General features: G+C 47.6%; 1 protein-coding gene across 3 annotated transcripts; it reads left to right on the top strand.

Annotated features, from left to right (window-relative positions):
• The first annotated feature begins 7790 nt into the window (after window positions 1-7790).
• Window positions 7791-116362, top strand: Tnrc6c (trinucleotide repeat containing adaptor 6C). Of its 3 annotated transcripts, XM_040750112.1 has the most exons (22): window positions 7791-7867; window positions 46827-46926; window positions 48413-48434; window positions 59152-59478; window positions 67963-70563; window positions 79380-79592; window positions 83556-83722; window positions 85320-85400; window positions 86988-87045; window positions 91036-91178; window positions 92732-92905; window positions 94045-94182; window positions 97402-97521; window positions 98483-98566; window positions 98822-99062; window positions 101984-102151; window positions 104570-104761; window positions 105201-105344; window positions 110998-111192; window positions 112172-112242; window positions 112816-112955; window positions 113537-116362. In XM_040750112.1, exons 2-22 carry the CDS (start codon window positions 46864-46866, stop codon window positions 113895-113897), a joined length of 5703 nt encoding a protein of 1900 aa, XP_040606046.1. In that variant the 5' UTR covers window positions 7791-7867; window positions 46827-46863; the 3' UTR covers window positions 113898-116362. The 3 variants fall into 3 exon arrangements, with proteins under 3 accessions (XP_040606046.1, XP_012968732.1, XP_040606047.1); XM_013113278.3 differs by lacking the exon at window positions 7791-7867 and having other exon boundaries at window positions 92756-92905; XM_040750113.1 differs by lacking the exons at window positions 7791-7867; window positions 46827-46926; window positions 48413-48434; window positions 59152-59478 and adding an exon at window positions 67607-67754.
• Window positions 116363-118371: the final 2009 nt, after the last annotated feature.

Genomic DNA, 118371 nt, shown 5'->3' on the forward strand with positions numbered 1-118371 from the left:
GCACACAGTGTGGCTACCTCCTGGTAAACCTGCTCCATTTTCCCAGCCCATCAACTGCTTGGAGGCGAGGCCTGGGCAGCTAAACAAGCCAGTGTTCCTCTCGTTAGTCAAGCTGTTGGTTCTAACAGCAACTGTTTGAGGTCAAACTGGTCTCATTCTCCAAACTGATACTGAAATCGGCTTTCTACTGTCCAAATCGCCATCTTCACCTTTCCACCTAAGGGCCTTGAGATCAGTATGCCCTGCTCCCTACAAGTCCCTTCATTTCCAGTGGTTTTGTTTAGCATTGGACTCATCATCATTATTATTATTATTATTATTATCTATCATCATTATTATTATCATCATTTCTTCCACTTCTTTCTTATTATATAATTTATTATACTCTATTTTTATTTAAATTAGAAACAAGCTTGCTGCACATGTTAATCCCAGCTCCTTCCTCCAACCCCCCACCCCAACTTTTATTTTTTTGAGACAAGGTTTCCCTTGCCTTGGCTGTCCTGGAACTCGCTTGGTAGACCAGGCTGGCTTCAAACAGAGATCCCCGTGCCTCTGCCTCCCGAGTGCTACAATTAAAGGTGTGGGCCGCCACACTATGCTTGTTTATTTTTTTTTATTACATTATGTGTATGGAGCTTTGCCTGCACGCTTGTCTGTGCAGTACATGTGTGCCTGGTGCCTCTGGAGGCCGGAAGGAGGTATAGGCTCTCCTGAAACTGAAGCTACAGACAGGTGTGAGCCACCCTGTGGGATGCTGGGATCACTTCTGGGTCCTCTGGAAGAGCAGCCAGTGCTCCTCACTGCTGAGCCAACTCCCCAACCCCTTGTTTAGCTTATTGAGACAGTGTCTCACATAGCCCGCAGGCTGGCCTAGAACTCACTGTGTAGCTGAGGATGACTCTGAACTCCCGATTCTCCTGCCTCCACCTCCCAACTGCTGGGACCACAGGCGTGCGCCGGTATGCCCAACTTCTGGTGTGACTTTGATGGATTTCCAGCTCAGTGTCACATGCAGTGTGAACCAGCGATACTTGGTAAATGAGTCACTGGGTCATCCAGCAAGTGTTTATTGAGTGCATGCAATGCGGGCCACACCGGAGGCTCCACAGCACACGGTTTAGACACAGGTTGAGCCGCCTGGACACTTCATAAAACAGCAGAGGATCTGCCCCCCCCGTAGCGGCACAGTGGCCGTTTGAGCTTGGCTTCACACCACCTGGCACCTCAAATGGAACTCTCTGTTTCCCTTTGCATTTATTTAGCAGATATTTATGGGAAAGGAGACATCAGCTTCTTTCTAGGCATTTATAACAGCTTTAATGTTTAATTGTATCTATTTATTTTCCACATATTTGTGTTTGGGGGTGGGGTACGCACCCGCCATGGCTTTCTGGAGTTGGTTCCCTCTTTGCACATTCAAATAACACAGTACTCATGTGGAGGTCAGGGAAGAACTTGAGAGAGTCAGTTCTCTCTCCACCGTGGGATTGAATTTAGGTGGGGAAGCCTAGTAGTAGGTGCCTCTGCCCACTAAGCCATCTTATTGGAAACATTTGAAATGCTTTAGGAGGAGGTTGGAGAGATGGATCCGTGGCGAGGGCACTGGCTGCTCTTCAGAGGACCTGGGATCAGTTTCCAGCACCCACACAGCAGAAGACAACCCTCTGTGACTCCAATCCTGACACCACCTTCCCCTGGCTTCTGAGGGCACCAAGCAAGCACGCCGTGCACATACACACCTGCGGACAAACACGCACACACACGAGATAAAAAAAAAAAATCGGTAAGCCTTTGGCTTGCTTTAGGAAACAAAACAGACCAGCGAGGAGTGTGACAATAGGTAGGGAGCGTAGTGAGGAAATGTGTAATCACTACAGAAGCCTTTATACGTGTGTGTGTGTGTGTGTGTGTGCTCACACACATTGCACTGAAGCAGGAGCTGCAGAAGACAAAGGGATGCATCTTGGGGGGGGTTGAGCCTCCCTGGGGTGGGTGTTAGCAACCGAGGAAAAGTGATATGCACTATCTGAGGAACGTGAGCTGGTCCCCACCAAGCCCCCCCCCCCCCCCCGCACTGTCCCCAGAACCATCATTCACTGAGCCCATCACCTGGAGTGCCGATGGCCCTGATGTTCTGCCCTCCCAAGAGTGGCCGGGTCTACACACATCTCTCTGCTAAGCGTCTCCGCTTCTTTCCTCGAGGCTGTCACTCCACCCGAGCTTCCCTTTGTTCTTCCTTCAACAGGTAGTGATTAAATGCCTACTGCGTGCCAGGCACCGTGCCAGTGCTGGGATAGAATTGCAGGAGAAGAGGGGCTCTGGAGCCTCAGGAGAGGGAGAGGCGAGCAGTCACCAGGGGCTCAGGTGGAAACGGAAGGGAGAGAGCTGATAGAACAAATGAGTGACGGATGAATGAATGGATGGATGGCTTGAAAGGTCCCATGATCCTCACTCCGGCCCATCCTACCATGGTGCAGCCTAGAAAAGCCATGGCTTAGCACAGCTCTCACCATGCCACCTCCCTGCCCCAAACTTGAGCGGCTGTGTCCCAACTCCTAGCCTGATGGCTGTCTCCCTTTTTGTTTCTGTGGCCCTGGTGACGACGGACCCACGCATGCGACGCAAGTGCTCTTCCCTGAGCTGTCCCTGCAGCCCAGCCTGCTGGCTCGCGAGCCCTGTTTCCAACCGAGTGCTCTACTCTTTATTTCCCCCTAACCTCGGGGATGAGCCCATACGTTTCGTGTGTTTGTTCTACCCGTTTAGAATTTCACCCTAAATTCCGACGCTAAAATCCCATTTACCTGAGGGACGAGAGCACTGGAGGCTGATGGGAGGTGGCGTGGGAGAGCCAGAGCTGACGCCAGAGGCTTAAGCCAGGCAAGCCCTTTCCTCCTCGGCCTGCCGTCCCCTGAAGTGACCAGCTGTGACGCTGGCACAGGAGTCAGGAAGGAAGACTGTGACATCAGTGTGATAGGAGAGATGGACGTGGAGGCATTGACCTATAAACACCCCCCTCGCCCCCGCCCTCAGAGGCTGAGGCAGGAGGACCTGGCCAAGAGTTCAAAGCCAACTTGAGCTGCATAGCTACATGACAAGACTTTACCGTCCCATAACAACCACAAAACAAACAAACAAACAAACAAACACAACAACAAAAACCCCATGCAGGCATGGTAGCTCCAGTCCATAACCCCAGCACTGGAAAGGGTGAGACAAAAAGGTTGTGGTGAGCTTGAGATACACAGTGAGCTCCAGGGCAGCCTGGGTACAACATAAAGCTTGGGAAAAGTAAAGGGGACAGGGGCAATGGGAAAGGTTCAAGAGAGAACTAAAAACAAGGAGGCAAAACTGTTTCTGCATTCGCCACGCCCTGTCTGCTGCAGATGTCTTATTTGGTTGTGGTCTGTGTGAGTTCCTGCAAATACCGGCTCCGTGAGTGTTAAGGACAGAGGGGCTGGCCCAGCGTGAATTCAGACGGTGATTGGGAGTTATGGCTGTGACATAAAGCCCCATTCCCGGTTTACCACAGTCTCTAGATGCTGCAAGGAAGCCCCTGGACACCTGCCAGCCCGCCAGCCTGCCAGCCGATCTCTCTCCTCCCTCTAAAAGAAAGCCTGCAACCTGAGTCTCCTTAGCTCCCGCCTGGGTACACCAGATCCACCAGATCCCCAGTTTGGCGGAACGAGTCAGAGAAAAGGCAGTACCCCTAAGCCACCTGCCCATCATCTCAGGGCCCAGGTAACTGGGACTTTTGGAAGTGCTCAGGACCGTGTATGGGTGACCTCCTCATTGCCGGTCACCTTAGGTTCTATGTCTCACTCCTGGGTCTTTGAAGACAGTCCTGAACGTACCCAAGGCTTCAGAGTCTAACTATTCCTCCTGCGGCCTCTGCTTCAGCCTTCACCCACCACCCGCTAAGATGGGAAGGCAGGCCATGTCTAACTTCATCTCCTAAGTTAAGACTCATCTGTCCAGAGCGTCCTATGGGTCCTCAGTGCTTGTGTTCGGTTAGGGCCGGCACACAAAAACAACTTAACGGGCTCCTATCCAGCCCTGCCGGCATCCACCTGGTCCTTCTCCGGGTTACCTGCCATTCCCCCCACCCCAGGAAGGTTCATAGCCATCTAGAGCTCCACTTTGCTGTCTGTGACCCCCCCCCCCACCTAGCGCCTGTCCCTCGGCTTCTGCGGGTCCTGAAAACACTGTATCCCGGGCTCCCTTGTCCCCTGCTGCTTGCTGTTGGCTTCTCTCCCCCGAGTTCTTCCATGAGCTTCTGTTACTGTTCACCTGGCCTCCCTCAAGAATCATGCCACAGGTCCTCTGGGAAGGTATCTAGGCGACAGGCTACTTTCCTCAGCAACTTCATGGGAAGCAATCCTGTTTCTTTGTGTATTGTGTGTGCATATACAGGTGTGTGTGCATGTATGTGGAGGCCAGGGAACAACCTCAGACATCATCTGCCTTGATTTTTAAGTTTTTTAATTTTCTTTTTTATAGTTTTCCTTCCCACATCTCTTCCTCCCACCCCCACCCCCGCCTCCTCTCATCCTCCCTTACCTCCCCTGTCCCAACCCACCCCCAGTCCCCTCCTCCTCATGGCTAAGGGCTCCCATGCAGAGTCAACAAAGTCAGGCACTGTAGGTTGGGGCAGGGCCAGGCCCCTCTCCCATGCATTAAGGCTGAGCATGGCGTCACACCATGGGCTCTAACAAGCTAGCTCATGCACCAGATTTGTATTTGATTTTTGTTTTTGTCTCACTGTGTAGCCCCTGGCTGGCCTGGAACTCTCTATGTAAAACCAGACTGGCCTTGAATTCAGATGTCTTTTTGTCTCGAGTGCTGAGACTACTGAGACTAGAGGTGTATACCACAACGACCATGCTTATTGAGACAGTCTCTCCCTGGACTGAAACTTGCCAAGCAAAAGAGGCAGACTAGATAGCCAGACCCTAAAATCATGTCTGTTTCTGCTTTCTCAGCATTGAAATTACTGATGTGCTTTGTGTGTGTGTGTGTATGTGTGAGTGTATGTGTGAGAGTTCCTGTGTGTGTGTATGAGTGTGTATGTGTTTGTGAGTGTATGTGTGTTTGTGAGTGTGTGACTTTGTATTTGAGTGTGTGTATGAGTATATGTGTGTATGAGAGTTCGTGTGAGTGTGTTTGTGTATGTGAATTTGTGTGAGTGTATGTGTATGTTTGTGAGTGTGTGAATTCATATTTGAGTGTGTGTGAGTGTGAGTATGAGTGTGTGTGTTTGTGTGAGTGTATGAGTGTGTGTGTATTAGTGTATGAGTGTGTGTGTATTAGTGTGTATGAGTGTGTATGTATGAGTGTGTGTGTATGAGTGTGTGTGTGTACACCAGCACTGAGGAATGAACCCAGTCCTCAGCAAGCGCTCAAATCATCTTTCTACTACCACAGGTCCCTATGACAAACCATGAATCTAATTTAGAATTAAAAACTACAGTCCACCTCTTCCATGGGTGTTTGGAAATCTAAGGTAGGAAGAGGTCTTTTTTGTGTCTGGCTAAATTCTAGGGGAGGGAATGGTAACAAAGGAACCTGGAAGAGAGAAAAGGTCATGATCACAAAGTCAACGTCAAGGACAAATGCTAAATGATGCCATTTTGGCTCAATATTCCAATAACCGGGGTTTACAGTGTTGGTCACCCAGATCCTGGGCTCCTCGTGGATTTGGCAATCTACCTAGGGCATGCTGTGTATCTGCAGGATGCTATTTGTGCGCCTTCCTGGGTCATGTGATAGTATCTGCACTTTTGAGGAACACAAAAGATGCAGGTTCTCAGCAGTCAGGATTTAAACTGAAGTCAATAAAACGTTGAATAGAAAGGCACAAGTCACTGTGTGAACCACGTTTGCCGTCAGATCTTTCTAAGGGATGTGGGTTTTCAGGTTGGGAAATACACAACACAACAGGCGTTTGAAGCCGACTTCGGAGAGTAAGTGAATCTGACGACCCGAGGGCTTAAAGAAAGTGTGGGGAGCTCATGGGACCTTGAAGGGAAACGAGAGCAGGGAGTCTTGTTGTGTCCCTTTCATCCACAAACATTCCAAAGCATGACACTGGCGGCAGTGAAACTGCATCGCGAAGGTACCAGAGCGTTGTCTCTCCTGGCAGGCGGGGACACATAGACAGGGAATGGCCTCTTACAGCACCAACAACTTTCAGAAGCATCGCCGATTTTCCAGAGCAGCAAGGGGTGGGGGGCGGTGAAGAGGAATAAGCCTCCTTCCACGACCTTCCATAAAAATAGAGAAAAATCGGAGCTTTCAAAATCTTCTCGTGGCTTGAACTGAAACTTGAAAGGTGACTCTTCGGAGCGCACACTGCGCCGGACCTTGACCACCACGGATTATTATGTATACCGAGGAGGAGCCAGAGAATGGAGGACCGCGGCGGGCTACCGAGAGCCAGGAAGGAAATGCGGGGTGTGTAGTAGCGGGAGCCTAGGGCCTCCGGGTGTGTAGGCTGCTTGCGCGGCGGGGTGGGGTGCGGGAGCTGCTCGGAAAGCAGGCCTCCCCGGGGGGCTGTTTCGCAGCCGGGATTGTTTGGCTGGCAGCGGGGCGCTCCCCGGGGAGCCGCTGAGCGAAGGAGGGGGGCAGGAGGCAGCTGCCAGGAGCGCGCAGTGAGCTTCTAGGCCGCGGCCCGCGCACGTACGTGTATGCACCGTGGGGAGGTGCAGGGCGTGTGCACGGCACGGGCAGGACACGCGCCGCTGCGCAGAGGGCCAGCGCCGCCGGGCGAAAACGTCGCGCAGAGTCGGGTCGCCGTGGGGGCGTAAACCCAGAGAGCCCTGCGACCGCGCGGAACCGACTCTGCGCCCCTTCGGTGCACGCTAACGCGGAGCCACAGTGCCCAGAAACGTGGAGGCCAGAGAAGTCACGGGAAAGCACTGCGCGAGGCTCTCCGCACTGACCGGGAAGGACAGCCAGCTCCGGGGAAAGGCGCGCGACCGGAGGCGCGCGACCCCCACCCCCGCGCGCGCTCCCCCGCGCGGTCTGGGCGACCACAGCGCGGGCGGGTATTAAGGGAGAAGGAGGAGGCGTGGTCTTTCCGGGACGAACCAATGGGCTCGGGAGTGGTGCCCGGAGGCGGAGCTCAGGATCAGGGAGCTGATTGGCCAGATCGCCCTCCGGTATGCAGATGCGGTGGGAGTCACGTGCCAGGGGGGCCGGTACTACTTCCTGTTGGAGGCCCACGCGGGGCGGGGCCGGGGGCGCGAGCGCCGCGTCTGGCTGGAGCGGGGGAAGGGGGGGTTCTTGTCAGTTAGAGCAACAAGATGGCCGCGGTGGCAGCTCCGCACCTCAGCGCGACGGCCCCGGGAGCCTCAGCCGCCGTCGCCGACCGCGTCGCCGCGCAGCCCTGAGAGCCGCCGGGCCGCCCCGGCCGTCCCCGTGACAGGCCGTCCTCGCGCCGTCGCGCTCCCGCCGCCGCCACCGCGGGCCCGCCCGAGCCGGAGCCGGAGCCCGAGCCGGAGCCGGAGCCCGAGCCCGAGCCGGAGCCCGAGCCCGAGCCCGAGGCGGAGGGAGCGGAGCGGAGCGGCCCCGCGCCCAGCCGCCCGCCGCCGTTGCCGCCTCCTACCCGGGCTGCGTCCGAGACGCGGCCCGCAGAGACTGAGGAGCGGGGCGCGTCGCGGCGTCGCGGGCACTGGACCTGGACCTGCCGGGACGTGCCGCCGCCCACCCGCCGCCCGCGCCGGGTCTCGATCCCGCGGCGTCGGCGCTGAGCGGGCCCCCACCGCCGGAGCGCCTCCGAGGGCCCGGGGCGGCCGAGAGCGACCTCGCCACCGCCAGGCCCGCGCCGCCGGAGCCCCGCGGAGCCGCCGCCGGGGACGGAGCCCAGGTGAGCGCGCCGCCGCCGCCGCTGCGCCCGGAGGTCTTCGGGCCCTTTGTTCGGCCGAGCCGGAGCGCGGCGGTCCCCCGAGCGACCCGCGTGCGACGCCGGCCGGGGTTGACGGGCGGGAGGAGTGGCGCGGGCTGTGAGCGCCGGGCCGGGCTTGCGGCACCGGGATGGGGACCCAGGGGTCGGACGCTTAGCCGTTTCCCCTCTCCCATCCCCCGCCCCCGCTCGCTCCCTCTCCCTCCCTCTCTCTCTCTCTCTCTAAACTAACGCAGTGGATGAGACTCGGTCTCCTTGCACGGTCCCCCGCAGACCGTGCGTTTCGGAAGGGTGGCACACACCGATCCGCAGTGTGGCGTTGTTTAGCAAGCCGTTCGCGACCCCGAGGGCCCCCTGCGGTTGTGAAAGGCGGTGGATTTATATGTAACGGTGTTGCAAGCGGACTGCGGACCGAGTGCTGCGTGCGAGGAAGACGCGCCGCCGCCGCCACCCGGGCCCCGTTAACCGATAACGAAACGCGAGCGCCCCGACGCCGCCTCTGCTTTTAGGGATGCTTGGTCCGCGCCTTCAAGTAGGTGCGATGTAGCGAAATGCATCCGCAGCAGTTAAAACCTGCAGATGTGGACGTCAAGCTGTCCCCCACCCCACCCCCCTGTGCGTTGGCCGGGCAAGGGGACGGTTGGCGCGCGCGCTGCGCGTAGCTGGAGGAATCCTGATGAAGGATGCTGCTGGGGTGCTGTGCCGGAGCCCTGGGAGGAGGAGCCGGCGGGGCTCGGCTGCACCTACGGCGTTCCGAGACATCTGACAGCGCTGATGCCTCCGTATGTAATTAGTTGAGTTGTCTCCAACCTTTGCCATCTCCAGATGAAACCTCCCTTTTGAGTGGTCTGCTCGTTGGCTTTCTGGGTATGAAGCGCAGATTCAAAACTCAAAATGGTGCTCCTTTGATGACCAACTTGGGCATCTTGAAGGAGTTGCACGTCGGAGTGCCCTGGTTGGTTTTCGCCATTGTGTGGCCCAGCTTCTGGGTGGTAGAGGTTGTTTTCTGGGTATCTGGTGTGCACATTGACCGGCTTGAAACAACATAGCTAGCCGGTTCATGACCACATCTCTGAATGGCATCTGGTGGTATACGGTGCTATTTTATGCAACTTCCTGTCTTTGTGCTGGAATAGCTATATGAAGGGTTGAGAACGTCGAAAACGTGACTCTAGTGAGTTCAGAGGACAGTTTGAACTGTGTGGGGTGCTGACAGTTGTATTCCTGGATTGCAGACTTCCCTCCCAACGAAATTAGTTAGATAGGACAGCCCGAGCCAGTTGAACTTGGCTGCAAGACACCTTAAAGAAAATTACATTTTTCCGCAAGAGGTGAGCCTTGCTTTTGACACTCAGTGTGGCACCCACTAAGATGCTTTTATTGAGGAAAATTATACATAGTGAGGCTTTAAAAATGCAGGGTTCTGTTATATTGACTTAATTGATTTTATTTTTCGTGGGAGGTCTGAGTAGTTGGAACTTTACCGGTACTGAAATGATTTTTTTCTTCTACCGAAATATTTTAATATTTTCATTCTCGTAAGATTCTTAGGAGTCAGCTTTTAATACCAGCAATAGGGAGGCAGAGGCAAGTCGATCTCAATGAATTTGAGGCCAGCCAGGTCTACAGAGTTCTAGGACAGTGGGGGCTGCACAGAGAGCACTATGACAACCCCTCCCCAGAGATTCTTAAGAGTCTGTTTTTCTTTCATATTTTGAATAATGAGAAGTTAATAGTTCAGAAAGCAATAGTTAAATGTATTTATCCTATACATATGATTTTAAAACTATGAATTGTCCAAAGCCATCTCAGTGACCTCTCATATGCTAGTAAGGTGTCAAATTAAAGCTCAGACCCTGAGATTAGCAAGCAACACATCTTAATTCCACTGGGGATTCTAGCTTTTAAATATGTTGGTGGGACTCTTGTAAATGCTGGTCTTCCTCTTTGTTTAGTGTTGTGTTGTCACAAGTGGCAGATATACTTTAATAAAAGGAATATTTTGTAATGGGCTTTATATTTATGCTTAATTGACCTGGCATTTTGGAGTACTAGTTATGCTGGAGTAAGGTGCATTGTTTCATTTGACATCATTGGCTAAAAAGTAACCAAGCCATTTGGAGACTATTTGAAACTTTAAAGGAAACCACTCCTCATTACTGCCTTCTTTTTAGTTAAGTAGTGGGTTTTTACTGAGGTAATAGTGTGCTTTTCCAAATACTGTTTACCTAGAAGTAAGCCCAGGAGGAAGACGGTGTGGGATGAAGGGCAGCTTTTTCTTCATTGAAGGGAGCTTCTTTCTGCAAGAATTGAATGTATAACTCTCCCCTATTCACATCCACCCGCTGGGGAGAAGGAGGTCCTGTCTGTGAACTTACTCTTACTGGACCCGAGTTGACATGGGGTGGTGAGATTAGTAAAATTACTTTTTTGTGATTTGATTTGAGTGTGTTAAGTATCTTTGGCATCATAAATAGCTCCATTACAACCTAATGTGTTGAGGGTGAAGAGTTGTTTTGTAGACTACCACCTTCTCCAGTATGAATTTGATCCAGGGAGGGAGGGAGGGTGTGTGTGTGTGTGTGTGTGTGTGTGTGTGTGTGATGACTATTTACGACTCAGTGAAGGCTTACTGTGCAAAGGTGATATTTGAGAAGATCTTACAAGAAAGGAAATCGGTTGCAAGTCGAAGGCGAACCTGAAGTATACAAATGGCACCTGAGACAATGGTGATTTCAGGTTGAAGCTAGCAAAGAAAACTTAGTTTGAGGAGAGCATGAAGAGGAGATGAGGAGGCAGATTTACAGCAGTCCTTGAAGCCCCAAAGGTGTGGGTGGAGGGAGCGAAAGGCAGAGTCCCCATCAGGCAGGGCTTGGAAGGTTCCAGACGAGCTAAGAAAAGCCAGTTTGTTTGGTTTCCTTTGGCTGTCAGATAGGCTTTTACCTCCATTCAAGCTTTCTTTCAGAGGGCCTTGCTGTGAGTGTAGGTGAGCTTGAGAGATGAGCAGGTGATAAAGTCCTCTGTCAGGATAAGTGGCTTCAGTAAAGGGGACTTAACAGTACTTAACATCTTAATCACTTGTTTGAACACCATAGCTTTGAGTAGGGAGAGTGGAACATCATTTGTGAGCTAGTCAGTCTTTGGGAGTAGATATTTTACAGGTTTACTTTTTTAAAGCCAGTTTGATTATGCAAATTAAATTTTTACAAATCAGCTTTTAAATACTTGTGTTGTTGTGAGGAGAGTGCTTCTTACAACATAATATACCTTTTAAAGATAGACTTTTAACCCATAAATGCATTCCTATTGATAATTTTTCAGGTTATACACAATTTTTCAAAAAATATAATTACTTAAAAATATATGAAGATCACTTGCCAGAAATGATTAACTTTGCAGAGAATGCATGTGCGTGATGTGACACACAGACATGACCTCTGTCCAGCGTGTGTGGCTTATTTTCCACCCTCCACTTTGATATGACATGGGTTTACACGTTGAAGGTGCTGTGCAGCTCCATACACTTAGTGCCATTTTTGACATTGCATTAAAGTGACTCCTTGACCTCAGATGCTTCCAGAGAATGAAGAAACTGTGCAGAGATGGAGAACTGTTTGTTAATTTAAGAATGCATTCCTCCCGTGTAGCCCTCAAAACACTACAGAGCTGTGTGCAGAGCTAGACAATCTGGGCACCCAGCCATGAAACATCCCTGAGGCAGCTCAGACAGTGTGCACACTCTCCTGAGCCCGCCTTCCACAGCTGCACACCGCAACAGGATCAGCCTTGTGAAAGCAGCCTTCTTGCTCATGTAAATCTTGTGGCTCTCGAGTCCCAGCCGTGACACAGTTGTGATTAAGAATGGGTAAGTATGTGGCTTCTGAAATACATGCCATGCAGGCCAGTGAATTGAAATAATTTCTCTAAGAATTAGAACATGGAGTTGTCGCCAGGCCCTCCCCCTTTTCCTTTTTGTTGTAACGCATCTTTCCTGTGACAAACACATGAGCTCACCTGGCCATGCATTGTCTCAGGCTGGGGAGTCCTCTGGGAGATGGGATCCCCAGAGGACAGGCTGTGTTGGTTACTTTCCATTCTGCCTCTTCAGAACCCTTTCTGCCACAGCAAATTTTTAATAGTTGTCAGTTCACTGTCATTGAAGCTGATAGCATTCCTTGTAGCCATCACCTTTTTGTATAATAAATGATCCCCCAGGAGCCTTCAAACGCCCAAACAGATGCCTCATTTCTCAGTCTAAATACGTTCTCTGTCTTCCTTCTTTACACCTGCTGGTAGAGAATATTCTTCATATAGTCATGCTTCCTCTTTAGAAGGCTGGGGCTGTGGGCCCACAGTATGCAAGCATCCAGTCAGATTATTCTCAGAAGCCAGAAAACTTCCATAGCAAAACTCACTTGCTTGTGTACTTTTTATTCCCAAAGATCATTTCTTTTTAATTAGTCTCTGAACTAAGGAGGAGAATCCAAGTTAAAACAGCAGGGGGGAGTTAAGCTAGATCTGCAGGTGGGAGCTGAGATGAGGTCAGTGCAGAGTTGCTCAGAAGCTGTGGGAGGGGTGCAGGAGTAACCCTCAGATCACAGGCTGCTTTCCCACAGTCCATATGAAACGTGAAACACTAAGAAAAAGGGAGAGTGCAAGGAACAGGCTTAGTAAGCTTTGTTCTTAATGAAGGAGGCTGGAGGCTGATACTTGGAGCAAAGTTTCTCTTGTCAGAGGGTGGTTCTAAGAGCCAGAGTCACTGAGGATAGTTATGAGGCAGGGGAGGTGGTCAGGGTTCTGTCAGTCAGATCTCCATTTAAGCAAAGTCTTCAAAAATGTAAAGCAAGTGTTCATGGTGGTTCCATGTCAAGACCGCATTACTTAACAATACTCTTTAAAGTGGTTGCCTTTACTGCTCCCATTTCAAAGGCGAGCAGATGGAAAGCAGAGGAGGACAGAGTTTCCACAGTAACCTACAGTTTGTAGGAGAAGGCAGAATTCAAACCCAGTGCACCGCAAAGCCCTCACGTGTAGAAATGAAATAGCAGTAGTGTGTGTGGCTTTTAAAATGGTCTCTCAATCTCAACTCCTTTGCACCGTGTTTCACCCATCCTGCTACTGGTATTGACAGAATGCTTTCTGAGAATTTTCTTCGTGTTAGCTAATAAAGTATGGGTGTTCTGGTCACATACACATGTGAAAACCTTACCTGGTATAGATTAATCGAGTTACTGGCTGTCAGTCAGCCTTGGTATGTGCCTCAGGTCCTCTAATGCCAGAGCTTCTTCTTATTCCCCTCTCCTGCCTTCTGGGTGCCCAGCTGCCGTGAACCAAGGAACTTCTCCTGGACTTTTAGAGTTGACCTGCTGGTGATGGTATATAAAGAGAGAACACTCAAAAAGGGTTTAGAAGAAGCCACACACACACACACACAGGAATTTGCCAAAAATCTATGGTTGCTACTTAGGCCATATCCTCTTTCTAAGGGTGAGTTTCAAATAGATGCTTAGAGAAATCCAGGCCAGTATTTGCTAGTCTTCCATGACCACCAAGTACAATTTCCCTCCAGACTAACTTGTAGTTCAAGGGAACTGCCCTTGGGAAATGCTAAGGGTGTGCCCATCAGTCAGAATAGACAGTGGCCTGATGGGGTGATGATGGTGTGGACACACCAACTTGGCTTGAAAAGTCTTGGTCCTAAAAGATGGAACTTCCTTGGCTGAAAGTGATAGCTCTATAAGGAGACACTGGGCAAACCAAGTTTGGGGAACACCAGGGCTGAGTCATAAGGGGACTCAGTGTACTTAATAGCTTAAATGAGCACTGGGACCTAACTTTTGTGTTGTTAGTGAGTTTTGTGTTAGTTTTTTGTTGGTTTGTGTTGGTAGTGAGGCTTAACAGGGGCAGTATTGGGTGGAGCCCTCATTGTTTGCCTGCTTGGAAACTATGGGTGGTTGTTGGTGAACTTGGCATGAACAGTAGTTAATGGGGAGCTTCCCTGGAACAGATGCAGTGTTCACATCATGGGCAGTGTGACTGGCTGTGAGAGAGAGGTGGCCTGGGTTTCAGAGTGATGGAGTGGGGCTAAAAGATGCTAAGCATTCTCAGGACGCAGCACACAGGGCTGGTGCGGGTTGTCAGAAGGAGGGAAGTCTAAGAGGTGAGGCCTGTGGCTGCTGCTCTTTGTAGGGTGTGCCTGGAAGGCTTTAAGTCCCCAAGAAGCCATGTTGAAATGTCCCGTTAAATACAGTGCATCCTTGGTAGATGTGGTTGGGGCAAGAGAGCTTATTGTGTGATATTCTGTCCTGGGGTAGACATTTGGATGACAGCAAAACCCAGACGTGCATTGGGCCACGTGAGTGTGGATTTTGCTATTACTCACAGTGAATACTATCAATGAAGCAAGTTTTCTGGGCATCATATCATAAGAAACTAGCCGTCAGCTTACATAGCATCCCAAGATACACTTTAAACTTTATGGACATGGACTATTGACCAAAAGGAAGAAAACGCAAATATTTTCAAAGTTGCAAAGGAACAAGTCTGGGATATCACAAAAATATTACAGTATAGCTACATTAGTAGTTTTTGTTGGGTGTTTTTATAGATTACAACATTTTATTAGACAAATGTAGCTTCCATAAATTAAGGAACAATAGGTTCTTGTTTAACAAAGACAAAAGATTTAAAAACAAAATAAACTTTTCCCTTTTTTACTCCTTTAGAATAGAATGAGGGAGCTTTTTATTTGTTGTGATTTTTCTTAAGACAAGGTCACTATTGTTCTGCCTCAACCTCCTGAGTGCTGGGATTATAGGTGTACCTGCCACATTACTTGAGAAAACTTTAAAATAGGTGAAATTGTTTTTCTTTTACACAGTCAGGTGAGGAGAAGCTTAGCCATCATTGCACTTAACATCTATTAAGTCTTTAACTGGTTGTACATTGGAGCAGAAACCCTTGTTATGCTAATCATTTCTTTATTAGGCTTGAGTTACTTGAATAACCTATTCATCTTTGTAATCCCTACCATCTCTATGGTATTTTGTAAATATTAAGGTGAAATTTCCAGGGCCTGAAGAGACAAAGCAACAGTTAAGAGCACTTTGCTCTGTTTCCAGCACTCATATAGGGCTGCTCACAGCCTCCAGGAACTCCAACTTCAAGGCATCTGATGCCCTCTTCTGACCTCCACAGCCACTTGGACACACGTGGCACATGCTCACACAGACACATTAATAAAAACAAATCTTTAAAACTATATTTTCAGGGATCAGCGTTATAGTTAGTTAATAGAGTAGTTTCTCTGTGTAGAATGCTAATAAATAAACAAATATTTTCAATTATGAGTCATGTGTTTCTTTAGAGATGCTGCTTCTGCCTAGGTTTTAGCCTTTAAGGCAGTGACTGAGTTTCACTGTCAGCCTGGTTGGAGGGAGCAATAGAAGGGTGGTGAGTCTGTCTCAGTGGACGTCATGGAGATCCTTTATCATCACTTTTTGTATGGGTACCTGGGAGAATGGGTAGTTCTTTTTCCATGGGTCCCTCACACTGCCAGTAAATGCCCTGAAATAAAATCGAGAAAGAACAACACGTGATATTTCTCACAGACATTAACATTTGAGGTTTAATAAATAGTAACAATAGTATCTGTTATGTCAACACATTGGATGACTATCTTTAGAAACAAGCCCACTGAAAACATGAGCACATTCCAAGGGAGGACTCACTCTGGGCAACCTGAGCTATCTGGCTAGCATATATATTAAGCTTATTATTGTTCATTTAGTAAGAGGATTTTTAAGGGATGTTGCCATAATTCATTGAAATAATTTTATTGGCTCTTTAGTACATGTCAAAAATTTCACATGTACTTGTTCATTCACTCATGTTTGTGGTTCTGAGAACCCAACAGAGAGTCTTGTGCATGCCAAGCAGGGTCCTTCCCACTAAGCTGTATTCCATGTCCCTAGATAGAGTTGTTAAATAGCCCCCATGTGCCTGCCTATTTGGCCTTGGATGGCAGAACTTTGATTTGGTAAATCCTAAGGCCGAATAATTTTTATTTTCTAAATTGTGATTTTTCTGAATGAATCTTACATTAGTGTAAGACACATTGATTTCTGAATTCAGCCTTTAGATATGTTCAGAATTCTCATTGGTTTCTCTTGCAAAGCTTATTGTCCCCAGTCCCTTTCCTGTTCTCTTGAAGTGCTGTGCATCAGAGATGGAGGAAAGCCTGCATGGGAGAGCTGTGTACAGTCTGTCGAGCCAAAGACTGCAGCCCATGAAAGATGTCACAGTTGCACAGCTAAGGAATGCTGGTCAGTGCCAAGTTCAAATCTCTAAGTGAGTCACCTTGTTTACCCTCTGCATAGGTGAGAGGTGAGGCCAGGCCTACCTGTCTTTAGCTCTCCCCACCCCCACACCTCTGTTCCACTGCCTTATTCAGACCCGCTGAGTGATTTTTATCAACTCTAACATCCAGGGGATCTTTGATACCCCATATTTGATCTGAAGTGTCTGCCCTATTCATGAAAGATTTCCTAACCGTCGGTACATGTGTTCCCTAATGATACTGGAAGTTGACAGCCCCAGTCAGTGTCATTTGGGACTCTAAGTGAAACGATTTTGATGTGTGTAGAAGAAACATTACTCATGTGAAAACCCTGGTGTAAATTTTCCTTTCTCCAGATTCCTGACTGTGGCATCAAGCTGGCTCAGGCACGAGTGTGCCAGTCCTAGTACATAGAGCTTGTGGGTTATTTTTATTCTGCCACAACAGCAGGTGTTTCTTACAGCAGTATTTAAAAATTAGTATTACTGAAAATTAAAGCCCAAGGATTGTAGTTTTAATACAATTTATGAAAATGGGGGACACATTTCTGTGAAGGAGGAGGAGGAGGAAGAATCTGTCACCTTGAAACTGTACTGCTTTAGTTAATGGGCTAAGTGCAAAGGACACTGAGCCTTGGCTACACAAGAGTCATGTGTGAATGGGTGACTGCTGCCTCCTCCTATCTAATTCAGTCTCTTACTATTCCATCTCAGATCTCAGTGGGAAAGCAGTTTCCCTCACCTGGCCCGATTTCACAGCATGTATCTTTGGTGTGGTTCTTTAACACAGAAGTTCACAGGGATGGAGTACTGTAAGCCTCACAGTTTCACTGGGTGAGGAGAATCATACATCTGACTTGGGGACGAGCATCTTACCCTTTGTTTATTTGGCTGGGCTTTACGTTTTTAGTTTGCTACCATGGTTTTCAGGAGAGACACGTGTTAGGTAATTGAAATTTGTAGAGAAATAGGAGGAGCACTGGAGCCCAGGAGCTTGAGACCAACCTGGTCAGAGTAAGGATCTTGGAGACAGTGTCTCATGCATCCCTGGCCTGGCTTTGAACTCACAGAGATCTGCTTATCTCTGCCTCCCAAGTGCTGGGATTAAAGACATAGCCCACTCCTGGAAAAGAAAAGAAAACAAATCATAATATCCCACTTTAAATAGAAGAGATTTCAGTGGACATTTCATCAGAGAAGATCCCTGTGGCTGGCATGCACTAAGACACTCAGTCTCACTGGACATTAGGGAAGTAAGGCATCATCAAAAGACAGAAATGGGACGGGCGGAGAAGGTCCAGATGACTATCCACTGGTAAGTGTGTAAAGAAGTGTGAGTGTGCTTAGGAATGCTACTTGATACTTAGAAACAATGACACTGAGTGTGGTGGCCCACATCTTTAATCCTAGCACCCAGAAGGCAGCGGCAGGCGGGTCTCTGTGAGTGCTAGGCCAGCCAAGGCTACATAGCAAGACTGTCTCACACACTCACACATTAATTAATTGAGCAGCAGCAGCAGCAGTAATGGAATCCTAGAACAGGGATGAGTCCTAAAAATATATTGGCTGGGGTGTAGTGTCTCTCAGTGGTAAAGTACTTACCCTGAGATTGATTGATTCTATCACTGCAAAACAAAGCACACACACACATTCCCCCCTCTCTGTCTCTCTCCCTCTCTCTCTCCCTCTATATATATGCATATACATATTATATATTAAAGAAGCCAAAATTTGCATCTATGGTGGCTTCAGAAAGAGCAACCCCAAATGATTGTCTGGGGTAAACATGAGAAGGGGCTGGCTGAAAATGGGCATAAGGGATCTTTGGGAGATAATGTTTTAAATCCTAAATGGATTATAATCACTGTGCTTACAACTCTGAAAATTCACTATAGGTCTTCAGAGAGGGGGGAGAGGGCAGGGGAGAGGAGGGAAGGGAGGGAGGGAGGAGAGAGAGACTGTTGTACCTCATAGCTTTGATACATACTAAAATTGGTGGTGCTTTTATTTTATTTCTGACTTTGTTGTTTTTAGGTTTGCATTAGCATTGCTGTTTGATGTTCCGTGTGATAAAGTCATACTGATTCTCAGTGGCAGTGTTACTAAGAGCAACAAATGTCAGCTCTTGCTTACCTGCTGGGCTTTCAACCATCCGTCTTAACTAGTGTAAACTGTTTAAAACTATAGGCAGCACTGTAGTGCTTTCCGAGCCTGCAGAAGGCTTTCTTTTCCATCCCAGCACTGATGAAAAGAAAAGAAATACAGTTCTGTAGAGAAACAGAGAAGCAGTGGTCTTACTGACTAGGGCAGGCAGTCTGGGGGAACTAGTTCTGTGCCTTTTGGCATAGACAAATGTCAAAAGAAAAAAAATTGACAAACATACTAGTTGGCAAACATTCTTCAAATGATGGTCTTCTTGCCAGTAATCAAAGAAAAGCAAATTAATCAGGATTTTAAAATTACTAACTTGGCAAAATGTAAATACAAGCCTAAGGAAGATGAGCGAATCAATTGTTCCAGTGGCTGGTGCTGGTGCAGTGGGAATAAGTGCAGGCACCGAGGCGGGGAAGCCATCGAGCCTGTTTTAAAGGTGGAAGCCTCCTTTCCCCTCAGGGGTTCTCTTTTTGTTTAGCATATAGTCTAAGGGTTTTCTCCTTCATAAATTAGTCTGTGCATGTTTAAAATATGCCAGTCAGTAAGTTTTGAGATGTATGCACTTGTAAAATCATCTTCATGATCAGGGTAATAACTGTGTTGAGATGAGGTTTTGAATTGTACGGGTGGAAGGAAGAAGCAGCACCGTAAAAGGCGGGGCCTCCCTGAAGTGAGTGTTGAAGAGGGACTGGAGAAGCCACCTGTTCAGTCAGGGTGCCCTGCAGACACAGACCCGACAGAGTGTGTGATTGACGCACAGTGTTAAAGAGTTGCTAGAATGCCTGCAACTGACAGGGGCTGGGAAATTTCAGCTGTGCTGTCTGTCCGCTGCAGAGGCTGGGAACCTGGAGCTCTGGTTGCCAAGATGGGTGCCTCACAGTTGTCTGAGTTGGTGCTGAAGATGTGAAAGGTCCCTGAGGCTCTGCCCGTCTTCACTCCACTCAGAGAAGCTGGACTGTGACATCAGTGAAAGATAGTTGCAGTCACAGAGCAGGTGCACACAGTCCAGCCAGTAGTGAAGATGGGCAAGCAGACAGCTCTGATTCCCCTGGGCCCTTTGGGCCAGGTGTCTTCTCTCCCCTCAGCTAATTCTTGTAGAAATGCCCTCACAGACCCAACCCCAAGATGGCCTGGCTCTTAGTTGATTCCAGGTCCAGTCAGGCTGACATGACTAGTCATCACAGCAGCCTTGTGACTCTGCCTTATAAAGGCAGCCGTACATAGCTGAAATATGTAGCTGCCATTAAAATCATTCATTCTTCTAGGAAAGTCATAATCTCAAGTATTTCATCTTTCTCGAGTAAAACCTGTTTTTCTGTGTTTCTGAGATAGGATCTTGTATCGTTCAGGCTGGCCTGTAACTCGCTATGTAGTCCAGGCCGACCATAAACTCATACACCCTCAGCCTACCAAGTGCTAAATTACCGGCATGCACCACCATGCCAGCTGTAATGTTCTTTTGAAAATAATAAAGCCTTATGTGGTGGCTCACCCCTGTAACCTTAAAACTTGGAAGCCCTAGGCCAAAGGATCACCATAGGTTTGAGACCAGCCTGGGCTATAGAGGGAAGAGGGGAGAGGACAAATGTAAGAATATAGAAAAGCATTGCGGTGCGGTTGTGAGACTTTGGGGCTTTGTACACAAGTAAAATTTGACAAAAGTGGGAACTAATATGGAGACCATCTTTTTTCTTTTTTTCAAGACAGGTTCTCACTATGTTGCTCTTTCTGTCATGACTGTGTAGACCAGGTTGCCCTTGAACTCATAGAGATCCACCAAAAGCATGGGTTGAGGCTGTCTTTTATTTGACCTATAAGGCATGTTAATAGAAATCACATCCGTTCTCACTATTCCTTTGTAAAATAGAGTATACTGTCATGCAAAGAGAGAAAGGGAGGGGACAGTAGACCAGTTTTTCCCTTCCCGTGGCTGTGACAAATGTCTGACAAAAGCATCTGAAGGAAAGAAGGGTTGTTTGGGCTCAGGCATGACTGGGAACATGAGGCTGCTGGTCACAGTGCATCCTCAGTTGGGCAGAGTGCTGGTACTCAACTGGCTTCCTCCTTTCTTGAGTCCAGGACCCCAGCCCATGGGATGTCCCCCTCCTCCCTATACACACACACACACACACACACACACACACACACACACACACACACACACTTTCTTCTTCAGTTAAACTTCCCTGAAAACACCCTGCAGTCATCCTAGGAGTTTGTAGATCTTGTCAGGACGACAGTCAAGGGTAAGAATTTTAGATACCATCTTCCAGAATAATCCTTGAATTAGGAAGAATAGCTATGAAAACTTCACCTTATCCTTATTTCTCTTTCTCAGCAACTGATAACCAGTTTCTGACAACCACTGTCAAGTACAGTCTTGAGAGTGTTATTTCTGGGTTGTATTCCTAGATATGTCACTTGTGAGGTAACGCTTAATTTCTGGGTGCCTTTGCTATCTCAGCTGGAGGAGATGCCTAGTACCACACCCTGTGTGGTGTGCACGTGCTTGCCACACAGACACAGACACATCAGTCCTGTTCCTCACAGTCACACCTCTGCTCTGGAGTTACCTGCTCGCTCATGTGTGTTATGCAATTTCAAAGAAGCACCTCAAGTCTACAGAGTGGTATTATTTTTAACCCTATCAGGAATGAACACGGGCATCGTAATTGATTATTATAATTTGTAAGGTCAGGAAGGAAGTTTCTTTACCCTGAAAACATCCACAGATACTGGAATACAAAATTATTCTTCAGGGAACAGTTGTGGGATGGAAATTGTAGTCCTTGTTAAGACTGTAACGTTAGTTTCACTTCTGCATCTCACAAAGAAAACCCAGTCAGGGTTCAACAAATGCTTATAAATCTGCCTCCTATGCACTTAATTTCTGTGATGTGGTGGTGTCGGGTACTTCAGGAGTAATAAGATGCCTGAAAATGCATAGTTGCTCTGTGTGTGTGTGTGTGTGTGTGTGTGTGTGTACATACCTGTGTGTAGCTTGCTCTCCTTCATTTTAAGGTGAGTGGGAGAAGAGAAAAGGCAGGACACTTTAACTTGTGTTGACACTCAGCACACACTTGGCACGAATTGTTCAGTAGCAAGTGTTTCAATATTTTCTTGGGGAACCTTAACTTCCTATTCTGTATAGCAGTCATAGACTTATATCTTTTTGCCTTACTTAGATTATTAATCTTGTAGGCAGGATTTTTGTTTAATTAAAACTTAGCTTATTGACTTAGAGTAGGCACTTGGCAAATACCACCTGGCTGATTAAATACGGAGTGTTGATGCTTTGGAGCTCTGTGATGACTTACACAGAGAACTCTGTGGTTCCACGAGATGCGGATGATAGCGGAAGTGTATTGAGCAATAACATCTCATTTTCAGTTCCACTGGTCTCTTTCTAGATCCCTAATTTCCAGAATTACAACGTTTGGGATCATGAAAAAGCAACTCCCAATCTCAGAATCAGAAAATAATTTTCTATGGCTGATTAAAAAGAAGAAGAAGAATCAAGAAAACTTTTTTTTTTTTAATGGTGGTGCTGGAGATGAAACCCAGGGACTTGTGAATGCTAGGCAGATGCTCTGTTGCTGAGCTCAGTGGGATGGGCTTAGGGTGCTGTGTTTGTTTTATTGTGTTAGGGTCTCAATCTGTAGCACAGGCTTACCTCAAACCCTCAGTCTTCCTGACTACTTCCTGAGTATTGGGATGATAGGTGTTATGCGCTCTCTCTCTCTCTCTCTCTCTCTCTCTCTCTCTCTCTCTCTCTCTCTCTCTCTCTCTCTCTCTCTCTCTCTTGCGCATGTGCACACACAGACACACACACACAGCATTGACTGTACTTGGAGAGAACCTGATTTCAGTTCCCAGAACCCACATATTGGCTCAAATCCATTTGTAACTCCAGTTCCAAAGAATCCAACATCCTCTTTTAGCCTTCATGTGTAGACATACATACACGGCAGGCAAACACATATGCATAAGCTAAAAACAAGCCTTTTTAAAAGATAGATTTGTTCATTTTATATGTATGAGTGTTTAGGCTTTGTGTATGTATGTGCCTGATGCCCTGGGAGTTTAGAAGATGGGGTCTGGTCTCCTGGAACCGTAGTTAGGAATGGTTGTGACCCACCATGTAGGTGTTAGGAACTGAACCTGGGTCCTCGGCAAGAGCATCAAGTGCTCTTGACCACCGCACCGTTATCCCAGCCCCAAAGACTTACTTATTGCCTGCATTAATGTCTGTGTCCCACATGCATGCCTGACCCCTGTGGAGACCAGAAGAGGGCATTGGGTTCCCTGGAACTGGAGTTACAGGTTGTAAGCTGTCATGTGGGTACTGGGAATTGAACCCAGGTCCTCTGGAAGAGTAGCCAGTGCCTTTAACTGCTGAGGTGTCTCTGCAAAACCCCTCTCCCCATTAATTTTTTTAGCAGGAAGGAAATAAGTGTTTATTGACCCTAACTTTGTGTTAGGTAATATCTTCACTTTTAAAATAGTCATCCCCCTTTAGCCTCCAAAAGCTTAACCAGAAGAAGGAAGGGTGTTGCTAAATAGTTCTCCCTGGGATGAGGTCTAGCTCATAGTTAGCACATGCAGGGTCTGGGTCCAGTTTGTAGTATCAAAAGACAGCTTAACGAGCAAACCAACCTTAAGTTTCTCCTTTTCAGAATTGCCTATCTGTTCGTGTTTTTGTGTAAGCCATCTGAAAAGAATGGACTGTCTTACATTGTGAAACTAGTTTATTTATGAAACAAAAATAAAAAATGATAATAATTTAGTTTTATTATAAAACTTAGTGTATTAGTTAGGATCCTCTAGAGGAACAGAACTTATAAAATGAATCTCTCTCTCTCGGAGAAGGGGGATTTATAAGAATGGCTTATAGACTGTGATCTTGCTAATTCAACAGTGGCTGCCTACAAACCGAAAGGTCCAAGAATCCAGTAGTTGTTCAGTTTATGAGGCCAGATGTCTCAGCTGGTCTTTAGTATATGCTAGAACACGAAGAAGTAAGCCCAGTGAGGGGATAGACTTGTTAGCAAAAGCAAGAGCAAGCACGCAGAGAGAGAGAGAGAGAGAGAGAGAGAGAGAGAGAGAGAGAGAGAGAGAGAGAGAGAGAGAGAGAGAGAGAGACTTTATATAGGCTGCCAACAACTGTGACCCAGATTAAAGGTGCATCTTCCCACCTCAAAGATCTGGATTGGTAGTGGGTCTTCTGCTGGGTGGTGGTGGCACACACTTTTAGTCCCAGCACTCAGGAGACAGAAGCAGGCAGGTCTCTGAGTTCCAGGACAGCCAGGGCCACATAGAGAAACCGTGTCTCAATAAACAACAAGCAAAAAAGTGGTCTTCCACTTCAAATGATTTGGGTTGTAGTTAATTCCAGATGTAGTCAAGTTGACAACTAAGAGTAGCCATGACAGTTAATCAGAAATGATAATTCATTAGCATTAGCCATTAGTCTGTCTGTCTCTCTGTGCTCTGTGTAGAGTTTGGTGTGTGTGTGTGCGTGTGTGCGCCATGCCACCTGTGGAGGCTAGAGGACAGTGGCACACAGTCAGACACCAGCACATGTGCCAAGTGCTTTCACCCCCGAGCCATGGCACCGGCTCCTGCATTGGACGATCCCTCCCCTCCCCTCTCCTTTCTTCTATCTCTCTCTCTTTCTCTTCTTTTCTTTTGGTTTTTCAGGGCAGGGTTTCTCTGTGTAGCCTTGGCTGTCCTGCACTCACTCTGTAGACCAGGCTGGCCTAAAACTCAGAGATTCACCTGCCTCTGCCTCCTGAGTGCTGGGATTAGAGGTGTGTGCCACCACTATCTGGCCTAGTATTTTTTAAAAATCTAATATTTAAGAGACTCTGAGAACTGCAATAGCATACTAAAACAATAAGCTGGGGACGTGATTTAGAAGTAAGGTAGAAACACTGGCCTACCGTGCATGAGATCCCTGGGTTCCATCCACAGCCCAGAAGAAAAAACAAAAGAATATTAAGATGAAGAAAGGTTTGCCTTTTTACTACAAAGGACTCTACTGATGTTCTATAGCAGGTCAAGTGAGAAAATCTGTAAGATTATCTCGTGCCTTGCTGGATAGAATTGCCATAAAAGCCAGCTTCCTTTTGGACTTGTGCTTCATGTGGATTGGGCAGACCGCCCTTCTGACAGACTGAGAAGGCCAGGACATGATTGTCCTTGTGCTTGAGGGGTTGGACGTTCCTAGCGTGTGTGTACTTAAGAGAAGCTAGTTTTAAGGATGCAGGTAAACTCTGTACCATGCGGCCCTTCAAAAGGCATTTGCTCAAGAGGCAGAGACAGGCTGATCTCTGTGAGTTCAAGGCCAGCCTGGTCTACAAAGTGAGTTCCAGGACAGCCTCCAAAACAATACAGAGAAACCCTGTGTCGAAAAAGCAAAATAAATAAAAGAAAAAAGGCATTTGCCAACTGCACACTCATGACTGAAGGGCTGAATAGAAAGACAGAATTGAGTTGAAGCAAACACACAAACCTAGGGTTTACAAACTATGGTTTGGGGATGAAGAGGATCCTACAAACAACCCCACTTTTGTTTGGAAACCATCTGGAGAGAGGGGACTTTCACGTTCAGAGTCAGAGTAGAACAAACCTGAAACTTCTGAATCAGCTGGAATTGGTTAAGTGAGTCACCCTAGTCTTAAATGCCTGTCAAAGCAAAATTACACCCTGTCTAGAGGAAGGTAACTTTGTCCTGAAGCTTGCATAATCTATAGCTTTCCACTCGTAAAACCAACAGTGAGCCAGACCCATGACAGTCATCAAGAGTAAAGACAGGCGGGCAGTAAGGTCTCCCACTGGAGATCCGGATGTTAAAGGTGTCAGGCGGGGACCTCAAAGCGGTGCTTATTAATATGGGTGATGAATTAGATGACAAGTAGAGAATTCAGCTGAAAACTGGAAACTATGAGGTTATTACTAAAAATTCTGTGACTGAAAAGTACAGCCTCTCAACTTAGAAATTTTACAGGAGGACTTTAGTGAATGAAAGATAGACCAGAAGAAAATCTTCATGCCCCAGCCATGAGAAAGAAGGATGCTAAGTGAAAAGAAAAGAAAAACAAAAACACCCAAGAAGTAAATGAGACACTGTTAAAGTCTAAACTATTTAAAATTGAACTCTCGGAAGGAGAATGAATAAATCAGGAGCAGTGCTTAAAAAGACGGTCACTGAGACCGGAGAGAGGACTCACTGTTGAAGAGCACTGGCTGCTCTTCTAGAGGACCCAGGCTTGATTCTCGGCACCCACATGGTGCCTCAAGACCATCTATTACTCTAGTTCCAAGGGTTCGATGCCCTCTTCTGGCCTCCACAGGTACAGCTTATATATGGTGTGTAAACATACATTTAGGCTAAACACCATACACATAAAAATAAATAAATCTTTTTTAAAAATCACTAAGGTCCTTGAAAACTATTTCAAGCAGTCAGCCAAAAGTAAGATTTAAGAGTCACTGTGCATCTGTGCAGAATGAGGGAGAGGACTGACTAGGAGGAGGAAGATGGCTAATACCAAAACCTTGGCATAGACATCAGCCAGGGGAGCAAACCAGGCATGGTGGGACATACTTGTACTTCAGCTATTCAGGACGTAGAGACCAAAGGTTCTCTTGAGCCTAGGAGTTGGGGTCAACCTGAGTGATATAGGGAGACCCTGTTTTAACCTTTAGCCAAATGAGGAAGACACATTACCATCAAAGGAGCAATACTGAAGACTGAAGACTACTTTGTACAGCAGATAGAAATCAGGATGGTAGAACAGTAAAGTATCGTGAGAAAATAACTGCCAACCTAGAAATCTGTATCAGGCAAAAGTGCCTCTCGAAGGTGAAGGTAGAAGATAGGGAAGATAGGTGCTTCCAGACAGGCCAAAAGAGAAGCTTGAGAGACTGCCATCAGCAGACCCATGCTGAAAGACTTGCAAAGATGTTTCCTTGTATAGAAGAAAAGATTTTCCCCAGTGGAAGCACAGGAAAAGAGAAAAGAATGAAGAGCACAGGAGAGGCTAATAAAGTCTGGAGTGCTGCTGACTGTAAGACAGCCGGAAACAGCGCAGGACAGCAGCACAGAGCTCTGGAAACCAAACAGCCTAGCAGTGCTGTGCGGTCCCTGTGGGTTACTAAGCAGCCTTCCCTATACTGGGTTAGTGAGAGAATTGCACTCTGGTGTCCTAGGATAGGGATCAGTTCCAGCCCTTCCTCCTGAACAGTGGGCTCTTGGAGTCCAGTAAGCCCATAGCAGATGCTGTCTGTATAAACCTGAGGTCTTTACGTCCTTGAAGGAAGAGGCGTTAGACAGCTTGCTTCCTTCCCTCTGCTCTCTACCTGTGAGCCCAGAAAGAGAAGACAGGCGTCTACAAACAAGAGGCCCTTGCCATAGCCCAGTCATGCTTGCTCCTGATCTTGGTCCCCTCTTCCTCTAGAACTGAGACATGACATTTAAATCACCCATTCTGTAATGTTGTCCATGATGAATTAATTTCCTAGCATGTAGAATGACAGAAGCTATATACTATCTTCATAGGAAATGGAAAAAAAAAGATGTCACTCAATCAATATATTTTCTGCAGGACATGATTTTTTTTTAATGGAACTTCAAGTTGAGAAAGCAAAAAAGCATAGTACCAAGCTAATGGTGGAAAGAGAGAGGAAGTAGAAAAGTAACTGTCAGAAGACAGGAGAAAGACAGACAGAATAGGTAGGGCAGGTTCAGAAGGAGTGACATGATCAGCTTCTATGGTAACAGACCCCTCCTTCTCCAGAAGTCAACAGCATCAAAGGAGGAAAAGACAGACTCATCCCTCCCTGTTCTGTGAGGCACAAACTCACAGTCTGTTTCCGAGTGGTAACAATGGTAAACCCCTGAAAATAGTCCTGCTAGTTCATGTCTAATAACTCATCAGAATGTCTTCTTGTTATCCTAGCAACTTTGAACTGAACTAGGATTTGAAAGAAATCCTTCTACCAGAAGTCACAGAAGTGCTTTGTTGAGTTGGAAGATAAAAGCAGAATCTGCGTAGAGCTCTTTAATGCCAGTGAACCAAAAAGTAGAAGAAGGGTTGCTCTCCTGCCCAGGATGCTTAGTCCTGGTGGCTGAGGAGAAATGGAGGTGACGCTAGGCCGTGAGGCAAGGGGTCTGTGTCATCGGGGACTCGCTGGGATATGGCGTAGAACTTGTGTTCCTGGTCCTGAAGAGTAATGAGACACTCGCTGCTGCACCCTCTGTCAAGGAGTCATCTTGTCACTGTGAGAGCACTGGCCAGCTGAGGCTCTGAAGGAGGACATAGGAAACATGGGATAGGCAGTGGGAGAGGGAGCCAGGCACACTGCTCATGGCCTGGAGACGAGGGATGACTGTGCCTTGCTCTTCAGTCCCCGTAATTCATGTGTCTCTCCCATGTTTTATATACATACATTTGGGAGTTAGCTCAGCAATTTTCTCTTTAGAGAAGAGACTAGTTAGTGGGATTGTGATTGAACTGTAATGTGTAATTAAGTCAGCTCCTTACCTAGAGGAGAAGGTCAGAGCATCATTGGGTACAAATATTGTTTTGATACTTTATATGAGTTCAAATGCATGTTCATTAAGGGTTTATAGAAGCCAAGGGCAAAGGGGATAGACTGCCAATAGTCATCTGTCTCTTAAGATCCCAGTCTGGTAAAGTCATATCCATCTGCCCTGCTGTGTGGCGCATGCACCACGAGCAAGTCTAATGTATCGGGCGAAAGCCTGGAGGTTTAAATGAGACGAGACGCCTGGCTATTTGTGCTAAGAGAATGGGCCAAGATCTTTGAGGTGATGCTAGACTTTGCCTCTCACAACACAAAATAGAAATAAGGAAATGAAACCATGGTTGTTATTTACATATTTTATGTGTATGTGTGTGTGCCTGAGTGTATATATTTGTTCCACCTGATGGTTGCATCCACAGACACCAGTAAAGGACATTAGATCCTCTGGAGCTGGAGTTTCAGGCAGATGTTAGCCGCTGTGTGGGTGCTAAGAGCTCTGCAAGAGCAGCCAACACCTCTTAAGCACTGAGTCATCTCTCCAACCCCAGTTAGCTAATTTTTAAATGAAAAATGAAAGTAGACAAATAGGTAATTTTACTAGACGCCTCCCATGTAATATGTTTCTGTACATAAGAACATACTAAAATCATGAAACAAACATGTGAACTTACTGTATATAGAAAGTACATGTAAAGGAAACCAAGTGGGTAGACGGCATGGGCATGGACCTAGGTTTCATCATTAACACAACTAAAACAAAATGACAGTGTCACTGGAAGAGGAAAGAAAGTGATGGAAGACGTTCATAAATATGGAAATTAAACCGGGCAGTAGTGGCCCAGGCCTTTAGTCCTAACACTTGGGGGCTGGTTGAGGGCAGAAGCAGGCAGATCTCCATGAGTTTTAGACCAGTCTGGTCTACAAAGTGAGTTCCAGGACAGCCAGGAAAGTTATACAGGCACATCCTGTCTGTGTGTGGGGGGATGGGGGCGGGAGGATTCGTAAAATCCTACAGAGCTCTCAGTTCAGTAAGTTTAGCTTTAAAGCAATTCTGGGCTTGGCTTTTTGAGATGATGTATTGCTGTGTGTCTAGGATTTGAGGTCCTACTGTCTCTACCTCGTGGGTGCTGAGATTATAGAAACTTACAGTCATTCCTGGTTAAAGTAATTCTGATTTTTAAATTTTATTTATTTATATAGCCCTAACTGGCTTGAAACTCTCTTTATAGACCAGGCTGGAGTTGAAATCACAGATTTCTGTCTGCTTCTGCCACCTGAGGGCTAAGGCTGAAGGCACTTGTTTCAGTATGGTAATATTTTGTTTTTGTTATGACAACTAGCCACACTAGTTAGCCATAGAGGCCAGGCAGTGGTGACACACACCTTTAAACCCAGCAATTAGGAGACAGAGGTGGATTTCTGTGAGTTCAAGGCCACACTGGGCTACACAAAATTGTTCCAGTCTGAAATAGAAACAGAGCCAAGCAATGGTGGCTCACACCTTTATTTTTCTAGTACTTGGGAGTCACGTGCCTTTAATCCCAGCACTCAGGAGGTGGAGATAGGAAGGGATATGGCTTCCATCTGAGGAAGCAGCCTAAGGACAGGCTTCCCCCATTGGTCTGAGCATTGGTAGAGGTTAGGACTCTAGTGGCTGACCACTCTGCTTCTATGATCCTTCAGCTTTCATCCCTGTTAACTTTTTATTATTAAGACCAAAGAGAATTCATGCTACACTTCAATTCTTAATCTAAAAACTTTTTTAATGTGTCTGTGAAAGCCAGTGTGTGTGTGTGTACACAGGAGGTCAGAAGACAATTTTTGGGAGTTGGTGCTCTCCTTTCATTATACATTCTGGGATTGAACTCAGGTCATCAGATAAGTGACAAGAACTTTTCCCTGATAAGTCACCTCCCCAGCCATACATAAAACTTTTCTTTTTGAAACATAACAAGATATAAATTTCACTTGAAATGATAAAAGAATAAAGACTTTCTCAAAGGGAAATAGTAACTGTAATTTTATGAAATTGGATGTTAGTGTGGGCCCCATGGAAGTAATGCAGGTGTTAGTGGATGCAATAGAAAAAAGAAAGTCGCCGGGGGTTGGTGGCGCACGCCTTTAATCCCAGCACTCGGGAGGCAGAGGCAGGCAGATCTCTGTGAGTTCGAGGCCAGCCTAGTCTACAAAGCAAGTTCCAGGACAGCCTCCAAAGCCACAGAGAAACCCTGTCTCGAAAAACCAAAAAAAAAAAAAAAAAGAAAAGAAAAGAAAAGAAAAAAAGAAAAAAAAGAAAAGAAAAAAGAAAGTCTGGCCACAAATACATAAAGTCAGGATAATTTAGTCCTGAGGCACGAAGTGATAGCCAGGTATTCTCTTAGCTGCTTAAGAAAGGTAGAGCCTCTCTTCATAGCTGAAGTAATTATAAAGAAGGTATTATCCGTGTAAAGGAAAATAATTGAAGAAAACTGGAAAATAAAATAGCAAAGTTTCTGCACATGAAAATCTCATAAATTTTTTTTGTGATGCTAGGTGGTAGTGGTACACACTTTTAACCCCAGCAGGGTGGGTGTGAGGGTAGAGGCAGACAGATCTCTTGAGTTTGAGGCTAGCCTAGTCTTCATAGCAAGTTCTAGACCAGCCAGTTTTACTGTGAGTCTTTTTCAAAAGTGCATGCATGCATGCATGTGTGTGTTTGTGCATGCAAAAGGACTGGAGAGGTAGCTCAGTGGTTAAGAGTACTGGCCACTTCTTTCAGAGGACCTGGGTTTGATTCTCAGCACCCACATGACTGTTTACAACCTTCTTAACGCTAGTCCCAAGAGACCTGACACTCTCTCTGGCCCCTGTGGATACTGCACAGGTCCATTCATAGACATACATGTACACACAATACCCATACACATAAACATAATAAATCAATAACATGAAAACATTTAAATTGTATTTTTAATTATGTGTTTATGTGCAGGTGCTTACCCCCATAGCTGGAATTACAGGCATTTGTAAGCTGCCTGAGGTAGTTGCTAGGAACTGAACCTTGGTCAAACTGTAAGAACGAGTATTCTTAACCAATGAACCTACTCTGAAGCCTAGTGACCATAGCATTCTTGAGTTGTGTAGATTAGGATGGTGGTCTACTTGTCCCAGTGACCTCATGCTAGGTAGAAGTGTCTAACAGTTCTGTGTTCTCTCTCTCACTGCGTCATTCAGCCTTGGAATGTCTCCTCTGCACCTACTTTCACTGGGGATTTCTCTCCAGCCTTTGCTTTGTTTTACTTTTGTCTGAGTATTTGTAGAGCTCAAGATTCAGTAATAATTAGAATCTTAACCCAGGCTCTCTAGTGCACATTTCACACTGGAATCAACTTACTTGTTGGGTACTGCATATTTAAATTTTATCTAATGCAAAGTGTGTGTGGAGATAAATGATAGTGGGGTACTAGCACTTATTTTTGAGGAAAATTTTAGTTGCATTATTTTATTTATTTTTTATGTATGCATAATACAGCATGCCAGGTAGAGGTCGGAGGATGGCTTAGCTTTTGGGAGTCCGTACTTTCCTTCAACCAGGTAGGTTTCTGGGACTGAATATGATCCCTTCTATACCTTCTTAGTCATCTTGCTGGCCCAGGAAATTTTTCATATTTTTTTTTCTAGATGGTGTCTCATGTAGGCCAGACTGGCCTTGAACTCATTATGTAGGAGAGGGCAGTTTTTTATTTGAACTTTTTATTCTTCTGCCTCCACCTCTGAAGTGCTGGGATTATAGGCATGTGTCACCATACCCAGGGATATGTAGTGCTAGGAATTAAACCCAGGGCTTTATGCATTCTAGGCAAATGCTTTGCCCTCTGAGCTATAGCTACAGCCCAAGTTTTTGTACTGTACTTCAAAGACATAAAGTTATATAGATATAAAATGTTGAGATCTCATTCAGAACCCCATTGTTTGAATAGCTGTGTTGACCGGATCCTTGAGGACAGGAACCAGATCTCCAAGAGGCACAGTGCAGTCAGTCTCAGAAAGTCCAATGGAAAAATAACTTTCCACATTTGGGAAGCTGTTTCCACTGAATCCTTCCCCATGAGGCCTCAGCACTCCTGTGTCTTGGCATCTGTGGCTTTATCAAGGGTTATTTCGTCACTTAAAGAGGATACTTGGCAGTAGAGGAATCACAAGTGGCCTTGAGTGGGCATGAGGGAGCTGGTCACAGTGCTGTTGATGAGCAGCAGGACCTGGGGCCCTAGGTGCTGTGTAGAGCCCAAACCAGCTCTGTGCAGTGAAGGCTGTCATTGCACCTCTAAGGGTCTTTAAAATCCTGAGTTTCTGTGGAAGAAACTCAAAAGTAAGTGTGTGTATGTGTGTGTGTGTTGTATGCCACCTTCTCCACGGGGCGACTCTCTTGTGTTTACAGAAAAAAAATGTACTTTTGTCTGGATTTTTTTTTAATTTGTTATATACATGTGTTCTGTCTACCCTGCAGGCCAGAAGAGGGCACCAGATCTCATTACAGATGGTTTCTGGGAATGGAATTCAGGACCTCTGGAAGAGCAGCCAGTGTTCTTAACCTCTGAGCCATTTCTCCAGCTGTCTGGATCTTTTTGAAAGCTCCTCACTTATATTAGTGTCACTTCAGAAGTTGTAGTCACAATGACAGGTTTTTTTTTGTTTGTTTGTTTGTTTGTTTGTTTGTTTTTTTTACGAGGCAGGGTTTCTCTGTATTGTTTTGGAGGCTTTCGGTCCAGCCTGGCCTCGAACTCACAGAGATCCGCCTGCCTCTGCCTCCCAAGTGCTGGGATTAAAGGCATGCACCACCACCGCCCGGCCACAATGACAGTTTAAACTTGTTAATTTGGTGCCACTAGAAAAAGGAAACTGAGCAGCTCACCTATATTTGTTGCTTCTTTATGGATGTGGTGTGGCCAGCTGATAATTCGTTGACTTGCTTTTTTGTGTTGGTGTCAGTCACATGGTCCCTGCAGACTCACATACTCCAGCATTAAAGCTGTCACTTTAAGGCAGTGATTTCCAGACAGGAATTTGAGGAGCAAAACCAGCAGTTGATGGCAGGAAACACTTTTCACAAAGTGAAAGTTCACTGGTCTCATCTATTTGGACCAGTAAAGGGTATATGACTTTGTGTTTGCTGAGCAGAGTGGCTGAAGACCAAATTTCATTATTTCTTGCATGTTTCCTCTGCCTTCCTAATGCTTTGCCCCTTTAATACAGTTGCTTGTGTTGTGATGACTCCCAACCGCAAAATTATTTTTGTTGCTCCTTCATAGCTGATTTTTGCTACTGTTATAAATCATAATATACATATCTGATATGCAGGATATCCAATACGTGGCCCCTGAGAAAGGGTCATTCACCCCGAAGAGAGTCTCAACCACAGGTTGAGAACAGCTGCTCTAACTCCCTTCAGACTGTTTTCTCCTCTGATCTGAATCTCATGTGCAATTGAAAATGAATTAGTAATTTTAGCAGATGCTTTTCAAATATTTTCTAAAAGTTTTGACATTTCACGATTCAGTAGAAACAATCAGTAAAAGTTTAGTAGCAATGGTTTTCTTTCCTGTGGGTACAGTTAGCCACAGAAACCTTTTCTATTTGTTAAGTTTCATTATAGAAACTATTAGCCAAATATCTATCAGCTGTGCTGGGCATATTACACCTTTGCTTATTTTGAAGGCAAGCCTTCCACTTTAGGTGTTTCTAGATCAAGAAATGGGGTAGAGAGTGGCATCATCTCTTTTTATATTTGATTTTTCTTTTGTGGAGATTGTCATCAAGCTATTTCTGCCCAGGTCTTATCTGCCTCCTGCCTATCCCAAATTAGAATCCTGCTTGAGCACCAGTTAGCTTAATGACTCCTGAAGCTGAATGGCGGTGTTAATGGCTCTTCTAGTTCACAGACTTGTGTGGGCCTTCAACAGGCAGGTCTCCTGGAGCCTTCAACAGGCAGGTCTCCTGGAGATGGGTGCCTGGCATCCAGTTCCTGTGTTGATGGCCTACCGCAGGCTTCATCACTTCAGTGCTGGCCTTGGGCTCTGGCTGAGGCTCTGTCCCCTCTTTCATAGCCATGAAGCGGGAGCCTTTCCTAAACTCATGTGTAGTCTCAGTTTTAGAGCATAGAAATGACATAAATTCAGCAGGTGTGCTTTCACTCTGCAGCCCATTGTTGGTCTGAGATTCCAGTTTTATGTGACGGTAGTTAATTCCGTTTATAGCTTTATACTCTGGCTTAATGTATTTGTTATTTAAACACATCTGTGAATTTGTTTATTGGTGTGATAGTATTTTAAAACTCTCGGTTTATTGGCAGGCTTTGAAATAAGCTGTCATTTGAAGGTTTCTCTGTCAGTTAAGGGAAAACAAGCAACACGTAATCTGTGAACAAGGAGGACAAGAGGCTGGAGTGTGCCGAGGGCCAGAGCAGTAGGGAAGATGAGCTGGCATCCTCTAAGTCCCCAGACCGCAGCCCCACATCACCGGAAAGTCACTGAGGTGCCTGCCCCGTGGACCCTACTTGCCAGAAAGCTACAGTCCACTATGAAAGTAGTTCCTGGGAGCCCCGTGCAGTGCTTGTAGGAGCCTGCCTTGGAGCGCCCAGCTGGGAGGTAAACGTGTCTCCTTCCCTCCGGCACCCTCTGCCAGAGAAGCTGGACATCATGCCAGCTGGGGAAAGAAGCAAAGTTAATGTCACAGAGCAGGCGAGAGGCAGAAGTTGGCCTGGAAGTGCTGGTCATGAGTATCCAGTATATGTTGTTAGATTTCCCAGCAAGCAACAGTGAGATCCTGTCTTTGTTAATAACCAACCACTGTAGCATGAACAGCAGGGTGAGTCATCAGAGGCTATTGGCTCTCAAAAAAATGAGCTGGGAGTTTCCTTTCTATGAATTTGAAGCATATTTGAAGTACATATATATGAAAATGGAGTGCTGTTAAAATCATACTGTGGTTTTGAAGTTTGAGACTAGAGGCCAAGTGTGGTGGTACTCACAGTTAATCCCAACACTAAGGAGGCAGAGACAGGTGGCTGTCTGTGAGTTGAGGCCAACATAGTCTACATAGTGAGTTCTAGGACATTCAGAGCTACATAATAGAGAGACCCTGCCTCAAAATTAAATAAGTAAATAATTAAATAAAAAGTGAGGCTACCTTAATCTTAATTGTTAAATAAATAACATTCACAAAAGCCAGGCATGGTGACAGGAGGATCAGGAATTTGAGACCAGCCTGGACTACAGGAGAATCTATCCCAAAAAACAAAACGAAAATGAATAAATGACACCAGTGCTGCCCTAAGAGAGTAGGACCTGAGTTCAGATCCCTAGCGCCCACATAGAGTCCTGCATCTATAACCCTGCCACATGAGACAGGTAGGGCCTTGGAGCTTGCTGGCCAGCCCGTCTAGGCAGTCATTGAGCTGGTCTTCACACATGTATGACAGAGTTGGGCATGCTAATATAGTAATGTCATGGAACTTTAGTGACCACAATGTTTACTGAATAAGATTAATTTTAAGGCAAAATGCTGTATCTGGTCAGTCTTTCTGGACAAGCTTAGATTAAATATATGGACTATTGATAACACTGTTTTTTTAGGGTTCTTAAGTTACATGTGGTACAAAATAGCAGTAATTTAGGGGAGAACAAAAATGAACTTTGGCCAGGTAGAGGTAGCTGCAGGAACTGCAGAGACAAGAAAGCAGCAGCTACCCAGAGAGCTTGAGCAGCTGCCCCTGGTGGACAGGAGTGTGCTAGCAATGTAAATGAGCTCCCGGCCAAGTGCTGCCTCCCTCCCGTCTTAACTGCCTGGTGTAGCTCAAGTTCTTCCCTAGCTGCAGAGAACAGGCTCTGTGCACTGAGCTGGGAAGTGTATTCTGACCTTATGTCCATACAGACCAAGTTCAGCTCTCTGTTTGTGGGCTTCTCGTCCTCATTGTTGCCTACTTCCAGCTTGTAGTTCTGGATATTCCTTGTGTCGAACCATCCCTGAGTCCATGTACTGTAGCCCAGCACAGTAGTGCTGCCTGCTGATTAGCTACACACACAATGTTTCCCTGAAGCTACTGCCTGCAAGGACCTTGGATTGACGTAGATTTGTACAAGAAATTGAAGTATAGTTACCAGTGCAAAAGGGAAGGGTATGAACTGTATAGGTGATCACCATATTTCGCAGAGGAAAGCCAGCAAAAGTAAAAACCAGTTGTATTACGCGGTTTAAAAAAAAAAAAGCTATGTGACAGAAGATCACATAGAACGTAGAAGAACCGTGGGACCAGTTGGTGTGCAGGAGACAAGTCTCAGAGAGACGCATGTCTAAGGTGTGTAGCAGGGCCTGTAGTCAGGCTGGACAAGGCAACCCAGCATGAGGAGTAGGTTCCCAAGGCCAGCCAAAGCACAGGGACAGCTCTGCTTCTCTTGCCAGGAGTCCCACAGATAGACCAGCATGAGGAGTAGGTTCCCAAGGCCAGCCAAAGCACAGGGACAGCTCTGCTTCTCTTGCCAGGAGTCCCACAAATAGACCAAGCTACACAATTGTCACATGTATGCAGAGGACCTAGGTCTGTCCCATGCATGCTCCTTGGTTGTTGGTTCAAACTTTGTGAGCTCCCATGAGCCAGGCTAGCCATTACTGTGGGACTGTGGGTTTTCCTTGGATGTCCCTGACACCCCCCTCCCCAGCTCCCTTTGCTCAGCAGGACTCTCCAAGCTCTGTCCAGTGTTTGGCCATGGGTCTCTGAATCTGCCTTCATCGGTTACTGAATGAAGACTGTCTTATGACAACCAGGATAGTCAGTTCAGGTTCTGCATGCACTACTGCCAGGAGTCTTAGCTGGGGCCGTCCTTGTGGACTTGGTGAGTTTCCTTTGCATCAGGCTTCTACCTAGCTCTGTAAATCCCCCTTTCCAGTCCTCTCTCTCAGCACTCTCCCTTGTGCTCACCCCTGACCTGATCCCTCAGGTACCCATGCCCACCCACCCCAGGTCAGCCAGGAGATCTTCTGGGCCCTCCTTGTTACCAAGCCTCCCTAGGTCTGTGGATTGTAGCATGGTTATCCTTTACTGTACAATTAATATCCACGTACGAGTGAGCACATGCCATATTTGTGTTTCTGGGTCTGGGTTATATCATTCAGGATGATTTTTTTCTACTTCCATCCATTTGCCTTCAAATTTCCTGACGTCATTGTTTTTAACAGTTGAGTAATATTCCATGTGTCGATGTAGCACTTTTTGTTTTTGTTTTTTGTTTGGTTTGGTTTTCTGAGACAGGGTCTCTCTGTGTAGCCCTGGCTGTCCTGGAACTCTCTCTGTAGACCAGGCCTCAAAGTCACAAAGATCCACCTGCCTCTGCCTCCCAGGTGCTGGGATTAAAGATGTGATTCACCACCACCTGGCCTGTACCACGTTTCCTTTATCCACTCTTCAGTTGAGGGACATCTAGGTTGTTTCCAGGTTCTGGCTATTACAAATAAAGCTGCTATGAACATAGTTGAGAAGTGTCCCATAGTAGTAAATCTTCAACAACTGAATCTTGAGCTGAAGCTCATTTTAGCGCCAAATGGCAGTAATCCAGGGCTCCTTTGGAAACTTGGAGGCCGCCTCTCAGATCTCTGACTCTTCTCCACATAGAAGTAAAAGCCACAGTTGGGTGACTCGAGGCTCAGCTCAGCGCTCCAGGCCTCCATTAACTGGGGGTGGGGGCACTGGGGAGTGGGTTTGAGTCTGGAGGGTGTTGACCTTGCACTGTACTTCTCATAGCCTTGCTGTGCCGTGTGTCGGCCGCACGCAGTGGAACCAGAGGTCAGCCCCGGCCGGCCATGGCAGCTAGTACCAGGGCTAGGAGAGTCTTTCCCTGGCTGATGCTCCCCAACTAGATCCCTGGAGCCCCTTCTACTGTTCCGCTGAGGAAACTGGGGTTTCTGTCCACTTTAGCTGCCTGGGCCACCCCTCCCACAGCACAGCTCTGAGGCAACCTATTCCCTGGTCAGAGGGGAGAGATGGAGAAGGTTAGCTCCACTGGGCTAAGCTCCTAGATTTCAGCCCTCCTTGGGGGTCCACACAACTGTGCTTGCTCTTCACTGTTTGTATTTGTATCTGACTATCCTCTGGTGTCACTGAACCAGCGAGGCGGAGTCTGTAGTGGGCTTGTGCTCTTTGGTCAGCCTCAGAAGTCCTAACCCATTGCCCGTAATTGCTTTTTTATGATGGCTGGCAAGTTTATGAGCCTCGTGGTTTACAGCAATACCTAGTCAGTGTTTCACAGCTTCTGAGGGTTAGGGGCCTATAGTCAAGGCAGGGTTGGGTTTTTCCCTGAAGACTCCTGTGGGGAAGGGTACGCCCTCAGTCTTCCTCAGCCCGTAATTGAACAAAAATTCAGTTCCTTACAATACTAAGATTCACAGTAAGTTGTGTCTTCAAAGCCTCCAATCAAGAGGGAGACTTTGAAGCCAGTCTGCTAGAACCAAGTGAGTGAGGGAAGTGACAGGCCTTTACTGTACTCTGATGGTTAGAAACAAGTACCAGGTTGTCCCTCCCACCCTCAAGAGGAAGGGACTCTGTCATTTTTGTTGCCTTTTGATCCTCAGGGGAGATGCTTCCTCACCTTCTGACCCGTCCTTCAGAGTCATTTAGTGTGTGGGGTCCTCACCCTACTTCTAAGGTGTCCTGCCAGGTGACCCAGGAGGTCTAAGCACTGTGTCCATACTCTGTGCCAGTAGTGACTAGACGTTTCTGTGGAACCCAATCCTGTGCTTCTCGTTCCCAGGACTGTATAGTCTATCAGGTATTAACTGTTACTCCGGCCATGCTGGGCCTTTCCAGTCAGATTTCCCTCTTGAGATCTTTGACTGCCTGGACTCATTCTCTCGTACAGCACTCAGCGGCTAGCATGGACCTGTGAGCACAGTAGGTAGCACAGGTTGAATGAGGTGAGAACCTTAAATATTTGTAATAATTAATCGAGATGCTGTTTCCTCCACCTTCTCTTTTTAGTTAGTTTGATAACATTCACCAGCCCCTCCTAACCTAAAACTGCAAGGAAATTCTTCTGGAATTAGCCAGTTGTTTGTTTGGTTTTTTTTTTTTTTAGATTTTTGGTTTTCTCTCTGTAGCTCTGGCTGTCCTGGAACTCCCTCTATAGACCAGACTGGCCTCAAAGTCAGAGGTCCACCTGTCCCCCACCCCCTTAAAGGCATGCACCACCACCACCTGACTACCCAGATTTCTAAATGATGATGTACCTCTCTCCCTTAAAGAATGAGCTAGATAATGCTTTGATGAGATGAGTTTGGAGTGTAGCCAGGCTAACCCCAGGATGTGTGTCTTGTAGATGAAACTCAGGGTGAAAAATGGTTTGGATTTCAGGTAGCTAACCCTTAGAGGCAAACATCAGCCTAGTTCTTTTATTGACTCCTACTTTATAAATACAGGGAATAATCAACTAACAGAAAGTCAAGAAATCTGGAGGAATTCTGTCTGGATTGATTTTGCGTTGAATAGCTGAGTTCCCAGACTACATAATTTCTTTTGTCTTTTAAGACATTGTTTCTCTGGGGACTTGTGGTTTCAGACAGCTGACATGCGACCCACAGAGCCTTTTGAAGAAGCTCTTCCTTCCCTCCCTCTGGCTGTAGCTTCCAGAGTGTGAATTTTGGCCTTCTCCACCCTCCAGTCCCACGACTGTTAAACTGTTTGAGAATACTGTTTGAGAATAAAAGAAACGTGTGTAGTGAAATCCCAAACTCTAACTGAGGCCACAGCCATGCCCATGCTCTCACCACCCACCAGAATACGTCTCACAGGTCCTTCTTGTCCAGCCTGGACCCTGCTGAGAGCCCGTGTCATGCTTCCTCCTTAGCTAGTTCCCACTACAGAAGCAGAAGCTGCACTGCCAATCAAAGCAGTGCTGTCTTCTTTAAGGGAAGCTGGGCCGGGGAGCAGGAGTTCTTTGTAGTAACTAACAGGACGCTGAAAATGGAATGAGCATGTATGAATGGAGGGTGATTGAGCGCATTATGATAACATTCACACCACAGTAGATTAAGGAGCCATTGAAAAGAGCAGGTTTGATTGTCAGCTGGGGGTGGGGAATTCCTTCACCGTAGGCATACAATAAGACAAGAAAGATGCAGAATGGAATGTGTAGCCAGGTCCCAGTTTTACAAAACAACAATTACATAAAATCCTTTGTAAAACCACAGATGGATGGAGACTTGGTGCAGGCTGCCTGGAAGTAGGGGGAAGAAGATGGAGGATCTAGACAGAGTAAGAAGAAACAAAGGCGCCTCCACCTCCAAAACCAGCTAGATGTAGTGGCTCTAGGGAGGTAGAAGTAGGCTACCTGTGATGTCAGTTTGAGGCTAGCCTGGTCTCCATAGCAAGTTCCCAGCTAGCCTGGGTTACACAGTGAGTTTCTATCTATAAAATAAAAATTAAAAATAAATAAATGAAATTCTAGGACTGTGGAGCTGGCTCGGGTGTGCATGCACGCGCGCGCGCGCGCGCGCACACACACACACACACGTGAGGGTTGGGGGAGCCTGCTTGTAATTTCAATACAGGAGGTGACAACAGAAAATTACTGGAGCAAGAGCAAGCTGGGTAGCCAGACTAGCCAAACCAGTGAGGTCCAGGTTCGGTATAGAAAACAGAGAAATTGAGGAAGACACCTTCATCAGCCTCAGTCTCCAGAAGCATGTACACATGTGCACACATGTGCCTGTGCACCTACACACAGAGACATGAGCCTACACACATGAAAACATTTTAAAAACACCTACTCCCCTATTTAATCAGTACATGCTAGCTTTTTACAGGATTGTCCCATAGGTCCAGAGACTTTCCAAATTCAAGTTTATAATATTTCTAACCCCACAAGAGAGATAGTAACTTACTAATTGTTACTTGATCATTACCAGAAAAGAATGTGTGCTCATGAGAGATTTTGTCCTTTATAAGCTTTAGCTGAAATTATATGGAGAACAAGGAGGAAAAGGAGGAGGAGAAAGCTTTAAGTGGTTCTAGACTTTTCTTGGGGCCATAGTGACAGGAGAAGGGCCTGCCACCTGGACACCAACATCCCAGAAGACAGAGGAAGCTATTTTAAAGCTCAAAACACCTAGTCCCCTTGGCTGTCCTGCCTCAGGCCCCAGGTGTTCACTCTTCCACCCTGACTGTTGGCAGAGAGCAGTGCTGATGACAGTGAGTCATTTAGCTGTGTGTCCTTGAGTGTGTGGGGTACCTTGTTTGTGGCTGTAATTCAGAAGTGTGTGTTACATGAGTCAGCCCCTCCCTCCTTAGTCTGTTGTCTCCCTGAACTAGGGTTTTTCATCGACTTGTCCTGATTGTGATACTGGATTAGTGAACATGCAAGATGGTCCTGAGATTTTAGTCTCTTAAGGAAGGACACGGAAGAGTCAGGAAACAAATTTCAGTGAGGATTAAGAACAGACACAATAGATAGGACAAAGGATAGGAAGTTAGAGTCCAGGGTCCAGGGTAGTCTGGGACAACTCCAACAATGGGCAGTTCTGGATGACTGGTCATCTTGTATCTAATGCTAGAGCAAGTGTGTGGTAGCCAGGAAGAAACAGTGTGACTGCATTTGAGGCTGCTCTAGCTTCAGCCAGCTCCTTGACTGATGTTTCTAAGGTAAGAGTCCACATTGGAGCTGGAGAGATGGCTCAGAGGTTAAGAGCACTGGCTGCTCTTCCAGAGGTCCTGAGTTCAATTCCCAGCAACCACATGGTGGCTCACAACCATCTGTAATGAGATCTGGTGCCCTCTTCTGGCCTGCAGGGATACATGCAGATAGAACACTGTGTACATGATAGATAGGTAGATAGGTAGATAGGTAGATAGGTAGATAGACAGATAGATCGATCTTTAAAAAATAAAGAATCCATATGGAGTAACTCTGTCCATGCACACAAAGCTCCCTTGGTTTAGAAGGGAAATAAATGGATTTTTGTAGAAAACAGACAGCTTTCCTGCCTGCAGCTGGAGAATAGCAGGGTTTACATCTGCAAAGGGATGACAAGAAAGTAGACAGTTAATTTTTTTTTCCTGTGACAGGGTTTCTCTGTGTAGCTTTGGAGCCTGTTCTGGAACTCACTCTGTAGACTAAGCTGGTCTTGAACTCACAGAGATCTGCCTGCCTCTGCCTCCCTAGTGCTTGGATCAAAGGCATGTGCCACCACCACCCAGCTCTAAACTCTTAAGTATCCATAGATTTGGAGGACCTAGGAAAGCCAAACACACCCATGTGCACACACAGGCACACACACACACTCAAAATGTCAGAAAATAACTTCTGGTGGGGTGTTCAAGACAGGGTTTCTCTGTGTAACTAACTCACTTTGTAGACCAGACTGGCCTCAGACTCACAGAGTCTGCCTCCCAAGTGCTGGGATTAATGGTATGGGCCACCCCTGTATTAGAAAATACCTTTTTAAAAAGGAAAAACTATACATGGTCAATCCAAGACTGACCAAGAGGTTCAGTGTGCACTTCAGAAAACTGCAGGGAGGCTGGGCACTGTGGTGCACACTCGTATTCCCCAGCATGTAGGGGGCTGAGGGAGGATAGTAGCAAGATGGATGCCAGATTGAATTATACCATGAGATCCATTCTCAAAAAAAGGAAGAGGAGAACCAAAGGAAGATACTGTTGGAAGCCAGCAGAGGGCATGGTAGTTCATGCCTATAATTCCAGCCCCTGAGATGCCGAGACAGGAAGACTGCAATTCTAGGCTGGCCTAAGCTATGAGCAAGACCTTTTCTCAGTAACCAAGATCTGGCCATGTAGCTTGACTATTGAGTACTTGCTTACCATGCCAGGACCTGGATTTTGTTTGTCTGTTTGTTTGTTTTAGTTTTGTTTTTTGGGTTTGTTTATTTGTTTGTTTGTTTGTTTGTTTTTGAGATAGGGTCTCATAATGTAGTTCTGGTTGTCTTGGAACTCACTATGTAGACCAAGCTGACTTTGAAGGTACAGAGATGCCCCTGCCGGGATTAAAGGTGCACACTACTACTCCTAGTTTTGGACCTGGATTCTTTCCTGAAGCACTAGGCACACACATGCAGCACACACAAGAAACAAAGCACTGAAAACAAATTTACCTGACTTGAAAACATCCAACTTCCAAAATGCTAAGCATGAATAGTGAGCACAGAAACCACTGAAGATACATATTCATGAAGTTTCAGAACTCAAGTGTAAGAGACACATAAGTATCTGCAGAAAAAAAGCAAGTGACCTAAAAAGGATTTTGTATTCAGTGGCATGCTCCTTCTGACTTGGGTTGTGTGCTGAGATGCAGCAGCATGGAGCCTACAAATCAGTTCTCAGCCTGACATATTAATCGGCCCAGGCCACCAGTCTAACGAAAATGAAGCTTGTACAGTCTCTAGAGATTCACTTCTACATACCCTTTTTTCCTATTTTTTAGAATTCCCTTTATTTTTATGGGTATAGATGTTTTGCCTGTACGTATGCCCATGTGCTTACAATAAACACAGAGGCCAGAAGAAGGTGTCGGATTCTCTGGGATTGGAGTTCTATGCAGTCACGAGTTAGTGCTGGGAATTAAACCTGGGTCGTTGCAAGAACAGTCAGTGTTCTTAACTGTTGAGCCATCTCTCCAACCCCCTTTCTCCCCCTCTCCCCCTCCTGAGACAGGGTCCTGAAAATCTCTATATAGTTCAGGTCGGCCTGGAAGGGGTGTGCCACCATGCCGGCTTACATGCACCTTTTCTTAAAGAGACACTTTTATTTTCCAGCAAGATGAGCAAGCAGTTAGTTATACAAGGATGAATTAATCATGGAATGACTGAATTACAACATTGAAATGAACAGCACTAGATAGGTCTGTGCTGGGTCTGTGTCCTCTTCCTGCCCTGTCAGTTTGAGTAAGATCAAAATGAGTGATTCATGGGCTCAAGATAGAGGTTAGCAGCTAAGAGCACTTGTATTTGGAGAGGATCTGGGTTCGGTTCCCAGCACCACAGGGTGGCTCACAAGTAATCTGTAACTCCAGTTCCGAGGAGTGTACTCAGTAGACAGACCACAGGAGGATTAGACCCACAACTGAGTGAGTGAGTGAGCATGGTCAGACTCACAGAGGAGGAGAGGAGACTGGGAGAGGGAAACAGAGCAGAGCTGTTCTGAAGAGGGAGCACGCTGATGACACGGCTCTGGGGATAACAATACTACTAGTTTATGTCACTTATTTGGAGAGCAAATTAACATGCAAGTCTTTCTATCCTGATGTCATGGGTTAGGTTTTTAAATTTTTTTTGAGAGTGTCGTACATGAGCTCTGCGTCTACATCATTCTCATGCTACTCCTTCCTCTAACTTCTCCCATACTCCCTCTCTCCCAAATTACAACCGCATCTTTAATTACTACTGTTACATGTTCCTATGTGTGTGTATATATTCAGATAAATACATACATGTTTATGCAATCTACTGGGCCAATTTAGCATTGCTTGTGTGAACTTATGTCCAGGGCTCACCTCTTGAGATTGGACAACCTACGTGAGAGCTTGTCCCTGAAGAAAACTGATTCTCCCCTCTTAGTAGCCATTGACTGCCTGTAGCCCCTCATCTTGGGTAAGGCCTTATGGAGTTTCCCCTGTCATGTTGGCGTGTCAGCTGGTATGTTTGTCTTATTCGCGTTATCTGTTGTTGAGAGTTCATGGGTGCATTTCCCTGTCATGTAGGCAGCACTATCTACGTGCAGGTGTCCAGGTCTCCTTGCTCTTCCCTTCTTTCTGCCCCCTCTTCCTTGATGTTCCCTGAGCTTAGGAGGGAGCGTTGCATTGCAGATAGATCCATTGGAACTGGGCACTCGAGGGCCAGTTGTTCTCTGCATTTTGGCCAGTTACGTAAAATTGTACTAATCTCCATCTTTTGCAAAAGGAAGACTCTTTGATGAGGGGTGAGAGCTGTACTTACCAGGCTTGAAGGATTACACAGACAGACCTGAGCTATATGTACTTCAAAATGCTTTAAAGGGAAAACTGTAGCATACACTTTTGTCAGTTCTAGTAAGGACTGTTCCCAGCTGAATGGAGCTAGATAGAAAGCTCTAGAAATATCGGCACTTGGGAGATAAATAAATGTACCTAAATCATGAGTTGAAGGTCATTCTTAGCTACAGAGCCAGTTCAGTGCCATTCTGGATTCACAAGGCCCTGTTTTTTGTCCTTCTGTTGTAAAAGGCAGGTTTTTAAACTCTAGGTGAGAGGAGAAGTGTAAAATACAAATAGATATAAGAAGAATAAAGGAACAGCGATTAAAACTCCAAAAAGAGGCTGGAGAGATGATTGATCAGATAAGAGCATTGACTGCTCTTCCAGAGGACACAGGTTCAACTCCCAGCAACCACATGACAGCTCACAACTGTCCAGGGGATCTGACATCTTCACACCCCAACACTCAGGAGACAGGCAGAGGCAGGGGGATCTCTGAGTTTCAAGCCAGCCATCCAGGGCCATCCAGGGCCGAATAGTGAACCCCTTCTCAAACAACAACAAAGAATCAACTATAGAAAGTGCTGTGGCCCCTAAACTGATGGAGTCCCCACAGAAGAGCTGGCACGTGTGTGCGCTGAGCAGCGGGCAGGTTTGCTGAGCTGAGCAGCAGGAAGCACTTCCAGGCTCCTTATTTCAACCGGAGCACATACAAGACCTAAGCCGGTCACGGCCAGCAACCCTCAGCCAGTTGCTTCCTCATCTGTTTGGAAGGGAGCCCTGGGGGTGTTGATGGCTAGGTGTATGGATTGGTTATCAGTGCAGCAGGACTGGGGCCCAGTGTTTCTGTGAAGAGGGTCACTAATTGGGAGACCCGTGAGAGAGACAAATAGCTAGGTGGCTGTTAACAGGAGACCTGGAATAAGGTCGGTGTTGAGAGTGTCGCTGATGGGATGCCAGACCGCCAGGGCTGCAAGGCTGCCTGTGCTAAGCCTAGGTCTATAGCCACCAACAGGGGCCTCCTACCCACATGCTGACCCTGTGGTGCCACAACCCCAGGGATCAGGAGAGTCCTTCACCCTGTAGTTCCCTCTGACATGTCTCTGACTGAATGAAGAAGGGCCAGAGCCTGTGTTGTTGGGAGAGCACGGGGAACTGCCAGGCAATAGTTAGTGACCACTTGGGCTAACTATAGACTCCTCAGCTCCACAGCCCAGTGGCTAGGCTGCTGTGAACTTTTAAAGCAGAGCTCCTCCACGCTGTGTGTCTTGTAGTGGCTCTTAACTGAGCAGGACTCTGAGTAAAAAGATAACTCTTTTGTCAGACAAACACGAAATTAAGAGTACATGGGATTCACCTCCGAAGGCCTGGTTTGTGAAGCAGGATAGAAACCGCAAATGGACACAGTGATGGTGGTCTCTTGAGACTGCTTTGAAAAGCACTAGTCTGGTGGGTTGTTCCTTACTCCTTTTCCCTCATGTGATGCCCAGTGTTAGTCTGATTCTCCACAGATGAGAAGCAAACAAATGAGACAGCTGAGACGCTTTGTAAAGTCAGTCCTGGGTGAGCCTCCATGTCTCATCTTCTCAAAGAGTCTCCATCTTGTGTGTGTCTAGCTCAGGACCCTGTGTACCAACGCTGTCCCTGTCCTCTACCCCAGCGTCCAGTCTGAGACCCCAGGGCATCTCACGGACAAGGCAGGCAAGCACTCTTGGAGTCAGCATCCTCCCAGACATAGATTGGCCTTGAACTTACCCTGCGGGCCAGTCATAGTTCTCCTGCCTCACCTTCTCACATAGCTAGGGGTGTAACCAGGTTCCGGTTGCTTTTTGGTTTTTTAATGGGCTTTAAATCAGTGATCAGGCTAATACCATTTTTTAAATATTTCATAGGGTAAAAGAACAGGAAACACAAGAAGAGGAACGTTTGATGGAAGAAAAGAAAAAGAAAAAGCAGGAAGACAAGAAAAAGAAGGAAGGTGCTCAGAAAAAGGTTTGCTAGAGCCCCTTGTTCCATGTCCTTGCGGTCATGTGTGTCACCTCTGCATTAGCAAAGCTGTCTCATGACCACACTTGATTCTGTTTCTGTTTTAAATCAATATGCTGAATCTGTAATTAGTAAATAATGGATACTTAGCTAGTGAAGTGAGTTTAGGGTGCCAACTGCAAAATGTCTTTTCTGAAGAGCCAGACATACTGAAGTCTTGTTTCCAGGGGCTGTGTAGTTAATGTGCAAGAATGTTCATGCCTTCTTCTGAGAGTGGATTGTGTCCAGCCCAGAGCAGCCCCATCTAAAACATCAGGAAGGGACCATGAAACTGACAGCATTAGAAAAGCTAGAAATATTTTTTGCAGTCTTGGTAAATTTATAAATCTTATTTATAAATGTTAAAGTAAGTTGTATAAACCAGTCTAAAGAGATGACTCAATAGTTAAGCACATTTACTGCTTTTCCAGAGAATCCAAGTTCAGTCCTAGTCCAGCCTCCTGTAACTCCAGCTCCAGGGTATTCAACACCCTCTTTTGGACCCTTTGGGTATCTACACACATACTCTCACTCACTCTCTCTCTTTCTCTCTCTCTCTCAAAAACCTGTTTTTTAGAGTTCTTTAAACCTTATAGTCATATTTCTATGCATGTAAACTAAATTACATACCAATTTTTGCTTTCACCTACATAATGTGCCTGTGGGTTGAAGGGTCCCTTCTAGACTGTGACAGATAGGGAGCTCCATAAAAAACTTTTTTGCTTGTAATTTTTTTAAAGATTATGCATACAGTATTCTGCCTGCATGTATGTCTGCAGGCCAGAAGAGGACACCAGATCTCATTATAAATGGTTGTGAGCCACCATGTGGTTGCTGGGAATTGAACTCAGGACCTTTGGAAGAGTAGTCAGTGCTCTTAACCTCTGAACCATCTCTCCAGCCCTTTTGCTTGTAATTTAACACTGTCATGTAATCAAGGCATGTAGACAAATACTGATTTTTCTCAGTATAAAATTATCTGAATAAAAGGTGTACTTTTAAAATTTCAAGAATTAAAAAAAATTAATAAAAAAAACAAAAAAATTTCAAGAATTAAAAGTCTTAGTCCAAACACTTGGGAGACAGAGGCAGGCAGATCTCTATGAGTTTGAGGCAAGCCTGGTCTACACAGTGAGTTCCAGGATAGTTAAGGCTCCACGTCTTAAAAGAAACTAAAAGAGTAAAACCTAAAACAATTAAAAGTATGCTCAAGCCGGGCATTGGTGGCACACGCCTTTAATCCCAGCACACGGGAGGCAGAGGCAGACGGATCTCTGTAAGTTCGAGACCAGCCTGGACTACCAAGGGAATTCCAGGACAGCCTCCAAAGCCACAGAGAAACCCTGTCTCGAAAAAAAAAAACAACAACAACAAAAAAAAGTATGCTCATAAACTTTCATCAATGTGTACATTCCACACAACTGTTTCTAAAGCATTTCTGAATTTTTTTCAGGCTGCTGATCAAAAAACCAAAGGTAAGTTATTTGTTTATTTGTTTTAATATATATTTTGGGAGGGGCATACTTTTTATAGTAGTACCAAACTTTGCAATGAGGTGACTTTTGTAAAATTTATTTCATGTTTATAGATATTTTTGCCTGCATGTGTGACTGTGCACCAAGTGTGTGCAGTGCCCACAGAGCCCAGAAGAGTGCCTTGGGGCCTCTAGAACTGGTATTAAGATGATTGTGAGCCACCATGTGGGTGCTGGGAATTGAACCCAGGTCCTCTGCAAGAGCAGCCAGTGCTGTTAAACGTAATCCAGAAGGTGACATTGAAACAAAGAGTCTGTCTGTCTTTGACTCTACATTTATTATACATTGTGAAGGTCTTCATATATGACTGGCTTTATATATCTACATTTCATTGTCATTAGGTTAGTATAAAATTGCCTAGGATATTTCCTTTTGCTTTAATTCCCACCAAATAAGGATTGAATTCAGGAAGGTGATTCATTTGGAATAAGACCCAGAGAAGGCTAAATTTTTTTAAAGCTTGAAATTCCTTACTGCCAGCTATTCCCTTGCAGACATAGCCCATTTCTTCCTTAGGGACATGTAAGAGGCTTCTTCCCAGAACTTGCTTGTCCGTCTGTCTGTAACAGGGTTGGTAGGAGCACACTCAGGCACACTGGGTGTGCTGGAGGTTCAGAGTGAGCTTAGGGCCTCGGCCTCATATCTGGCACAGTAGGGACACGCATGGGTCACAGAGACTAGCTCTGTTCCCTCCATGACAAGGTATTTCTTGAAGCTTCAGGTATTGCATCTTTAAAATGAGAAAAATGTTTATCTGTGGGTATCTGCCTCTGCTTCCATCAGCCACTAGATGAAGGTTCTGTCTCCCAGACTCTCTGGCAGTGGGATTACAGCTAAACACTGAACTGAACTCCTGGAACCCAGCAACAGAAAGGGAGGACTGATGAGCAAAGATGTCAAGACTGGGCTGGTTTAACCCACAGAAACAGCTGAGCTGAACAAGGGGGAGCTCTTGAACCCCAGACTGATGGCTGTGAGGCCAGCATGGGACTGATCCAGACCCCATGAATGTGGGTGCCAGTGAGGAGGCCTGGGCAATCTATGGGCCTCAGTATTTATCCCTGGCATACAAATGGACATTGGCTGCCCATCCCACAATGAGGGATGCTCTCTCAGCCTGGACTCTTGGGGGAGGGCCTAGGCCATTGCCCTGAAGGAAATGACAGGCTCTAGAGATCCCCCATGGAGGACCTCACCCTCCCTGGGAGGAAGGGAGGGAGAGGGAGCTGGGATTGACATGTGACGCAAGAAGCAAGCTTGTTTCTAATTTAAATTTTAAAAAATCTTTTTAAAAATGAGAAAAGTGATGGACTGTTCTTGCCTTATAAAGTTGTTGTAAAAGCAAATGAGCTCACACAGGAAAGGGACCAATAGCTAGAGTGTGACTGGTGTCCAGTCAGGGGTGCTGTACTTCACTGACACTGAAGTCTTCTGTCTTCCCCTGGACACAGTTGCTCTTGTAGATGCTGGCATTATACGGCCTTTTGCAAGAGTTCTCAGTTGCAGTCTATACTAATACTTCACTTCTAGCTGGCATCTGGCAGCTTTCAAGGTTAAAAATTACCTGTATGATCTCACACTTGAACTTCATAACTGAACAGGACTTACAAGTTCTTGTTTTGTTATAGCAGAGGCATCACTGGTAGGCCCCGGCTCCTGGACTGTGCTGCGTCAGCCCTTGCGTCTGTTACTAGAGTTGTGTCGAGAGATGAATTAGTTCACTGTTATGTGAATGTTAGAAGCAGCAGGGTACAAGGACCTCTCTGCTCTGCTAGAATCTTTTCAAATGGTCCACAAGGACTTGCTGTGGCTGTATTTGAGTTTATGATTTCAAATAAAACAGTGGTTCTTACTATCATTTACAAAAACAGAACTCTTTCTACAATCATTCGCCCCCCGTGAGCCATTTTCACAGTCTGTTTCCATTGTCTTTTATTGTTTGCTTCCCAACAGTGAGTGCTCACTACTGCATGGTGCCTGAATTCACTGTGCTGCCCCTAGCGTGGGATTCCTGCTGTGTCACTGTGCTGACGAGCAGCTGACTGCTTCTCTGTCATCTCTTCTGAGTGGCTGGTTCTGTGGGAACACTTTATCAGCGACTACAACGTCCTTTGTAGTCCTAAAAACAGCTGTTCATGTCCATATAAACAGAACAATCTAAAGTACATGCACACAACTTTGTTTTTAATTATTTCTATTTTATTGGTGTGAGTATGTCACCTGTGTATTTGTGGATGTGCCACATGTTTGCCTGGCACTCGCTCCTGGAACCAGAAGAGGGTGCTAAATCTCTTGGAATTGGAGAGTGGTTGTGAGATGCCCTGTCATGTGAGTGCTGGAAACTAACCCAGGTCCTCTGCAAGAGCAGCCAGTGCTCTTAGAACTCAGCAAGTTGTCCCTCCAGCCTAGACTGTTTTCTGATGATTGTTTACATTTTTGTCAGACTCCATCATTACTCGGTGTCATCAGAATCAGCTGCTCTGAGGGGACACTTTTTCCTAGGCACTGGTGTTAGAAAGGACATAGCCTGATTTGGTGATAACATTTGTGCTCACATATGAGACAGGTTTGCTTTTATAACCCTCCAGTGTTCGGTTTGTTTCCCCTGTCATGGCCTGGCAGTACATAGGGGCTACATCTGCACATTCCCTCCTTCCTGCCCAGAACCCTCGGCTACTGCCTTTTGTGCTAGGCTAGTTCTAGGCCCTGGCATAGTGACTCTCTTCGTTGCTGCTGTTGTCAACTGGGGCTGTAATCAAAAGCTACAACGTTCACTACAAAGCAAGGAGAGTCTGGAAAAGCACAGCCAGACCTTGCCCACCTCCTCCTGTCAGAGCAGCCCATGCCAGGGAGGCAGTCAGAGAAATACAGCGGCATTCCAAGCGATGGGGGGAGGCTTAGGGGTTATCTCTCCCCCTTGGGTTGAAGAGTAGAATTTTAAAAATTCCCTTAAACATAGAACAACAGAGCCAAAGAAAGACAAATCTGACATTAAAGGTCTTAAGATGGTTCCTAAAGATCCTTCACATAATAAATTCTTTCAGTCTTTTCCAAAGTAATTGTATTGTTTCACATGTGGTTTGGGCCGCCTCATGATTCCTAATAACTAGTGGTTTCTATTGCTGTGATCAAACACCATAACCAAAAAACAAGTCAGAGAGGAAAGGGTTTCTTTGGCTTACGCTTCCACATCACTGTTCATTAGTGAAAGAAGTCAGGGCAGGATCCTGGAGGCAGGAGCTGACACAGAGCCCATGGAGGGATGCTGCTTACTGGCTTGCTTCCCATGACTTGTCCAGCTTGCTTTCTGATAGAACCTGAGACCACCAGCCCAGGGACGGCATCACCCACAATAGGCTGGGTCCTCCCATCAATCACTAATTATGAACATTCCCTACATATAGTCTTGCCTACAGCATGATTTTGTGGAGTCGTTCTTAAAATTGAGGCTCCTTCCTCTCAGATGACTTTAGCTTGTCATGCTGGCATAAAACCAGCCATCACAATGTTAACATTATTTTCATGTCCTTGTTTGCAATGTATGTGTCTTCTTTGAGGAGTCTTTCCATCAGCTGCCTGCGTTGATTTTACTTAATCCCTTGTGATTCTCTGCTGGTCTCTTGAGCATCACAGAAAGGCTCAGCACTGTATCCTGTTTGCCTGACGTCTTTGTTGTTGTCCCCTTTCTGGATGTGCAGTGACTTGATAACCTGGAAATGTGATGGCATTCTTGCACAGTGCAAGCTTGCATTAGTCACATTTTGCTACTGGAATTGACTACTTAGCTCATTAGCTAACAGTCAAGACCTATTGGATGCTGTAGGTAAGTTTCCTGTTCACACAAATGTTTTAGAGCGATGGATACATAAGCAAGTGAATGCAATAAAATTTCTGGATACTGTGATTTACTTATGTTGCACGTTCTATCTGAAAGTATTTACAGTTAGTCATCTTTTCATTAAGTATTTTTGTCACTTTAAGGACTGGAAGATTATCAGCTTTTAAAAATAAATGAGAAAAGCTGGGCGTTGGTGGCACACACCTTTAATCCCAGCACTCGGGAGTTAGAGGCAGGCGGATCTCTGAGTTTGAAGCCAGCCTGGTCCACATAATGAGTTTTAGGACAGCCAAGGCTCAGAGAGGAGGGGAAAAAAACAAAAATAAACAAAAACCAACACTCTTCTTGTGGGCATAGACCCCAACCGTCTACTCCATGTGTCTTTGCTAACTGCAGTGGCTGCTGGGCAAGACAGTAGTAGCATGGTCGGATGACAACTGAGGGGAGGGACCCTGAGGTCAGGACAGGTCGGATGATAACTGAGGGGAGTTCTGGAAGGAATCTGGATAGTGCTGAACAGAGATCTAAAAGGTGACCAGAACGCAATATGCCTGGATGAGAGGGGAAACAAGCCTTGCCTAAGCCTGGGGGGGTAGGACATTTTCCAGAACTAAACAGAAGGTTGGTGTGACGCCTCAGGAGCCAGCAGAGGAGAGTGTATGATGAAGGCTTACAGGGTGCTGGCCTGAGGAGAGTGACCTTTTCAAAGCCTTTCCTTCTCCCTCACCAGCTTCTCTGGCTGTTTCAGTGATTTGACTCGGGCTCCCTCTTCTGGCAGATTGCACAGTTTTATATTTCCTAGGAAATAGTCCAAGATTTTAGCTTTTTTCACACTTTATCAGTTTTTATTAAGGACAGCATGCACAGCCCTATGGACAGTGTATTCAGCATGTCTGTGTCCTAGAAGAACACCTGAGACCCAAGTTGACAAGCCTGTTTCTGAGATGAAGGAAGCCCCGTTTGTCCCAGAGCTCGCACACTTGAGGATGACTGTGAAAAGCAGAGGCTAGAGAGCTGTGCGGGCACCCAGGAGCCTTCTGCGTCCTTGGCTGTCTGTCCAGTGTGCTGCCTTAGTGGGAATGGGCGTGCGCAAGAGCTGAGAAAAGGCAGCAGGCAGTAATGCTGCGTTGCTCACTCTGCTCTAACATAACAGTTTTCAACCTTACCTTCTTTTGAATGAAATTATTGTTAGTAACCACTATTAAAATAACTTTACTTTTAGCATTAATGTTATCTAGTGCACTATATTGAGAGTAGCACTTAATTTAATTTTGATGCCATTTCAGAGTAATTGGTAATGCATTGTTTCTCATGTCTACAATGCATGTCTACATACATAGATAGCCCCCTAGCTGCCATATTCCCTATACCCCAGGCCAACAATTAGATAAATAATTTCTTATGTCTGTTGCATGAATGAGCACCTTCTTCCTCCGAAGACCACAGGGCAAAGAAGATCTGGGTTGTTAGGACTTGTGTTTTATTTAAACAGCGACAGTAGTTGGACTGTGCATACTACATTGAACTCTGTGCAACCGTGGCGCTTAGGGAGGAATGAGTTGGCAGCAGGTGCCGTCCTGTCTGAGGCCACAGCAATGTGTGGAAGCTGGGAGCCAGGCTAAAGGTCAGGCTCAAAACCCAGAAGTACAACAGCAAAGCAGGGAGGGCTGGGACCACATGAAGGCAGAGCGGGTGAGCATGGATTGTGACCGTGACTAGAAGAGGCTTTGCCCAGCATGGTTAGAAGCAAAGCTCAGTGACCAGGACTGAGGCACAGTTGATGTTCCTTGGGCTCTTAGAGATGCTGAGACTACTGACAGTTCGGAAAGGGTTCCCAAGTTACTGTAGCCTGCTCTGTGGGAGGATCTGGCGCTGTGGGGTTCAAGGGCTGCTTGGCCAGGTGTGACTGTGCTGCTGAACTCCTTAATAGCAAACAAAAATGTACTTCTTAGAAAGTGGTTTTCAGAGACCTGTTGCCAGCAGGTGTCACCCTCACTTAAGAGTGAACTACTTATTACACAGTGAAACTAAAGTTTCTAGCTTGCAGAAAGTTCTTTTGTGACTGTTCTTTGTAATGTGGCCCTAGATTCATTTCCCTGAAGAGGATGGCAGAATGGTCTTGACATCCTGTTTTTTGGGTTAGGAATAGAATCAGAAATTGAGATCTGAAAAAGCATGTAGCCCCACGTGGCTAGTACTTCAGAGAGCCGAAAAAAATACGGGCTTAAATGCAAGAAGGTTTATCAGCTCTTGAGGGAAGAGGCACAGCAGAGCGCCTCGCCCTGCTCAGAACTGATGACTGCCTGCCTCACTGCTTTGCTCATCCAGGCATCTCTTATTGGGTCCCAGACGACCAATCCAAGGTGTTAGCACTTGGGGCAGCTGGAAACAATCCATGAAAATTAGCACATAGACCAAGCACTCAGCGTGCTCGTATTACTCTACGGGACCCTCAGTCTCTTCACCAGTGTAACATACAGTAAGGCGCTTTTCCATTTGTGAGACAGTGTGCTAGTACCTCAGTGTGGAGTGCAGTTTTAAGTGAACCCTGTCACCTGGAACAGCCTGTGAAAACAAATCATTAAGTGTAATACATTTCTGAGAAACCTGCTCAGACTTTTCATTTTAAGGAGCACGTTGCTATTTTTTGCATCAGTATGGTCTAACAGAAACATAATTGGGGGGGTGAGGGGGCTGAGGGTGTACCTCAGTGTTAGTGTTTGTTTAGCATGTGTGAGGCCCTGGGTTTGATCCTCAGGAGAGAGAGAACAAGAGGAGAGGGAAGAAAGGAGAGAAGAAATTCCATTTAGTTCACCATGATGTCACACGCCTATAGCTGTACAGGTGGCTGAAGCAGAGGGACACTTGAGCCTGGGAGTGTAAGGCCAGTCTGGGTTGTTTGTTTGAGACGTGGTCTCATGTAGTTGGGGCTAGCCTTACACTTTGCTGTGTTGTTGAGATGTCTTTGAACCCCTGGTCATTCTGCCCTAGCTTCCCTTGCATCCTGTAGCACTCAGTACCACGTGTGGTCACAATTTTTACTTCCCAGTTTAAGAAGCCATGGCTTGTAGCTCAGTGCTCTCCTGTAGAAAGAGACTCTTGGCTCACCCCCAGGGACTTGTTGCGCCACTCTTGGATGCCTTCATTTGGAAGGGAAATAAATGACTTCCAAGTGACCCTGTCCAGCTGACAGCTGAAGATCTGACCAGACTCAGGCCTGGAGCAGCACTGGGACTGTATCTGGGCTTCAGAGAGGAGGCTGTGTGAGTGGGGTGGGCAGTCCAGGGGTCTGTGGGTGTGAAAGATCCAGGGAGTGGGAGGGATGGACACTCCCTCCTGACTAGCCTGGTGAGGGTGGCTCTCTTGTGCCTGGAGCTCACTGCTGGGATGGAGAGAAGGATCTGTCTCTGGAGAGGAGCTGATGCCTGTGGAACGTGGCATTTCCTGTGCTTTCTCCAGTAAAAGTGTCACCTCCCTTTTCCATTCTATGATGATGAACTCTTCCCGGCAAAGGATATGGTGGTGTGTGTGTGTGTTCATATTTATTCATAATCATATGCTTTGAAGTAATGTGCAGGAGACACGGGGATGCATGGCTGCAGTCCTTTCCTGGAGGACTTGTGTGTGTTTGTAGTCCAATAGTACAAATGGTTTCTGTTCCTGTCAGTACACAGCCAATTTGTCCTGTGAGGGGCTGGATGGTAACTGTTGAACTTGGGAGAGACGGCTAGTCTCTCTCATGCATTCTTTGGTTTCTTCCTCCCATTCTTCAGAACTGTGAGCAGCATTCTTCTTAGTTTCTGCAGTCTGTGTCCCCCTTGGTAGCAGTTATCAAGGGGAAGGGAGGCTCCATGGCTGTCTACCAGACACACTTGGGCACAGGAGGACTGACGGTCTTAGATGTGGAGCCTCAGACTGAAAGTAAAGTGGCAGTTGCAGAGCTTCGCTTACTTAATGTGAGTCCCTGTCCTGTGATGGGCTTTACAGTGACAAAACGCAGTCCTGAGTGCATCCTCTGGTCTAGTCGTTAGTTAGTGGATGCTGCACAGAGTGCAGCGGGTGTGCCTGCCACGGACGGTCACATGTGGAGCTTGGAGTTTTGTAGGACCAGTTCTTTCCTGCTGCCAGGTTTATGTGGCAAATGCCTTTATCTGATGAGGCATTTTCCTGGCTCCTTTGGTCTTTTGTTTTTGTTTTTTGTTTTTTTTTAAACTAGCAATAGTATATAGTAGAAGAGTCCTGGACTGGCAGTTGAAGGTGTAGCTTCCAGTTCTGACTGAGTGGCTGTGCTGCCATGGGCTTAGTTAAGTCATCTTTGTGGCGGGAGAGTAGGAAGGCAGAATCTCAGGCAGACAAGAGTGGCTGTCACTGGTGACCACAGGAGAGGGTTTTGTCCTCAAGACTGGGAATGAGAACAGACTCGGAGAATGTGACACTGGGCTTCAGCACCAGGAAGTCATTGTCATCTTGCACAGTGTGGCCTCCATGAACAAACAAAACACGTCACAAAAGAGGAGGGGACAGGGAGGGATGAGAAGGAAGGAGTAGGAAGAGGGAGCTCACGCAGACACTGTAAGGTATCTGACTTCACAGAGGAGGAGAGAAATTGGAAGGGAGCTGCAAGAACTGGGGACCAGGGAGAAGGGGTCATGGAAGCTGTTGAAGAAGTGTGCATTCCCACTCTCCATGGGAACATGAGGGACGGTTAAGTTCTTTTCTTTTGAAAGAATAGTATCTGCCTATTAAAGCAGTATATATTTACAATATAGATGTTGCTAATGTCTGTAAAACAGGTTAATCTAAGACCCAAACTTTAGGTTTTATTCTGCTCTGGAGAGTTGTGGGAAATTCCGGGTATCCATCTTGCTTCTCCTTTCCCAACCACTGGCCCTGAATCCCAAAGGGTATGCACATGCCACTAAAGAAGAAAATGTCAAACAGTGCCTCTCCGTGATGAGAGCATTTGAGAAATGTGTCACACGGTGAGAGACTACAGTCTTAGTCTTAGATGAGTCAGAGCACGTGTCACACAGAGAACCGTGTGTCGGTTGTATTTCTGCAGTGGCACAGACTTGCGGAGTTTTTGCCTGATTGCTTTTTACTTTTCCTGCAGACTAAAATCACATTTGTCCTCTGGGAATGAGAGGCTACGGCAGAGTGGTGACACATTAGAAGCTTGGAAGTGAATGGCCTTTGGATGGATTGTTGACACAGGAACAAAGGATTGGCAGGAAGCACCGAGGGCAGGAACTTGCTCTAGAAAGAGCACCCTGAAGCCGGGCATGGTGGCGCATGCCTTTAATCTCATGATCTCTGGGTTTGAGGACAGCCAGGGCTACACAGAGAACCCCTGTCTCAAAAAAACCAAAAAGAAAGAAAAAAAGTCACTCTGAGAGTCTTCTTTAGTCTAAATCACTATAAAGAGAGAGTTCAGCCCAGCAACCACATGGTGGCTCACAATCATCTGTAATGAGATCCAGTGCCCTCTTCTGGCATCCAAGTAGAACAGTGCATACGAGGGAGGGAGGGAGGGAGGGAGAGAGAGAGAGAGAGTGAGTTCAGTCTTTTTTGTTTGTTTGGTTTTTTGAGACAGGGTTTCTCTGTAGGACCCTGTCCTGGAACTCGCTTTGTAAACCAGGCTAGTCACGAACTCACAGAGATCCTGCCTCTGCCTCCCCAAGTGCTGGGATTAAAAGTGTACTCCACCACCACCAGGCTCAGTGGCTTTCTTGATAGGCACAAGTAGCAGAAAGATGGGAAAGGCCCTGGGGGCGCTGACAGTGTAGTGGTTACCTAATGTACAACAGAGTCCATGCCAGCAATACCAAAACTCAGGCTAACTGAAGCTGCTGGTAAAAGTAAAGGAAAACTAGCTTATAGATCCCTGTGTTGTCTTACGGTAGTTGTAACTCAGAAGACTGACTTCTACTTAAGAGAGGTATATGAAACGACTGAAGAGACGTCTCAACAGTTAAGCACATTGGCTGCTCTTCTAAAGGACCCAGATTCCGTTCCCAGCACCCACATAGCAGTACACAGCCATCTGTAACTCCTGTTCCAGGGGCTCTGACGCCCTCTTCTGGCCTCCGTGGCCACCAGGCATGCACATGCTGCACATAGATAGATAGAGACAAACTATTTCAGCACATAAAAAAGATACTGGAATTGCTTTTTTTATTTCTCCTCTTTCTTTCTTTCTTTCTTCCTTTCTGTCTTTCTTTCCTTCTTTCTTTCTTCATTTTGTGGCTGGAGAGACACCCATGGTGCTGGGAACGGAACTCGTGTATTTTCGGTTGTGAGCCTAGCCTTTAACGGCTGAGCCATCTCTCCAGCACTATACCTGGAATTGTTTCTTAACTCATTTGTCCAAAGCTTTTATTCAGATGCAAAAGGAAAGACATTCACAAATTAAGCAGGTGTACGCTTTCCATCCATATACTCTGGATGATTGTTCACATTCAAGTTGGAGGTGGGTCTGCGTGTGAGGGACAGATCTTTTGCACCTGACACAAAATGTCTTTCTTACTATCATGCTTGTTAGTGTTGGTAAAGCAGGCCACCTGCATCCTTGTCAGCAAGTGTGCAGCAGAGCACAGCAGTGTTGCAGGTATGACCTCCTTAAATGCCACCTCTGAGCCCATAGTGCTCACTCTCATTGATGTGGATGCTCGTACTCCATCACACAGGTGTGAGGCTCACGTATGCACTAAACAAGAACAGTGCGTCCTTGGGAGCTTTATTTGTTAATTTGAGTTTTATTTTATTTTATTTAGAGGTTACTAAAGCTCTGGGCCATTTTTTTCCTTTGGGTCTTTTCAGTGCCAGAACTTTCTAAGACCTGTTCAAGCCAGCCCCAACCTGCCGGTACCAGTACCAGTACTTCCACCAGCACTGTCTCTGGCAGCAGCAATGGCAAGCGTGCATCTGCCTGTGGCCAGCAGCCAGCTGCACCCCGTTACCTGCCTCGGGAGGTGCCTCCACGCTTTCGCCAGCAAGAGCAGAAGCAGCTGTTAAAGAGAGGCCAGCCACTGCCTACAGGGCCTCTGACCAGTGTGAGCCCAGCACAGGCTGCTGGGCCTGCAGGAGCAAGCCCTCCTCCCCTCCCTGGGGCTGGGACACAGCAACATCCCAGCAAACTCCAAGCAGGTAAGCAGGGTGAAGAATGGGGCTGTTTTCCTTCCTAGGCTTAGGGATGGCAGGGGCCTGGCTACTTAGGAGGCTTGGTGACTATACTGCTCCCCAGTGCTGAGGCTATCCTTCCATGTGCCTGTGGTCTCCACTGCTCAGTCTGAGGCCAGAGCAGCTTTTGTGTCCTAGAGTTTGAGGCTAGCCTAGACAGCATAGTGAGACCCTTGTTTTGGAAAAATGTGTAGCTATATCGATTCATACATACACACAATCTGGGTGGGGTGCATATATAGACATTTGTGTAGTCACGCTGTGTGTGTGTGTGCGTGTATTTAGTATATAACTCATTTTATAGAAGAAGAGTATGTCTGAAAATTGAATCAATCCGTATAACGAGTTTAAGTGAGAAACTGGCTCATTTCACAGTCCGCCTTTCCCCAGTACACCCTGCAGTGCTGCCAGCCGGGTCTCCTACTGCCTTGCTGACTCAGCAGCCCACTCAGATTCCTGCCATGTTCCTAATGTACAGACTCAGTTTTCCTGCCACCACAGCGATGTCTGGTCAGCGCTTGTCCTCTCCATGGCCTGCTTTCTGTCCTGACCACTCACAGAGCTCCACGCAAAGGCTCACCCTTTCACCGTCTGTCTGCTCAGGGCTTCCTGTCGCTTGTGTGCATCGCTCCTTGTGGAGCTGTAACATGCCAGTCAGTCTGCAGTGTGTAACTCTGCACTGTGCCCTGAGTCACTTATTTATTAGTGTTGAAAATAGGCTGTAGAGTGTCAGAGCTTCCTCTTGGATAACTGACTTAGAATGGAACATCTACATTGTGGGTCGAGACCGAGAAGCCCTGGTGCTGCCACCTCATCTGACGGGGGCTCTGGTCTCCATGACTCAAGTCCCCTTTCCTTTCTAACTCAAATTCTATTCCACAGGAGTTGAGTTGTCCACGGGAGGCATTGCTAGATGACATGGTGTTGTAGACTAACCACAAGAATTGTAGGCGAGCGCTTATGGCATAGTCAGTCAGGCCAGCTCTCCCAGACCACAGCTGCCATGCCACTTACACTCCTGGCACTTGGGACTCCTGTCAGGTGAAGAGGTCCCTCCTTCCTGCTGGCAGATGGTTTCAGTTTCACACTGTGCACCACCTTGCCTGTGACAGGTGTCAGCAAATGCCAGTGACAGCCATGGGCAGCACTGCTGTGACTGGGGTGGATAGTGAGTGTAGACCCATCTCCGAAGCAGCTAGGAAGCGGTTTTTAAACTCTCGGTCTCACATAGTGCAGTCATGCTTTCTCGCCTCTGGGACTTGTATGTAACATACTGTGAGTAGGAGCTTCTCTTTTTCATGGTTCAAATGACAAACTAAAGCCAAGCCTCGGTCAGGTCTGTTAGCACATTCCAGTGTATGCCAGAGGCATAATAAGTTCTCTGCTTGCATCAAAACTTAATCCCTTCTTTTCTCCCCTGCTCTGTCTGCTTCCCGTTTCTTCTCAAAGTTTAACGTCTTATTCCCTGTTAGGCTAATGATAGTCATACTATTTACTGGTGCTCTTTACCAGTTGTTGGTATAAATGATAAGTACTAGTTCCTTCAGTCCTCTCCAGACTCAGAAACCACCACAGACAGCTTGTAAGCCTGGAGAGCATGTGAATAGGTGCAGGCTTGCTCTGTTGAGGGCCAGTGGCAGGCTTTGTCCACATGTAAGTGCTCAGTAATACCTGGAGCTGGCTGCTACACATGCGGGAGTGTTTGCTTCCTGCAGGCTCCTGCTCAGTGGGCACCCTCTGCTCCACAGCACTGAAACTGACAGGCAAGTGCATGTGTCAGAGCCAGAGGGACTTGACCATGGCCTTTTTGATCATGGCAGTTATGACCTCTGTCGTATATGTCATGATGGTCAGTCCTGGGAATGAAACCCATGGCCTTGTGCATACTAAACATTCTTCCATTAACTACATGCCCAGCCAGGCCTAGGCAGTCTGTGGCTGAGGACCGTTTACATACTAGTTAGCCTGCAGGTGTCCAGGGAACAGTAACACACATTTTCCCCCTCCAGATCCCAGGTTCTGTCATCCCCCTCTGTGTTGACTTATTGTAGATGGTGTATTGTCACAAGAAGCTTACTGGTGTCAACATTTATCCCATTTTGTAGGATGACCAAGATTTCTGATAATTGCATGCAAAAATAAGTTCTGGCCAGGCAAGGTAATCCATGCTTTTAATTCAAGCACTCTGTAAGAGTTGGGGGCAGGTGGTGCCTCAACGAGATGATGGAACAGACTTAGTAGACTTCCTGGGGGAGGCCTTACCTTCTCCATGGAGCAGATGGGAGGAGGGGGAAAGTGGGGGACCTGGAAGGGAGGAGGGAGGGAGGGGGAACTGGGATTCCCCAGTTAAAAAAAAAGTTAGGGACAGGTGGATCTCTGTGAGTTCAAGGCCAGCCTGGTCAAGTTCCAGCCAGGGATACATAGTAGAACTTAGTCTCAAAATAATAATAACTATTATTATTACATCTGAGTATTTGTAGTGTTTAATAATATGATGTGGCAATGAAATTTAGTGAAGTTTAGAATAGAAACAGACTTTATATGACCTCCCAGTTAAAGCTGTGTTTTGTAGCATCAGGCCTGTCACAGATAACTCTGCCTGCACAGTCATAAGCAGTTGTAGTTGTCATTTTTTACTCTTTTGGCTATCCTCCTTGGTGGCCCGCCACCCCGCTCTGGAATAAATGCACACATGGAGACTTGGTCTTTATAAGGAGTGCCTGGCCTTCACTGGCCTTGTTTCTCTCCAGCTTTTCTTACATTATCCTGTCTACCTTTTGCCTCTGGACTTTTACCTTTCTCTGATTCTGCATGTCTTTCCTTTCCTTCTTACTCTGTGTCTGGCTGAGTGGCTGGGTGACCCCTTTTCTCTCTCCTCCATCTTCCCAGATTTCTCCTATTTATTCTTTCTGCCTGCCAGCTCTGCCTAGCTTTTCTCCTGCCTAGACATTGGCTGTCCAGCTCTTTATTAGACCAATCAGGTGTTTTGGACAGGCAATGTATCACGACTTCATAGAGTTAAACAAACGCAATATAACTTTGCATCATTAAGACAAATGTTCCACAGCATAAGCAAACACATGTTCAAATAATATTCTACAACATGCAGTTTACATATTACTTTGTGGGTGTCTTCATTCATGGAAACTGGGCTTTCAAATAAGTGTGCCCAGTGACAAGTGACAGAAACCTAGAAATGCCCGCAAAGGGATCAGGAAGAAACTGAGGGGAGACCACCCTACAGCCTTAGCTAAAGCCATGGATAGATACAGAGAAGGCAGGCCTACAAAACGGAAGACACAGGCCACAAGCCACGACCTGGTCAGGGTGAGCTCTCTGAGAGTCTGTTCCTTCCCCGCCACAGTTGAGGTGTTCTTTGTGTAGATGGGGTGAAGCCTTGACGTTGTTACAGAAGAGCAAGACACAAAGTGAACTTTGACCTTCATGGCGCTGAGAGAAGAGTTTGTTTAGCCAACTGAAGGCAGCCTGCCCTGCCCTGGTCTGCTCTGATGAACATGCGCACACAGGGGCTCACACGCAGTGTGTTTCTAAAGCACTTCCTGCCACATTGTTTCCTCTTCAGACTCTGGTGTACAAGGGGTTCAGGGTAACTCCAGCTTGAAGCACAAGAGAACTTTTTTCTTTTTGGGGGCATTGGAAGGGAGGGTTTCAAGACAGAGTTTCTTTATGTAACAGCTCTGGCTGCCCTGGAACTCACACTGTAGACCAGGCTGGCCTCTAACTGAGTGATCCGCCTATCTCTGCCTCCCAAGTGCTGGGAATTAAAGGCGTGGGCCACCACCACTAGGTGAGAACTTTTTTCTTAAAAAAATTTTCAAACATTTTTTTCCTTCTGCCTTTAGGCAGAACAGTGTATTGTATTTGTGTTTACTTTGCACATTAATAAACAGAGGCTCTGACTAGAATGTGACAGTATCTACTTCTTAGACCCTTTTTGGATTGAGATGGGAAGGTAATTAAGAACTTGGACTCATGCCCATGTACAGATGGCCCTTGCCTAGACTGTCACAGTGCTGGTCTGCAGGTGCTGAGGGCCCGTGCAGAGGAGGGCAAGGAGGAGAGTGAAACAAAGGTGGATGGGGACCAGTCCATTTGCATTCAGCCAGTAGGCAACACGCTGCTATGCTTTTGGCTGGCTTACAAAAAGTAAAACGGAAGAGGCGTGGGAGTAGCTCTGGTGCTAATTGTCATTGTGTCCTGAAGTAGAGTGTTTTTGACACTTGAGAGAATTTAAAGAGGAAGGAAGATTGGTTTAGTGTCAGCTACAATTAGATCATCAAAGCTTAAAGAACCTGTCCACGGATACCTCCACTTATGCTAGGAGGGGGTAAGATGGGCTACTTCTCCGGGGTGACAAAAACATCTCCAGGTCCATTCCAAGCTGGCGCCTGCAGGTCCCTTGAGCGGGGCTGCTGGGAGCAAGCCGGCAGTCTCACACGAAGTGGCTGTCATGTTGCAACCAGAGCCCGGATGCCAGAGGCTGCTCTGCAGGAGAGGGCAGCTCCTGGGAGTGGGCTGGGCTGTCTGCAGGTGTTTCTTCAAACCCTAAAGCAGGAGAGACCAGCAGACTCTGAGCCTGAAGTGGCTGCTGTCCCCGGCTGGAGTGTGTGTGCTGCGGTTGAGAACAGACCATGGGAGCGCTGCCCTGCCTGCCCTGCTGCCTGTGGCTCCAGTCAGGCGCACCTCCCATCATCGCTGCCTTACTGTCTCTCCATCCTCTTAGCCTGGGACACCATTGTCTACAGCAGCGTTTCACTCTGGTCCGCTTTACTGGTAGCAAGTGACAGGTGAGATGTGAGAGATTCTGCTCCTTGGTGGAATTTGGAACACAAAGCACTTTCACCCTTAGGTTTTTACATGAAATGTAAAATTTATATGTTGTAGAGAGGGAGGGTCTCAAGAGCTGAAGACAGCTGTGACATTTACCCTATCCCCAAAAACTAGGTATCAAGGAATCTGTGCTCTCAGTAAATAATAAGGAACACACAGTGTCAACTGTTGGAACCACCGGGGACTGCTTTCTACAGTCTGTGGCTTACTGCTTTGTGACTCAGTGGAGAGACCTGTGGTGATAAACAGCAAACCCCTGTCGGTGTGGACCCCGACTCAGGCACTCAGCAGGCTGTCCTCACCTCCCCCATCAACTTGATGCCTCACTGAAACTCTGCCTACTCCAGCTTTTGGGAGGCCTATATTAACTACTTTGCCTAGAAAATGTTATCCTCATGTGGTCACATTTGGGTATTTAAAGACCAAGAGGGATGCTTCTCCCTTCCTGCTAGCATTTAATCCTTTTTTATTTAATCACTTAAGACAGGTTGCTTAGATTTTTTATAGAGACTCCAATTTATAGAACATAAGCCACTTAAACACAAGGAGAAAAGAGAATTTAGCATTACACTTGAACCTCATTTATCTTTCCTTTTTTAAGGGAAGCTGTGTGGTTAATAGGGTATGTGGTAGATAGCTGGAGAATCTTGTTTTGAAGCATGTGTTTTGGTTCCTCACTAATTAGGTCCCCAGACTTCAGCCAGTCACCCCATCTCCCTCTTACCTCTCCCTTCTCTGGTAAGATGAACAAGGTTTGTTTGTGAGATTCACTTAAGCTGATGTATGTGGGAATCTTGGGAGTGCTGGTAGGGGTGTGAGGTCTTTTTTTTTTTTTTTTTTTTTTTTTTGGTTTTTACGAGACAGGATTTCTCTGTATTGTTTTGGAGGCTGTCGGTCCAGCATGGCCTCGAACTCACAGAGATCTGCCTGCCTCTGCCTCCTGAGTGCTGGGATTAAAGGCATGCGCCACCACTGCCCGGTGGGGTGTGAGGTCTTAAAGAAGTGAAGAGTCTCACTTGCCAACCCTGAGACCTGCTGCACATTAGAATGGTAGATTTTACCCTCTGAAGCTCCATGTGGGACGGGAGAGATGGCTCAGTGCTTAAGAGACTTGAGTTAGACTCCCAGCACCCTCATGTCAGATGAGAGAGAGAGTGAGAGAGAGAGAGAGACAGAGAGAGAGAGACAGAGAGAGAGACAGAGACAGAGAGAGAGAGACAAAGAGAGAGAGAGACAGACAGAGAGACAGAGAGACAGAGAGACAGGACATACTTGAGGACAAGGTCCTGGGAGTGCCCCAGCACTCCCAGTTGTAATACTTTTGTGTCAGGCAATAAAACCCTCTGTTTTCAAAGGTTGACATAACCACAGCATGCTCTTTCTAGTGACTGACAGTTCTTCACGTGGGACCTTAACTCTCCTTGAGCTCCATCAGAATTAGGAGAATGTGTGAATCAGGGTTCTCTAGAGGAACAGAACTTACAAAATGAAAATTATTATATAGGATTTATTAGAAACTAGATAAGCAATGGCTGTCTACCAATGGAAAGTTCAAGACTCCAGTAGTTGTCCACAAGGCTGGATGTCTTAGCATCTTCAGTAGACACCAGAATTCCAAAGGAGTGTACTACAATCCAGTGAAGGGATGGACTTCCTGGAGAGAGCAAGCAGTTAAAGAGTGCAGACTTGTTTCTCCATGCCCTTTCCACAGGCTGTGCCCACAAATGAGTTAGAAATTTTAGGGAATTTGGCAATGTCCCTTGAAGAACATTCTTATTTTTTTAAATATTTTTTTGTGTACATTGGTGTTTTGCCTGCATGTATGTCTGTGTGAGGGTATCAGGTCACCTGACTGGAGTTAAAATTGTGAGCTGCCATGTGGATGCTGGGAATTGAACCCGGGCCCTCTGGAGTAGCAGTCAATGCTCTTAGCCACTGAGCCATCTCTCCAGCCCCAGAACATTCTTTTAGAAATCTTTACTAGGATAATCACTGATACTCTTTTTTTTCTTTTTCTTTTTCTTTCTTTTTTTTTTGCTTTTGTTTTTGTTTTGTTTTCTGAGACAGGGTTTCTCTATGTAGCTTTGGAGCCTATCCTGGCAACTGGCTCTATAGACCAGGCTGGCCTTGAACCCAGAGATCCACCTGCCTCTGCCTCCCAAGTGCTGGGATTGAAGACGTGCGCCTGGCCACTGATACTCTCTTAATTGATGTTACATTACAAGATAAAGAAATTGAGGAAAGGACTAGAAGGTGTTGGCACACACACCTTTAATCCCAGCACTCGGGAGGCAGAGGCAGAGGATCTCTGTTGAGTTTGAGACCAGCCTGGTCTACAGAGTGAGTTCCAGGACAGCCAGGGCTACACAGAGAAACCCTGTCTTGAAAAACCAGAGGGGCGGGGAGAGGGAGAGGGAGAGAGAGGAGAGAGAGAGATACATACTGAGGAAATAAACACATTTTTTTTTAAGAAACACATTCTTAAAAAATATGACCGGAGCACGCATGCCCTGGTTGGTCATGTGGTATTTACCTGGTGTTTATAACCACCTTCCTATAGTGTGCAGAACCATCAGTAAACCAGTCTTAGCCAGCTAATTGTTTAGTCAACCCATCATAGGGAACACTCCATGAAGCCATAGGCGCATGCTTGACGGCATTGTAATGGCAATAGAAACCATGGGCGTTTGGGCAGCTTCTTCATGCAGCTTGCTGGTGCCGTCAGGGCCTGCTCAGACTCAGTCACGCATACACCTCTTCCACTTGGTAGCAGATGGCTGCTGTGCACGTCCCTCATTATGACTTGGTGGGTCAGATCATACCCAGTTCACATTGCATGGTAACTTGGTGGCCCACTGTCAAATGTTTGGTTTCTAAGGCCCAATATCAGACCAAGGCCTCTCTTTAAAATGGAAAATCATTGGCTAGAGTGACGGTGGAGCCATCTCCTCTGTGATTCACCTAAAGGGACTTGCCAAAGGACCAAACAACATCCCTATCTGCTACTGACACTTCAGGTACCACCAGGTCTGCTGGATCACATGGTCCAAGTGGTAGAGCGGCCAGCACAGCAGCCTGGACTGTGGAAGAGCCCTCTCCTGCTCCCGGCCCCACACAAAGCCAGCAGCTTTGCGAGTCACTTGGTCTATGGGCTGGAGTAACACACCCAAGTGGGGAATATACCGTCTCCAGAATCCAAACAGATCCACTAAATGTTGTGCTTCTTTCTTGGTGGTGGGAGGAGCCAGGTGCAATAACTTACCCTTCACCTTAGAAGAAATGTCTCTGCATGCCCAGAACCTAAGACTGTCACTGAGCTAGAAGACCCTTGAATTTTGTTTGCTACCTCCTGCTCGTTTAGTCCAGTCAACATAATGTCATCAATATAGCTGGTAAGAAAACATGCACAGCCTTAAGGGTTGGTGGGTTGAAGTTTTCTGAGTCACACCCACAGTCCCTTTAAGACTTTTTTTTTCATTCATCATTTAGAATTGAGAACTTGAGATTAAAAAAAAATAATAGTTTTCTCCCCAAAACTAGTTGATTTATTGGCAAGTAGGAAGAGAATATAATTTTGAGTTTCATTTCATCTTTTTTCAGATCCTGGTCACAGTGGATTGGCAGATCATTATGAAAACTCTCACTGGGGACAGCAGCCCCCTTACAGAAGTGAAGCCAACTGCAGCTGGGATAAAGTGACGATAGACAGGACTGACCAGGAGGTGTGGCCGTCCATCCCAGTCCCAGAGACTGAGTGTGCCTCAGAATGTCCTGCGGACACTGACTCTGCTTCCACCCGTGGCTCAGAGAACAGTAGCATGGCTACAGGGAGTGCCCCGGGCAGCTTCACAGGACATCCCAAGAAGACAAATGGCAATAATGGCACCAATGGTGCACTCGTCCAAAGCCCTTCTAATCAGAGTGCCCTTGGGGCAGGTGGGACCAACGGGAATGGAGGTGTGGCCAGAGTGTGGGGTGTAGCCACAGGCTCCAGCTCTGGCCTGACTCACTGTTCCCTTGGTGGTGGAGATGGAAAAATGGACAACATGATTGGAGATGGGAGAAGTCAAAATTGTTGGGGTGCTTCCAACTCCAATGCGGGCATTAATCTCAACCTTAACCCTAATGCCAACCCAGCTGCCTGGCCTGTCCTCGGGCATGAAGGAACTGTGGCCACAGGCAACCCTTCCAGTATTTGCAGTCCAGTGAGTGCCATAGGTCAGAATATGGGCAGCCAGAATGGGAACCCAGTGGGCACCCTAGGTGCCTGGGGAAACTTGCTACCACAAGAGAGCACAGAACCACAGACGGCCACTTCTCAGAATGTGTCTTTCAGCGTACAACCTCAGAACCTTAACACTGATGGACCAAATAACACTAACCCCATGAACTCTTCACCAAACCCTATCAATGCAATGCAGACGAACGGACTGCCAAACTGGGGCATGGCTGTTGGCATGGGGGCCATCATCCCGCCCCACCTGCAAGGCCTTCCTGGTGCTAACGGACCATCAGTCTCTCAAGGCGGTGGACGTGGTGGGGAAGGAATGGGCAGCTCTGTGTGGGGACTGTCCCCTGGTAACCCAGCCACAGGAAATAACAGCTCTGGGTTCAGTCAGGGGAATGGAGACACTGTGAACTCAGCATTAAGTGCTAAACAGAATGGATCCAGCAGTGCTGTGCAGAAGGAAGGGAGTGGAGGGAGTGCCTGGGACTCGGGACCTCCTACGGGCCCTGGCATCCTTGCCTGGGGAAGGGGCACTGGCAACAATGGCATTGGTAATATCCATTCAGGAGCTTGGGGCCACCCCAACCGAAGCTCTTCTAATGGTATGAATGGGGAGTGGGGGAAGCCCCCGGGCCAGCATTCCAGTGGAGACATGAATGGGAAAGGGTCAACAGGGTGGGAGAGTCCCAGCGCTGCCAGCCAGACGCCTGCCTTGCAGCCTGGCAGTGAACACATGAACTCATGGGCCAAAGCCACGTCTTCTGGAACTACAGCAAGTGAGGGGAGCAGTGACGGGTCTGGCAATCACAGTGAAGGGGGCACTGGGAGGGAAGGAACGGGAGAAGGCAGGAGGAGAGACAAAGGGGTTCTAGACCAAGGGCACATCCAGTTGCCACGGAATGATCTTGACCCAAGAGTCCTGTCTAATACTGGTTGGGGACAGACTCCTGTAAAGCAAAACACTGCCTGGGAATTTGAAGAGTCCCCTAGGTCTGAAAGGAAAAATGACAATGGGACAGAGGCCTGGGGCAGTGCAGCTACTCAGCCTTCAAACTCAGGGGGGAAGAGCGATGGGTCCATCATGAACAGTACAAATACCTCTTCAGTATCGGGGTGGGTCAGCTCACCCCCTGCCACCGTGCCAGCCAACACAAGCTGGGCAGACAGCAGCCACAAAGCACCGAGTGGCCCAGGAGTCTGGGGGGACTCGATAAGCTCGACTGCTGTTAACAGTGCTGCTGCCACCAAGAGTGGCCATGCTTGGAGTGGGACCGTAAACCAGGAGGACAAATCACCCTCCTGGGGTGAGCCTCAGAAACCCAAATCCCAAAACTGGGGAGATGGACAAAGAGCAAACCCAGCCTGGAGCGCAGGAGCTGGAGACTGGGCAGACTCACCTTCTGTCCTTGGACATCTAGGGGATGGGAAGAAAAATGGATCTGGATGGGACGCTGATGGGAACAGGTCAGGGTCTGGTTGGAATGATGCCACGAGATCTGGGACCAGTGGCTGGGGCAGTGGCACAAATGCTAAGGTGAATCCAGGTACAAATTGGGGGGAGTCTCTCAAGCCTGGTCCCCAGCAGAACTGGGCTCACAAGCCCCAAGACAACAATGTGAGTAACTGGGGAGGAGCTGCTTCTGTTAAGCAGACAGGGACAGGGTGGATCGGGGGGCCACTGCCAGCCAAGCAGAAGGACAGCGGTGAGGCAACTGGCTGGGAGGAGCCTTCCCCACCATCCATTCGACGCAAAATGGAAATTGATGATGGTACCTCAGCTTGGGGGGACCCAAGCTCCTACAACAGTAAAAGTGTAAACATGTGGGACAGAAACAACCCAGCCATCCAGAGCAGTGCCACAACCCCTGCCACCCCCACGGTCCCCCCCTCAAGCAGCACCACACGCCAGGCCGAGACGCCGCCTTCACACCAGGCCGGCACTCAGCTGAACCGGTCACCACTGCTCGGGCCAGGTATGCTGGGGGCCCTCTGGTCATACCACTGGTGTGTACTCTGTGTCTGTGTGTGAATCCTTGGACTGATGCTCGTAGCAAGTGGAGTGTAGGTGTTTTCAAGGGAACAACAAAACACCATCCTCTGTAACTCTCCAAGGAAAAGAAGCACTGGGTATGCTCAGGACAGCCAGGGTTTCCAGCCAGTTTGGCCCTTTTCATCACCCTTCCAAACCACAGGCTAAGTTGTTTTGAGCTTGTGCTGTGCTCTGCTTGTCTGAGTTCTTTGTCAGTGGTGGGCAGTTGACACCCTTTTTTTATAGGAGCAACTTTGAAATCTTCCTGCTGTGCAGCTGTGTTCTATCTGCCTAAGTCACTTGGTGGTGGTTTTGTGCATTTCTTTGGCCTTTGCCCAGTTAACGAAGCTTTACTTAGTCTTAGTTAATACCACAATCAAGTTACAAGCTCATTCTCCTGCCCTGTACTGTGCAGACAGTCTGGGTCTGCCCCGTTCCCTAATCCAACCTTTGCATGACAGTGAGATTTGGGAGGAAAGAAGCCCGGGACCCCTTGCCTTAGTGTGTCTTTTGCAAGATATCTTTATTACTAGATAAAACAAGTGGTTCTCAGCCCTGGCTCTCCTTAAATTGTCTCGGGCACTTCCTGAGATGGTCTGTCAGTCCAGAGAACCTGATTTAACAGTTCTGTCTTCACTGATAGTTTTAAAGTTCCTTCTGAAAATGAAAGTGCTTGTAAAACTTCATTATACAACTCATATTTTTATTTTAGTTGAAAGACAAATTTCAAAATCAGACTAAGACTTGTGCTTGGAGTTTCTGCTCTGTGCAAGTGGAAAAGAAGATGCTGGGATAACTCAGCCAGAGCCACGGGTGGCTTGGGTAGTTTAAAGAGAACAGGAGCCCGTGTTAAAGCTAGGCACTGCAATGCAGGGGGACTTTGGAGAACCAGCAGGAGTTTCAGATTTCTGTCTGGAATGTTGGTCCATGGTACAAAGTGCCATGCTTTAAGCTTGAAATCAGCCTGAGTGGTTTGTGAGAACTATATATACCACAGCACTCCCTATGTGTGGAAGGGAATACTAGCCGGCTCGTGGTACAGCCGTGTTCTGAGGCCCCTGATACAAGAGAGGAACTAGAAGAGGCATCAAGAAACCTTGCCACACAGACTGCCTTCCTGGCCTCAAGCCTTTCTTCTTAGACAGCCAGGGCCTGAATCAGCCTTGATTGTGTAGTTGCACGTAAAATTCCGTCCTTGAGACGGTAGTGCGGAACTAGAGCAATTGACTGTCTCCCCATCTACAGCAGCGTTCCACATTCTTACAGCCATTTCCTGTGGTTATGGATTCTGGGGTTCAGTGTCCTCTGAAGGACGCTGTGTGCAGAGCCTCCTGGCTTTGAGTCTGTAGCGTGTTTTGAGACTGCAGCTCATTCACCCCAGAAGTGCACTCTATAAGTGAACTGTGCCACACACCCTTCTTGGGTCAGCCTTAAATGTGGTTACTTCTTGGTAAAGGTATTCTGTCCTGAGGACTGCCATCCACATGTGTCTCTAGGTGGAGAGGCCTGTTCCCAGTGTCCTTCCTGGTCTGTGCTCTTTGGGGCGTTGGGGAGGTAGCTTTGTTGAGTTTGGGGAGTACGTATTTAGTGTGCTTGTGTGCAGACACATGTTCATACATACATACGTGGACATGTGAGTGGACAGGTGCACATCTGTATCACTGTAAGGGTCAGAGGCTGGTATTAGGTGTCTTTTTCAATCCCATTCCTCCTTACATACTGAGGCTCACCAGTTCAACCAGTCCACCTAGACAGCTTGCCCGTGGGTTCCTTCTCCAGCTCCTGAGCACTGGGATTTCCGGCAAGCCTAAGCTGCCATCTTCATGTCTGCCTGGCAGCCACTTTACCCGCTGACCCTGCTCTCCGGGTTCCCTTAAGTTTAAATGGACCGTAAACGACGGGTGGAAGAAAGAAGCCTTCCCTCCTAGGTGTCTTAGCAGTGTCTCAGGGTCATCCTCAGCCCACTGTGCGGGAGAGCGTCACTTCCACTTACGGCCTAGGTAGAGGCGCAGAGAGGCCTTCAGAGTAGGTGCCGAGTGCTGATTGACCGCCATGTGTGAGCCTTGAGGCCGCTCAGCGGATAAAGGCACTTGCCCCTAAGCCTCGAAAACATGAGGTGATCCCTGGGGCCTGTATAGTAAAAGGAGAGAACCCATTTTCACAAGTTGTTCTCTGGCTTCCACTGTTACTCCATAGTTTTCCACCCCCTCAAAAACAAGCAGTTGTAATTTTAAAAAGAAATGTACAGATGTTGGCTTAAAACACTGTCCTGTCCAGTCAGACTGCTGAAGAGGAGCTGGATGCACAGTCAAAGCAGCCTTGCTCCCTCCCGACACCAGTAACAGCCACACGCTCTTCACATCCTCTGCTCGCACTCGGGGGGGGGGGGGGGTGCGCGGGAGCAAATGGGAAGAGCCAGCCGCAGGAAGGCCTTCCTAAAGCAATGAGCAGCCTGGAGGAGGCCCCAGGACACATGAGGCCTTTAGTAGGCATCTGGATTGTGTCCAGAAGCCCCAAGAAATGGGAAACAGCTCAAAGAAAGCTTGAAAACTGGTTGCTCTCACTAGAAAGCAAAGATGTGTCAGTGGGGGTGTGCATGGGGAAGTAGGTGACGGTGGCCTAGAGGGACAGTGGCAGGTGAGACGCAGGCGAGCTGAAAGGAGCTGAAAGTGAAGACGGGGCTCAGAGCTGTGGCAGTGGTGGTCTTGCTGGCATTTCCAGAGCACAGGAAGCAAGGGATTCAGGTGCCAGGGGTGACACCAAAGTATGCACATGGCAGGTGAGATCACAGCACAGAGCTATCTGAAGACACAGCTGTGGGAGAGTAGTTCTGGTCAACAGAAAAATACTTGGAGGCTATGGCTCGGTGAGCAAACCCTCTCCTAATATGCTAAAGGCCCTTGGGTCCAAGCCCCACAAAGAAAACTCAGAGGCAGAACTGAACATATTTAAATGTCACTAGAGATGTGCATGTAGAGAAGAGCATGGGTACAAATGGAGAGATCTCTTGGTTTACCAGGGAAGAAGACCCAGGCTCCCACTTGTGGAAGAGGTAAAGGGCCAGACAGGCCGTCTCAGTGGCCAGGGCTTGAGGGCACCAATACTAGCCACGAGAGGAGAGGAGGTGTGCCAGCCGGGGTGTGATATCTGTGTAGAGGACACAACAGATTGTTGACCATGCCTGAAGGCTGTCAGGACATGATGGGCCCATAGTGAACAAAACGGTCATCGTTGAGCCCCTGCAGGGCCTCTGGGTCGGGCAGTGTTCATGCTAGAGTCACGGAAGGCAGCAAAGCAGTCAAGCCCCTGACCTGTGGGGCCTGCAGGCCGGTGAGGGAGGGTAACGAGAGAGCGCAGGAAGCCTGGGCACAGAACAGATGCTGGGGTAACAGGAGTGTCCCCTGTGGGCTCACTTGCATGTCTCCGCCCTGCACCCCCCCCCCCCGCCCCCGTATGTTTGCTGCACTCCACAGTTCACTGCCACGTAGGAATCCTAGCTGGGTCTCTCTGCGCCTCTGTCCCTGAATGGGAAGTCACAGATTGCACCCAGGCCCACAGATGTTCCCAGTCGGTGCCTAATTTCTGTGAGTCAGAGTTGTGTCTGTTAGCCTCAGAGTAGGACGCACTGGTGTGCTATGGCAGCATTCTGCTGAAGTGAAAGGCCGTGTGTCCGTTTACACACTGCCAGCCCGGAGGACCCCAGCCCTGTAACACTGAGCGCTAGCCAGACACTCTGGACCCAGTTCTGCTGAACCCGGCGGCGTCAGCTGGCTGCTGCTTCGGCATCTGAACATGCGGGGGTCCTGGGTTGCTTGCTTGTTTGTTTATGTGTAGGGATATGTCTACATGTGGGTGTGTGTTTACATGAGTACAAGTGCCCCAGAGACCAGAGGCATTGGATCCCTTGGAGAAGTTACACACCAGTTGTGCGCTGCCTGACGTGGGTGCTGGGAATTCATGGTCAGGTCAGTCAAAAGAACTGCAAGTGCTTGTAACCACTGTGCCATCTGTCAGGTCAGTTCCTGTGTCTTTGACTGATACATGGCTGTTTTTAAGAACTCAAATTGTAAGGACTTGAAGAAAGGGTGAGGAAAATGAGGAGGAAAGACATTTTATGGTAGGGGGTGGAGCCAGGCAACAAAGTGCACACCTTTAATCCCGGCATTCAAGAGCCAGAGCCAGATGAATCTCAAGTTCAAGGCCAGCCTGGTCTAGAGTTCTAGGAGAGCCAGAGGAGGAATTTGAAAATTAAAATGCAGTGTATGGAGTATATGGTATAATGGCACATTCCTCTACTCTCAGTCCTCAGGAGGCAAAGGCAGAAGGAGCAGAAGTTTGAGGCCAGCCTGGAATATATAATATGTTCTAGGCCAGTCAGAGCCACACGTGAGAAACTGGTTCAGAACTTAGTGACACAGTGTTGTGGGAGAGGCCAGTAGAACCAAGTCTCTACATTGTGATCTGTGTGTGGTAAAGATGGAAAGTACTCCAAGAAGAGTTAGCACTTAAAAATGGCCACCACATGCTGAGGGTGATGGTTCACAGCTCTAATCCCAAGGCTCGGGAGGTAGAGGTAGGAGAATTGCTGATTTGGGGGCCAAACTGGTTCACATAGTGAGCTCCAGGACAGCCAGGGTTACATAGTGAGCCTTTGTCTCCAAAAATCGAGCTGGGATAACACCGTGGCCGTCATAGCGCAATGAGTAGTCGCTCCTTGTACGCATGCACTTAGGAGCATTCAATGCAGGTAAATGTGTGTGTACAGTGTATGGAGACTGGAGGACAACCTCAGGCATTATCTAAAGAACACCTAAGAAGCCAGGTGGGGGTGGTGCACGCCTTTAATCCCAGCCCTCGGGAGGCAGAGGCAGGCAGATCTCTGAGTTCCAGGACAGCCTCCAAAACAATACAGAGAAACCCTGTCTTGAAAAGCCAAAAAAAGAATGAGAGAAAGAAAAAAGCATCCATGACTACCATATACAAAGCAGGAAAAAATGTACTGTGACAGACACTTCAAAGAACATCCCTGTGTCCCCTCCAGCTTCTGGAGTCTGAATCTTCTCAGAGTTGTAGAAGTGTCTTAACAGTATCACAGGCTGCTGTGACTTTAGATATCATTAACAGACAAAACTCAATGGTTTGTTTTGTTTTTTCATCTGATCAGTCCCTATATAGAAACTGTCGAGAGTAATGTGTTGTATGGTGATGGTGTTCTGTGTTTTTCTTAGGATGTCAATCTCTCTTCTGCCACGGTGGTACTCAGATCTCAGGCCTAATCCCCAGTCACCAGAGCGTATGTCTGTGCAAGCTCGTTAGGTGAAGCTGTTCTTTGACCGCAGAGAAGTAACAGACAGCTGGCTGACAGGCACAGCAGCAAGCAAGCTGGGTCAGACGAGGCTGGGGCACAGGCAGGCACAGGCTCTTCATAGCTCTCCTGAGGCCATCAGTCCAGGCTTCTCTGTTAACATAATTTTGTATATTCGGTCTTGTTAGGGTAGATGCTACGAGACAGTTTTGTCCTGTTCTTACATTGATGATAATATTCTGGGAGTCTCGGTAACATCCATGTCTGTTAGGAAATTCTTTGTAGCTTGCTAACTGGCTTGTTTGGACCTAACCCACACCTTGGGTTTATAACAGCAGTATTAGCCTGAAGTAATGTCTCTGTGCCTGTCTTTTTATCAGATTCCCAACTGCTTATGGAGCCTCACAGGCCATACTGACACAGGGTGCCAGGTCACAGCACCGCACCGCACTGTATGGCGTTCCCTCCTGGTGACATTACCTGACTGCTTACTCTTGAGTCAGGCTGCTGTTTTCACCTCTAGGGGCATGTGGCCAAGAACAAGAAAGAATAAACACCGCATTTATGTTTCTAGGGGGTTAAAGCAGATTCTGAAAAGTGCCCGGCAGTCTGATTCTCTAGTATACTTGGACTTGGTATTCTAGGGCAGTGAAGTAGTTTGCAGACAACACAGGGAGCAGTAGCTCAGGGTACAGGTCCTCAGCAATAGCTGGCCTCTAAGTGCAGCTGTGGGACCTGGTGGGTTAGGTTTTGTCTGTCTGTAGAGGGGTGGGTTTCTGAACCTGCAGTGATCATCCTGCCCCAGCCTCCAGTGTTGGGATTCCAGGCCTTGGGCCCTGAGCCTGGCTTCCAGAATCTGTTATTTCACCCTTCAGCACTGTCGTTTCTCCTAAGGGCTCTGGTCATTTTTAGAGGGATTGGTACTGGGAAAAGATGCATGCGGGGCGGGGGGGGGGCGGGGGGGGGCACATGTAGTTGATCCAAGCAAGGTGAGTGACCTCCATGGGCTCATGGAGACTGGGGTCAGTTTGTCACATTTCTCCCGGAGCCTGTAGACACATGGTGGTGCCAGAGTAAAGCAGCCAGCTCCATGTGTCCTTGAACTTGCAAGAGCCCTGTTCTTTCTTCCTTGGGGTCACCTGTGACAGCTGTGGCAGGTTTGAGGCTGCTCACCAGGAGGCCGTGGTTGGCTCTAAAAGTCCCAAAAGGTTGAAGCCAACTCCAAGCTTGACTTTGCTTTTACATCCACTGCTACTGCTGCAAAGTTTACTTTTCTGACACAAGTATTACAAGGCTTTAGAAAGACAGATTATGTGAGTTAATCGTGGAAAAGGCTTGTCTCCCTTTCACTACCCTGAAACACGGGATATGGGACTCTGCCTCGGTCGGGGATTGGGGTTCTTTGAAGTCCTAAGAGTAGCAAAAGCTAGACAACAGTGTCCTTGCTGCAGACTTAGAGATCCTCATCCTAGGAACTTTCTTTACTCTTCTTCAGTGTGAATCAGCAAGACACCACCGTGACTCTAACCTTACCTTCCAGTCTCCAGTCAGGGATTCAGTTTCCAGCAGCACCGCAGTAGTTTTTAACAGAAGTGATTTGAGCGATTTGTGCTTTTATAGCTGTGACTGGGACGGGTAGACTGTGCTTTCCTGTATTGGGGCCATGGGGATAGGCAGATCTGCTGCAAAAGTGAGAGGGTGCCCATGTGTGAAAGGCTGTGAGACGCAGACACGGCTACATCTGTGAGGCCTCTATTTGAAGAGAATTAAATGGCTAGCACAATAGGATATGCAGTGTGGCCCCAGAATTCCTAGAGGAGTGAACACACAAACACAACACACAAAAGAACACACAAACATACACACACAAAAGAACACAAAAACATACACAAAAAGAAGAAGACTGTTGGCAAAAAATGATAGTATTTGAAAATGTCAGAGGGGGGTGTTTGGTTGGTTTTGTGGGGTTGGGGTGGTTGTTTTGGGGTGCTTAGGATAGAACACAGGGGCTCGGGTGCTTTGCACACTCTCCCACTAAGCTTCATCCTTCAGCCCCTGACGGGTAATTTTCTTCATTTTAATATCCATGTTTGGGACGGGCAGTGGTGGCGCACGCCTTTAATCCCAGCACTCGTGAGGCAGAGGCAGGCGGATCTCTGTGAGTTCGAGGACAGCCTCCAAAACAATACAGAGAAACCCTGTCTCGAATAAATGAATGAATGAATGAATGAATGAATAAATAAATAAATAAATAAATAAACAAAATCTATGTTTTAAATGTAAATAAACCTTGGTCTGCCTAGCCCATCCAACTTTTTTGCCAAAAGATATCAGGATTGCTCTAACAATGACACTAAGCAGTGGACATTATCTTAATGCTGTGCGTCTAAAATTGTTTTCTATAAACTTAAAGCGCGTGTTTTGCACCAAAACTATGTAATATGTTTCAGTTTGTCACGTTTCTTCTGGAGGCTAGACCCTGGGTCTGTGTGAGTCTTGCCAGAGATCAGCTTAGCCCAGGGAAACTGCTTGGTTTTTGAGTCAGAAAGAACTGTTCCACTTATCCCCAAGGCTTTAAATGTCAAGGTGGTGAATTCTTTGCTACATACAAATGTTTTGTAGGATTTTCTACTGATTTTTAGCAGGAACCAAAACTTTCCACCAAAATGGATTAACTAGTTACTATGGTCTGTTTATGCTTAGTTCTAACTTACTTATCCTGTTAATAATTTGCAGTCTGGCCTTGCAGAGATGTGGAGTGGGGGAATGTCAGGTCAGGAGAGTCACTGCTCACTCTGCCGCTGACTCAGTACTTCTCTGCTGATTGGCCATCAGCTGTGGGAATTGTCTTCATTTAATTGCCGCCTTACAGTTGTAAAACTGCATCTCCAGTTTTGACTGCTGCTCTCTGTGAAATTACAGGTGGCAGTTGCCTGCAGTAACTGACCGGGCTAATAACTTAGCAATTGTTGTTGACAGTTTGCTTAAACTGTTGCTAAGTAGACAGCTTGTAATTTAAAAGGATTCATAGCTACATGTCCTTTTGTCATTAATCTGGGTTACTGCATTTTATTTTTAAAAAAAAAGTCAAGGGAACCAATTCTGTGCTGTCTTTAGTAAGAAAATTAACTAATTTCCCAATTGAGATAATACTCATGTTGAGACCTAACAGTTTCCGAACTGGCCACATCCTGTGCTGTCCTCTCTCCAGGCCTCTCTGAGCTAGTTAGTCCACTGTGGCAGTGCAGGTGCGGGAACCGCCCTTGTCACTGGCGGGCAGGCCCTCCTTGGAGGTTCAGGGTGATGAGTGTGGATTAGTCCACTGTGGCAGTGCAGGTGCCGCACCGCCCTAGTCACTGGCGGGCAGGCCCTCCTTGGAGGTTCAGAGTGATGAGTGTGGGTTTGGAAAAGCACCGCTTAACTTGAGTTTCTCTTGCATCCTCCCTTCTCCCCAGTTGCCTCCGGCTGGGGAGAAATGCCCAGTGTCCACTCCAAGGCTGAGAACTCCTGGGGAGAGCCGTCCTCCCCATCTCCCCTGGTTGACAATGGCACAGCAGCATGGGGGAAGCCTCCCGGTGGTGGCAGTGGATGGGACCACCCTGCTGAGCCAGTGGTGCCCTTTGGAAGAGCCAGCGCTCCTGCTGCTGCCCCAGCCCTGTGCAAACCAGGTAAGTCCAGCCTTCTGCATGCCTGCACCTGGCACTTAAGAAATGGTTTGCAGGGCATAGATTACTTACTGTGCAAATATAAGGACCCCAGTTCCATCTCTAGCACCTACATAAAAAGCTAGGCATGACTCCACACACCTGGAACTCCAGCATGGGGGCGTGGGGGCAGAGACCGGTGCACCTTGGGAGCTCCCTGGCCAGCTAGCATAGCCAAAGTGGCTAGCTTCAGATTTAGTGGGAGAAAGTGACACCCAATGCGCTCTTTGACCTTCATATGCACACACATGGGGCGTGAATCTGTAGGTTTATGTGCCTATTACAACTTGTTATGCCTTAGCTTGGCTTATTTCTAGCCGGCTTTTCTTAAATTACCCCGTCTACCTTTTGCCTCTGGGATTTTTCCTTTTCTTAGTTCTGTATATCTTACTTTCACTCTTTCTTCGTGGCTGGCCCATTCTTTTCTCCATCCCTCGTTCTCTCCTTGTTCTCTTGCTTCCGGGTCCCTCTTTTTCTTCTATTTATACTCTGTGCCTGCCAGCCCTGCCTATCCTTTCTCCTGCCTTTTTATTGGCCATTCAGCTCTTTATTAGACCATCGGGTGTTTTAGACAGGCAAAGTAAGGCAGCTTCACAGAGTTAAACAAATGCAATACATCTTTGCATCATTAAAACAAATACTTCACAGCATAAACAGATGTAACACACCAGGCAGTGGTGGCGCACGCCTTTAAGACCAGCACTCATGAGGCAGACGCAGGCAGATCTTTGTGAGTTGGAGACCAGCCTGGTCTAAAAGAGCTAGTTCCAGGACAGCCTCCAAAGCCTCAGAAAAACCCTGTCTCAAAAAAAACAAAAATAAATAAATAAATTGAATAATAAATAAATAAATGATATTTGACAACAATATAGTCTTTTGGCTGGCCTGGAACTCATATGCAGGATGACTTCAAACTCGGTGCTTGGCTCTTTGTATTCTTTTTTCATTGTTTCTTGTTTGTTTTTTATCTTTAAAGATTTATTTATTTATTATGTATACAGTGTTCTCTCTGCATGCATGCCTGCACGTCAGAAGAGGGCACCAGATCTCATGTGAACCGCCGTGTGGTTGCTGGGAATTGAACTCAGGACCTCTGGAAGAGCAGCCAGTGCTCTTAACCTCTGAGCCATCTCTCCAGCGCCTGTATTCATTTTTGAAAGAAAAAGAGCATGGATTTCAACTAAGTTCCTTTGTTCTGGGATGTGATAGTCCATGCCTGTAACCCTCTCACTTGGAAGGCAGAAATGGGAAGATCTCTATGAGTTCCAGGCCAGCCATAGCTACACACTGAGGCCCTGTCTCAAAAATAAAAAATAAAGTCCATGGGAAGTCCCTTCTTATTGTTTCCTAATGCTCTAAAACCTGGCACGTTTGAACACCAGCATGACCCTCAAAGTAAGAAACCCAGATTCTAAGCAGACTAAAATTTACATTGTTTTCAAAAACAAGAAAGTTGATTTTTTTTTTTTACAACTCCGACGCTAGGGTACTCCTGAGCAACACAGCCATCTAGCAAAAGCCTCTGGCTTCGTGGTAACATGGCAGCAGACACCACTCAGCACCTAAGACTGCTGTATAATCACCAGGCTGAGCTGGGTGGGCTGCCACATGGCTTTAATCCCATCAGAAGCAGGAGGATTTTGAGGCCAGCCTGGTCTACATAGGGAGTTTTAGGACAGCCAGGCAGCCAAGGCTATGTAGAGGGACCCTCTCAAAATGATCATTATTATCACCATTACCACCACCGCCGCCGCCACCAGGCTGTGGCTCAATGGCAAGATACTTGCCGAGTTTGTCTATTGTTCTGATATAAAACAAACAAACAAACAAACTGGGTGAAAGGGACATGAGCCTTTAATCCCCGGGGTGAGGGGGGCAGGAGGGGGAGGTCTGGTCTACAGAGCAAGTTCCAGGACAGCCAGGGCTTCACAGAGAAACCCTGTCTCAAAAACAAAACAAAACAAACCTAAAAATTCCCTTCATGTTTTGGGCCTGTAAGTTTGCCTAGCTTGCACAAGACTCTCTACCTGAACTCAACCCCCAGAACTGCAGATTATAAATAAAATTTCCTTCAGGAAATACATTTAAACTATACATGAAATATAAATGACTTTCATGTTTCTAGTCCTTAATGTACCTACCCTCTTCTGAAATCTGAGACATTTCTATTAGCAAGTGTTAGTTACAGTGATAGGCATTCAACTCTGCAACAGCATTTGTCTGTTTATAGCATTAACATTTTATACCCACCCATCTAAATTCAGACAAGATGAATAAATCATGTCGCGTTTTCTTGTTGGGATTAGGATTTGGAAATATAGTAACCTGACATTTCTTGCTTTGCTTTTATTTGAAAATAAAATTCTGTTTTGGGTGTCCAAGTCTGTACTTGAACCAGCTTGGGCAGAGATGAGTGAGGGCTGCAGCGTGGTCTTAGAACAGCTGCTCAGTGCGGTACAAGGACTGCTCACACCCATTGCTGAAAAGACCACAGCAGAGACGGTAAAACAAGTATTCCGTGCCTTCAGAGTTATTTCGTTTTCTTTGCTTATTGTTAGACGTATGTCCTAGATTGATTTATTGGTGATTGATTGATTGATTGATTTGAGGAAGGGTCTCACTATGTAGCCCTGGCTGGCCTGGAACTTACTCTGTAGATTGAGCTGGCATCGAAGTCACAGAGATCCTCCTGCCTCTGTCTCCCAAGTACAGGGATTAAAAGTGTGTACTACGAAGCCCAGCTCTGTCTTGGGATCTTAAAAGGCAACTTTTTTTGTTTTACTGCTTTGCTAAAAGTGGGTATTTGTTTTATATATGGTCACTGTTACAGAATATTTCTTCCATTCTTGTTAATTTTTGTTAAAAATCTAGGGGAAAAGAAAATTCTGGATGTGTTGTTTTGATGCAGCCTGTCACTTCCAGCTTTTGTTCTGGCATTTCTTTATAAAAACAGATATGTGTTTACTTTTATTTATGTTCATGAGTATGAGTCTGTGTTGAATTATGTCACGTGTGTGCAGGTGCCTTCAGAAGTCAGGAGAGAGATAGATTCCCCTGGAGCTGGTGTTAAATTGCAGTTGTGAGCATCCAGCTTGGGTGCTGGAAACCAAACTCAGGTCCTCTGGAAGGTCAGGAAGCCTCTTACCTGCTGTTGAGCCCCTCTCTCTGTCTCTCTCTGTGTCTCTGTCTGTCTCTGTCTCTCTGTCTCTGTTACTCTCTCTCTGTCTCTCTCTCTCACCCCCAGTATTAGCGTCTTAAACAGCCTGCTGCTGCCACCTGAACTTCAGTCAGCCTCGTTCTTCTAAGAAGTAAACAGTGCCTGGCAAATTGACACCAAAACAAACAAACAAACAAACAAAAACCACTAATTGTTTTTAAAGAGGGAGTAATTAACCATCTTGTAAAGAATATTGAGTAGTCTGTTTGAGTCCTCTGTCTTGAGTCTGTGGACATCTTCTAGACTGCTACTAGAAATACAGACCTGCTTCCTGTAATGCGATCCCTGCCTGTTCCTGCCTCCTGCCTGTTGCACTGACTTTCGAGAGCATTGCCCAGGTGTTGTCTCTGCTAGAGACTAAGACCTGAAGGGGACAGTGACATTTTCCAGGAGTCCACATTTGAGTGGCATTTTCATGCTGTGAAGGGACTGCCATCCCTCTCACCCCCCACACCCTACACCCAGCCCCAGGGCTGGTTTCTGGAATGTCTGTGTGTCAAATGGTGTGTAGTTGTGGAGGAAGTTTGAAGCAGCACAGCTGGGGCTTAGAAGGAAAACTTTAAAGTGTATCTTGTGCTGTGTAAGAGAAAAGAAGTAGCTAAAAGGCAGATAAGATAGTTGATGTTTTCCCCATCCCTGTGGTGTCACGTGACACAGGTTTCCTCCCAGGACAGGTGAGTCTTGACAAGTTCCTGTCTGCTCTCTTCCAGCTTCCAAATCTATGCAAGAAGGCTGGGGCAGTGGTGGGGACGAGATGAGCCTGGGCACCAGCCAGTGGGAGGATGAGGACGGGGACATGTGGAGTAACGCTGTCTCCCAAGAAAGCAGCTCGTCCTGCAGCTCCTGGGGCAGCGCCTCTAAGAAAGGACTTCAGAAGGTAGGCTGCTGCTGGGGAGGCCTGGGCAGCCAGTCTGTCAACAGTGCAGAGAGAGAATTCGCTCCCATTAGTCTTGGGGCTCTAATCCTTTCTGTAGGTCTGAAAGGTCAAAACTGTTTTCCTATTAACAAAATTTTGTCTTCTCCAATAAGTTCTTTTTGAGGGGCTAATGTGGTATGTGGATTGCAACAAAATCATAAAACATGCATATAACTAATAATTCCCTAATTAAAGCCAAAAAAAGAGGGAGAATGTAGGGGGAAATACCATTTACATCATAAAAAGACTGATCTCCCTGATACTTAAAAGTGTCCAATATCCCAATGACAATGAACAAAGTATAAAAACGATCAGATGATCACAGGGAAATTCAAGGTGTTGTCCAGTGTAGAAGAGGGTGGCCATCCTGACTCACTTAAGCCAACACTGAGAGGTCCAGTTTTCATTGTGGACCAACAGAAAGCCAGAGGTTGACTAGACACCCTGGGAGCCGGGCTGCCCAGTGACTGTGGACTCGGTCCTCAGAACCAGAGCACAGAAGTGAGTAAATGAGACGCTCATCTGCTCTCCGGCACCTCTGGCAGTTGTACACTAGCGTCACCTGCACACTGGCATAGCGCTGCCGTTTGTCATGGGCATTGGTAGTCCTTTTGTGACATTGTTGTCATCAAAGGTGAAAAGGAACACACCGTAGTGCAGCAGCCGATTAGAGTCTGTCTCTGCGTCCTAATATGCGGAGACTTGATGAAATGTGTGCTTAAGAAAGCATCAGCAAGTGATGATGGTGAGGTTTTTGTAGTGTGGTCTGGTTTGGTTTGGTTTGGGGGAGGGTACTTAGACATTGTTCCATCTGATGTACCTGGTTCTCACGGCACCCTGTGTGCCCCCTGCCTTTTCTCTGTGCTTGGCTCCCCCCCCCCCCCCTTTTTTGTTGTTTCTGTTGTGTTTTTTCGTTTTGGTTTTTTGGTTTTTTTCAAGACAGGGTTTCTCTGTGTAGCAGCCCTGGCTGTCCTGGAACTCGCTCTTGTAGACCAGGCTGGCCTCGAACTCAGAGAGATCCGCCTGCCTCTGCCTCCCAAGTGCTGGGACTAAAGGTGTGCGCCGCCACCCCGGACTCTCCCTTTTTCTTTAGCTGTTCTTTCATACACCTTTCTTGTTGCCTGAAGGCAGAGTAGGGGGGAGGGTGGGGAGCTCTTCCTTTGTTGTGTGTCTCTCTCATTCACTGGAACAAGATTCCTGCATTTTGTCATTGTTGAGAATAAGGCTTCTATAAGGGTAAAACCCTTGCAATGCTTAATAAACTTCATATAGTACTGTGCTTAGAAGTGTTCCTCAAGACCAATGGAAATAATACATATTGTGATGAAACAAATGATGTGACAAAAGAGAAATAATGACCCTGCTTTTTGATAATCCATAATGGCATGCATTAACCAGCCTACAAGTACACCTGCAGTTTCCCATGGTGTTAACTGGTAGCTCTGAGGAACACAGCAGTTCAGGGTAAATTCACACGATTCTGTGGCTGCAGTCAGTGAGTTTGGGCTGTCACCCATTTAATGTGACATTAAAAGTAACTCTTGTCCACTCTGTTCAGGGCATGAAGACACCTGGCAAGCAGGATGAGGCCTGGATCATGAGCCGGCTGATCAAACAACTCACAGACATGGGCTTCCCGGTAACTGGCATCTCGATGTCCTGCCCACTCTCCCCACTCTCCGTGTGGATGGTGTGAAAGCGTCCCTAGCCCGTCTGTGGTGTGTGACGAGGAAAAGATGCTTGTGGGATGAAGTTACTATCTATCGAGTTATTACTAAGTCCCCGTTGAGCCAGGCCATGAGTACAGCAGAGAGTCACACACTCTCCATCAAGAATGCCTTTTCCTAAGTAAAAGACTACGATTTATAATTTCCATGGAGTTTGATCCCTTTATGTAGTAAATAAAAAGATTCAGCAAGAGACCGAGTACAGAGCTAAAGCACCACGCCTCCCTGAGGCGTCCTAACAGATCAGCTTCACTCCTGCGTTTTCAATGAAGTCTCCTGAGGAAGCACCTCATTCCTCTCGCTCCCTCAGGTCAGGCGATGGCAGTCCACAGAGCCAGCTATAGCCCGTGTTGCACACTGAGCCCTAAACATGTCTTATCCCACATCCTTGTTGGATGAGCATTTATCTAGAAAAGAATAGGTCCAGAATGACCTTGTGCCTCACACTGGTACTGTGTAAGCCGAGAGGACACAGCCCTGTGGAACAGCCTCTCTAGAAGGCCCAGGAAAAATGCCCCACCCTAGCCCCAGCAACTTTGGTTTTCTTTTTTTTAAATATTCTTTTCAAACATTTAAATTATTCTTTATGTACATGTGTATGAGCCTGTATGAATTTAAGAACCTACAAAGGCCAGAAGTGGATATGAGATCCTGAGGGACTGGAGTAACAGTTGGTTGTGAGCCATCTTGTGGGTGTCAGGAACTGAACCCAGGTCCCCTGCAAGAACAGTAAGCTCTCTTAACCTCTGCGGCATCTCTCCAGCCTTATTTTTATTTTGCACTTCATTAATTTGTTTATGAATGGTGGTGTTTTGTCTGCTGTATGTCCATATCCCGAACATGTGTGCCTGCTGCCTTCAAAGGTCAGGGAGGTGGCGTATCTCCTAGAGTTAGAGTTAAGACTGTTTGAGCTACCTTGTGGGTACTAGGAATCTAACTAGGTCCTCTGAAGGAGCAGTCAGTGCTCTGGGGGGGGGGGGGTGAGTGTGGGTTTGTATGTCTGTGTGCCCGTGCAGTGCCTGCAGAGCCAAGCAAATAGTTTCAGATCTCTTGGAACTGGAGTTGTTACAGGCATTCGTGAGCCACCCAGTGTGGTGCTGGGAAATGAACTGTGATCCTTTGCAAGAAGGAGCTCTTAACTGCTGAGCCACCTCTCCAGCCCCTAGCAGGCAACATTGATTTTCTGCAGAGCTCCATCTGTACTGATGGCAGGGCCGTTAGCCGCAAGAATCTGGTAGCTTGATTTTTGGGCAAGAGATCTGACTCTGCCTCCCAAGTACTAGAATTTAAAGGCCTGTGCTATAGGGAGAGATCTCACCACACTTGATGAAACCCTATCTTAAAAAAAATATATACTGTCTCTGACCTCACTAGTGGAGAAAAGCATTTCCAGTTCCAAAAACTAGTACTGGTAGCCGCCTCTTCTGCTGGAGGGCTGAGCTGTTCGGGATCTGGTTGTCTGCCTGTGTGCCACTGATGAGAGCTCTGCTTTCCCCTAGAGAGAGCCAGCTGAAGAGGCCTTGAAGAGCAACAGTATGAACCTTGACCAGGCCATGAGTAAGTAACAGGGCATCTGTTCTCAGGGCCTCTTGGGAAGTTTTGCTTTGTGGAACCATCTGCTTATAGTCATGGTTAAACTTGAAGACAAATCCAGGCTCCAGGGAAAGAGCAACCACAGAACACACCAGTCCCATGGCGAGTGTCTGGGGACAGGTGAGCTATAGAGACAGTATGCCACGTTAGCCGTGTATTTGCCTTTTTCTTTTTTCTTTTCTTTTCTTTTTTTTTTTTTTTTTTTTTTTTTTTTGGTTTTTTCGAAACAGGGTTTCTCTGTATTGTTTTGGAGGTTGTTCTGGAACTCCAGGCTGGCCTCGAACTCACAGAGATCCACCTGCCTCTGCCTCCCGAGTACTGGGATTAAACACATGGGCCACCAATGCCCGGCCATTTTTTTTCTTAATAGTACTTCAACATATAAATGGCTCCTGTTTATATTAGCTGACTCTTCTCATTCCTATAACAAAAATAACTTAAATGGGGGAATTATTTCTTTTGGCTAACAATTTCAGGAAATTCAGTCCGTGGTCACTTAGACCTTTGCACTTGGACAAGAACATAATGGTGACAGGAACATGTGGTGAACAACCTTCACTTCCTGTAGACAGGAGGGAGAGAGGAATACAGGAAAGGACCTGGGAAGACATAGCCCCAAGGACACATACACTAGTGATCTGCCTCCAGTAATGTTGTCATATTATCAATCCATAGAGAAAGTAATCCATTCCTCATCTTAGACCATCCCTGAAACCACTCTCACAGGCACAGAGATGCGCCTTACTGACAGAGGCGTTCTCAGTCGGGAACAGTTGGTGCTCATCTGCATTGTGAGCTGCTGGTGTCCCAGGCCAGACAGAGCACACCATCCGTCCTCAGCCTGGAGTCATCTGGCAGACACAGTGCTGCAAGTGCCAGTCAGGAGCAAGGAGCCCATTCTTGAGCTAGTAAAAAATTATTGCTTATCCATTTTCTATAAAATAGCCTATTTTTTTTGCCAGGCGGTGGTGGCGCACGCCTTTAATCCCAGCACTTGGGAGGCAGAGGCAGGCGGATCTCTGTGAGTTCGAGGCCAGGCTGGACTGACAGCCTCCAAAACAATACAGAGAAACTGTGTCTCGTAAAAACCAAAAAATAAATAAATAAATAAAAATAAAAAAAATAGTCTATTTTTAGCAGGGTGTGGTGGCAAATGTCTTTAATCCCAGCGCTCAGGAGGCAAGCAGATCTCTGTGTATTGTAGGAGAGCCAGAGTTACTGGTGAGACCCTCTCTCCCCTCTCCCCCCACCAAAAAAATAAAAAGTAAAAAATATATATAGTCTATATTGTGGTGATATTTTGTTTATGATCTAACAAAAAAAGCTTGTCTGAAGATGAGAGTGCAAAGCTAGCCACACTAGTCAGCCATAGAGCCGGGCAGTGGTGGTGTATACCTTTAATCCCAGCACTAGAGAGGAGACAGCAGTCAGTGAGTCTGCAGTCACCCTGAGGACAGGGTCGCCCCTTTTGGTCTGAGCCTTGGTAAAGGTAAGAACTCTCTAGTGGTTGGCTACTTTGCTTTTCCGATTTTCAGGCAAGCTTTGTTGGGTCATAAACAAAATATTACCACACTATGTTTTTTAAAAGTTCACAGCAAACTTTATTTTCACTGATATTTCACTGTGACACAGTTTCATAGAAGACCTATGCAAAAGATCCCAGATCACAAATGTCGCCAAGAGATTTCACATACTTTTGGGCAGAACACGTGATCCCGGGGTCCCCAATGCCAACTTTTTTCCCATTATCTACTAGTACAGAAAGGAGAGAGTCCTCACACAAGAATGAAACTGCATGAAGGCAGCGTTTGCCTCAGGTTAGACCTTCGCCACCTCTAACAGCCGTAACAGCTCATCTCCTTCTGACCAGGCTCAGTGTATGTTTTGCAAAATGTCAGAGTATGTAAATTGCTGCACTTTTTTCTTTGTACATCATAAATGTGGCCATTTGGGGAGTTTGGATTCTTCATGACCAAAACCAGGGATGTGGTTACTGTGGATGGGGTGAGCTCAACATACTAATTCCAAGCTTGGCAACCATCAGCAAACTGGCACCTTTGATTAACCCTGCAGCCATAAGCTTCCCAGAGGTGTGGAATCCCTGCCCATAATGCCAAGGTCCCAAATATAACTAGGAAAACCCACACATTCCTGGGATCCTGAGACAACTGATGACTTAGTTAGAATTTCTATAGCCATGACAAGGCACCATGACCGCAGCAACTCTTACAAAGGGAAAACATTTCATTGGGGTGGCTCACGTGTTCAGAGGTTCAGTCCATTATCGTGGTGTGACATGGCGGCATGATGGAGGAGCAGGCCCTTGATTGTCCTACGTCTTGACTGGCCGGCAACAGGAGGTGGTCTGTCTCACTGGGTGTAGCTTGAGCAGATGTGAGACCTCAAAGCCCACCCCCACAGTGACACACTCCTCCAACAAGGCCATGCCTCCTAATGGTGCCACTCCCTTTGGGCACCCTTTTATTTCAATCCACCGCAGCTGGTAAGAGCCAAAGCCTGCTAGGTCCCAGAGAAGAGCCTAGCAGCCGGGGACAGCACACTACCTGCTTTTGGCAAGCCAGTAACCCCACTGTTAGCAGCCAGGGCTGCAGAGCCAAAGCCAAAACAATGTAAAGGCTCCAATGGGCCACTGTCCTGTATTATTGAGTCACTTTGGAGACCACATCAGGCCTGCACCCAGTGCTGGAGTCAGAGCCCGGAGACCTGGGCTGGAGGACAAGGGCGCGAGCAGACAACCTACAGTCTCTATTTTTATATTCTTGGCAATTGCACTTTCTAAAGCCACTGCTAGCATTTCCTTAGCCAATACAGAGCCTTCTTTTGGGGTAACCCAAAAAGGCCCCCACAAGCCTATTAGCGTACCTACCCTTGTTTCATGTATATTTATGTTTCAGAACACTTTATTTAAATGATTAAATGTGAATTAATCGGGATATAGGGTCTTTTGACCCTGGGCAATGTGACTGTGATTTTTTTTTTTGGTACCCAGACTGGCAGCTCTACTGCCCATTATGCATGTTTTTTCATTGTGTCTGTGCATGAAGTATCTGTGAACACACATGCAATGGTACATGTGTACAGGTCAGAGGACAGTTTTGTGGAATGCGCTCTCCAACTTTTACTGGGATTCTGGGGCTGGAACTCAGGTCACATGTTGCATAGTGAGCTCCTTTAGTGCTGAGCCTTTTTGCTTGAAGCACTACATTGGGGTATTTTTAATTCCGAAATAACAAAAACCACACCTCTGTGAGGAATATAGCACCAAGTGCACCACAGACACTTTTCAGAGCACTACCTTGTCTGACTGAACTGGACACTTGTCAGACGTCAGGTTTTCTGCCAACCTACAGGGGTCCACAGGTAACCATAAACATGCTACAGTGAGTAAGGACAGAATTCATGAATGACAGGGACAGACAGTGGTACATGTATTTTTTTGGTTGTGAGCCTAGCCCTTAGTGGCTGAGCCATCCCTCCAGCCCCACAGTAGTACGTTTATGTAAGAATGCAAACCCTGTTGTAGGTAGTGTGAGGCCAGGCAAGTAGAAGCAGGCATGTCCGACCCCTTAGGCCTGTAGAGTGCAATTAAAGTGACCCACACACAGTTCACTAGGCCGGAAGCTCCCTACACCTGCCAGTGGGTGGGAAGCAGTGACCATGATGTGGGTCAGAGGGAGCAGAGGAAGCCCACCCCAAGGCAGAGAGGGTGACAGATGACTGAGCTCCCTAGGGACTAGTAGAGGGCAGTGTGGCCAGAGTGGGCAGGATCCGGGCCCAGTCACAGGTGTGCAGGGCGGTCATGGGGCTGGGGAGCAGAGCAGCTCACACTCATGATGCCCGACGGCAGCCAAGGGGCCCCACCCTCCCAAGGCCGCTGCCACCGCCTGTCCTGTGCTCCTTTGTTTCAGTTTTGGTCTCTGTGTTGTGTCCCAGGCGCTCTGCTGGAAAAGAAGGTGGACATGGACAAGCGTGGACTGGGAATGACCGAATACAATGGAATGGTCACCAAACCCCTCGGCTGCCGCCCACCAATCTCCAAAGAGTCTTCCATGGACCGCCCCACCTTCCTTGACAAGGTATGGATCGAGGCAGCTGTCTTGTTTCTGCCTTCAACAAGAAGCTGTGTCCTTAAAGCAAGTCAGATGGAAAGTCAGGACATTTAAGTGGATTTTGCCTCAATTTTCCGTCCATGTAAGAATGTTTAACTCAGAGTACTGTTGTATTACACACGACGTCATAAGGTGTGAAAGTGCTGGTGTGGAAAACTGACAGTTTATCTGTTCCGCTATGCTGCAGTAGGCCAGGGTGCTCACGTTTTTCTGTCTTGCTTGGAATACTCAGTTCTTCCAACTGGAAATGATACATAGCAGGTTAGCCTTAGGGAAGAAGGGTTGGCGTTGGGTACATGTACCTGGATGGCCACATTAAGTACCTTAGAGGAAGCTCTCTGGAATTTTAAACTCAGTCAAAGCGCTATCTCCCTTTAGTGTGGTCATGGGAGAATGTGCCTTCCTCAGGGTGGTATGACTTCAAAAAGAGAAAACATCACATTAAATTCAATTTAAATATTGAACCCTGAAAATAAAACTGAAACAAGAAAAGACAAGTGTTTAAAAAAAATGAGGCTTGGAGGCGCTAGTTTGTAATCCCAGCTACTCAAGAAACTGAGGTAGGAGGATTATGATCAAGACCCTGCTTCCTTCCAAGTAAAGGGAAAATTTCTGGGGATGCTAGCTTAGTTGTCGAGTTCTTGACCCATGCGCACTAGGGTCCTGATTCCATCAGAGTTCTGTTCCCTAAAGAGCCCTTGACATCCTGATGGACTTGCTATTCCCAGAGTCTCCCTGTGTTCCACACAGGCAGATGAGCTGTGCCGTGCGTGGTCAGGAGCACATTCACACTAAAAATTATTTGTTTATCTGAATTTCCAAATTCTTGACATCCTGGAAATTTTAAGTTACTGGCTGACCCCAAACTCATCATCCTCCTGCCTCAGCCTCGGGATGTTGATATTGTATTTTTGGTTGTGAGCCTAGCCTTTAATGGCTAAGCTATCCCTCCAGCCCGGGATGCTGATACTGTAGATGTGGACCACTACATTTATTTTTATTTGCTGGATCTGGAAGTATAGTTGGGACCTGAGCTCTTTCTCTAAAGTGTGGAATAATGTGCGGGTTGGTTATGCCGTAGACGAGATAGTAGATTTGCAGAGTTTTGATACTGTAGTATAACCTCAGTGAGCTGAAGTCAGTGGGATCTTCTGTTCCTGACACTCGGTCAGGTGCTGTGTGGAGCAGGGGTTGTGCCTCCCCGGGGGGCTGTGCTCTGGGAGTCTCTAGTTGGGCTTGTGTTGTCTCGGCCCCTCCCCACTAGGCAGACCAGGGCCGTGGGCTGGGGTGGGCTCGGGTGGGGAGAATGCTAAAAGCTAAAGTATGTGCTTGTCGGTGTCTTAGCAACAGCAGCGTCTTAACCCTGTCTCTCTCTCTCTTCCCTCTCCTTCTGCCCATGTCCTCCATTGCCTCATTGTCCACACATCTTTATCCTTTCATTCTTTATCCATTCATCCCCCTCTCACTATTTCCGTGGGAAACGGTTTGGTGCTCTGCGTGCCGGCGGGCACCACACACAGCTCACCCTTTCTTTCTCCAATCAGGATGGCGGCCTCGTGGAAGAGCCCACGACTTCACCGTTTTTGCCTTCCCCAAGCCTGAAGCTCCCCCTTTCCAACAGTGCACTCCCCAGTCAGGCCCTGGGTGGGATTGCCTCAGGGCTGGGCATGCAAAACTTGAACTCTTCTAGACAGGTAAGGCTGTTGGGAAAGAGCAGGCAGTGGTCTGCACTCATTCTCCTGACTTCTGAACTGTTGAGAATGAACTGTATTGTTTTCAATTGATTCTTTGATCTTAAGACATGAGGAATATGGAACGCTGCTGATGTGCTCCCGGGACTCCCCGTGAGTGCCCATGGAAGCTCAGAGCTGAGAGGCCGTTTTTGAGATTTAGCTCCTCTATAAGAATGGGTCCAGGTTGTTTTTACACTGAACCAAAATACATTTAAGTGTCTCTGTGCACCCAGAATTAACTTGCTACTAAGTGAAGTGCTGGTGTGTTACCGACTGGTCTTCACCACGGGGGCCCTTCTCCCCAGAAACAGGGGGCTTCAATGAGAGCTGCAGAGCCTTCTGGCTGTCTCTCCTGTCTGTTACGTCCTAGAAAGGAACTGAGAGACCTGAGTGTCTGCTAAGAGACTGAGCAGTCCCTGGAGTGTCTGCGGTCCCTGGCGGGTTATCTTGGTCCTGTCTGTGGGCTTGTAGCAGCACCTTGGTGAAGTTTAGTCTGAACCCTAGGAACCCATGGATGAGGGCGCAGCACAGGCACAGCACGCCCTTCTGCCCAGCCCCTCAGTCAGCTTCCAACAGAAAGGGCATCCCACTCCGCCCTGTCAGCTCCACCCTCGTGCCACACCCCAAGGACACCAGGGCCTTGGACACCAGGTTAACTTGTGACTCTGCTAACGGATACAGCCTTGGGTTGTTGAAGTAACTGGACTGAAATAGATTCCTCTGCCTGCTTCACAGTACCTGCCACACTGTCTCTCTGCCTGACAGAACACAGGGAGTTCAGTTCCTTCCGGGAAAGAAATTTGTCACCCAGACCACATGTCTTACTACTATTATTTTTGAAACATTCTTAATTATCTCTCACCGTGACAGACTTGTTTAGGGACACTTTAAAATGCACTGATATGTGTGTGTCTTGTGATTTAAAAGCATAGACCGCTTCCTAAGCTAATGTCTCCACCCTCTATAACCTATACAAATAGCATCCATGTTGTACACATGGGGACAGGGTCGAAGGGTGGCATTCATGGCGGGAACCCTGTCGCTTCACGCTTCCACAGCCTGCCTACCCCATGTCCTAAGAGCTGTTGTGTCTCCTGCAGATCCCGAGTGGCAATCTGGGTGTGTTTGGCAATAGCGGAGCAGCACAAGCCAGGACCATGCAGCAGCCGCCAGTGCAGCCTCTTAACTCCTCCCAGCCCAGCCTCCGTGCTCAAGTGCCTCAGTTTCTATCCCCTCAGGTCTGACCCGGAGCCTTGCACACTGTGCTTGGATTTTATCTGATCTTCTCTGAGGAAATTACTGTGATAACCTGATGGGGAACAAAAACCAGCAGGCTGCTCTTGGTATGGGATGTCAGGAAGAGGCCACCAGGACAACCAGGATGGTGGGGCTTTAGTGAGATTTCGGTTGGAATTGTGCCTCAGGGTGCACTGCACTGGTGTGGTGTCAGCGCACACCTTTGAACCCAGCACTCAGGAGGCAGAGGCAGACGGATCTCTTGAGATTAAGGCCTGCCTGGTCTACAGAGTGAGTTCAGGACAGCCAGGGCTACACAGAGAAACCCCATCTTGAAAAAGATGAAAGAGTGTGTGCTATAGATAGGGTACATTTGCTGTTTACCAGCCGATCCTTTTTTGCCTGGTCAGTTTTTGTTTTTTTGTTTTGTTTTAAGGGAGAGGTTGTTTGTTTGTTATGGTTGGGTCTTTTGTTGGTGGTGTTTTTTTTTTCCCCAGACACGGTTTCTCTGTATCTATTTGTTGTTTTCATGGTGTAAGTCCTAGTTAGGGCTATCATTACTATGATGAAGCACCATGACCAAAAGCAATTTGGGGAGAAAAGGATTTATTTGGCTTTCACTTCCAAATCTCGTCTATCATTGAAAGAAGCCAGTTCAGGAACCCAGAGTCCAGAGCGGACGCAGAGGCCATGGAAGGTGCTGCCTACTGGCTTGCTCCCCATGGCTGACTCAGCGTGCTCATCCAGGGTTACCAGCCCAGGGGTGGCTGGTAGTTGAAAATGCAGTACAGGCTTGCCTACAGGCCAGTTATGGAGGCATCTTCTCAGGTGAGTCTCCTTCCTCTCTGATGACTCTAGCTTGTGTCAACTTGACAGAAAACTAGCCAGCAGTTTCTTTTTTTCTCTCTCTTTTCTTTCTTTTTTCCTTTTAGTTTTTCTTTCTCTCTCTCTCTCTCTCTCTTTTTTTTTTTTTTTTTTTTTTTTGGTTTGGACTTTTTTGTGTTTGTTTGTAACAGTATGAACAAGACAGGATCTCTATGTAGACCAGGCTGGCCTTGAACTGACAGAGATCCATCTGCTTCTGTCTTCACCTCTCAAATGCTAGAATCAAAGCTGTACACCACAACAGCCACGAACTTAAAGAGATTCTTTTTAATTTTATGTGCATAGGTGTTTTGCCTGTATGTGTGTCTGTACACCATGTTTATGCCAGGTACCCCTGGAGGCCAAAATAGTGTGTCTGACCCACTAGAACTGGAGTAGGAAACAGGTGTGAGCCACCATGTGGTGCTGGGAATCAAACCCGGGTCCTGTGCAAGAGCAGCCAATGCCCCCAAATGCTGAGCCCTCCCCCTAGCCCAGATCCATGGAGACTCTCTTACATGTGGATCTCTGTGAGTTGGAGGCCAGCCTGGTCTACACAGCAAGTTCCACAACAGCCAGGGCTGTTTCCCAGGGAAACCCTGTCTCAGAAAACGTCTGAAAAAGAGAAAGAGCATTAGTTATCAGAAGCCAGGCAGTGGTGAAGCTTGCCTTTAGCCCCAGCAGAGGCAGGCGGGTCTTCTTAGGTTTACGGGCAGACTGGTCTACAGATGGAGTCCCAGGACAGCTAGGTTGCAGAGACCCTGTGTTGGGGGTGGGGGAGAGAATATTAATTAGAAATCAGTTCCTATTGATGCCGTCTCTGACCCTGAGACAACCCAGAGCTCTAATCAGTGTGTAATTGTGGGATCCTGTGGAAAGAGCAAGAGAGTCGTAGGGCTCTGTGACAGACACAGAGCTGCCTTGTGGAGACCTCTGTTACCCAGGAGGTGTTTGGGGTTTCTGGAGAGTCTTATGTCTAGCCTGTTTTAAAAAGAGAGTGGCAATACTTCCCCTCCACACCTGTGACATTCAAGTGCTGTGTAGTTTGTTGAAATGTATCATGCACAAGCGTCCGTAGCTCTGCAAGCTGCAGGTCCAAGAGCGAGGGTGCAGAGGGTCTGGCACCTGTGAGGACTCATTCACCCTGATGGCAACTTCGGGGCTGAGCGAGCAGCACTCTCCTTGGTGTCATGGGTAAGGGCACGGGTCCACCCAGTCACCTCCCCCACCCCCTTCTTTTTTAATTTGTTGATTAATTTTGTTTTATGTGAATGAGTGTTTTTGCCTGTTGTATGTATGTGTGTGAGTGCTTGTGCCTGGTGTACAAAGCGGTCAGAAGAGGGTGTCTAAAGTCTGGGACTTGAGTTACTTAGAGATGATTGTGAGCCGTCATGTGGGTGCCGGGACTGAACCCAGGATGGCTACAAGAGCAAAAAGTACGCTAAACCACTGAGCCATCTCTCCAGCCCCTGACAAAATTTCCACTTCTGACCACCACATATGAGAGTGTTTGAGCCTAGGGGTTTGAGAGACACATACTCTGACCTTCAAACATAGGAAGACGGTGTTGATCTGTGGGAAAGAACAGGTGTGTACAGTGAGTTGAGATGGCTGGAACTTGATAGAAAAATAAGTTTACATGTGTTAGTGAGGGTGTATCAGCTCCTGTGAAGACTGGTTGGGACCTGTGTAAGATATATTCCTCCTACTGAGGCAGCAGTTAACTGAATTAGTGTCTTCTCCCCTCCGGACCTTAAACTTTCCCTTTTGGCAGAACATAAATTAACCTCTAGGACTGGCCTCAAGCCATGGAAAGTAAATGTACAGCTAAAGTATTTAGCGAAAGGAATCTTCTGGAAGCTGGCTTGGCAGGGTGGCTGTTGCCTGCAGTCCTAGAATTCAGTAGAGGCAAGGGGATCAGGAGGAGTTCAAGGCCATCCACCACATAGCCAGTGTGAAGCTAGCCTGAGTTACATGAGATCATGTCTCAAGACAGAAAAAAAAAAAAACCTTTTTATTGAGACAGGGTCTCACTATGTAGCCCTAAGTGTCCTGGGACTCATTCACTCTGTAGACCAGGCTGGCCTTGAACTCACAGAGATCTGCCTGCCTTTGCCTCCCAAGTGCTGGGATTTGAAGACCTGGCTTTAAAAAAAAAAGAGAGAGAGAAACCCTGGTTTTAGAAGACTCATTGTCTTCTGTAGTGAACATGTTATATTAGTGTGCTGTCGGCTTCTCAAGTTCAGCTGACAGACACAATGTCAGTTAACCAGTTTGTGTCCACAAACAAAGCTCCACACAGACAGGCGACTGTTTCCATAGAGATGGTGGTTAATGACATGTTTCCTGTTAAGCAGGTTCAAGCACAGCTTTTGCAGTTTGCAGCAAAAAACATTGGTCTCAGCCCTGCACTATTGACCTCGCCCATTAACCCTCAGCACGTGACGATGCTGAACCAGCTCTATCAGCTGCAGCTGGTAAGTGGGAAGCCCCGCCCCCAGACAGGACCTCATGCCAGGAAGCACCTGGGACATCTTGACAGACGGTGTACACAAACAACATCGTGGGATCATAAAGGAGAGACTCTATTCAGACTCAGGTTTCCCAGAACCTCAGTTGAGATCAGCTCATTTGTCCCAGGAATTCTTAAAAGCTGTGTGGTTTAGGGGCTGGAGAGATGGCTCAGCAGTTAAGAGCACTGACAGTTCTTCCAAAGGACCCGAGTTTAGTGCCCAGCACTGGTGCTGGAGAAGGAGCTAAGAGTCCTGCATCCTGCAGGCAACACCAAGTGGTCTGAGACCTCAAAACTAAGTGTTCTGTGTATCTTTTCCTGGAGAGAAAGGACCAAATGGGCACCAGCAGCAAACTAAAGAACCGCTCCGTCCTGTGCCTCCCCCTTTACCCCTCCACCCCAACTCCTGTGCCCCCCACCCAAGTCTGGATTGGTGGCCCAGTGAGTTTATTGGCATCACTTACAGAGGCGAGGGTGACTTTGGCAGCTGTGTCACCAAAAGCCCGCCCCAGCATGGACTCACAAATGCAGTGTCCCTGAGCTCCCTGGACTGCACCAGCAGGCAGGCCGCTGCTCTGGTACCTCCTCCCTGCACAGGAGCCTCTCAGAGGGCCTTGTGCATCCGGGCTCTTTGATTTGGAAGTCTCCTGAAATATGTGCTGTGCAGCCAGCATCTGAGACACTCAAATGAGAGTAGTTTATGAGTCAGCCAGAGTATTGTGCTCATTTTCCCAACTGGTTCAGGAGGCCACCCAGTGCTTCCTGTTGGCTCATGAAGGACTGCACCAGGCTTTGTACAGTTCCACCACATCTTCAAGCCAGTCTAGCCTTTAATCTAGATCACTCTAAGAATTTCTGAATGTTACTGAGATTGAGTCACTTGTTTTGATGGCTTTGTTATGATGTTTGGGATTTTCTGTGAACAGGCATACCAACGTTTACAAATCCAGCAGCAGATGTTACAGGCCCAGCGGAATGTTTCCGGACCCATGAGACAACAGGAGCAGCAAGTGAGTGTCTCTGAGACTGACTGTACCATTAGCTCTAGCTGCAGTAGAAGAAACCCAGGGGATGAACTCTTAGCTTGATGCTGGCTTTTTCCAGTTGAGCCTCCTCTTTGGAAAGTCCCGGGACCAACTAGGTTTGGGACGGGGCTGCCCTCTGGTAGAGGCTGAGGTAGGCATATACTCAGTCTGTAGATCCTCCATGCACTCTGCTCCAGCTGGCTAACGTGCAGTATGTGTGTGTGTCCCCCTCCCCGCCAGGTTGCGCGCACAATCACTAATCTGCAGCAGCAGATCCAGCAGCACCAGCGCCAGCTGGCCCAGGCCCTGCTTGTAAAGCAGCCGCCACCACCGCCACCCCCGCCGCACCTGTCTCTGCACCCTTCTGCAGGCAAATCGGCCATGGATAGCTTCCCCCCTCACCCCCAGACTCCCGGCCTTTCCGACCTGCAGACCAAAGAGCAGCAGTCTTCACCCAACACCTTTGCTCCTTATCCTCTTGGTGAGTCTTGTGTGGCTTTAAAAGCTACACTGGGTCCAGTGTCACGTCCCTGCTGTGCTAACCAGGGCTGCTGTACAGGAGGCAGAATTCGGGCTGTGCTGAAACAGCACTTGAGGCAGAGGCAGAGAGTGGATTCTCCATCTTAAGGGATAGCCCAAGTTCACGGCTACCACAAATCCTTCATAGTACCTGGGAGACCCCACATGATGGCACTCACCTACAGACCAAGCACTGGAGAGGCAGAGGCAGTGCAAGACTAGCCTGAATTTTGTAACAAGGGCTGAGTGTGATCTGGTGCCTGGGGCTTGAGGAGTGAGTGATGCTTATGAAAATGCTCTGTTGCCACAAAATCCATTCAGTTCATTCTGTTTTGTCACTGTTTGTTTCTCAAGACACGGTTTCTTATGTAGCCCTGACTGTCCTGGAACTCACTCTGTAGACCAGGCTGGCCTTGAACTCACAGAGGCAGAGGCAGGCGGATCTCTGTGAGTTCTAGGCCAGCCTAGTCTACAGAGCAAGTGCCAGGACAGGCTCCAAAGCCACAGAGAAACCCTGTCTCAAAAAACCAAAATAAGTAAATAAATAATAGATGTATTTCATTCCATTATTGTCCTGCCCATTATTGTCCCTTTAATGGAAGAAGCCCAAGTCTCCCTTGGTCAAGACCTCCTCCATACCAGTTCCCACCCGCTGCTAATGTGTACAATTTGTCTGGTTGCTCTTGCCTCATTTTTCCTGTCCATATGAAGCAGAAATACTTATTGCACAGGGTTCTTTTAAGGATTGCATGAGTTAGTTAGTAATATGTAAAGTTCTTGGGTTGGGCGTGGTGGCTCACACCTTTGACCCCAGTACTAGAGCTGTTCAGCCAGTTAGAAAGACTTGGGTTTGAGGCCAGCTTGGCTTACAGAGTTTCTGCTCAAAATAAAAAGTGGGGGGGGGGGTTGTAGCAGTAATCCCACATGACAGATATATGCTGAGCTTCTGTTTTAGGATGGTTGTTCAGAATGTACTCCATTCAAAATAGGCAGCTTATTAGGGTTAGGAAACTTTGGAATGGTCTGTCTGTCATGTTGGCTCTGGGCTTTTCTCTATAACAGCAATGGTGCTGAAGAGCCACTTAGAAACTGAACAGCCTGTGTGTGACAGGAGACCAGAACCCATGTCTCTCTGGGCTATCTCTCCCCTTCCCCACAGCGTCTCTTGCCTGACGGACTTGATGGTGTCAACAGTGACCTCAGAGCTCTCAAGAGGGAAAGGCTCACGGCCACCATGATAAGCTAAAGATAAACACACCTGTGGTCTCAGCATTAAAGAGCTGAGGCAAGAGGATTGCTGTCAGTTCAAGATTAGCCTGGGCTGTATAGCAAATAACAGGCCAGACAGGTCATGTACCAAGACCCTCCCTCAAAACAATTATAAAAAATGTAAGATTAAAATTTAAAATTGAGGCCCAGGTGAGCAGGTAATGGTTTCAGTAAGTAATGAAGAAGTCTTTGTAGATAACGGAGCCTTGGTGTGTGCAGGGCAGTCTCGTGAGAGGACACCTGGACTGGCTCACCGACTTAGAGGACCACAGAGTGCTCTGACACCCAGCCCTTGTTGCTGCTTTCCCCTGTAGAGCTGTATATGGAAATGAAGGCTAGAGAGAGAGGCTGTGAGGAGAGGAGGCTGTGAGGAGAGAGAGGCTGTGAGGAGAGGAGGCTGTGAGGACAGAGGCTGTGAGGAGAGAGAGAGACTGTGAGGAGAGAGAGAGGCTGTGAGGAAGGAGGCAGCCCCCTGGCAGTGTCAGATTCACACAGCTGTTCCTTTCACAAGCATGTGACTGTATAAACTTCAGCTGTTGAGCAAAAACAGGATGCATGGCCGTGTGGTGGCACACACCTTTAATCCCAGTACTCAGGAGGCAAACAGATCTCTTTAAGTTCCAGGACAGCCTGATCTATGTAACGTGTTCCGGAACAGGCACGTGGAGAGACGTGTCAAAAAGCAAAACAAAACAGGAAAGAGAGAGGGGAAAAAAACAAACCACCACCAACTGGTGCCCAGAGCTTGCTTTCCGTGTGGCGGTACCTATTTCCATTTGGCCCAGTAGTGCCTCCTTATCTCAGCAGCGCAGAGCCTGCTGAGTTTGCCATGGCACGGCCCCAGGCCCACTGCCTATCCGCCCTTTGTGTGCGTTCCCTATACTCCATGAATAGGTGAATTTGCAGCCTATCTGAAATTGAGAACTAAAATGTTTGGCTCTACTTGAGTGGTAGGGTTGATTCTGCCATAACAGGTTGGAATTATGGGATGGCCACACTCATGTCACGCAGTGGCAGTACAGAACTCACTGTCAGAGAGGGTTGGGAGCACTGGGCTGCTCCTCTCCAGCTGAGTGTCTGGCCCCTCACCCCTGCTGGGACCTCATAGGAAGGAATGTGTCGCTGCAGTCTGTCCTTGCCCAGTCCCCCAAACAGTAACTCAGCGTTCTAGAGGTGGGCAGGTAGCAGCACCCACAGTCCAGGGCTCCTGAAAAGTTGTATACTGTGTAGCTCACAAGCTCCATCGTTGCTGACTTCTACAGACCAGCGTGTTCCTTAGGTGCCGTGTCAGGATTTCCCACACGGCGATGTGTGTCCCTCAGAACCCTGGTGCCCGGCACTGAACCTGCAGTGCACAGGGCTGTGACGCATTTGGCCCTGAAGCCTAGTAGCATGCTCACCTAAATTCAGGAGTAGTTTTTATTTGAAAGCTAGTTGTAGGCTGCAGACATGGCTCAGTGGTTAAGCGCACTGGCTGCTCTTCCAGAGGACGGGGCTTGATTCCCAGCACCTACTTGGTGACTGTGCCTAAGGGTAGAGGGTGACTCTCCAGGGCTCTCAGTGAGATCTTTCTTCGAGGGAAGGGGTGAATACTAACAACACCTGTGTTTTCAGCTGGATTGAACCCAAACATGAATGTCAACAGCATTGACATGAGCAGTGGTTTGTCTGTGAAGGACTCATCTCAGTCCCAGTCACGCCTCCCTCAGTGGACACATCCCAACTCGATGGGTAGCTTGTCTAGTGCTGCTTCTCCCCTGGACCAGAATCCCAGCAAGCACGGTATGTATGTCCTGGTCAGTGCCTGGCCTACCAAAGGTGGCAGTGGGCTTATTGATGGGGTAGCCAGAAGTATCACGTGTTTGCCCCATGCATTTCTGTGAAGGCAGCTCCAAAATCAGAAGGCTGTCTATGCCGTTACGCGGTACTGCAAGGTCAGCCGTCAGCCTTAGCTCCAAACCCAGGAGTCATTGAAAATGCCTCAGAACACCAAACAGGGTAGGTCAGAGCCCATATGCCCACTGCTCACCCCTTATCTGCCAACAAAAAGAGCCCGTGAGGCCCGGAGAGATGGCTCCGTGGGTCAGAGCAGCTACTGCCCTTACAGAAGACCGGAGCTGAGGTCTGTCACCCGTATTAGGTGGCTCTCAGCTGCTTGTAACTGAAGCTGTATGGCCTCCGTGGGTACCTCACCTTTCAAAAAGTAAAACACAAAAGGAACTACTCAGGAAGGAGAGAGAAACAAAACCACTAATCGTCAGGTTGGCCTAGAGTGGGTTAGGGTGTGACTCAGTGGGGAAGGGGGTAATTAATGTGTCCTCAGTGGGCTAGAATCAGTGGTGGGGCAGTAGCCTCAAATGCAGGAGAGCCTGAGTGCCATCCCCTGAACCAGAAAGAAGCACAAGAAATGTGATAAGGCATATAGTTTTCTCTTGATATAAAGTAATCTAAAAAGAAAAAGAAACCCCCTCAATGGTTAATGTAGCAAGAAAGTCTCGGTGTGACATGTAGGCCCTGTGCCTCTGGCCCTGTCACTGTGGGTGACTCTGTGTAAATCAGGCCACCCTGTTCTTGCACAGTGACAGCACTGCTGCAGAAGGGGCTGTAGATGTCAGCAGACACGGTCACTAACGAGGAAGACTCACATTTTATCCCCAAAGACAACGACAGGCTTCCCAGGGCTTAAAGATGTCCAGCCTGGGCATGGGGTGTTCTGTGCAGGCCTGTAATCCCAGCAGTTGGGAGGCAGAGGCAGGTGGACCAGGAGTTCAAGGTCTTCCTTGGCTATTTTTAAGTTGGAGGCAAGCCTGTATTTCATGAGACTTGTCTCAAAGAAATATTTCTTTCCTAAATAAGATTTAGGAAAAATAATTGTGACTGGAGTATAACTCAGTCAGTAATAGTGCAAGAACCAGTGTTTGCAGCCAGCGTACAAAAGGCATCGTGGGTGCGCCTTTAATCTCAACTCTTGGGGGCAGACGCAGGCAGATCTCTGAATGTGAGGCTAGCCTGGTCTACAGAGTGAGTTCCAGGACAGTCAGGGCCTCAAAAAAATTATTAATATTCACTGGGTACATGACATGAATTAAGCTACTCAGGAAGCCAAGACAGTGTGATCACTCGAGCCCAGGTGTTCAGACCTGCCTGGGCAAGTCTCTTAAAAGTGGGGGGAGGGTGTCACTGGGGAGATGACTCAGCAGATAGGAGCATCTGCTGCACAGGCATAAGAACCTGAGTTGAGACCCTAAGAGCTCAGCACACCTGTGACCCAGCGTTTCCCGGAGCAGATGGAGGGAGGGTACCTGGGGCTGGCCACCAGCCTTGCTCCAGGTTCAGTGAAAGACCGTGTCTCAAGGAAGCAAGGAGCGTGCTAGAGCAGGACCCCTGATGGGCTCTACACACGCACACAGGTGTACACACTAGTCAGCTTGCTGGTACACGCCTGTAATCTTAGCACTAGAGAGGCAGAGACAGGGCCCTGAGAATACACAGCAAGTTCAAGGCCAGCGCTGCGTACCAAGACAAGCTAGTTTATAGTGGTGCACACCTATCATCCCAGCTTTTGGGGAGCTGGAGGCAGGAAGATTAGTAGGAGTTTAGGGTATTTCTTGACTACAGAGGAAGTTGAAGACCAATCCAGACTATATGATTCCATCTAAAAAAAAAAAACAGTTCAGTGGTAGAGTTCTTACCTAGTGTGTATGAAGCCTTTTATTAGATCCCCACACTGAAAATTATAATAATGATGATAATAACAACAACAGCTGTGTAGTGGTGGCACATGTCTTTAATCCCAGCACTCAGGAGGCAGAGGCAGGTGGATCTCTGTGAGTTCGAGGACAGCCAGGACTTACACAGAGAAACCATGTCTCAAGAAACCAAATAATAATAATAACAACAGTAGTAATGGTGTGTGACTTACATTAGATAATACTTGGGCTAGTCAGTGTCTCTCAGGGGTAGAAGCTTGACCTAGCATCCACTATGCACTGGGTTCTATGCCTAGCACCACAAACGTTTTAGTCATGTGAAGACCATACTTGGGCTGACACAGGTCTTAGAGAACCCTGGGCAGCCTAAGGCTGACAGTGCATGTAGCTGCAAGCGTGAGGGAGACCCTGGACCTGGAAGGGAAGGCTGCAGAGTATCCGGGTGTCTCTGGCAGAGTGTTCACTCAGTCCCTGGTTTCCTGTTTCATAGGTGCTATCCCTGGAGGTCTAAGCATCGGGCCTCCAGGAAAGTCCTCCATTGATGACTCCTATGGCCGGTACGATCTAATCCAGAACAGTGAGTCACCAGCCAGTCCTCCCGTAGCTGTTCCCCATAGCTGGTCTCGTGCCAAATCTGACAGTGATAAAATCTCAAATGGCTCCAGCATCAGCTGGCCCCCAGGTAAGATCACATGACACTGCCCTCAGGGGCAGCGGTAGATGCCAATGAGCCCTCAGCCTGGAAGAGCAGTTGGAGCTGAGGGAGCCTGGGTTTGAATGTGGGTCCTGCAATCCTCAAGTCCATACATAGCTTTGGACTGTGCTGGTGTCGAGCATTGTTGTGTAGCTTCCCAGGTCAGGGTAGGAATAGGCCAGTGGTGAGGCAGTGGGGAAGGGACACCAGCTTCTACCTGGTAAAGACATTCACACCTGAAAGGTGATAGTTTGTTCCAAAAGAACAGCTGATCTAATGAACTGATTAGAGTTCTAACCAAGGAGTGCCTCTGAGCCTAATTATCAGATTTTTTAATTTCTACAAATATGAAAAATATTAATTGTTAAGTGTCATGGTGCAACATGAAGGTGCTCTTACACAGCTTTGGTTTGCTTCCCATGACCAGAATTCCACCCCGGAGTTCCGTGGAAAGGACTTCAGAATATCGACCCCGAGAATGACCCTGATGTCACTCCTGGCAGTGTCCCTACTGGACCCACCATCAACACCACCATCCAGGATGTCAACCGCTACCTCCTCAAGAGTGGAGGTGAGGAGGGCCGTCTCCTTCTTCTGTGGGCAAGTCTCCAGGCTTCTGGAGAGCACCACCTGGCTGTGGGGGCTGTGAGGCAGGTACGGATCAGACATAGTTGGTGGGCACCTGTTCTGCTCACCTGACCACCGCGGCAAAGCCCGTGCAGAGACTGACTTGAGGTGTGTTTGTGCTGAGGGGGAACAAAGCTTGTGGCCTCAGCCTGTGCTCAGGGCCAGAGGCGCTTTAGGCTCTGCAAGTCTGTAGACCACCCCAACCCACAAGCACAGAACCCAGTTTGAGGCTCACAAACACACTCTGCACATGAATCTTCAACCAGCAGTTGTCACAGCTTCAGCCATCAGCCTATCAGGACAAGGGCTTTTATATTTTGTTGTCTGTTTTTTCGGAGTGGAGTTGTTTCAAGGTAGGGTTTCTCTGTATAACAGTCCTGGCTGTCCGGAAACTCACCCTGTAGACTAGGCTGCCTTGAACCCAGAAAGATCCGCCTGCCTCTGCCTCATGAGTGCTGGAGGCTTAAAGGTGTGCGCCACCACAGCCTTTGTTCACCCTTCCCTCCAGTCCCCTCCCCAGGTTTTTTTTGTTTTGTTTTGTTTTGTTTTGTTTTGAGATGAGATCTTATAGTGTTGTTCTGGCTGTCCTGGAAAGACCAAGCTGGCCTTGAACTCACAGAGATCCACCTGCCTCTGCCTCCCGAGTGCTGGAATTAAAGGCGTGCGCCACCACCGCCCAGCTGTACCACAAGTTCTAATAGGTCTTAGTGATGAAAACCTGGAGTCAGGTATCAGGGTGAATGCTGAAAGGCAGAGAAGTAAAGGAGCAGCCACAAGAGAGACAAAAGGGCGACCCTGTCCCTACGAATTCTCAGGCTGAATGCCATGAGCTCTTGTCTCTTCCCACCTTATATCTCTCTCTGCCCAGCCACATCACTTCCTGTCTGTGCAGACCTCCAGACCTTTATGGATAACTAGTGGCTAGCTCCACCCTCTGATCTTCAGGCAAGCTTTATTTGTTACAGTATAAGCAAGATATCACCAACAGCTTCGGTCTGTTTTCCTGCCTCATTATTGATGCTGATTTTTGGCATAGCCTCTTTCAGGTATCAGGGTGCAGCACAGTACCAGGCCACACTGTGCTGCTGGAAAGCATGAGCGTAGCTTGTCACTCATCAGGCCCTCATCAGTATTCAGTTAGATCACTACTTCCAGCCTCCCCTGTTAAGAGGGTGTGCACCTCTGCCTCTTTAATACAGTCAGCTCTGAATGGAACCCTGTGGGCATGCAGAGTGCCTTCCTCTCCAGTTGCCCAGGGGCTGACACAGCTGATGCTCTCAGGTTACAGGTGTCCCTGCATTGTATGAACAAAAGCAGGAGCCTGCAGGAGGTGGCAGAGTGAGCATCAGGCAGAAGCAGAAGTAGTAGACCCACCCACCCACCCACCCATCCACCCATCCACCCATCCACCCATCCTCCCATCCACCCATCCACCCATCCATCCTTGCTACGCTTGAGCACGGCTGTACAAGAATGGTGAGCCTGTGTGTTGACAGTGGGGAGATGCAGCATGGGCTCTGCTGGTCCCAGTGCTAGGGAAGGGTCAGTTGCTTGGTATGCAGAGCTGCCTGAGTCAAGCTTCCATGGAGCAGTGAGCAACCAGCACATCTGAGTGACGTCCACCATCTGCCCAAAGTGTGGCAAAGGTAGCCTAGAGAAATGCATGCATTCTGGACAGCAGAGCAGCCATGCTGGTAGACCTAGAGCAGAGAGGAACCCAAGCCTGAAAAAGGTATCAACTACTGCAACAAGGCAAAAAAAAAAAAAAAAAAATCCAGAAGCAAGTTCCAGCACGAAAGAGATAGCCAACTAGCCGGGTGGTGTTGTTGGATTTTTTTTTACTCTCTCCCCTCATTGGAAAGCCAAAATGTTGTTGTTGGTTTTTTTTACTGCTTAGTCTTTGGTCTTGGGGAACCCACCACCCAGCTCCCAAATAAATCACACACAGGCTTATTTTTAATTATAAACACCTGGCCTTAGCTTGGGTTGTTTCTAGGCAGCTTTTCTTATCCTAAATTGACCCACCTACCTTTTGCCTCTGGCTTTTACCTTCCTCTTACTTCTGTAAGTCTTACTTTCACTCTTACTCGGTGGCTGTAGTGTCCTCCTCTCCTTGTTCTCTTGCCTCTCCTCCATCCAGAATTCTCCTCCTGTGTATTCACTGTGCCTGCAAGCCCCATCTGTCCCTTCTCCTGCCTCTCTATTGGCCATTCAGCTCTTTATTAGACCATCAGGTATTTTAGACAGGCAAAGAATCAACAGCTTCACAGAGTTAAAGGTAACATAAAAGAACGCAGCACATCTTTGCATCATTTAACAAATGTTCCACAGCCGAAACAAATGTAACGCATCTTCAGTTAGCATTCTGTCACACAGTGGCTTGACACTCTGCGTGTACACAGCCTGTCCTATCAAGTGTGTAGCTTTAGGGTTGTGTGCATTTGCGGAAGTGCTCAGGAGAAGGCTCAGGCCCCCACCAGGCCCTCCTCTGCACGGACTGGATACTAGAAGCACTTGGTCCTGCACATGGGCACCCTAGGGCTGGCTTCTCTGGCAGGAGTACAGCTGGCACACACCTACACTCACACCCATGCTGCTGCACTTACTAGGTCAGCAGATGGACAGCTTCCCCACAGCTCAACCCTGACCACATAGGCCATTGTTTGACTGACTGCTTGATGATCCAAGCTACAGAGAGAAGACAGACAGAGCACCTACAGCTCTGCCGAGCTTATTTATGTACTTAGGCTGAGGTGTTTGCTTATATTTTTAGGATATTGGCTATGAAGAGCTTTGGAGTGGGAGAGGGTTTAGTTACTGGAGGTTTGGTTGAGACCAGATCTGGTGTAGCCCTGAATATACTTTGTAACTGAAAATGACCTTGAACCCTTGGTCCTCCTGACTGCACCTCTAGAGGTTAGGGATGTAAGCCTGTACCACCGCATCCTGTTGGTTTACTCTTACTGGTTTTGTGTTATAAAACGGGGTCTCCAGCAGCTCAGGCTGACCTCAGACTGGCTCTCTAGACTCGTCTTTACCCTCCCTCTCCTCCTGCCTTAGCTGAGCACTGGGGTCTTAGGAATTATACCAATGTTTCTGGTTTTCTTGAACATTTTAATTAAGTTTTTTGTTTATTTTATTTTATCTTATTGTCACTTAATGTATTGTACTCTGCTCTATGCTAAACAATTCAAGAGCCAGGCAGTGGTAGCTCACTCCTTTAATCCCAGCATTCAGGAGACAGAGACAGGCGGATCCCTGTAAGTTCGAGGCCAGCCTGGTCTGCAGAGTGAGTTCTAGGACAGCCTGGGTGTCAAAACACCAAAAAGAGGGGGCGGGGCTGCTCAGAAAAGTTCTCTTCTCTCTCTCTCTGTCTCTCTCTGTCTCTCTCTCTCTCTCTCTCTGTGTGTGTGTGTGTGTGTGTGTGTGTCTTTTGAGCTAAAGAAGAGTGAGAATTATCCTATATTTAAATTCTTATTCTTTCAGTAGGGAAGATGCCCATGACCCTTCCGCATCCTGTCACAGGTTTAGCTGCTATCTTATCAGAGTTTCTCTCCCTTGTGACTTACTCACCTCAGGCGACTTCTACCATTGCCCTACTATGTCACCTTGGTTTTTTGGAACTTTCAAGGTCTATTGTAGGTTTTCCCAGGAACCCTGTCTTCCTCCCCACTATGTATCATGCCCCAGCCCCTTGTATCCATCCACACTGCTCACTGCACAACATCTACCGTCCCCTCAGGGTGCCTGGCCACTCACTGCCTCAGCAGTGGGAACATGCACCGTCAAGTGCAGAATGGGGGTGATAGTGTCTCCTTGTGGCGTGATGAAGACCACGTGATCTGTAGGCCCCACCTGAGTAGGTCAGCTCTCCTCCTCCTCCCCACATTGACAAGGCTTGTGAGAGGCAGGCAGCAGGTAAATGGGTGTCTCCTGGGCTTGAGGTTAGGGTTAGAGGAGACGGCAGCAGCCCCATCGTGAGCCCCAGCTCCACAGTGTACCGTGTCCCACTGTCCTGTCGTAGCGTCTGTAGCGTTCTTACGATACCGCAGACCTCACAGCTCCTTCCAATAGAGTGAAAACGTGGACAGCTGTTTATTATATTTAAAAAAAAGTAGGGAGAGTTTCTCTGTGTAGCTGGCTGACCTTGAACTCACACAGATCCACCTGCCCCTGACTCCCTAGTGCTGGGCTTAAACGCATGCAACCACACCAGGCTTTATTAAAACTTCCTTAAGACAGAGACATAAGATGTGTACACTCTTGGGTTTTTTGGATAACCCTGTTGCCGTCAAACCTCATCCAGATTTTAAACTATTGTGGTGTGCCTTGCTACATGGAGCTGCCTCGGGAAAGTGGTAGTGAAGCAGCCTCTCCCATGGGGAGCAGTGTCAACATATGCCAGCATCACGGTAAAAGCATAAAATCCGTGCTGCTGGATTGTTCCCACCCCTGACTTGACAGAGAAGTGTGTTTAAACCTTTTACACTTCCTTTGGGAAGTAGTTGAAGAAAAAAGGCAAAATCACCGTTCTCGATAGCATTTGGTTTACAGCATGTCTAGCCTGTGTTTACTGTGAGCTGTGGTCCTACCATTGGTCAGGCTGGGGTAAGGGCACACCTGTGTTGTAGATGTGTCTCAGGAACACGTACAGATGAAGGAGCTGGGGAGGGGCATTGCTTTGTGTTTCTCCCAATGAGTTCCAATTACTGTATCCCTACCTGGTGCTGCATCTACTACAGCTAGACAGACAAAGGGGTCCCTACATGACATGTGTGTACAGCTAGACAGACAAAGGGGTCCCTACATGACATGTGTCTACAGCTAGACAGACAAAGGGGTCCTTAGATGACATCTGTGTCTACAGCTAGATAAACAAAGGGATCCCTAGACATTTGGGAGATTACACTGCCATGGGGAAGTGTCTGTCAGGAGTATTAATCTGACAGGGGACTAATGCCCCAGAGTCTGTGTGTAGAACATGCTTCTGACCATGACCAGCACAACTTGCTGATACGTTAAAGACTGAACTGTGGACGGAGGACTGGAGGTGTGGCTCAGTTGATCAGATGCTTGCCTGGCATTCTCTAAGCCCTGGATTCCATTCCCAACACCAAATATACATGCCTGTGACCCTAGCACTTGGGAGGCAAAGGCAGGAGGGTCACCACAAGCTCAGGGCCAACCTGGGCTACATAGGAAGACCCTATCATAAGCAAACAAACACAACTTTAATAAATAAAAGACTAAACTTCAGAACTGCTACTTTCTTCATAGCAAGTCTTAGCAAACGAACGAAACTCAGCAGTTCACAGGGTCTACACAGGGCACACAGCGTCTCTGAGCAGAAACTACAAGAGAGCAAAGCGGAGGGCGGTGGCACAGTCACTCCCCCTCTGCCGGAGGCTGAGGCAGGAAGGCCATCTGAACCTAGGAGTTGGAGGCCAGCCTGGGCCACTGAGACAGGGACGCGTGAGACGGGCACACCATGGTGTTTTGTCACTGTTGGTCTCGCCCGTCTGCAGTGTCAGCTCCCCAAGTTGTGGTCGCTTCTCTGGGTGGACCTAATGCACATACTCTGACCATTTCTCTCCTAGGTAAACTGTCAGACATGAAGTCAACATGGTCCTCGGGCCCAGCCTCTCACACACAAGCCTCTCTGTCTCATGAATTGTGGAAGGTACCCAGAAACACTACTGCACCTACCAGGCCACCTCCAGGCTTAGCCAATCCCAAGCCTTCCTCCACCTGGGGCACTAGTCCCCTAGGCTGGACCAGCTCCTACTCCTCGGGTAAGCACCACCCCCTCCTATTAAGAAGGTCACATACTTTAGGGTCTACTTGTTTTATCCCATGCCTCTTAGCAGACCTGCAGCCTGGGAGGCTGACACAGAGCTGGAGAGTCAGAGACGAGCAGGCCGTATAGCCCATGGACCGTGTCCTCGAAAGACCATTCAGCCAATCTAGGCTTCCTACCCACCTCAGCCAGCATAGTTTTGTTTTTGATTTTTTTAATGCCTTTCTTTTGTTTTTGTTTTTGTTTTTTTACTTTATTTTATGTGCATTGGTGATAGATTCCCTGGAACTGGAGTTACAGACAGTTGCGAGCTGCCATGTGGGTACTAGGAGTTGAACCTGGGTCCTCTGGAAAAAAACAAAAACAAAAAAACAGTAGTCTTAACCGCTGAGCCATTGCTCAGTACATGGGTCTTAATTTTTCTGCAAGGTTCCATGGAAACATGAGGGCTTTCCATACCAAAAGCTAAGGTCCCTCAGAAGTGTGTAACTTTGTAGTGTCCCTCCCACCAAGTGCTAGCATCACGTGCGGTAGCTGGGCTCCCTCCCTTGGCAGCACCGAAGAGAAATCACCGAGGCTTCAGTCACTACACTACTGAGGGCAGTGTCCCAGCCTTAGTAGCTAGCAGTCCAGCCCTGCTGTGTTCACTCCACCCTTTTAACAAGTGTGTTGTCCAGGGGTTGGGGAAGAACAAGGTAGAGAATAGAACTTTCCGGGTGCTTCTCGGGTACCTGTCAAACCTGCCCCCTGTGGTACAGGTAAAAGAAAAAGACAGGCCTCCTGGGCTGGCGGGCACGTTTGGGAAGTCAGGGTTTTCATGGGCCATCGATGGAATCTGCTGTGATTATGAGGTTGGGTTTATGAAAAGGTACTGTGGCTTCCAGGGGGTCCGGCGACTAGAGCCTGCTGTATGTTGTAGGTCAGTAGATGCGTGGCCTGTGGGTTAAGCTCTTGTCCCATGGACTTGTCCCCAGGTTCTGCTTGGAGCACTGACACCTCAGGAAGAACAAGCAGCTGGCTCGTCCTGCGCAACCTCACACCCCAGGTACAGGCGCTGGCAGGTCACACCCATGGGTAGCTGCATATAGCCAAGAAGGTGCCTGCTTTGCCCCTGGGGCAGGCACCTGTCTGTGTCAGGCATCTTCCTTCAGGGCCTAGAGTGGCAGAGGCAAGTGTGAGTGACAGGTGAGCGTGGGCAAGCGGCCAAGTGTTTCTCCCAGCCATGTCCCTGATGGCTTAGTTACCCTGCAGAAGCTGAAAACACACTTGTATAAAGAGAACCATTCGTCTTAGCACCTGTTCAGAGGGTTCAGCCACCTCAGACACAGGGTCAGCTTGTAGTCACTGTTCTCTGGCACAGAACTAGCCTGTCACCGTAAGGCTACCAGGCTGCTGCTGTGCCTTTTGCAAACTGCAGAACTCACAGTGGAACTTTGGCCCTCCCCTCTTACTTACTAATGTAAGTGAAGTAGCCCAGGTAGCAGATGCCTGGCCACAGGGGCCTGTCCGAGGAGACGTGCTGTAGTATGCAGAGTACCCAGTTCCCATCGGCCGCTGCAGAGCCCAGCACGAGCAGAGCTCTGAGGAAAGCCTGGTGTGCCCTCTGCTCCCTCCTCAGATTGACGGCTCCACACTGCGGACGCTGTGCTTGCAGCATGGGCCTCTCATCACCTTCCACCTGAATCTGACGCAAGGCAACGCTGTGGTCCGCTATAGCTCCAAGGAAGAAGCCGCCAAGGCCCAAAAGTCTCTGCACATGTATGTTCTTTCCTCAGCCCCTTCATACTGCCAAGTAGCCCAAGTGCCCAATATTGTTAGTGGGTGGGAGAGTGCGGGGCACCGCGCCCATACTGCCGCGGCACAGGTGCCCTGATCAGATCTGTGTCCTGTCCTAGCAGGATCCAAGTACGGACAGAGCTGACTCCTCTGCAGCCCTCAGCTGGTAGACAGCGTCCGCTTCAGTGTCTCAGCATAGTCACTGTTTGTGTGTGTCTGTCCCTGGTAGAGTCTAAAGGGCGTCTCTACTCACCCAGGCTCCAGGGTTGCTCACAGCAGCCCACTGCCCACCTGAGGGTGCTTTCTATGCAGAGTACAAAAAGACGTGCTCGGGGGGGGGGTATCGGGGGGGGGCTGATGCCAGCTGAACCCCATTGTGCAGCGCACTTAAACGTGTACTCCACGCATGAATCCTCTGTGGCTGCCAGGAATGAATAGTGACAGCACAGCCACAAGGCTAGGTCATCATAGCCTGTGACACGATGATACTTTTGTCTGTCTTTCTGGGTAGCCCCAAACTCAGGACTTGGGGTGATACACTTTCTCGGCCTCTTGCCTTCTAGGTGTGTACTGGGAAACACCACCATCTTGGCTGAGTTCGCTGGGGAAGAAGAAGTGAATCGGTTCCTGGCCCAAGGCCAAGCCCTCCCACCCACCTCCAGCTGGCAGTCCAGCAGTGGGGGCAGCCAGCCCAGGCTGGGCTCCTCGGGCAGCACCCATGGCCTAGTGCGCAGCGACACTGCCCACTGGAACACCCCGTGTCTGAGTGGGAAAGGCAGCAGCGAGCTGCTGTGGGGTGGGGTGCCCCAGTACTCCAGCAGTCTCTGGGGCCCTCCCAGTGCTGACGACGCCAGGGTGATTGGCAGTCCCACGCCTCTCAACACCCTGCTGCCTGGGGACCTGCTCAGTGGCGAGTCCATCTAGGGGTCACCGTCATTGGGGCCGAGAGAGCTGAGCATGCCCGGCCCGGCTCTGAGGCTCCAGCTGATGGACAAGCTGCCCCTTGGAGTACCTCTGTGCAGTTGTGAAGATGACCCTTGCCTCAGCCCTTGTGAACTGTTGAAGACAGTGCGGGCTACGTTTTGGTCAGTGTCACGTGCTAACGCCAGGATGTTCCTCATAGCTTTTATTTTACGTCGTCTTCTGTTTGTACGGTGTGTTGTCATTTGAGTTTTAAGTATAAAAGCTGCTTAGACTAGTTCTATCATGAAGGGCACTTTTCAGACTGTGGGCTGGAAAGGGTTATTTTATGGTGGGGTGGGGGGGAGACTTGAAGCCTATTTAAAGTGAGCCTGTGATGATTATGCACATTACCAGAGGCGGTGGGCGGGGCGGGCAGCTGCGGAGCTGGCACAGAGCTGAGGCGCGGCCACTGCTCTGCCCCATCCGCCTATGCACATTACCTTGTTTCATTACTTTCTCATGTCATTTTTTATCCCAAAAATTATTTTTTAAAAGTAAAAAAAAAAAGACATATCAAACATGCAAATACTTGAACCCAGCAGGCCAATACCGAAATGTGAACACTTCCACGTCGACATCTGTGCACAGAAACAGGCTCTAGGAAATGTCTACGCTCATAGCCTACGTGTGCGTGTGTGAGTGTGCTTGTGGAGCAGTGTGTATGCACGCGTGCTCATGCACGATTAGTGCTAGCTGTGTGCGCATTTGAGTGTGTGTGAGGGATTTAACTGTGGGTTTCCCTTTATTCAGTATATGCTTTTTTTTTTTTTTTTTTGGCGCGTTGGTCAGATGTTCTCACTGTTCTTCGCTTCTGACTTTGCACTGAGGCGTCTCTGCCCTCCCTACAGCTAACCCTAAACAGTAAAGAGAACTCACGGAGAGGGCTGGTGACAATTCATGTGTAAATGTTTACTCAAGGACTCTGTTATTGCATTTAAAGTTACAGTGTATATCTCTGGAGAAATAATATGTCTATCTACCTTTAGCAGCTTTTCATTGTGGACTAATGCAAGAAGATTATTACCAGAGTATTGCACCATTTCCCATCTGGAATATAAAGTTAAAGAGAAAACAAAACTGTTGTTGAACTGTGGCCATAGATACTTGTAGAGAATGGGTGTCCCGCACGGAGCGGAACAAGCACTTGGACTTGGGTTGTGACTGCTTTTGGAGGAGCTGTGGTTTGGGCTCCCACCTGTTTACAGACCTTTTCTCTCCTTCAGACTTTAAAATAAAAATTTTAAAAAAATTTTAAAAATTTAAAAGGAATAAAAAAAAAAAAGACTTCCATCGTAAAAAAAAAAAACAAAACAAAAAACAAGCAAACAAAAACCTATTTTCAGAATGCAGATGTGTTACTTCAGAGCTCTGGGATGGGGCGTGCTGGGACGTGCTGTTCCCCTCCAGCCATCATGGACTCTGTCGGTTGACTTCACCCTCCTCAAGGTGACGAGGCATTGTGGTCTCTGTCTTGCACATGCCGGCTAGCTCTCAGGAAAGCCAGGGCTCCCGGGGGCAGCTCCACACCATTTCATGTATTTTTAAACCCGACTCCTAGCACTGAAGATGTTATTTAAAAAAAGAAAAGAAAAAAGAAAAAAAAAGAAAAAGAAAAAAAGAAAAAAAACCACACACACAAAGAAGAAAAATACCTAATCTCTAATGTGTAGCAGTTACATATTTACCAAATAATGGACTCAAAAGAAATAGATGTTTGAAGAGTGCTTTATATATTAAAAATTGCTTTATGTTTTAAAAATGATCAATGTTTTGATTGTTTTGCAAGGAAGAAAGACAATGAAATAACACACCCTCAAGTATGTTTTAAAAAAATATATGAACATTGTACTCCCTGCCTATGTGGTCAGGAAACTTGTGCATTACATTTTTTAATTAGCTTTTTAATGGTTTTATCAAAACAAGGAAGAAAGCAAGTCCTGCAGGATCACAGAGAAACGCTGGTTTTCTAGAGGATCGTGAACTATGCACAACTGGGTTCATCATGTATCCCACGGAACGGCCCTCCTCAGAGTGACTGCATCTCATCGTCATTACATGCGTCCTAGATATTTGATGTATGTATACCGAGTATGTGTATCAAATACGGTGCGTGTGCGTGCGTGTGCTCCCAGACGTGCAGCTTGCCATGCTGCCATTTAGCACTGAGTTGTAGAAAAACTCCTAATGTTTTAAAACTGGGGATGGAAGTAAAGGATGTTTGCAGTTTTTGTGGGTCCCCCCCTTTTCCTTTTTTTGTTTTTGAACCTTTTAAATTTAAAATGTCTCTGACTCTGAGATTAATAGAAAGAGTCTGTGGCGCTTAATGCCCCTCCTCATGGAATGTGGTGGTTGGATGCACACCGGAGGTTGCTTTCAAAAATACAGCGCTTTGTTGAGTCTTAATAAACTGCGGTTTTTCTTGGCTATTCGCTATTGCTGGGTCTTTTCATCTGTAAGAGGCGGGGCTTCCTTTTTCACTTGGTGTGGAGACAGCCTACTGTGTTGCTGAGTTTACATTGGTTCCTGGCTAAACTTACAGTCTTGGCTGTTGGACTTGAAGCTGTAGCCTTGCTATTTGGTTTTGCTGAGACTATGCGAATCCTGTCAGTAGCCACTAGGAGGCATAACAGCTTCCAAGTCCTTCTGTCCTAACTGAATTGGATGCCTCTGAAGATCAGTGTTGCCCAGACCAGCACTGGGTGGAGCCAGGGGCTACAGGTTCTCCCTGAGCCGCCACCCCACACTCATTGGCACATGCCCGGTACAGGCATTGAGAGAAACCAGAGGCAGGGGTGTAGCTCGGTTGTAGGGCCTTTGTGTGCGGGCCAGAGGCTCCACCCCCAGAGCTATCTGGAGAAAGCACAGTGGTGTGCATGCCTGTGGTCCCAGCACTCGGGAGGCTTGAGTAGCCCTGCCTGAGTTCAAGGCTCAAGACCGTACCTGGCAACGCAGCAAGACCCCCACTCAGAACAGAAAAAGCAATCATGTGCTTCTCAAGTGCTTTGTGGATCTCTGCCCCTAAAACCGCATTGGCCAACATGCACGAAACAGCAGCATTGTCAGCAGGCTCGCCAGGGCCACTAGGTCAGCTCCCCCTCTAGTGTGTGTGCCTCCTGAGGATGAGTCCTGGCCTCCCACAGGGGACTCACAGGAAAGGAGGCAGCTGCCAGCTCTGCTGAGCGCATCACCAAAGGGGCCCCGGCCTCGTGGAACCCAGAGACCAGAGGAAGGAGGAGACTCGGGATGTCAAGCCGCCCTTGGCCTCCCCGCAGCCTCCAGCTCTGCGGGCCAGAACTTCCGCAGGAGAGCAGACCAGGGCTAGCCTAGGAGCTGCCGTGGCAAAGAAGCAATGGCTAGAGGACCGTGCCTGCGTCTGGGAGGCGCCGGTGTCAGCCTTCCGGTGCCTTCAAGACTTCCAGGGAATGAAGAGTGGGTTTTGTGGAGGTGGCACCCTCCCTGGACACCGAGGCTGAGTTGGATTTTGACAGCGAGGACCAGCAGTAAAGGCGTCGTGGGCCTGGACTGGATGAAGCAGGCCTGGTGTCAGTGATCAGGAAGCAGAAGGCTTGGAGCTACCCTACCACAACACTGTTGTGACAAGACCGTGGCACAGCCCTGGCGACAGCCACAGTGGTGGCATGAGCAGGGAATGCCTGCCTGCAGAGGTGGGCAAGCCCGGCTGGAGGCGGGACACAGGTGGGAGCTGCTGTGGCCTGGCCCAGGCTGGGTGAAGCAGGCAGACAGTGGTGGCAAGGGGTAGCCCAAGAAGCTGCTTTGCAGCCTCAGTACTAACAAAGACCCAGAGGGCCAGGATGAGCCAATGCTTCTCTGAGTCCCCGCTGATAAACGGCACCCTCACACGCTTGCTCGTCTCCCTGAGTTCTGCCAACTCCACCCCTGGGAGTAGCCTTCAGCTGAGATGACAGATAACCCCAGATGGCACCCAGAGCAGTTCTCTGTCTTGGCCTCTTAGAATTGCCCGGAAATGTAAAATCTTAGTGCCTGGCCAGTGAACTCCTTCAGGGTCTGTGGGGCAGCAGAGGTGCAGGTGGTTTCAGATTCTGGGTGCTCCCGGTGTAGCCACAGTCAAGCAGCAGTGGCAACATTGGGGAGCTGCAGGCAAAGGATCAGGACTTGAAAGTCATCCTTGGCCAGCATGGATGACATGAGACCCACCCCCACAGACACACACACACTGGAGTTCTGTATTCAGCGTACAACGCTACCATCTCAACACAAGTTTGCAGTTTCCAAGTTGGGCCGATTTCATTTGCCAGTGACTGCTAACTCCTCCTCCTCCCTTTCCATGCCTGCAGTATAGCAATGAGGGTAGCTTTGTAGTGGAGCCCGATGGTTAGACACGATGCTAGGTACTCCCAGGTCCCGAGGTAAGGAGTGGAGGTCAGGAGAGACAAGTCGTGGCAGCTGGGTGCTG

Source organism: Mesocricetus auratus, unplaced genomic scaffold (genome assembly GCF_017639785.1).
Source record: "Mesocricetus auratus isolate SY011 unplaced genomic scaffold, BCM_Maur_2.0 Super-Scaffold_100007, whole genome shotgun sequence".
Taxonomy (NCBI): Eukaryota; Metazoa; Chordata; class Mammalia; order Rodentia; family Cricetidae; genus Mesocricetus; species Mesocricetus auratus.

Coding starts and splice junctions, on each gene's coding strand:
- Tnrc6c (XM_040750112.1), top strand. CDS start 46,864: ATGGAAGAAAAGAAAAAGAAAAAGCAGGAAGACAAGAAAAAGAAGGAA. Junction 70,564..79,379: donor GTCACCACTGCTCGGGCCAG/GTATGCTGGGGG, acceptor CCTTCTCCCCAG/TTGCCTCCGGCTGGGGAGAA. Junction 79,593..83,555: donor CCCAGCCCTGTGCAAACCAG/GTAAGTCCAGCC, acceptor GCTCTCTTCCAG/CTTCCAAATCTATGCAAGAA.